General features: G+C 35.3%; 1 long non-coding RNA gene across 1 annotated transcript; it reads right to left on the bottom strand.

The window, feature by feature from the left end:
- Positions 1-25,872: 25,872 nt before the first annotated feature.
- On the bottom strand, positions 25,873-75,776 carry LOC147572485 (uncharacterized). The gene is made up of 3 exons (XR_015246335.1): positions 75,594-75,776; positions 37,628-37,712; positions 25,873-27,000 (listed from the first exon to the last, which is right to left on the bottom strand). It is a non-coding gene; the product is annotated as an uncharacterized LOC147572485 (long non-coding RNA).
- Between the last annotated feature and the right edge of the window lie 68,403 nt (positions 75,777-144,179).

The following is a 144,179-nucleotide window of genomic DNA, read 5'->3' as shown; positions in this document are numbered from 1 at the left end:
CTAAGGATATGAACATGCCTGTTACTGCCAAATCTGCGTCTCCCAGCATGTGAGAAAAGAAAGAAAATATATAAATAAAAGAGAATATGTGAGAGATATAAATTTCTTTTTTTAAGTTTATTTATTTATTTTGAGAGAGAGAAAGAGGGGGGGGGAATGGGGGAGGGGGCAGAAAAGGAGGAAGGGAGAGAATCCCAAGCAGACTCTGAGTTCATCTCAGAGCCCAGCACAGCTCTTGATCTCACGACCAGGGGATCAGGATCTCAACTGATATCAAGCATCAGACGCTTAACTTACTGAACCACCCAGGCACCCTGAGAGATATGGATTTCTACAATAATCATCTTTTTGACAACTTCCACCGTTATTCTTCCTGAAATTTAGTTATGTGAGTTCACAAAATATTTATGTATGTATTATCTCATTTTGCTATATATAAATTGTATTTTGCTAATTGTATTTTGTTAATATAAATTGTAGTTTCTATTGCTTAAAGATAGGTGCATTGGAAATATTTGTACCTTTTTAGAAAAGTATCAATTTTGTCACAATAATAAAATAAATTTCAACCCCAAGTCTATATACCTAGATTCATTGTTCTTCTCAAAAATGATGTAGAGTTCAGCATCATTTACTCTGCAGTTATCAGTTTATCACTTTTTGACCCAAATTTACCTTGTTTTGCCCTGCTTTGCAACGCTTGAAGTAGACCCTGTAACCATTTCTTTTGCAAGCTGGCATAGTGTTTGGCTGTGCCAATAGAAGGCACGCAAAGGACACTAAAAGCTGAGAAAGGGCCTCTTTCTGGTTACATTGTTTACCATTTTCTATCTTTTTGAAAAAAAATGATCATTTAGAGGTATTTTAAAGTCTTTGCTAACTCAAAAATCTGAATTCTCTATGGACCTGCCTTTATTATTTATTTTTTGTCTTGATATTGGCCATATTTTCCTGACTTTCCTATATTTAATAATTTTTTTACTGTTAGCTTGACAGTTGCATCATAGTATCATAGAGACTTCTTCAAATGATGCCTTTTCCCCATGGGGGAATGACTGATTGCTTCAGGCCTGTCAGGAATGGAGTCAAGGCAGGTCTGGGCTTCAACTTTGGTTGAGACTTATTCCCCATTTGATTTGTTTCCTTTTGTTGAATATGACCCTCTCGGGTTTTGGTTGAGAACAGGATGGATTTCTGTCTCCAGAGCCCTGAAAGACTGTGAAGTTCAGGTTTGCCCATGAGCAATTTCTAAATTAATTTTTCACCCTGTATTCCTGTGGCTGAAAAATTTGGCAGATGTCTTGCGGGGCCGCCTGATAACCTGTCTGAGGCAGCTACCTCCTCTGAGTACATTTGTCTCCTGAGCACAGTAAGAGATTTCATGCTGATTTACCAGACCCGTCTGCTCCAGAAATCAGTCAGAATAGTAGGAAATGCGTTGTCCCCTTTGAAGGTCCTTCAGTTTTCATGCTACCATAACAGTCCTGTGTGACCATAACGCACCGCTGGTGTGGCTCTCCCACAGTGTCTGTCCCTCTGCTGGGGGGCAAATTGGAATCTCAGCTTATGCTCAGAATCAAATACTTCCTAGGGGAAAACAGGCCACCTGGGAAGGACTCGTCTCCACAGGTTTGATGTAGGGTGAAAGATATAATTTTTATAATTTATCTGACTTTCCTTATTCATTTTTGTAGGTGTGAAAATCTTAAAATCTACCACAAACCACCGAAAGTGCAAGTTTTTACTTTTCTTTATTGAAACCTGTGTTCATGTGATAAAATGCACTCAATCTAGATAAACACTTTGAAATATTTTGCCAATTGTATATAATCCTGTGACCATAAGAGCAACGGAGACTCACATTACTCTAACACATCCCTACACTTCACTAAATATGATCCTTTGGTATGTTTTGATTTAGTATTTTCTCTTGGAGATTATTTTTTTTTCTTATTAATTTTTTTTTTCTTGAGTGCTATCAACTCTGATTTCACAGATCTTTTTTTTGTATATTCTCTCTTTTTTTAAGTTTATTTATTTATTTTGAGAGAGAGAGAAAATCTCAAGCAGGCTCCACACTTCCAGCACAGAGCCCGACATGGGACCAGATCCCACGAACCACGAGACCATGTCCTGAGCCAAAATCAAGAGTCACCTGCTTAACTGACTGAACCATCCAAGCACCCCATACTTCTATTCTAAGTTTTTAAATTTCTGACTTGTGGTATCCTGTTATATCTTTCATTGCTTATTTAATTATAATTAATTACTTTTGAAATATTGTGTTATATATAAGGGAAAACCCTTTGTGGTTGGATTTTTGGGAAGTATTTTTATTACTAATTAATATTGATCATTTCCTGTTTTACACTCATTGTTTCTTTTTATGGATGATGCCTGCCTTTTCCCATTCATTTTAATTTGTGTGTGTGTGTGTGTGTGTGTGTGTGTGTGTGTGTGTGTTTTCTGCACCAACAATTACAAGTATTTCTAAAGAGAGGTCAACCTCTAGGGGCCCTTTCCTGTTGGTAGATAATGCAGTTTCTTAAATACATGGCATCTTTTTTTGATAGAGAAGTTTTGGTAAATCTGATTTTGTAATGAGACCCTTACTTTTTGCCCTCCAATTTGTTTTTTTTTTCTAAACACTATTGTGACTGTGAACGCACTTACCAACCATGCCTTTAGGTCCCCTGGTAGTCAGTGATCTGATCCACTGGTTCTTGGACCATTTCAAAACCTCTTGCAATGTCAAAACTTTTGCCTCTGCAGGTGATATTATTCATGTATCCATTCTTGGGACTCTGCTATATTTTCCTTATTTTCACTTAACTTTTACTTGTCTCTATGAAACAATAAGGAATCCAGAGTAGGCACTGCTGTTTTCTAATATGATGTACATATTTTGCAATAGGGTTCTGCAGAGAAACATAGACAATAGGATATGTATCCTAAAGAACTGAGAACCAGGAGAGCTGCTGGTGTAAGTCCTAGAACTGAAGGCCTGAGAACCAGGGACTCCAATGTCAGAGGGCAGGAGTAGAATATCCTAACTCAAGGAGAAAGAGAGAAAGAGAGAGAGAGAGAGAGGTTGGCGGGGGAGGAATTCACCCTTTCTCTGCCTTTTTGTTCTATTCAGACCCTCACAGATTGGAAGATCCTCATGTCACTTTGGTGAGGGAAGATCTTCTTTATTCAGTATACTGATTGAAATGTTAACCTTTTCTGGAAACATCTTCACAGATATATTATTTTACAAGTTCTCTGGGCATCCCTTAGCCCAGTTGACACATAAAATTAACCATCACATATAAGTAAACAAAAAAATTGAAGAAGTCTCCTAGTTTTGATTAGGTATGCATTTTGGAGGAGGTGGGAGATTTTTTTTTTAACCAAATTCCACATTTCCCCCGATTTCCCTAATTTTATCTGGATGTTTGGCAATTTAGATGGTTACCCAAGAAAGCCAATTCTTCCCTCATTTCTACTTTTCCCTTTGTCAGTATCAATATTCAAGATGTTCAGGCCACCCTGGATGTTTTCCATCTCCAAAAGATGTAAACTCATTGTAGTCTCATAACCTTTGGGTATCTTATTTCCTTGCGCTGGATTCTGGTGCTTTAGATATTTAAATCCTTCTTATTATCTGAATGTCTGCTCAAATTTTACCCATTCTCAGAATTTTCTGGGCATCCTAGTCAAAGTAGCTCCCACTCCTCAATTACATGAACATTCTTTCCCTATAACTACCATACCTCTTTTTCTTCATAATACTTATTACTCTTTGAATATGTATTATGTATACAGTTGTCAATATATTTATAGCTGTCTTCTCCAATAGAATGTAACTTAAGATGAACAGATGCTTATTATTATTGCATTTTCAGCACCTAGAACCATTCCGACACACAGTAGGTATGTAATACATATCTGTTGAACAAATAGTTTTTGTCAGTTTCAGTTTCATTTTTTTTTTTTTTTTTTTTTTTTGCCTATTTGTAAACAGTAGTACTCTGAGAAAAATCCAATATTTTGCTGGAAAACAGTGTCAACTCTGTACTCCATTTTGATTTATCACATCAGGAGCATTCTCTGTTCTGGAAGTAGGATTACTGGATCAAATTGAAACTTTGAATTATGATTCAATTTATAGGTTTTGTATAGACATCATCTGAAAGTTATTTAAACTTCTGTCATTATCAATAAAGAAGCATTTTCTGTCATTCTGACCTATGTGTAAGTTCAGAGGGAGACGTCCTTGCTGAAAAGCATTTCTTACGATGTAGGCTTTCTAAGTTTCTCTGCATGATTTCTCTCTATGCACAACTTTCACTCTGCAGGGAATATTATTTACCCAATATTCTTTACTCTACCTCAAAGCTATAAGCGCTTTCAAGAAACTCACTAACAAGATATAAACATAACATTTATCATTTCACAAATGTTTTGCTTTTCTTTGAAATGCTTTTTCCTTAAACTTAAAGCCTACAACAAATCTTAGTCTTTAAAGATCCATAACAAAGGAAAAGGAAACTATAATGAGAAAATTGCACAACGCTCTGGGTACTCTTCCTTTGAGCTCTGTGGGGTTCTCAATTTTTCCAAGACATTTGAGCCAAAAGAAGAAGAAGCAATTTTGGCTGCTCCTTCTCTGAGCAATATCCCCAGGGCAGAGTACATTAAATAATGAGAGAGAAAGAAAGAGAAAGGGAAAAAGAAAGAAAAAGAAAAATCTCACCATTGCTTAAGTCTACTCTTGTCACTGTGTATTTTCACTTATCATTTCTGAGAGCAGCATTTCATGAACATCTTGGTGCCACACTGTAGAGTCACTATACATTACAGATGTTACAGGGTTAGGAAAATTCAGAAATATAGGTTACTAACAATAACATAGAAAATAATTATTACTCAAGAAATGTAATAAGAAAAAATGAAGATGATATACATTATTCAAAGAACATTGAAATAATTAGCCATTTGTACATGATTCCCCTAACCAAATATTGTCAGAATTATTGGATAATGCATTTCACATATTAATTCAATATATACCTGTTTCGTTGTAATGCTATAGCTAACAGAAAATCTGAGAAGGCAAAAACACACACAGTATATCAGCTCCTTGAGAAATTAATTTAATTTCAGTATTTTTCCATATAAAGGAAGAGTATAATTACTCACCATTTGTGTTATTCAGATACAAATATAATTGCACTTTTTAAGACAAAATATTGAGTACGACTGGGAAACATGATCACATCTTTCTCCTCAAAACATATCCTTGGATTTTTTTCACAGTTCGCCTTCTGGTTCTCCTAGGTATTTAGTCAGAATTCCTGTGAATCTGATGTCCTTATTGTTACTCAGTGCATTCTGACCTCCTTGAACTTGGTTATGTTATTTCCTTTATCTTGAAGGTTTTCAGTTATCAGCCATTTTTTTTTCTTGACTAACTTAAAAACCTGGCTGTTGCAGGTGATTTATAAAACTAAAATGATGTTTAGTCTTATGTAAAAGGATCAGAGACCATACAAATTAATCAAACATTGGATTGGATCCTAAATGTCTTTTTATTCTGCCTGTGGCAGTACTGGTGAATTTAGCTGCATAAAATGGGGAACACTGGGCAGAGGATATCCCACATGAGAGATACCAGCTATGACGGAGCCAACATGAATGGAAAGGTAATTAAAAAAAAAGAGGGGCACCTGGGTGGCTCAGTTGGTTAAGTGACCAACTCTTGATTTTGGCTTTCAGCTCAGGTTATGATCTCATGGTTCATGAGTTTGAGCCCACATTAGGCTCTGAGCTGACAACATGGAGATTCTCTCTCCTCTCTGCTTCTCTACCTCTCTCTTTCTCTCTCAAAATACATAAACTTAAAAAAAAGAATAAAATCATGATCCTCATACATATGTAAAGAGGAGCACATTTTAGTTTTATTTTAGAGGCAAAGCTTCTTTTTCCCCACAGTTGTCTTTTCATAAGAGAGATCACTTGTATGTCTATAGAAAACAATTATTTTGCATTGCTATCAGTTATCTAACAACTTACAAAGTTATAAAAGGGTTCTCATAATATCAGACTCAGATAACCTGGAGAGTGTGCTATAGGCATGCATAAATTTCCATTAAAGCACAAATTTTCTCTTACAAATGTCAGAGTGATGGTATAAAAGATGCCAGTTAACTCTGACAGATTAAAGGTGGAGTGAAACAGATTTCTCAGAGGTTGTACAACACGAAATAGTATTTCTATTTACAAGGATGAGAGAAAGCATCGATGGTTAGGAAAGTTTAGGAATTGTAATGATGATTTTGTGTTTACCTGTCCTTACAGTTTTGAATTATTATATTTCATTTAACTTGGATTTGTATCACCAATTTGAGAAAAATAGAAAGTGTACCAGATTTCCCATGAACAGAGGAAATGAGGGAATGACAGAGGCAATCACTTAGGTATTTAAGAATGAAGAGAGTCACACCTTCACATAAACCATTGGAAAATTCTCCTTTTGGCCTATGGTCTACAGCACATGTACAGAGTTTTGGAATACCCTCTTTTCTTTGGAATCGTCGCCTCTGGTTTTGGCTTTAGTTGTGTTTGCCCAGTCTGTTTGGTGGAGTTAGTCCAATTCTGAGGAAAAGTGAGGAGGCTGACCTCACATTTATTGTTTAATTGCCTCCTAGCTCCTCATCACTTTGCTGTGGAAGTCTGGCCTGAAGATGCCAACAGGGAAAGGGAGATCACCATTCTCTCCAAATAACATCATTTTCTAAATGACTATTGACATTATGAAGCTATTGAAGCTAACCTATTAAAAACATAAAAAGGCAATCAAGTTAGCTTACTAACATTTACAGCAATATTCTATTCAAGAGGTTGAGAAGCTGACTCATCAGTATGCTAATGCACACCTCTGACAAAGAATACATGAATACCGAATCCATACATTCACCAAGAGCACAGTGTATAGATTGGGTTCTTCACAGCACATACCTGGTTGGAATTAATACAAATAAATAAATAAAATTGTAGTCAGAGGAAAGGTAGTGATGTCTACTTAGCTGTGTGTATCCACATTTCTAGTGTATTGTATTTGCATTATTCACAGGGCATAATGTTATCTGTATCTTCCCATTGGTATAATGTTTTTTGTTTTTGTTTTTGTTGTTTTATTTTTTTTTAGCAAAATAAGGCTATCAATCAAAACCATCTATATTATAAATGCAGTTACATAATGCAATTTGAAATTTGGTTACTTGTCTAAAGTAACACTGCATAAGATTCATTTTTCTCTCTTGCACATTGCATACAAGTTCTTTAATATACTTACAGGAAAAAAAAGATTTTAAAATGATTCTCTTGCCTCATAAAGTTTATTCTAATACTGTTTTTGAAAGAATAAAATGCAATTCATTGTTTCCTTTTATCCCATGTGATGGCTCCATTGTTTGCAAGTTAGATATTATACAAAAACAGCAGCTAATGAGGTACCCGAGGACAAAAATATATTTGAATTATTAAGATAATGTCAGTTACAAACACAGAAAAATGTATTAATGTTATACCAGCCAAGTGTTTTTGTTGTTGTTGTTGTTGTTAATTTCTACTTCACTATCCTTTAAATTTTTGAAATTTTTTTCATAGGATATCCTTTAAACCTTCCAAAATTTATTTTTATAAAACCTCTTCTTTCTTTGGTGAGAAATGCCATTATTATATTCATATGGACACGCCTATGCTGTGCAGGGATCTCCATATATAGAGAGTGACTTTTATGTACTTACGACTCCTTTAAGAGTAATACGTGATGACTGTATTGTTTCCTGTATTCTTTCCTGAGGTATATCCTCTTTTTAAATTACAAGATATTTCATCCGTTAATGAATATACTAAAACAAAACTGTAAACCTAACTATCATGAGTTTGAATCTCTGTTTAAGATTATCCATCAAATAATAAAATATTATGAAAATAATTTTGTCAATTTTTTTCATTAGAAGATTCCCCTATTCTATTAATAAAACAAAAACAAATGATCACCTCATTTTTATTTGGGCATCTCTCTTGAATAGCTTTTAAAGCAATTTTATAAATAATTTAAGGAGGGGCACCTGGTGGCTCAGTAGGTTAAACATCTGACTCTTGGTTTCAGCTCAGGTCATGATCTCATGATTCGAGTCCCAGGTCAGGCTCTTGGATCCATTCAGGGCTCCTAGCTGAGAGCTTGCTTGGGATCCTCTTTCTCTCCCTCTCTCTCTACCTCTCCCCCGCCCCTTGCACTAGCTCTCTCTTGGTATCTCTCTCAAAAATAAATAAATAAAATTTAAAAATAATAAATAATTTAAGGATAATATTTATTTGATATGTTTTCATTTTATGAAGGTTTTCCATTATGTTATATCAAATTTATACCACTTTTGTGAATGAAATGACAAAGAACACATTATTTCTATAATACTATTGTGTTATTTATTTTAGCTAAAGACCTAGGGTGGGATTGTAGGGAAAGTATTTTTTATGTTTTTAAATAGTTAGGGCTGGGGCGCCTGGGTGGCGCAGTCGGTTAAGCGTCCGACTTCAGCCAGGTCACGATCTCGCGGTCCGTGAGTTCGAGCCCCGCGTCAGGCTCTGGGCTGATGGCTCGGAGCCTGGAGCCTGTTTCCGATTCTGTGTCTCCCTCTCTCTCTGCCCCTCCCCCGTTCATGCTCTGTCTCTCTCTGTCCCAAAAATAAATAAACATTGGAAAAAAAAAAAATTTAAAAAAAAAAAAAAAAAAAAAAAAATAAATAGTTAGGGCTGGGGCACCTGGGTGGCTCAGTTGGCTAGGCGTCCAACTTCGGCTCAGGTCATGATCTCCCAGTTTGTGAGTCCGAGCCCCCCGTCGGGCTCTGGGCTGACAGCTCGGAGCCTGGAGCCTACTTCAAATTCTATGTCTCCCTCTCTCTCCGCTCCTCCCCTGCTCATGCTCAGTCTCTCTCTCCTTCAAAAATAAATAAAAACATTAAAAAAATTTTTAAATAAATAGGGTTTTCTGTGAAAATTTTACTGAAATTCTGTAGACTAAAAAGCCTTGAAAATTAAATTTTTGATCTACTAGATACAAAATTCTAGATAGAGATTTACCCCAAGAGATATATGCAGTTACATTTCAAGGGGGATAAGACAAAGACCACTGAGCTATCCCAGGGGTTCTAAAGCTTAGGGGGAGTAGTTTGATTTTTTTCCCCTTGGAAATATAAATTTGTATCCCAAGGATAAGAACCCAGGATCCTTCCCTTTTGAATTCCCAAAAGAATTGTTTACATTAGGAGCAAAAGATCCCTCCCTATCTTTAAGGAAGAGAGGAAAGGATAGTTGGTTCACTTCTATACAATCTCCTCTTTTCATATATTCAAGGGTTCTTGCCGACAGCCCAGACTCCATCCAGCGTTTGTGGGTGATCTTTTTTCCTGTTCATCATGTTGTTATAGAAGAGGAAACTGGGGCTTGGAGAATCAGCATGGTTATTGGCTGTAAATAAATACAAATCTGCTTTGGCCCAGAAACCATGTGTCTGCATTTAGAATAATATTAATGAATACATATCTAAAAATTTAGCACACAGTCTTCCCAAACAGATCATTATTTTCATGCATAATTGTTACAGAATGAATGTTTGTGTGCCCTCCCAAAAAATTACATGCTGAAACTCCACTCCCCACCATGTGATGGTATTAGGGGGTGGGGCCTTTGGGAGATAATTAGAATTAGATGAGGACATGGAGAGAGGAGCCCTCATGAAGGGGATTCTTGTCCGTATAAGATTCATGGTAGAGCTTGCTTCTTCTGCTCTGCTCACCATCATGTGAGGATACAATGAGAAAATGGCTATCTGTAAGACAGAAGAGGGCTCTCACCAAAACCTAACTGCACTGGCACCCTGATTTTGTCTATAAGGCAACATGTTTTTGATATTTTGTTATATTACCCCAATCTTTCTAAGAAAATAGTTGTTAAATTCCCGGGAAAAATATTTCCAGCTCTCTAGTCCATGCCTAAACATTTTAACAATAACTAGTCTGTGAAATCACAATGAGAGTTTACATTCAAATGTTGTCAGATCTCAGAAACAATGCCTACAGAAAGGCAGGCTAGACAAAGTTTGTAATGCTTGCTTAACAAAACCAGAGTTCTGTGGCATTCGTGAATTGCTCAACAATTTTTTATATATAACAGAGTAACTTCCAGAATTTCCAGAAAATAATAGAAACGTTTTAAAATATTCATTGAGGGGCGCCTGGGTGGCGCAGTCGGTTAAGCGTCCGACTTCAGCCAGGTCACGATCTCGCGGTCCGGGAGTTCGAGCCCCGCGTCGGGCTCTGGGCTGATGGCTCAGAGCCTGGAGCCTGTTTCTGATTCTGTGTCTCCCTCTCTCTCTGCCCCTCCCCCGTTCATGCTCTGTCTCTCTCTGCCCCAAAAATAAATAAACGGTGAAAAAAAAATTAAAAAAAATATATATATTCATTGAAACTGAAAAAATTATGTCAGTGATTTCCAGTGTTCCAAAACTCAACGTGTCCTTCACAGTTCATTATTGCTTCAAGGTCAGGTCCTTCAAGTGCCAACCTCAAGCAGTCTCTTTCAGCTCCACCATTACCTGAGAGTAGGTAGTGTTCAACTCAAGATTTTATCTGATGATTTTACTGAGTTCCTTTTGTGGTAAGGGCAGAAATCATGAATATTCTTCCCATATGGCCACTTACAAAAAGTCGGGAAGGAAAGGTTAAATTGTGAATTGAGTCAGATAGACTCAGAGACAAATCAACCGACCACCATAGCTTAAGGAGGTGAATTTCCATAGAGAGACTTTACTATTGGTTAGCACTGCATGTTACAAGACAAAATAAACTGAAGGTGTTAGGATTGAAGGTTTGGAGTTTATATAGTACATGTTTGTTTTCTTTCAGGCAGTTTTGAATTTCAACAAGTTTTAAGAAAGAAAATCCAAAGGTTCCCTACAAATTCTTTAAAATCTCTGTTTGAGGGGCGCCTGGGTGGCGCAGTCGGTTAAGCGTCCCACTTCAGCCAGGTCACGATCTCGCGCTCCGTGAGTTCGAGCCCCGCGTCAGGCTCTGGGCTGATGGCTCAGAGCCTGGAGCCTGTTTCCGATTCTGTGTCTCCCTCTCTCTCTGCCCCTCCCCCGTTCATGCTCTGTCTCTCTCTGTCCCAAAAATAAATAAAAACGTTGAAAAAAAAATTTAAAATCTCTGTTTGAAAAGCCAATTTATGAAAGTAACTGTAGAAATGATAATACAAAATTTAAAACACAGATGTAAAGGCACTTGAGATAGAAGTGTCCCTGGATACACGAAGATTATACAAATCCATACTTGTGATTCAGAGGCCACTGCTGTATGATAGATTTGTTTTTCCTCAATGGCTATGATTCTTTAAATCACATGTAAATTTCTATAATCCAAACCATCTCTCTGTAAATTCAATGTAATCCATCTTTTGAAAGCTGAAAGGCCTACAAGTGTAATAACTAACTGAAAGACAACATAGCCTTCTCTGGAAACACTGCCAAAAACAGGACATACCATTGGATCTATGCTTTCCGTTTCAGGGGCAGCAGCGTCTTCAAAGGAAGAAGCGATTGATTCATACTAAGCAACCTCAGGCTAATTCTCTAATTAGGTGACAATTTAGATGCAGCGCACGCCCTAAGTGCTGTGTAGAGTACGAAGTCCAGACTGGGGAAGATGCCCAACTGTGGTATTGTAAAGACAGCAGATGGCTGGGAAAACAATTTCTAGAATTATTTCAGAGTTCTAACTTTCAAGTCAATTTAGCATTATTATTTAAATTTAATTATTGGAATTTTCATTAGGAAAACCATGCAAATATTTTCCTTTCTCTAAAATAATTTACCAAGTAGATCAGTAGACCTGCAATCAAAGTTTCACCATAGCATAAAATTGAAATAATGTTGCCTCTGTATTCTGCTATATGAATGCAACAACTATGGAACTGGAGCTTTAAAGCATTTAGTCTTGTTTGGACGCGTTGCTCAGTAAAGGAACTTTGTGCATAATATGTGCATTTTATTTATCATTAAAATATACCTGTTATAAAAACCGATGTGCATCAGTTTGCAACTAAAACATCAAGATGAAAATAGACACAATGTTTTAAATGTTTATTTATTTTGAAAGAGAGAGTTTGTGAGCAGGAGAGGGGCAGAGAGAGAGGGAGAGAGAGAATCCCAAGCAGGTTCCACTGACATCATCACAGAGTCTGACAGGGGGCTTGATTCCACCAACCCTAAGATGCTGACCTGAGCCCAAATCAAGAGTCTGAAGTAAAGGACTGAATCACCCAAATGCCCCTAGAAACAATGGTTTTGAAGTTGTACTTTCAATCAGTTACAGTGAAAGATAAACTGTATTTTGAAAATAGGTTTCCAGATAAAAGGACCAAAACTTCTCTTAAAATATTGGTACCAGTACAGGATTATCAAATTTGTAATTTGTGAATCTTAACTCATATCTCTGCTTGCTGTTTGCAAAAGTTGTACATTTTAATAAACATGGTAATGCAAGATAGGGCATTTAGCATCACTTTGTTGATATTTGTTTGGTATCTCTCTACTTTACCAGTGTCGTGTTCTGCTGAAACTGAAATTCTACCTTGAAAACACCTTTGTTCATTTCCAAACTTAGTTATCCCTGCCTCCTTCATTGCAAGCATTTCTGATTACATTCCATTCATGCAGTAATTTTGTCACACCTCAAGATTTCTTTCTCAGTAATTGTCATTAAGAAAAATTGTAACAAAAGTCTGCATTATATTTAAAAAAATCATGGAGATTTCAGGAAGTGAAATCTAGTTACTCTCAGGAGGATATGTTGTATGGAAAGTAGATTTTCTCACCCAAAATCAAACTGAAGAACTTATAAGAGCAAGAAGAGAACTCAAATTCAAGAAACAAATGAAAACAATAAGCTGTACATTCAGACAATGCAGGAGACAGGGGACTGTGGGAGATGCATAGCTTCAGGCTGAGATCAGAGGGCAGCTAGAAGCAGCCCTGAGAGGTTAGGTTGAAGTAAGTCTTTTAAAAATTGGCTCTTGCTTTGACTCCCCACGTTGTTTTGGAAAAATGATTGCCTGACCTTTTGCTGCAGAAATCAGCAACACCAGCTGATAGTGGAGTCTGCAGGATATCAAGGCAGTGCAAAAAGTTTTGGCGGAGTGAAGAGTTGATTTAAAGATGTGTCCACTGTCGAGAGCTTTGCTTCTTGAACTTTCAATTCTCCCTTCCCTGGGTAAGTTGTACCCAGGAAATTGTTTCTGCATATGCTGTTACTCCTTGAAAATTTGAAGATAAACTAAGAACAAAGGAGTTTGCCTGTGGAAGAAAAAGTATTGAGGAAGGAGAGCAAGACAGAGTGACCACACTAGTTCTGAAGTGACTGGAGCCTACCATTCTGAGGCCCTCCCCTCCTGCTCTTCACTCATGGACGGAAGCCATGACAAATCTTACCAAAATAGCTTGTTGCACTGAAAGCACAAATCTACAGACTAAAACTGCATAACTAGAGACTATAAATAAAATACACATTCATACACTAAAACCTTGAATTGAGAGTAACTTGTTCTGCGAGAGTTCCACATGACAAGCAAATATTTTTTTTTCAACGTTTATTTATTTTTTTGGGGACACAGAGAGACAGAGCATGAACGGGGGAGGGGCAGAGAGAGAGGGAGACACAGAATCGGAAACAGGCTCCAGGCTCCGAGCCATCAGCCCAGAGCCCGACGCGGGGCTCGAACTCACGGAGCGCGAGATCGTGACCTGGCTGAAGTCGGACGCTTAACCGACTGCGCCACCCAGGCGCCTCAGACAAGCAAATATTTTTAATAAATTTTAACTTGATAAACAAGCCATGTCTTGCAATATGAGTAGGACATGATGCCGAATGCCACATGGTCACAACTGAGCCAATGGTTCTTGAAATTTGCTTTGATATATAAGTGCTTTGGATTACAAGCGTGTTTCCAGAATCAACTATGCTCACAAACCGAGGTTTTATTGTATCTGAAAAACATATTTCACCAAAGCAAAGTTAGTTAAAGAGAAAGACAAATAATTAAACATAATTAAACATAAGATTATTTTGTAAGGATAGAAAAGAGAATACTAGCAATGTAAAACAAAAATAGGAAATAAAAAGACCCAAGTGTTCTGGTTTCCAGTTTTGCATGTAAAAGGAGGTTAGAAGTTACTCCATCCTAACAACACGTAAAAAGCTGAACAGACTGAAAAATAAGCAACGCTTCTTGGATCCATAAAGGAGGAGAGGACACAGGGCAAGCCACTGACCCCTCGAATGGAGAGATGGGAGAATATGAGGTACCATGGTTTAATGGAGCAGACTCACTAGAAGAAACTGGGTTGAGGGAACCATCATTGGATAGAAAACCTGAACCGTATTAAGAAATTGCTAGAGGGGCGCCTGGGTGGCGCAGTCGGTTGGGCGTCCGACTTCAGCCAGGTCCCGATCTCGCGCTCCGTGAGTTCGAGCCCCGCGTCAGGCTCTGGGCTGATGGCTCAGAGCCTGGAGCCTGTTTCCGATTCTGTGTCTCCCTCTCTCTCTGCCCCTCCCCCATTCATGCTCTGTCTCTCTCTGTCCCAAAATAAATAAAAAACGTTGAAAAAAAAAAATTAAAAAAAAAAAAAAAAAAAAGAAATTGCTAGAAACTCAGTATGTATAACCACAAGAGTTAAAAACCCTGGGGGGGACCCAGTCATAAGAGGGTTTCACAGTATAGTGAGATTTACCTCCAGGAGCTTGATTTGATTCCCTCAGAAAAATGGAGAAAAATCTTGTCAGTCTCCTAATAGGAGGAAAAGAAAGGCACCATTTTGAAATATTGCAGAGCGATCTAGTTTCCTTAACAAACCCTGTCCTTAGGGGACAGCAGTTAACCAGAGCCTAACTGCTAAGGTATTATTAGAGTTTAAATGAACTGAGGAAGAGAAATATCCAGTTCTAGCAGGCTCTAAGCTTTCACATGTTGGAAGAGATAAATATAACTCCTGCTCCCTCTAGCCACCCTGCCCCCCCCCACAAAGGGGAGGAAAATAAAGAAAACTGAGAAACACTTAGGAAGTTCACACCATCCAGCAGCATAGGCTCACCTCAAGACTAAGACATAATCAGGGGGCGTTTTACCTAGTACATCATGTCCAGATGTCAAGAAAAAAGTTACAAGGCACATCAAAAAGCAATTAAAATCTGCCACACGAGGGTATAGAGAGAAGATCTTCTGGAAACCAGGAAGAATGCTCTCACCAGAGCATGTGCCTTCGTTACACATTTGTTGTTGAAGCCCCCCCCCCCCCCCAGACTATGGTATTGTGTTCTAGCTGCCTGGACTGACCAAAACAAGCACCTCACCCAACACACAGAAAGGCATTCTTTTCAAGCACCCATAGCATATTTGTATTAGGTACTATGGGAAGTCCTAATTTATTTCAAAGGGTAAGTAATATTTTATGGAATGCTTAATGCTTTCTCTCGGTTATTAACAAATAATGCAATGATATTGTGGCCACGTGCCAATTAGTTTTCACAGTGGTTTCATAATATATCTTGAACTTTGGATTAGCATATGTATTTGAACTATACAATGAAGGTAGGCTTTTATTCTGACAGAAACCAACTGTGATTTGCTTAATTAGTTTAACAATGAAGACCGGCTGTCTTAATTGGGTTGTGTGAGGGGATCAAAAAATTATTAACAAATATTGCATTGGCAAATGTAAATTAGAATGAAAAGTATTCCAGTTTTCATAACCCTTTCTGAGTACATAAGATTAAATAACATGTCTCTAGGTGAAAAAATAACAGATGTAATTAATAGTCAGTTGATAACACTTGCTAAATCATTTTTGGTGGACTTCCCAGAAATTGGGTCATGAATGATTCTGTTGGCATGCTAACAATTTTTTTTTGCAAGCCAGTTGATTTTCAAATCTTTGCTTTTAACAAATTGAAGAAGACCTCATTTAATTGTTAGCTAATATCTCATAAAGGTAAATTTATTGATTTATCACTATATTAATTTTGCATACAATTAAAAAAATCAAATAACTCAGTGACATCTCTGTAATGAAAGTAATATATCCTCATCTATTTATTTATATGAACAATGATTTTTAACATTTAAACTTAATTTTACTTAAAAAGAAACTTAATTGCTGCTGAAACTCAATTCAATCTATCAGTTTTTAATATACATTAATGGATATATTGGAGACAGGCGGTACCCATCTCATTAAGAGATACACTTTAATTAAATTATACTTTTTGTTAAACTTCAGTTTATTTAAATTTTATACTGCATTTGTTATTTTATATTTATATTTTATTTGTAACAAATTTATTATTTTGATAAATTACATACTACTAATAAGATACCTGAATGCAGAACTAAATGGTAGTCTTATGTACAATGGACAAAATAATTAAATTTCAATTTACATAATGTTTTGCACAAAACATGATAAATAATATACTGATGGGCACATAATTGGAAATTTGAATCCATTGCAAAAAAAAGGGCAATAATAGCTATACAATCATAATAGTTTTTAGATTCCATTGGATAGTTTAGAAGTATTGCAATAATTTTATTGTAATATTATAGTACAATGATTCTGTACATTATAGTAAAACAATTCTATACCTTTTGTAACAGCTTTTGTCCCAGACTCTCTTTCCAAATCAGTCTGTGTAGCGAATAACCTTGAAGATGCACACAGTATCTCCTTCTAGCACAGAGGTCACACTGGTGTTTGGAACAGTATAATAAAGATAACATCTCCCTCCAGAGCACTCATTGGGCAGTTTCTTAGCCCACTCTTACAACATTGGGGATTTCCTAAGGTCACAGCTTCTCAGCTGTGTGTATGGCATTTACCAGCCCCCTCAACCCCCACATAACCCTCACGGGATTTACAAACTTGAAGCTTGGGCTTTCTTCTCAGCCAAAAATAATGAAGATCCTTTGTCTTTGACTCAGGAGACTCATGTCTTTCTTCTGCCAGCATCCATAAAATGTTGCCATGCTAACGTGTCAGCTTGCAAATAGAGTAAAATCTTAGACCCTTTGCAGTTCTTGACAAAATATTGATAAGATTAATAAAGAGCAAAGCTATATCCTTTGCAATTATCTACAATCATGACGAAATGTTTAGGTTAGTATAGAAACTATGTGTGCTCAAAATGTGAAGACTATTGCTAGATATTTAATCTATTAATCTTATAATTGATCACAACTTTAGATTTTTAACTTGTAAAAAGGTTAAGGGTTAAGGTTCTTGTCTGGATTTTTCCCTCTATTGCTATACCCCTGGTAATCACCTACCTGCACATAGTCAGTGTTCCAAAACTCTGTGTCGAATGAATGGATAAATGGTGTAATCAGTCTGCCATTATTAAAAAATTTTTAAACACAGTGTTTTAGAGATTTAGAATTCAGATGTGAAAAACATGGAAGAAACAACATTCCGCTTTTGATTTCAAGACGTGTACACATTGTGTAAATTCATGTAAAATTAACCTTTACTGATGCCATTTTTCAAGATACTTGCACAAAAATGGACTTTTTTTTTTTTAAGAGACGTTCTTCAGTTTCATTAATGTTCAGATGGACATGATGAAATTGCAGGGGCAGAAAATCAGAGTTTATCTGACTGCGATGTGTGGCCAGCTTAAAAACTTGATGAGGTTTCAGCAATTTTAACTACAGAGGCACAATTTTCACAATGCTATCAACCACATACCTGGGTTTTTTTGTAATGCTATTTCCTGAGAGGAAGAACTCCAAAATGTTAACAGTGCTCTCAGATGTTCATAGAATATTATTCAAATATGTGAAAATCTAGATGTGTTTCTGAACATTTAAAAGAAGAAATGAATAATTAACTTACCAAAGTTAGTCAAAAACATGGGGAACATTCACAGATTGTGTTCTGAAATACTGACTATTGTTATGAGTTATTTTACACCTGTTGGTGACTTAAAAGTATATACTGTCATTGGATTCCAAACATGAATGTGATTTTAGGGTAATTTATTATTATTATTTTTAATTTTTATTTATTTTTAAGAGAGGGAGAGAGAGAAACAAAGTGCAAGTTGGGAAGGGGCAGAGAGAGACACACAGAATCTGAAGCAGGCTCCAGACTCTGAGCTGTCAGCACAGAGCCCGACGGGGGCTTGAACTCGTGAATTCTGAGAGCATGACGGGAGCCGAAGTCAGATGCTTAACCTACTTAGCCTCCCAGGCACCCTAGAGTGATTTATTATTTTAAATGCTAGATATTTAAACTATTATTTCTAAAGTACTTAACTCTTTTTTTATCCTTAAAATAGAAAATGTCTAAAGAAAGTACATATTTCTCAACTGCTTTTCACAGAAACACGTCCACATGTGTACTATTTTTAAAAATCTCTTCAGAAAATAATTAAAATATTGAAATTGGCAATTTGTAAAATACATTTCCTCTTGTTTTGTAAGAACTTGATAAATAGTTATGTGTTTCTAATTATTGCCAGCAGAATAACTATGACAAAGTACCAATTATTCTAGGAGTAATACCAAGATGAAAACACAAATTGAAATTTACTGTTTAAATGGGAAAAAAATTAACTGAGGAATGAATAGAAATTTTTGAGTGTTGAAAATATTACAGTTTCTTTCTTTATATATGCAAAATTGTAACCTTACCTATAGAGGGTTAATTTAATTAATGTTGGATATTTATTCAACATGGTTTTCACAGTAATATACTTGCATCACCATGTGCACAGAATATTTAAAATCTATTTTAAATTTTATAAAATCTCAGGGCAGCATACAAGAAAAATCTGTTAATTGACCTGTTGGGTATTGAATAGGAGTTAGTATGTCAACTTATGGAGTTTAGCCGTATCAGGAGTACATTTGCCATTTCAGTGAAGATACATGATTCTTGACTAATCCATTCCATTTTGAATAAATTTTACCATTTTGGTATGGTGTGTTCTATGTGCGCCTACGCCCTGGGATTATATCATAGGAAATGAAAATTAAGGAGATATTTATTCTAATGTGTGAAACTAGTCTAGCTAAAATTTTTCAAAAAGTCTTATACTTTTTAAATTAAATTTTAGTAACAGAATCATATCCAATAAATAAGATCCACAGCAGATTTGTAAAATGTACTATAGCAAATGAGTTCACTAAATAGCATGATTCATTTACAAAATGTTTATTTGCTTCAAACTGTCTTGCTTATAGAATGTAGGTCAATGCTTGTTGAAAGACAGACACCCTCCCTGCTGCACACACACGATGTGTTTTTGTAGGAACGATATAAAATGTGTGTGTATATATTATTGTATATTTCCCTTTTTATTTTTTTTTAAAAAATGTTTTATTTATTTTTGAGTGAGTGCAAGCGGGGAAGTGGCAGAGAGAGGGGGCAGAGGATCTGAAGCCGGCTCTGTGCCTACAGCAGCCAGCGCAATATGGAGCTCTAACTCACAAAGGAAAAGATCATGACCTGAGCTGAAGTCAGGATCTCAGCCAACTGAGCCACCCAGATGCCCCTATATTTCTCTTTTTCAGCGCTACATACCCCAAGAATATCCCAATTCTGTCTTTAATAAACTATTTTTCTACAATTTCCATTTTTCTACATTTCCATTTTTGCTTGCAAAAATTCTTCCATTTCAACAATTTTGTAATGATGAATTTAGAACTAATGCACAACACAAAAATAAGCATAATGGCAAATCAGTTCTAAAAACATTATATTTTTACTCTGTATGAATGATAATTAGGTATTTTTTTAAGGTTTTATTTTGAGAGACAGAGAGTGAGAGGGGGAAGGGCACAGAAAGAGGGAGACAGAGAATCTCAAACAGGCTCCATCCTGTCAGTGCAGAGCCAGATGTGGGGCTTGAACTAACGAACCATGAGGTTATTACCTGAGCCAAAACCATGAATCAGATACTTAACCATCTAAGCCACCCAAACACGCCAATAATCAAGTATTTTAAATCAGATACACAATTTTTTTTTAATTTATTTATTTTGAGAGAGAGCATGCCAGCGAGGGAGGGGCAGAGAGAGAGAGAGAGAGAGAGAGAGAGAGAGAGAGAGAATCCTGTGCAGGTTCCATACTGTCAGTGCAGAGCCTGACATGGGGCTTGAACCTGTGAACTGTGAGATCATGTCCTGAACCGAAATCCAGAGTTGGACACTTAACCGACTGGCCACCCAGGTGCCTCTAACCAGATACACAATTCCATATTCACATAACAGATGTGTTAAATTCTTTGAGTTGCAAAAAGAATACCAGTAAGAAAGAACTCCACTCTTCTCTGTTGGAAAACATAATAATTAAATCCCCTTCAGAATAACCTACAAATTCACAGTCTGAGTGGTAAGAAAACCTTAGAAACATTAAGGAGAAAAAAAGAAGAAAACTAGCCAAATTAAATAGTAACAAAAACAAAGATAAAATTGACTTTATTTTAGTAGCAGTTATAAACTATATTTCTCTCTTCTTCCTGGGTTCTAGTGATATATTTAGAAAAACACATTTGCAAATGCATGCAGTATTTTTGGATATCTATTTCTTTATTGATATTTAAACACAATTATTCTCAGAACCAATTAAAATATTTTGGAAGGTTTATTTATCAAACAAAATGGGAAAAAAGGTGAATGATAAATGCCTACAATAGCAGCTACAATTATATATATAAGTCATATCTATGCAAGGAAAGATTGAATGCTCCTTGACAGAGTTTTTTATCCTTAATGAGTCCCTGCAGGGGATGCTGTAACATACACTTGATACAGATTCTGAGTCCTTTCTGTGAATAAATGAAATGTTTTATTTTCATGCACTCACCAGCAGAAATACATAAATACAAAATCAGTAGCAAATAATCTAGCCAAAACGAGGTTTGAAAAAGTGTATACATATAGAGAGTAGGAAATCAGGTAAAAGTTATTTAAATTTCTTCTTTCTCTTACTTCCTTTTCAGATTCATTAATAAACGGCCTATGCACCTTTGGATTCACTGCCTCTACATTGCTCGGCAGACAGATGGTTGCATATTTCAGTCTCGTACGCACTTAGAAGAAAACACACTTGCCTTGATACCATAAAATCAGATTTCTCTAATAATTGGGATCAAAAAGCTCCTTGTGAAAAATAAATGCCATTACTATGTTATTACCTTGTGCAATGAGCTAAAGTATTTCATACATTTCTGTTTTCAGTTATAACAAGAAAGCTGTTTAATATTGGGGGACATGGAGATAAAGAGCCCGAACTTCAGCAGGATGCCACAGAACAGCTTTGGGGAGCACCCATACAATTATAATGTGCATCAATACTTTTAAGTAACCCTGACAAACTAAAAATCAAAGGGGAAAAATGTTTTCATGTGTAAATTTACTAGATTGTTGTTCTTAAACTATTTCTTTAAAATATTCGAGACACAGCCTCTAAAATTTCTTTAAAACAGCATAAATATTTCTGGTAGACTGGTGGGAGCAGCAAAAAAAATTACCTTAAATGGACATAAATTTCAGGTATATTCATTTGATTCAAAGCAAGGGGTTAGCTTTTGAGGAATGGATGACTTTAAGAAGGCCGCCTTGGGGCAAAGTACCAACGGTTGTATTCTGATATAAAATTTAACACCTGCAACAGATCATTTTTAAATATGTTCTTCTCTATACTGTAAGATTTTGAAATTTATTATTCATGAAATGAATACTAATAATAGCTATAAAAGACATAGTAAAAATTTTATAAAAATTTGTATGTATAAACAAGTCAATAAAAAACAAACATTTTTTTAGTTACATGAATATAATTTTTTCCTTTTTTAAAATAGAATTTACTTTTTAGAGCTGTTTACAGTCACAGCAAAATTGAGCAGAAAGTTCAGAGAATTCCCATATTCCCCTGGCTCTGCTTCAAGTAGCCACAGCCTCCTTCACTGTCAACATCCCAGACTGGAATGATACATTTGTTAAAAGTGATAAAACTTGCACTGACACATCATCGTCACCCAAAGTCCAAAGTCCAAAGGTTTACTCTCTGTGTTATACATTCTATAGGTTAGGACAGTTATTCAATGACATACATATAGTGTAAGTGCCTGACAACTAGATTTTCTGATTACAATGTAACTGCCTAACATTAAGCTTTTGATTGCCAAGGCATTCTTTTCAAAACACATGTATCTCAGATAAACTATTGCCAGCCACACAACTGGATTAAAGGCCAGGCCGACTCACCCATGATTTTCCTCTTTTAGAAAACCCTCGGTGACCTGACCACTTGAATGACCCCGCTTTTCCCTTCCCATGTTTTAATTCTTCCTCATGTTTTATTTTTTTCTCTTATGTTTTAAATTGACCAAAAAGAATGAACCCGATACCCTAGGCACCCTTCACTTGACCCCACTAAAGGCAGAACCCCAGGTTCATTCCATCTTTCTGACCTTTCTCTGTATTCTTTAGGACTTGCCAGTAAAAATTCTTGTTCTTTCAAAGTTCCTGATGATTGTTGTTGAGGTACATCTATACTACATGTGTCGGTCCATCCACAACATTGACTTTGGTTGGGGAAATGTCTAAGGTGGTTCATTGCAAGTAAGGAGTACAGGTCTAGGAGAGTGCTTCATACATTCCTAGCAATACCATCACGATAAATAGACTCAGACCAACATAAACACATGTGTGCATCATTTTGGATCATGCAGAGCGTTTTCACTACCCTTAAAATCCTCTGTGCTCGGCCTATTTTACATCCTTTTACTATCTCCATAGTTTTGTCTTTTCCAGAATGTCATATAGTTGGAATTATGCAGTATGTAGCCTTTTCAAATTGTTTTTTTTTCCACTTTGTAATATGCATTTAGGTTTCCTCCATATATTTTCATGACTTATAGTTCATTATTTTTTAAGAACTGGACAATGTTCCATTGTTTGATGTACTAGAAGCGCATTACCCATTCAGCTACGGATGTACATCTTGGTTGCTTTGGCAATTGCTTGGGCAATTATGAATATGGTTGCAATAAACATCCATGTGCAGATTTTGTGTTGCTATGTTTTTAACTCCTCTGGGTAAGTACCAAGGAGCATGATAGCTGGATCATACAGTAAAAGTGTGTTTAGTTTTGTAAGAAACTGCTAAACTGTCTTTCAATGTGGCTGCCCCATTGTGCATTCCTAGAAGCAGGATAAGACTTCCTGTTCCTCAACATCCTTTCCAGCATTGGGTGTTATGAATGCTCTGGATTTTGGACATTCCAATAAGTGTGCAAGGGCATCTCATTGTTCTAATTTGCATTTCCCTGATGACATGTGATGTGGAGCATCTTTCCATGTGTTTATTTGCCATCTGCACATCTTCTTGGTGAGGTGTCTGTTAAGATGTCTGGCCATTTTTTAATTGAGTTTATTTTCATGTTGTTAACCTTATGAGTTCTTTGTAATTTTAAATAGCAGTTCTTTATCAGTTGTGTTTTGCATTCACGTAATTTTTGGAAAAAGGGAAAATGCACCAGAGGAAAAGCTCCTGGTGAAATTCTTCTGCCAAGTTTAGGCAAAAATTTGCACATAGAGTGACAATAGATGTAACTAATTTTGTTTCTGCCTGTTTACAATCACTGTGCTTTCATGGTTTATTGTAAATCTACTATTAAAGGGAGGAATATATAATTATATGGTAGCTGTAGGCAAGACTGGCACTCAAAATCAGTTTGATTTATTCTGAACCACTATCACTAAACTTTTGAAACTTAATTCTTAGCTGAACTGCTTGAGTAGAGTTTGACCATGTAACTGAGAATTCTCAGAATTAACTTTTATGTAGAATACATAGATTATTTAAGGGAGTAATAAAATTGAGCAAATTAGGAATTAGAATTGTTATCACATTATTAAAACAATGATAACTGCATGATTATCTTGATTTTATAAAAAAAAAAAAACTTCACAGGGAAATGCTGTGTCATTGACATTATTTACAATTTCCAGTGCATGGAGATAATGAAAGAAATGACTGATTTTAGGCAGTTTTATTAGTTTTTTTAAATTTTTCTACAAAGTCTTATTCTTCTTAATGCCTACGGCCAATGAAAATTGCTTCTCCTGTACTCTTTAGTGGATTTATTCATCAAAAAGTTACACACAAATACTTCAACAACCTTCCTACAGCAGAAATTCATACTAACAATAACCCATTGGAAATGAGTAGTTTGGATAGATACCCTATGTAGTATGTATGTATCTGTGTGTGTGTGTGTGTGTGTGTGTGTGTGTGTGTATGTATATTTTATAAAATTTCAAGATTTTCTTTAGACATTTTGCATTTCCATCTCTTTTCTTTATTTATCAATTGTCAATCAGGTAGACAGAAAGCAAACAGAGATTTATTTTGCAAGATGTTATCACCTGAAAGTTTGTATCCTCCCAATATCCGTATGTTGAATCCCAATTCTCAAAGTGTCAGTATTAGGATGTGGGACCTTTGCGAGGCTATTAGGTCATGAGGGTGGCTCCCTCATGGATGGAATTAACACCTTTATAAAAAAAGATCCACGAGAGCTCTCTCACTCATTCTGCCACGTGGGTACACAGTGACAAGATTACTATTCGTCAACCAGGAAGTAGTTCTTCACCAGGCACCATATCTGTGGTTGGCTGAATCTTGGACTTTCCAACCTTTAGAATTATGAGAAATGAATTTTTCAAGCCACCCAGTCTATGGTACTTCTGTTACAGTTATGACAGTCTGAGTGGACTAAGACAGAGCTTTTTTGTTTTGTGTGTGTCAATGGTGGGGCAAGGTGCACAAAAATATAATTTTCTTTATAAAAAATTTTAATCTGGTGAAATGAATCTATGTCTGATTATTTGGAGACTCTGATTCCAGTTTCATCAAGAAAGCAAGCTCATTCAACTTTCCACAGGTTGAAGACTTTTGAGTCCACCTGAGAAGAGCCCACTTAGTCTTTGTTTGTCTTTAGAAAACTGCATACACAAACAGATTCCTCAATAATTATTTCATATATTTTTTCATTATCCTCTTTAATTTGTCAGCAAATATACTTCAGTGTCAATGTTATTGCTTCGTTTGTGAATTTTTACTTTTCATATCTTTCCTGCCACTTTTCTTAAAATTGTTTTTATGCTCCTATGAATAGTTATTGTTATAATTTTTCCAAGTCAACCTAATTATTGTCTGTATCATGAAAAGTTGTTGTGGGAAAACATATTTTTATACTCAGGCAGACATTGGCTGCATTACCTATAAGGGTATGTTCTAGAGCCTGAAAAAAAATACCTGGATTTGGTTCCTTCTCATAATGGCTATGTAACCTTAAATAAATTATTCTAATTCACCATGCCTCAGTATACTTATCAAAAAAAAAAAAAAGAGGGGGGGGAGTAATGCCAAGCTCACATGCTTCTAGTGAGAATTAATCTAATTAGAGTTCTTGAAAGGACCTGGTACATAATAAATGTTCAGTATAATGTCAGCCCTTCTGATGTCCTGTCCACTGTATTTAGATTTCTAGATATATCAATAAGTGAACTAAAAATTGCTAAATGAAATGTTCATCAGTTGTTATCTTATATGGCCTTTAAGCTATTTTTGAAATGTTGAACAGTTTTTTCTTGAACTACTTTTCTTCTTCTTTACTTCTCTACTTTAATGATCTTATTTTAGGCTGGATATATTAAGCATAATCCATTAATGCCACCTCCCCTCAAAGAAAAAAAAAAGGTTACAAAGATCTCACTCTGTATAAGATGTTGCACTGTGCTCTGTGGGTGATTCAATCATAAATAAATTATTCTGGTTCTCAAATATGTGTCTATTGGGAGAAGTAAAACATGAACACAAATAACTCGAAGACAGTAAAGAGTGATGAGGGGCTTTAGAGAGCTATAAATTAAGTACTATCAGAGCACTGATGAAGAGAGCAATTCTAGTTACTTAGGGAAACTTCATAGAGGGGGGGTGTCGTTACCTTTTTAGAATATACAGTATTTGAAAAGGTGGAGGTAAGGAAATGACTATATGTGACATCAATGATTTCTTTGGAGAAAAGCGTGAAGAAAGGCATGATGGTGGAAGCAATTAGTAGCATGACCCCAGGTTATTAAGCAATTTAGGTTGCTTCATAAATGTAGAGAAGCTTGTTATATCAAATGTAGACAAATATCATGCACCTATTAGGCCAAAGGGTTTTGTCTCCCTCTGAAGTATGGTGGAAACTTACCATTATTTGAGCAGACTTTCAAGAAGTTCCCTAGGCATTACAGTAAGGAAATATACACAATATGGAAAATAGTTAAAATCACTTTTTATGATTATTTAGACAAGAAAAAAAGTGAACTAAGAGCTTACAATAGAAATGAACAGAAGGGGGCCAGATTCCAGAGATAATTGTCTTTGTTATAATATTAATTTCTATGACTGTGTTGTCATAAATATGGGTACAATACATGAAATAACACACATCTTTATATAGAAGAGTTGGCTGATATACATTTTGCACATTAGTAAGTCTTGGTTTACATCAAAAAAAGAAGCTCAAAAGAAAATTATAGTAGGATTCATGTATAATATGAAAAAGGTAAAATGGATACCTTACAAGGAATTTTCAGTGTGAAGGTGGATGTGCATAAGAGGAGAACCTTCATATCCAGCAGGAGGATGGAGCTTTCTCAAACCATGGATGGCTAATCAGAACACCTCCTCCAGGTAGAATGAAATCATCCCACCACAGGTGAGCCAAGACTGGTGGAGAAAGTAGATGCAGCAGGTTCACAAGGAAATGTTTTTAAAGATTTTCTTTTGCTGCTCTTGAGACTGGAGATGATGAGGTCTTTTTGCCTTAAGTGTGGTTTCTATAAATTCAAACAAACAAACAAAAAATGTCCTCATTAGTCATTTCTAATGTGCATGTGGGATTGATGCAAAATTTGCTTCAGTTTATTAAACCATAACAGGATGGTCATGAATAAGACAATTTAAAAAACAGTATCCAGATGCCTTTGTCTTTGGATTCTATGACTTGCCTTTGGATACAGAAGTATTGTAGGTTTTGAAAATCTAATACAATATTAAAAAAAATATAATAATTTTTAAAATATGCAAATGCCATGGGACTTTGTCCACCAGCTCTTTTATTTCCTTCTGTTAAGCATGTCTCTCTCTTTCTCTTCTAATGTTTATTTATTTTTGAGAGAGAGAGACAGAGCACTAGCAGGGAAGGGGCAGGGAGAGAGGGAGACACAGAATCCAAAGCAGGCTCCAGGATCTGAGCCATCAGCACAGACCCCGATGTGGGGCTCAAACTCACAAACCGTGAGATCATGACCTGAGCCAAAGTCGGCTCTACGAAATGAGCCACCCAGGCGTCCCAAGCAAGTCTCTTTTGATTAAAATTATCAAAAAGAGATGATTAACTCCTTACATACGTGGAAAGCAATATCTTTACCAAACTATAGAGAGGACAGGGAAATGATAGTAAGGACTAGAGAAAGAGAATGGAGGGAGGGAAGAGAAAAAGAAAGACAGAGAGAGAAGAAAGAAATTATCTTTTCTGTTTCCAAGTCCCTTTTCTGGAAGTTTCTAGTGGATGACTAAACTAAGGCCCAGTGAATGTAAATAACTAGATATCTTCAAGACAAGTAGATAATTCACTGAATTATTCATTTTTACCTTTATGTTTTGCATTTCAAAGATAAAATTGAAATGTATTAAGCCCTATATTCTTCCTATCAAACTCCTGATGAAGGCTCTTTTTAGTTCAGGAAAAAGAGTAAAAAGACAGAAAGATAAGATAAACAGAGAAGTTAATTAAACAGAAAAAATTTACTTCTAACACTTGTAACCCAACTTTGTAGAACTGACAGTCTAATGTATTTTGGAAATAATAATATTGAAAGGGCAACATAATTTATAAACCTCTTAAAATTTAGAGTAATATTATGTGAGGACAAACAAAATATCTTGTGCTTTCAAGTTTAATGTATTCTTTCATGTGGGCTAAACAAGTATCAGCCAAGAGATCATTCCACAATTTGAATTAAGATTGTTCTTAGAAACCTATATACTTAAATCACAGTGATCTTTTGGTTAAACTAATTCGTATTTTCTAGGCTGAAATACTGATACTTTTTGAAACACGTTACACATATTTACACACACACACACTTTATATTTATACAGCTGTTACTTTATACAAAATATGAATAATAAACAAGGCAAATACATAGATAAGTTTAATTTTAAGAAGCTACAGATAAAAATAAGAATAAAAATCCCCCAACCATGTTGTCTTCATGTTGACGCAGTCAGTCAATTGGGACCTCTTTTCCTGGCATTATCCTACTACTAAGAAGCATATTAATTTTTCCCTCATAAGCATTTAGTATAGTATAAGTGTAGTCCAAGTTTGAAGATTTTTTTCTGCATAGTTGAATTACAAAAACTTTCTCTTTACTTGAAATTTCTGTAAGTGCTTTATTTCTAGATGAATTAGATTTCTACAGGAATAATAAATTAAAAATGTGCCTGTCAAAGTGTGTCATAAATTTTATGTTACATTCATGAAATAGATTTTTCCAGAAATCTGGTGGTAGACAACTATTATAGCATTGTAGTCAAGGTCATGAATTTAAGAATTCCAACTGTTTAACTTCAAAGTCTGACTGTGCCCTGACTCTGTGACCTTGGGCCAGAAACTCCATCTCCCTCTGATTTACTCCCTTCAGTCTAAAATGAGGCTAAGCCTGGTGGCAGCCTCATAGGGTAATCTTGAGGATTAAATAAGACTACACAAAAGGCATACGGTGCTGTACAGGGCACATCGTTTGTCCTCAATAAAGCTTAGCTATTGTTATTTTCAGCTTAGGCCAGGAAATTAGGAAATGATTTAGGGAATTTTCTTAATGTTAAATAATAATAGCTAGAATTGCAACTAGTCTCAGGGATGAAATAATCATCCACTTTGTTGTTAGACAACTTTAGAGAGACAGTAAAAAACATTTGCTTCCTAGTTTAAATTGATTTACCTATTGGGAAAAAATATAATACATTTTTTCAAAGATCAAAATTTTTAAAAGATGTATTTTCAAACTCCAAGATACAAAAAGGTACAAGTAATTTATATAATTAATCTCACATATGGGTAAGCACTGTAAGAAAAGAGAATTGAAATTGCTGATGAGAGGGGTCTTTAAAGATAGGAAAGCCATGACAGTCTTTCAATGGAGGCCAAATTTTGCAGCTTGGACTGAGGAGAAGGAAAGAGACAGGCAGGTGTCTGGACTATGGCCTGAGAGGAAACAAAGCAATACAGCTTTGAAGCATATATACCTTTTCATATACATAGCCCCCCTCCTCAAAAAGAATAATAATAATAATAATAATAATAATAATAATAAAAAGATAGGATGTGTTTGAAACACCTGTTGCTAGAAGTTTTTAGTGATTTCAAGTCAGAAGAATAAAATTATCAACATTTGGGTTATTGCTAAAAGACCAAAAATAATTCAGCTTTCTTTCGGCAAAATTGTAGTAATTTGGGCATCAGAAAAAAAAAATAATAATAATATGTTGAATCCATCTAAAGGCAAGACTACCTCATAATGCAAATACATGGAAAGGACAAAACATAATTCATATTTATAAAATATAATATATACACTAAAATTGTATAATATATAAAAGTATGTAATATCACACACTAGATAAAATACATGATATACAGTATTTTTTATATTTTCTTTTCAAGGTGAACTCTAGCAAAAGTGGGAAATAGCACCCAAACAGGAAGAAGTAGCAGGTATATCCATGGTCATAACAGTCTTACGTATTCATCAATATCAATGTCATTGTAATTGTTATCTCTTGCCGTGTGAAAATTACCCCCAAATTCAACAGCTTAACAATGACATTTATTATTTCAGTTTCAAAGGAGCCAGAATCTAGGTGTGGCTTATGAGGGTAGTTCTGTTCATACCTAGTTTGTAGTCGCCTCAAGGTTTGTCTCACTGAAGATCTGCTTCTGAGCTAATCCACATGGGTGTTGGCAGGCCTCCATTCCCGAGGGTTGTTAGACTGGAGACCTTCTCAGTTGCTTCTGATTCTTGGTTTTCCCCAAAGTGAGCTTCCTCCAAAGAGAGCAAGAGATAAAGCAATCAGCATGGTAGCCGCAGGGCCTCGTTATAACCTCGTCTCCAAAGGCACACATCACCACTTTCACTTTATTCAAGTTAGGAACAAGCCTGTAAGTTTTGCTACACTTAAGAGGAGGAGAATTAGGGCCCATCTGTTAAAGACAAAGGTAGTAAATAATTTGCGGACATTTTTTTTTTTAATCTGTGAGCTTTAAACACTGTAACAAAAATAAAAAAAAGGGAAGGGGGTCAAACCGTGATTTCCAGAAATTATGGATTAGCAGAATGTTCTAAATGGGGAAGCTGGCTCTGTCGACATAATGTATTGTGACCTAGGAAATAAAATTTCATAATTATGCTGTCAATTAGAATGTGCTTTACCTAAATCAGTATAGTTTATCAATAGTACTAACTACCGGGTCAATATGAAAAAAGTGACAGGCCAATTGACCAGGTGATGTCTGGAAAGCAAAGCTAAAAGGAGACAATAAAAAAGAACAAGTTTCCAGAGAATTACACTTTTGTAGAAGCTATGAGCTTGAAAAAAAAAACCCATTGGTATAAAAATACATATATTTAATGTTTTTTTCATTTCTGAGAGAGTGAGCAGGGGAGGGACAGAGTGGGCTCTGTGCTAACAGCCGGGAGCCTGATGCCTGGTTTAGAAATTCATGAACTGTGAGATCATGACCTGAGCCAAAGTCAGCTGCTTAACTGACTGAGCCACCCAGGGCCCCCAGAGCATTTAACTCCAGCAAGCTGGTCTGCTGACTAGGATAGGCTTATGTTTGCTAGCAAGTGTCACATCTTCCCCAGGAATCAGTTAGTAACCCATAACTTAAAACATGGGATGGAGTGGGAGTAGTTGGGTTTTGTTTTATTTCACTTTGTTTCGTTTTGTTTGTTTTGTTTTGTTTTGTTTTCTCAGGACTGATAATGCTAATATCATCCAGAAAATAGAGAAATAAATATGTGTTAATATACTGAATTCTGAGAGCCTATTAGAACATATGGAGATAGTGAAGAAGTTAGATCTTTGATATTATTTTCACACAAATGTGTTATAATGAATACTATGATATTTTTTATCCTTTATCTGCTACTTAATATGTGTGAACTATTCTTCTAAAAAGCCATGTAGGGGTGCCCGGGTGGCTCAGTTGGTTGAGCGTCCGACTTCAACTCAGGTCATGATCTCACAGTCCGTGAGTTCGAGCCACGCGTCGGGCTCTGTGCTGATAGCTCGGAGCATGGAGCCTGCTTCCGATTCTGTCTCCCTCTTTCTCTGTCCCTCCCCCAATCACACTCTGTTTCTCTCTCCTTCAAAAATAAATAAACATTAAAAAAATTTTTTTAAAGCTATGTTAACTTTGTAATTATATATTAAAGCTCCAGATGGCTTTTAATTATTTTTAGTCAGCAATTATTATTTTTTTCAGTTTGTTTTAGTTTTACTGATTTTTATCCATTGTTGCATAACTAAAGTTTGAATATGCAAAACACTTGTTAACATATTTATAATACTTATAAAGAAATATAGGATGTATAAGTAATAGTAAATATCCCTCTCTATGCTCACAAGACTCTCAAATGTCAAGAATCTAATCAGAAGTTTTATCGCTTCTCGGCCTTTTGGCTAGATCAAGTGAAGAATCTAATCAAAAGTTTTGATAGAGACTGAATATATACAAAGACTTAAATAAATAACCAATCTCTTCATTAAAAATAATTGATCTCTTCATTAAAAATGAATATGGTGGAGAAGCTAGTAGAAAAGTTGTGAATGAAAACACAAATGAAAATTAACTTTTTTGGTTATACTGTCCAAGTTTATTATTTAGACTCCTTTGAAATCTTTCCATTTGGTTGCAATCTGAATTATTGTAAGACTATAGTTTTACAGTGAATCAATAATCTAAATAATCCTACAATACTTCATATTGTTCTTTAATTTAGTTGGTATTTCTGGTGATTTATTTATTTATTTACTTATTTTTAATGTTCATTTATTTTTGAGACAGAGAGAGCATGAGCAGGGAGGGGCAGAGAAAGAGAGGGAGACACAGATTCTAAAGCAGGCTCCGGTCTCTGAGCTGCCAGCCCAGAGCCCAACACGGGGCTCGAACTCAGGCTTCCTCAGGAATATTTGTGCACTTTCTCTTTCCAATTTAAATAACTGATTCATTTTTTTCATGTTCAACAAGATTTAATAGTGCAGATAAAATTAAATAATAAGTAAACTCATATCTTGAAATTTAATATAATGATCATATTCTGTTCTAAAGACTATTCAATGCTTCAGATTTCTTTCCTCTTAATGAGTTCAATCAGTTGACATGGCCTATGCGTATCTCAACAATCTAGTGCATTTCTAAAGGCTGCATAATTTGAAAATATCGATGTATTTATTATGATACAAAGAAACTACTGACCATTGATACTAAAAGAAGACTTACTAAGAAAAAAAAAGTATCTCCATTACAGTAAAGCAAGCTAGTAAGAGAGAATAAATAAATTTAATTTGGTGATGGATACAAATTACTGATTGCTAAGAAAATGGAAGGTTGCCACTTAAAGTCTATTAAGAGCTCAAAAATCAGTCTATTTGATTTTTAAGCAGGAGTCTACAACAATATTTAAGCTTTTTATAAGGTGAACTGAAACCACTGCATTTAATGTACTCAGCAAAATGTGTGACCATAGTGTGCATTCAAAAATGCTTGTTTTTCATCAGCATTTTTAAAAAGTACATTGTAAATCATGGTTAATTAAAGACTGTCATTTTATTAAGGCTAACAAGTCAATTAATTATGGACTGGGGTGAAGAGTTGTCCATTGGAAAATGCTACACAGAGTAGAGGTTAAATGATGAGTAAGAGGACACTGAGCTGGAGGAAACGCCAGCCCTGGCATAGTGACACGATGAGGTTTTAATTTCCCTTTTGCCACATTCTAAGAAGCCCATCTTGAAGCACAGGGAGTTAGGGATGCATTAAACATATATGACAGTGAAAATTTGTAAAGGGGTTGAAAGACACAGGTGGAAGCTTGCATCCGCTGAGTTTGTGCTGTTCAGATAAGCTACCAATTCTTTTTCATGGCCTTCATTAAAAATTAGTTTCAATACTCCAGAGGGCCAATTGGGTGCAGGAATTTGGGGCTCCTGTATTAGCAGCAGCAGTAACAAAAGGTTAGGAAGGTGATGAAGTACACTATCAACTTACGCAATTAACAATGCCTTTCTAGAATGGTGTTTGTCAACTAAAAAACATAATAAGACTTACAGCAACAAAAACCATGTTTCTAGGAAATAACCTACCCCGAATGCAAAAGAATAAAAATCTAAAGTATAATAAATGCAGAGACAAAATTCGTCCCCGTAAAATTGTCTTTTTATCCAAATGATTTATAAAATCACTGCACTGTCAATGCAAATTTCAGCAAGGTCGTTCGAAAAATAAAGATTTCGTGAAAGATTAAAGGTGAAATACCCAAGTACGTTTTATTTAAAGAAGGGCTTATTAGGACAGATTTTTAAAAATGCAACTAGACCATAACAATTAACTTTGTGTTATTCTGTCCCCAGAGAAATGGAATAAAATACAGTGCTCAGAAACAGACCCATATTGATATTTTATAGATGAAACCAAATATTAGTAGGGGATAGTTGCATTGTTTAGTGGATGTTGTTCATGAACAGGTGCATTAAATGGAGAAAAATAAAGAATAATTGACTCACAATATATAAAAGTGAACCCAGACATACACTAAGTAAAAACCATTAAGATGAAAAAGTTATCCATGACAAGTTTTCTGAAACCAACCCCCCCAAATGGGATAAAATACCTTTTTTATTGTATTAAAATTAATAATTTTAATTAACACAGAACTTATATCGATAAGTTAGTAGGTGATACGCTGTGGGAATATATTTGAAATAGTAAAGTAATGAAGTTTAATCCATAAGAAAAAATTTCCCTCACAGAAATAAAATGAAAGACACAAAAGCCAATAGGAGAAACAGGAACAAAGTATATAAATAGGCAGCTTATGTATGGAACACATGAATGACTGACAATTTTACCAGTAGTCATAAACTGAAATTTAAAAATGATAAATACCATTTTGTACTGATATGACTAGAAAAACAAATTGGTTTGTATAAATTCTTTGATGTAGATGGAGGGAAATGAAAACACATATACAGTATTGGAAGTAGTGTAATTGGTAAGGCCACTGTGAAGATAGCTGGAAATGGTGAAATTAATTACGAGTATAACTTGTGACCTACAATACAAATCCTGAATGAGGCCCAGAAATGCTTGTACAGTTCCATGAGGAACATGTACACAAAATGATCTTTGCAGGAACATTATTGTTAGCACTTACCTATGAAGGCAACTTAGATGTCTATCTGTAGGAAACAGGCGGCAAAATGTGGAGGGAGCCTGCAGTACAATGTTATAGAACATCTCGAAACAGTAAAATATGTACTCATATACAACTAATTTTTTTTAAGAAAGGCATATTGCCATATACAGCGCTTGAATATGTCTAGACTCTGGAAGTGTGACTACTCTATGTCCTCTAACATATGGACCTTGAGAGCTTGTATTGAGCTGCTAGCACAGAATCCCAGCTTACACATTCACTCCTGGCTGAAGACCAGTACTCCTCTGTCTGGGAAGATCGTCCCCTTCTACTGAGCATGTAGATTTCAGAGAGACACACATGAAACGGTGAAGGAGGAAGGGGATACCTTCCTAGGCAGCCAGATCAACCGCATTAATCCGGGCAATCAATGGGCTGACAGATGTCAGAGCCAGATCACTCTCACACTCAAAATTTTGTCTTTAAGTGTTAAGAAAGAATGTTATTGTCATAACACAATGTCATTTTCATATAAATACACAGGTTTTCGTATGGCTACAAAAACAAAAACATTTATTAGTTTATTAAGATACATGTATGTGTGTGTATATGTAAATATACACACATATATTCATATACACATATGTGCACATATAAACAGACATACACACACATATATATACATACACACACACACATATATATATATGCATATATATACTGAGAGGATTAGAGGAGCTGGGTATTATAAGTAAGGTAATACTAATAATAATAATAATAATAATAATAATAATTTATATGAAGCAAAGACCTTGAAAAACCATTGGTGATGATGTGGATGCATTGAGGAGTATGATAAACTCTCTTAAATATCTCTGAAATCAAAAAAGAAAGAATGAAGGGGAAGAGGCTGGAAGAATAAGAGGGAAGAAGTAAGACGGAGAGAAGAAAAGAAAAAGAAAGGAAGACCTTCATATCTCCCTTCTTTAAAGAGGGAGATTTCTATCTGAAGATATAATTTCTATCTGAAGACAGAAATAATTTTTTTTAATTTTAATTCCAGTGTAGTTAACATAGAATGTTGTGTTAGTTTCAGGTATACAATATAGTGATTCAATAGTTCCACACATTATTCAGCGCTCATGAAGACAGGTGCACTTTTTTTTTTTTTTTCAACGTTTTTTATTTATTTTTGGGACAGAGAGAGACAGAGCATGAATGGGGGAGGGGCAGAGAGAGAGGGAGACACAGAATCGGAAACAGGCTCCAGGCTCTGAGCCATCAGCCCAGAGCCCGACGCGGGGCTCGAACTCACGGACCGCGAGATCGTGACCTGGCTGAAGTCGGACGCTTAACCGACTGCGCCACCCAGGCGCCCCAAAGACAGGTGCACTCTTAATCCCCTTCACCTGTTTCATCCATCCCCCCAACCACCTCCTCTCTGGTAACCAGAGGACTTTGTTCTCTATAATTAACAGTCTATTTTTTGGTTCATCTCCTTTGTTCATTTGTTTTCTTTCTTAAATTCCTCGTGTGAGTGAAATCACATGCTATTTGTCTTTCCAAACTACAACAATGCTATTATGCTTGTACTTATGTATCTGAGTACCCCTTTATCCCTCCAAACTTGGTGTCTCGTATCATTGGTCCTGTATCTGCTAGTGCTTGTCCATCACACATAAGAAGCCGGCCTGATAGATGCTGGTAAGTTACCAGTTCAACAGTGGTTGTGTCTTGCTCCTAGGTTCCTTTTCATGTTGACTTGTCTGACTGACCCTGTAATAATCTTTCAGATCTGCTTAGAGAAAAATGCCTTAATTATTGAAACTCATTGTGAAACTTGATTAATGTAATTACATCTCCTCTATTCTACTCCTATTGAACTGATTGCAAATTTTTGGTCTAGTTTCTAAACTCATTTGCTTTGGAAACCTGTCAACAAATTAGAAAGATGGGCTTAGATTTTCATATTTGTTATTCCACTTTTCCCTTGCCTATTCAATGTCTTGGTTGATATCTTCCACCATTCATTTTAAGCTGTTATAGATTTTGACACGGGCACAGATAACTTATCATTCTATGAGGGGTTGAATGAAAAAGATAGTACTGTGGAACTATATTGACTATTAAGTTGGAGCATGGCCAGGGGTGGTAAGACATGAAGGCTAGCAGGCAATCATTGGTCTTGGCGAAAGTACAAAGCAGTTACATCATGAAGGAATGGGTGTTCCAATAGTGGAGGGTTACCAGAGATGATTTCGGTAGCAGGAGAAACCTTCCTCTATCAAGGCAAGTAAACACATGTTAGCAGGGTCTGTCTGCAAGGGGTTTAAGCCTGTTCTCCACTGTGTGATTACAGATGGGATTCCTATTCCTAAGAAGATGATGGAAAAGAACATTAGTACTGGAGGATCTGAATTGCTAGGTATTTTGTCCCAACCAGGATTCAGAAGCCGAAGCTCTAGTAGTGTGAGCTAGTTATGAGAAATTGGCCACCTGTAAGCGATTTGGTCTCAGGTTTAAGGCAAAAGCTCAGCTAATGTAGGTATGTACATGTTTGGTCTCAGACAAGAATTAAGGGGTGAATTAATACTAAAGGCCAGAGAGAGGGCCCAAGTTAGAATTCCTTGTTTCTCTGGCTGATGCCAGTTATGGAGGAAGTCAACCAGAAGATAAGACCTCTGGTTTGACAAATAAGCTGGACCCAGGCAGCTCCTCACGTGCTCCCCTGTCCTTAGAATGTGTGTTCTACTTGACTTCATTCCCAGAAGCTGCCCCAAGGATACAGCCTTGAGAGAACGATGTGGTGCTGAGACAGTCTAGACTTTGTATGGTTAAGGCCTCCTATGGAGGTGACTAAACTCACTTAAGGCCTCTATATAAACTTTGAGATTCTGCTGGGTGGGTGCAGAGAACACTTGTGCCTGCCCAGGACAAGCCTTTGCCTGTAAGTTCACTTGCTTATCAAGCCACTTACCGATTTGGAGTGCTCTGTCTCTTTCTTCAGTCTCTCTTTGCCTTCTGTGTATCGCAGCCAGTTTCAGATTTCACCCATGAAGCTCCTGAGGGTGTAAATTAACACAGGCATTATTCTAGGGCAAGTGATATCAAGCATGGTAAAGGCAGTGATTTTTACTGTTTTATTCACTGCTGTATCTCTCTCTCTCTCAGATAGTGTTTGGCTTAGAATAAGAACTCAATAAATATGTGCTTAATGTTGAATTGCTAAATAAAGGAGTGTAGAGAGGTATTTACAGACTGCAGAATTCAGCAGGTCCTGACACAAGTGAAGTTGAAAAATTTCTAACACTAAATTGTGTCAAAGTAGTCCCATTGCACATAATAGCACATAATAACAGGCCAAGAGGCCATAAATACATGTTTGATATAATAAATATCATTTTGTATCTATAACTTAACAATACAAAACTATTCAAGTGTTCTAAACTAACAAATATTTATTTTAAAACATTTATACTAACTTGATATAGTATAAATCAATGGCATATATATATATAGGTTTAATATAAATCTCATCAGGAAAAACCAATAAGAGATTATGGTAATTGGAAATTAACTCTTTATTGTCATCCAGTTAAGTTTCTTTTACCCTGTAAATTTGTTTTTAGTAAGTCACTTAAAAACATAGGTGAAATAACCATTTAGATTTTAGAAGCAATGTCTTAAGTGAAAGAATAATTATTTAGGTTTTAAATCTAGAAACGTTTTTTTCCCATGAAAAGAATTACTTTTAGGAACTCTCTCACTATGACACAATGATTTTTTTTCCAAAATAAAATTTTATTTCTTCTCGAATATAGCCAGTATTTCATCATTGGATTGCATTTTAAATAGAAAATAAACAATAAATAAGTACAGACCAATTTTCTATTTTTACTTATTACTTACTTGACTTACATCAAACAATATCAAGGCAGGGATAAGCTTTAACAAAAGTAATCACTTGAGCATCCTTTTCAGTTACAGGATAATCATCAACTCAGTAAATTTACTGCAAAAAGTCTGTTAGATTCATTGCTATTCTATACACAAAAGATAGTAGTGACTGGGATGACTAAATTTTTTTAGTTTTAATGCTTTTATTTTTCACGAAAGTGGCTCTATGCTACCCATCAAATAAAGTATAAGAGAACAGAGAAAAATACCTATTTTGTTTGTTTCACTTGCTCCTCTTACTGAAAATGCTATACTACTGGATTTGTTTATTATCTAACATAAAAATAAGTTTACGGTTTTAGAAGAATTAATATTTTAATTATTGGCCTATTCTAAATGGCAGCTGCCCAACACTATTGTAAATACGCCACCAGTTAAACATGTAAACTAAATGGCAGATCATTTTGGGGGAGGAGTCGGGGAGTCCTTTAGAAAGTTTAAAGTTTGATGGATTTGAATGTTGACTGCCTAATGGCAGTGTAATTTTGAATGAGTTACATAGATCTTTGAGCTACAAATGAGTAACATCGTTTTGTTTTTCAGTATTGCAGAAAATATTAAATAATGCAAAGAGAAAGTACTACTATTGTGATTTATACTGTAGTATGTGTTATGCTATAATCATTATGTAACTGCTTACTATGTCCTCATCATTCTCTTTCAAAAACATCTTTCTCACTAATTTCTTAGTCTGTTTTTTGCCCACAATCCTTCCAGTTATCCAGGCTCCATTTTTTAGATTCATCTTTAATTCCTCCCTTGCTCTCTATGAATGAGTTGGCTGATAAATCATTTAAGTCTACATCCATCCATGTTACCTCTCTTATCTTTTTCATCTCCCAATGCACTGTCACTACTTTGTTTCAAGTCATAGTTCAGTATTGTTGTCATTGTTTATTTGTCCTTTGGCATTTTACTCATGTTTTTACAATCCTCTGTATGCAGCAACTTATTTTAATTTTTCCAAAATGTGTATTCCTGATGATCCGATTCTTCTAGTCCTAAAATTTCACTAGCTTGACATTATTTAATAACTTATGTACAAAATGCTACTTTGACTTTTGAAATCTTATAGGCATTGATACAAGCTATATTCTCAGTATATCCCAGCAATCATGAAATGTACTCTATGCACCCAAATCAGTTTGGTTTTTAAATCTCATCTTGAATGTCACTCGGGATAATAATAATTTTAATCTGAAGTCTCTAAATTGATAATATTCTCATCATTGTTAACTTTCAAAGAGCTCATACCTGATGGATTATTCTGTTTTGGCTTATAGAGAATCTCATAAGTATCTAATTGGCTAGATTTTAAGCTCCTCAAAGTCAAAGTAGATGTGAAAATAACATATTTTTTAGCGATATTTTTGGAGGTATCAGGCACTCTAAATTTTTATTTAATTCCAACAGGACATTTTTATTTATTTGCCAGTGAGTTTTATTTGCATAGTAACTTTCTCTATTGTTTACTATATTTAAGATTAGCCATAATACTATTTTATGAAAGAAAAGAGAGTACTATTCATGATGACAGATAGTCCAGTCCATAAAATATGATTGTGGCTAGGCTACCATGGGGAATGGAAATAGGAAAATCTTCTGAAATGTACTCTGCCCTTAAGTGTTTTTTGTCTAATGAAAAGATGCAGACACAGTAGCAAATCAAAGCTAAAACATCATATATTTAATGTAATAATATGTACAAAGAGAAGTAAAGGCTCACATGAGGAAAAAATAAGTGCTATCTGCATGGTCAGGAAAGTTTCATCAGAAAGGTAGTGTGTGAGCTGAGCATAAAAGGGACACACACTCTTGTTATGACTAGACTTATTTGCCAAAGGCACCGAGATCTTCCAACGTCTTCTAGCATCTTTGAGTGAATAGCTCAAAGGTTATGAGGGAAAGTCTAAAGCAGTTGCAAGGTGGTGGGTGATGAGCCTGAGGGTCACCCCATCAAGGATACTGGTAGAAATGTTGCAGAGTCTGGAAGGTGTCCCACAGCCAATGGGGGTGGGGGGGTGGTCTTTGTTTATACACAAGCTGGAGATGACCAGGCCTTGATTGGGTTCACTTTTAGGAAAAGCCACAGTTAACTCATCAAAGCTTTGCTATATTGGTTAATACATTTATTTTGCAATTTATGAAACCACCTAAAACCTGTAAATATTTCACAGTCATTTTTATACTTTTCAAAGTGGCTCTAGGCTTGTCACCTCATTTATAGACTGACTTAATGTGAGGGCTAGAATCCAGCCTTTTCAATGTTTCATTTACTTCTACAGAGTGGGGAAAGTGTGGGTTTATAGCAAAAACTACAAAATTACATTATTTTTTCAACCCCCAGAAGCACATTCTGTAACGGTAATTAGCTCACTTCAATAACATCAAACTTAGGCTTGCCTTGTTAGTATTTGACATTCATATTTTCCCTCAATTTAATGTGAGTACATTTGATATAGAACACAATGAGAGCTGGCTTTGATTTGATCATTTTCTCAGTTTCATTCGACTCTTAGCACTTTGCACTGCTATATTTATGGGCTTGCCTATATCTTGTCCCTGCTTGATCCATATCTCAAACCTGGGTTAAAAAAGTCAGAAATGATTTTTTACAGTTCACGGGTCAGACAAATATGTGCTTGATAAGTTTTCACAATGAGTCAAGGAACACACATCTTAGGAAGCTGTCAGATAGTCTCTGAGCAAAAAAATATGGTAAAGAATAAAGAAAACTGATACAATGTGCTATTAAAAAAATAAATGTTTTTTTTTTCTCTGCAATGAGGATGCTAGAATATGAAATAATTCAAACATTAGAAAGGAATTGATACTAGGGTCCTCATTTCCCTTTTCTATAACCACAAATTATATTTATTTGACATCCTGGGACATACGATCGTCATTAAAATTTTAAGATAAATTTGGGCTTTGTATATATGTTTATGTAGGCATTAATACAAGTGCATTAAAACACAAGAAATATACCATATAGAAAAAAAGGTAAGGTCTAGAGATCATTTGTTGGTTCTTTAGATATTAGGCAAGGGGTTAGAGCTTAGCACCACCTTTCCAACCACAGAAGGTATGTAAATGAGCACATTACCACATCTGCCTTGCAAGCATTGGAAAGTGTGGACTTGGGAGGGAAATGAGTGCTGAATGCTTATCAGCTGTCTACACAAGAGGAAAATATTCTAGTATCAGGGAGCATAGTTGTTGAGAACTTTCTAGAGAACCCATGAAAACAGTTTTGACTTTTGATTTTAAAATACGTAAATTATTGCTGTACTCGTCCCTTTGCTCTGTACATGTTCGCCTGAACCCAGTTACTATCTGAGTTCTAGACACTCTTTAAACCTGTCTGACCTGTCTGTCATATCGCTTTAGTGGCTTAATTTGTGAGGTCATGCCTGAATACTTTTTTGGCCAGATCATGGGTCCATATTCCATAATACTTTAATTCGATTTCTCATGCTAATTCAACATTTGAGATACAAAGCACAGCAGGGTTACTCTCCCTAGGTAAGCTTTTACAAAAATAATTGTGAGCTGACTAGTCATGACCTTGGTTTTATCTATGCTCAATTTTTGATCTAAAACTTCAGTGAACATCAATTTTGAAACCATTTCCAAGTACACTGAGAAATAGCATTTGAAGCTTGGGACCATAAATTCTCCTTTAGATATTTCCCTGTTCAGGGTAGATTGAGTAGGATTAAAGGGAGCAGTCATGCACTCAGGGTTAAATAAAAAAGGTATTACACTTGAATGGTAATTTAGGTAGGACGGATGTTTTTTGTATTACAGACACAGGGGTAAAGCATGGCAGGAAACTATTCAGCGGGGAAGATAAAGGGAAATGATGCTTTAAGCCGCCCTGACCCACAAACAGAAAGAAAAGCCATTATTAACTGAAACCAGGAGCAAGTGTAAGGTAGGGGACAAACAACCAGGCTGTGAATTACCCAGGTAAGTTACCTACAGTTTCCTTTCACCAGCTAGAAAAGTTCAATGATGATAAACAGGATAACCAAGGTTTAGTTAAATGGTTAATGAAGAATATTAAACTGGGTTTTAAAAATAATATCTAATACAGAAACAGTTAATCAGGGAAATGTACCCAAACCAATAAGTGATACATTTTGCACACATCAGATTCAAAAGCATAAATTGAAAACTACAAAGTCAGAGTATATACTGGCAAAATATTTTAGAAATTAGGTTGGAAGGGGCATCTGGGTGGATCACTAGATTAAGCATCAGACTCTTGATTTCAGCCCAGGTCAAGATCTCACAGTTCATGAGTTCAAGCCCTGCATTGGGCTCTGTGCTGACAGAGCAGAGCCTGCTTGGGATTCTGTATCCCTCTCTCTCTGTCCTGCTCCTTCCTCCCTGCGCGCTCTCTCTCTCTCTCTCAAAATAAATAAAAATAAGTTTAAAAAAAGAAATTAGGTTGGCTTTGTATAGTAAATATATCTAATGTTATTTGGCTTGAAATTTCTATAAATGGTTCTATACTATGTAGACATGTATGTTAGCAGATATTTTAACAAACATTTATGGTAATATAATTTATGATATAAAAAAATAAAAGTACCCCAAATGCTCATGGAGAATGTAAACTAAACAGTGGTATATTTCATATATTAACATTCAACATAGAAAATAAATCACCTACCAGTGTATACCAGAGAGAGAGAGAGAGGGATACAGAATCCCAAGCAGGCTCTGCACCTCTGCACTGTCAGCACAGAGCCCAATGCAGGGCTTGAACTCATGAACCGTGAGATCTTGACCTGGGCTGAAATCAAGAGCCCGATGTTTAATCTAGTGATCCACCCAGACACTCCTTCCAATATCTAACATTTTTAATCTTAGATATGTGGATCTGAGCATGTAAAGTTTAAAAACAAGCAAAACTTTATAACATAGGGGGTTAGTGATAAAATCATAAATAAATTCAAGAAATGGTAAATACAATATTCCAGATAAGAGCTGCTGGAGGGGTGAGGGTAAATTGAGGCAGAGCACTTACTTTTGATTGGGGCATAAGAATTATGAATACTTCATAATTTAGGCAGCCTTAAGAATGAGTTAAGAAAGAAATTTTTGTAACATTCTGTTTTCTAATTTACACACCATTAGTTGCATCAAAATTTTATGATTAAAAAAGTCTTTAAGACAACAAATCCAATACAAAGGGGAATTATTCTAATATTAGAAAAATATTGAGAAAAAATTGAATCCTTTTCCCTTCCACTTAGTATACTAAATGAATGATATCTAATAAAATGGATGATCCTAAATTATCACCAAAAGAAAACGTTTTCAGAAAATGGAAAAGAAAGTTAAATACACAGGTCAAGGTTATAAGCCTAGGTTGGGTAAGATTGCTTCAGAAAATATTGTACATGATTTGTGTATTGATTGTCCCAACCAGGTGCCAGAGCCTGAGGAAGGTAGAGGACTTCATTGCCCTGCCCACCTTGTCCATTTGTATCAGAGTTCTGCATCTGGTGAGAATCCAAGCAACGCAAATGGTGAGGAGTGTCTCTTCCAGTTTTCTTCTGAAAGTCCATTTCTGACAACCACATTTTAAAATATATATAACTATACTTTTCAATATTTTATAACATTTCAGTATCTGCCTCAGTGTTTTAGGAACCAACGGAGTTGTGATTCTGGTTAAGTAAACTTAGGAGGAAAAAAGTGAAGCCTAGAATCAGCTACAGCTGGAAATCTAAAAAGAAAAATATCCAGAAGGACGTCAAGATAATTTTACTTGGGTATTTCTGAGGGAAAAAATGCGAAGTTGGGATAGTTTGTATTTTTCCTTTACCCTTGACTATTTCAGAAACTGTCAATCAAATACAGGGTTAAATGTGATTAAAAGAAAATACAGGAGCGCCCGGGTGGCTCAGTTGGTTAAGCGTCCGACTTTGGCTCAGGTCATGATCTCACAGTTCAAGAGTCCGAGCCCCACGTAGGTCTCTGGGCTGACAACTCAGAGCCTAGAACCCACTTCAGATTCCGTGTCCCCCTCTCTCTCTGACCCTTCCCTGTTCACACTTTGTCTCTCAAAAATAAACATTGAAAAAAAAAACAAAAGAAAATACAAAATAGTATGTATGTGACACAAATTTTTGAGGTGGGAAATATGTTAAATGTTTCTCTCTCAGCTTACTGTATCAGCTTCCTAATGGATTAACTTTAACAACATATATGCTTTCCTTCCAAAAATGTTTCCAAAGCCATGGATTTGTTTAAGTGTTCCAGAAGATGAGCAAACATTTCTTCTTTTTTTTAAATTTTTTTAACGTTTATTCATTTTTGAGAGACAGAGACAGGGCACGAGCTGGGAAGGGGCAGAGAGAGGGAGACACATAATCTGAAACAGGCTCCAGGCTCTGAGCTCTGAGCACAGAGCCTGATGCAGGCTCGAACTCACGGACTGTGAGATCACAACCTGAGTCAAAGTTGGATGCTTAACCGACTGAGCCACCCAGGAGCCCCTGAGCAAGCATTTCTAAATTTTAACTTGATAAACGAGCAATATCTTGCAACATGACACTGAATGTTACATGACCACAACTGAGCCAATGGTTCTTGAAATTTGCTTTTATATACAAGTGCTTTGGACTACCAGCATGTTTCCAGAACAAATTATACTTCACAAATTATACTCACAAGGTTTTACTACCTTTTCAGCCAGAATTAGCTACGTACAGTTCCTTCGAAAGTGCATCAACTTTGAAGCCTTCCATGTTTTGCCATGTTACTTCTTCTGCCAAGAACCTTACTTCAACTTTTGTCTAGTCAACTACTTCAAACTAATTGTTCCAGATTCAGCTCAAATTTTGCTGCTTTTGGGTAATTACTTCTCCAGCACTCCATCCACAGGATGAGTTACACTTGATCTTAGCCAAAAGGCCAGGAAGCAATTCAGGATGAGCTAAATGTACTTGACAAAGGTTTTCCCTCTCTACTAACTTAACAGCATATGAATATCTCACCAACTACACATCATTCCTGAAAATAGATGATATTCTTCTCTATTTTCTCAACAACCTTTAATTCCTTAATTCCTTAACGGCTTCCTTTATCCACTTATTTCCAGGCCTATCTTGTGTGGTTTCAGAAAACCAAGCCCAGTACCAAAGGATAACTGTATACTACCATTATGATATTTATAAAATCGTTTCGATGGATCTAAAGACAATTCCAAATAAAGGAATTCAACACACTTTGAAAGATTTTTTTTCAATAAGTGTATTAGCTCTAAGTTAAATTCTTAGAAATTCTCTATTTATATTTCCTTCCCAATTTTAATTAGGTTATTTTTTATTTATTGGCAATTGTTTTTTTTAAATGTTAGCTCTTGTTGCTATATTTGAAGCAAAACTTTACATATTTTATTTTTGTCCTTTTACTGTGCTTATTATTTTATAGATGTATCTTATATTTTAGATTTTGTATATTCAAATTTACCTCTCTACATTTAAGTTTTATGCCTCAGGATACTTTTTACTATATTTTAATTAAACACAATAATTAATTTTAATTAATTATTAAATCTGAAATTTATTTTGATGAATGGGGCGTGTGAGAAATTGAATTATTTACTCTCCCAAATCAGTTTCAACAAGTAGAATATCAAAAAGAATAGATATGGGGGCACCTGGATGGCTCAGTCAGTTAAGCATCCTACTCTTGACTTCTGTTCAGGTCATGATCTCGCAGTTCGTGAGTTTGAGCCTACACCGGGCTCTGTGATGGCATTACAGAGCCTGCTTAGGATTCTATCTCCCTCTCTCTCTGCCCCTACCCTGCTTGCTCTCTATCTCCCCCTCAGAATAAATAAAAGTAAACTTTAAAAAAAAAAAGAATAGATAACAGACTAAAGATTTCAGACATAAATACAACCCAATTAAAAATCTTGATCTGAGAAAATGTTCTGACCAATAATGATGTAATATGACTGACTATATAAAGATTCCATAAAGGCTATTAGCCATAAAGGCTATTGTTTTTGTAGACAAAAATAAATAAATAAAATTAGTCACATCCTATATTGTATTATTTTTATGTGTTGTATTAAATATCAAAATGTATAATCCAATAAATATAAGATAATGAGTTACTGAAGGTATTTGAAACTGAATGTGATATATTCCAAGATGTTTTAGGTAAATCATTTTTCCAGGTTTGTAAGACCATTTTGGAACATGTATAGAACATGCAATCCAAAAGATCAATGCAGGTGTACCTGTATTTGTCAGACCAAATGAAAAACATACGAATAATTTGAATAAATAAAAACCTCCATGTGCTTTAACAGTAGGTAGTTAAACATTATTAAAAATAAGTATTATTGTATATAATAGTATTGCTAAGTTGTAAATATGACAAAACCTGTGTTCTTTGATATAATATCACTAATCTCTGACTCACAAAACATAAATCTGGATGGCATCTCTGAGTCCTCTTCCCTTGTCCTCTCCAGGGTTCCTGGAATCCTAGTATTTTTACAGCCACCCCTTGATTATCATTCCCAAAGCCACTCCCCAAATTTAGATCCTTATTGTTTCTCATAAAAATTCTAATAATAATGTCAGCAGAGGTCTAATGGAGATCCTGAATTTCACCCTGCCTGGCATCCGCTGGGATGTCAAGGAGCGAAGTAAGGAACCTCAACTTCTACCCCAACATGTAGTAATGAGACATTGCCTCTCCCCCTACAGGCATGGTGTTGTAGGAGGCTTGATAAAGCAGAAGATTTAAATGAAATACAGGGTCTGATAACACGATATTCAAAATGTCCAGGGTGCAAAAGAAATAACTTGTTATACCAAGAGCCAGGAAAATACCACCACTGGAAAAATTCACCAAAGCCAGGATAACACAGAGAAAAGGATGAGAGTTTCTACTTTTGAGATGGAGCAGCAGTAGAGAACAATACTAACAGACCCCCCACCATCTGCTGTGATATTGAATTTCAACATTTCACTCCTCTTACAATATTTGGCTTTTAAGATCAAGCTCTGGTAACAATTATAATTTTGTTTCAATAATATATTCTGGCTCAACACTATGAAAGTAGAGAAGACATAGTCACAAAGGGTTAATTTACCCAGTATTTAGAAGCTTTCTTTTTTTCCAAAATAACTTTTCTTTGATTAATGTTAGAGGATTAAATACACAATGCATATATTTGAATTAAGGAAAGGGGTTGTCCAAAGGTCTAAGTGTACCTTAGTCCTTTAAACTTCTTTGCTTACATCTAGGATCATCAAGGAGGTGATGAATGCTTTGCTGAATCCAATGAAGAATAACATTAACTTGTATGCGTCATTTTGACCTCCTTTTGTATTTTATAAAATGTATTTCATGTATTTTACTTAATTTGCTTTATACCACATCCTCAGGGAAAATAAGAATATATGTGATGTACAAACTACAAACATCTGTTTGAGAATTTTATATATCATCATTTGTCATTTTGTTTTGATTATGTATATATATCTTCAGGCTATGAGTACTTGATAAGAGTTTTAATAAATATATGTTCATGAACATAAAGTGATGTGGAGGAATGGTTAATTTTCTTAATATTTTGATTATATTTAACAAATACACAGATGCTGAGACAATAGTTTGCTTGACTCACTTGGATCCTTTCCATAGGTCTTCTCCCTTAAGGTATAAAGGAGAATAGAACTTTCAGGCACACCCTTAATAATTAGTATACATAATGTAGTATAATACATAATTATTCTGTAGAATCTATCAAACATGATAGACCAAATACATGATTCTAACAGAAAGTTATTAGATGTTAGAAACAGAAGTTTCACATAAAGATGAATAAGTCAGTGTGAAGCGGGCAAAGGAAATATCATCCTCCTCCTTTAGCAAATCCACTTTAGATATACGCAGTCTTATCCTTCAGGCCAATTTAGGCCTTAACCAAACAGTTTTGTTTGTTAAATATTTTAAAAATATAAAACAAGATTGCTTCACTTACCAGGTTAAAAAAAAAACTATTAACATAGAAATGGTCATTTTTGAAGAACTCTGTACAGGCTATTTAATAGTTAGCTTAAAACTTTTAAGTGAAATGCTTTCAAGATTTATTCCAATAAGGTATCTTAACTGGTAAAAACTGTAAAGTGTGATTGTTTATTTGATATGAATGACCCCATGAACTCTTTGAAATGAATGGAAGAGTATAGATAATTGCGTTTTACACTCACAGCTATAACCCTCAGTGCGTACAATCTACTTAGAATTGCTATAATGTTACATTACAGTCTATTTTATGTCTAATGTTTTCATTCTAGCATTTCCAAATTTCTCTGCTTAACAATTTTAAATTGAACTGTAAGGTAACAACATAATTTAGGTTACTGGAAGTCAATTAACTCTGCATGATACTTGAGAAAAAATTGGCTTATACAATTGTAATTTCAAATTTTTTTTTTTAATGTTTATTTATTTTTGAGAGACAGAGAGACAGAGTGTGAGCGGGGGAGGGGCAGAGAGAGAGGGAGACACAGAATCGGAAACAGACTCCAGGCTCCGAGCCATCAGCCCAGAGCCCGACGCGGGGCTCGAACTCACGGACCGCGAGATCGTGACCTGGCTGAAGTCGGACGCTTAACCAACCGACTGCGCCACCCAGGCGCCCCTACAATTGTAATTTCAGAAAAATAAAAAGCTTCATTTTTGTTTGTAAAGAGTAGTTCACATCAAGGACTATTATTCTACTGGAATATATTTTTGGCTCCAACCTAGCAGAAAATAAAGATACTTTTTTCTCTTTTATGTTGTTGACTCCCCAGTATCCCCTCAGTTGAAGAAATTTCCTCTCAATATTGTAACATGTTCAATGTTTTGGGTCGCTCTAGGGAATACAGTTTTAAAAAAGATTAAACCACTGATGACTTTAGCTTTTAACCTCAGTCATAAATACAAGTACTCTACTATATCCTCACAATTTAAATGCAAATAATCTTTAAACAAAACTAATCTTGAGGGCTTTTGTATAGTGAATGATAAATGGAAGGGAAATTTATAAAGTGTGATAGTGAGCAGCTCTGGCTTCTTTTTCACATCAATCATCTCTCCATATGGATCAACAATTAAAATAGTTCAGTGCCTTTGAGGGAGTCTGGGAAAACAAGTTCATCATTTAGCCGCCAGTGGCGTTGCCTTGGGGAGAAGTAAGCTGATCCAAAGGGTAAGTGTTAATTGAAAAACGTGTAAAGGAAACTGAAGATCCTTCCTCTAGGTTTGCTTACCTGGAGAACCAAATCTAAGTTGTGCCTAGAAAGTCTAACAGTCTTATCTAAAATAGCACATGCTTAATACAAAGAGAGTGTATAATTATTAGAGTTGAGCCCTTTTATATTGAAGAAATTAACATATTTTCAAAACATTACTTTCAGCAGAATTTGGGATTATTAAAATTATATCTTACTTATATCTAACAGAAAGAAAACTTACCTTTGGTTATCTTAATTGTTCATGACCTTACTTTTTATATACTATAAATTAAAAAATATGAAATTTCTGTTCAACATTTTCTTTTATTTTAATGATTTTTTGAGACATAGAGAGAAATAGCAAATAAGTAAAATTTTAAAAATAAAAGAAGGGGCACCTGTGTGGCTCAGTTGGTTGAGCATCGGAATTCAGCTCAGGTAGAGATCTCACAGTACTTGAGTTCGAGCTCGGTGTCGGACTCTGTGCTGACAGCTCAGAGCCTGGAGCCTGCTTGGGATTCTGTGTCTCCCTCTCTTTTTGCCACTCCCCTGTTCACACTCTGTCTCTCTTTCAAAAATAAATAAACATTAAAAAATATTTTTAAATGCCAAAGTCCAAGGGGACAATGAAAGTTTAAGTAATGATCTGGATCAAAATACACAAGACATGGAATATAATTTATGATACTGGACTGGATCCCAAACCAGGAAAAATAGTTATAAAGGCCATTATTGGAACAAATGATGGAATCTGAATAGGAACTGTGGACTTGATAATAGTATTGGATCTATATTAAATATTCTGATTTTGAAAATTGTAGTAGAGTATACTCTTTCCTTTAGGAAGCATATAATGAAATGTTTAGATCTAAGAAACATAATTTTACAACTTTCAACTGATTCAGAGAAATTAATATATTTATATGCTAAATATATTTATATTTATGTGCATGTGGGTACTTATGGGTAATAAATAGGCAAATAGAGCTAAATAGAAATACTTGGTTGAACTGCATAAAGATTCCATAGGAGTTCGTTGACATATTGTGGCAAATTTTTATGTTTTCTTTGAGATTATATTTTAAAAAGTTATGAAGGTCTAAATGAGGATGTTACTACTCAACTGAATTGATACAGATGAGAATTTGATTTTATCATTGAATTGAAGGCATAATTTTATCCCATGTCCCAAGGAACACTAGAAATGAATACAACTGTTGTATAAATCAGTCTGAATTTAAAATAGACACAAGCAATTAAAACTTTAAATAAAGAACTCTTTTGATATTTGAAATAATATGGAATTGAATCGACAGACTAAACATTTTAAATACTTCATCTGTGATTATTTTTATTAATTTTTAAATGCTATTGCAGCAACAACTTGTAACATGTACAGAGAGAAATTAGTCTTATTAGAACCCCATTCAGCAGGTGGTATTTCTTTTCTAGTGGAATCTACCATTTGGCATCAGTGTTTGATTATAATAGCATGCATAATATCAGCCTAGAGAGCTATGTAAAAAATGCTGGGAGGTCTCTGTCTCCGGACTTGGAGATAAAGAGAGAAAATAGTGAGCATAACAGAATGAACAAACTGGAATGAAAACTAGCTGTATTTTAGTATCCACTTAATGAGATTTTATATATATATAAAGAATTTCCAGTTGGGTTCAAATATCCATCTCTAGTTTCTCTTTACAAAGAGCTAGAGAAACTCTTTAGCTAATTTTAACACAGAATGAGTTTCCTTTCTGGCATAGTCTTGGAATCTTCTACTTCCAAGTTTTAATTTAATTTTCTATACCATTGTTTTCCTTTCCTTTTCTGTATTTCAGTTGGTAAATTATTCAACAAAAAATTACTAAAACTTTAAACGTTTCACAGAAGGAGAGAAATAAATAATAATATAATTTCTGCTCTGGGAGTTACAATGTAGCGAGAGTGAGGGAGGGTAGAGAGAAAGATGGAGTAATTTGTGTTATGATGTAGTTGTGATTTTTGTCAGGGTTTTAGTACTATTTGCAAAGTATTCATAATCTGTGGGCAGTTGTTTAAAGTTGACTTTAAATATAGTGGGACCACTTTGTTGTTAATGAGAGTTGTTTCTTCCAATATGCTCTTTGAATATTGCTTCTGCTTTTTAACCTGGGAATGACTGACCTGGGTTTACATTTTGTTCTTTCTCTAATTTGAGAACTTTCTGCCTTTTGCCTATAATGCTGTCAATTTGCGGTAATAGGGAGAATTATATTCTGCCTCATTTTTTTTTTTTTTTTGGAAAAGCATCCCTCATTAGGCAGAAACACAGTATTCAAAGGCTTAAACTGTTAAAGATCTCCATCTGTGTCCCTTTATACCCCCACCCCAGAGAAGTTCAGGTTTTCCTGTTAACCATTTCCTTTCTAACATGATGCAAGCCCTACATTTTCTATATTGCAAATAAGCAGCAGTTACCCACCAGGTACAGGATAAAGGCAACACTATTTTCAAGATCTGCTGTCCATTCCTTACCTTGGCAACCCCTTCTCATCTTTTAATTTCTCCTATGAAATATAAAGTCCCAAACCCACTCCTCACATGTTAGGGAGACAGAAAAAGCTCCAAGAAGGCTTTATTTTCCTGCATCTATTAAATCTCAAATGTTCTCGGCTTAAAATAAATATTATAGAAAGTCTGGGATTCTGAGTGGGTCCCCATAATACCCACAAGAGAGCACATGTAGTTTTTGATAATTCCTTAAAAAAATTTTTTTTTCAACGTTTATTTATTTTTGGGACAGAGAGAGACAGAGCATGAACGGGGGAGGGGCAGAGAGAGAGGGAGACACAGAGTCGGAAACAGGCTCCAGGCTCTGAGCCATCAGCCCAGAGCCCGACGCGGGGCTCGAACTCACGCACCGCGAGATCGTGACCTGGCTGAAGTCGGACGCTTAACCGACTGCGCCACCCAGGCGCCCCTATAATCCCTTTTTTAAAAAAAAAAAAATGTTTTAATTATTTATTTTGAGGTGGGGAGGGGCAGACAGAGAAAAGAGAAAGAGAATCCCAAGACTGACAGCACAGAGCCTGACGCTGGGCTTGATCTCAAGAACTGTGAAATCATGACGAGCCAAAATGAAAAGTCGGACGCTTAACCAGCTGAACCATCCAGGAGCCCCTCTTGACAATTCTTTATTTGTGTATTTTCTCTGCTCCTTGAAATTATAGGAAGTGTAGTGATCCTCACACCCTCTATACATCGTATCTCCACTGATCACATCAAAAGGTAGTATGATGCCTGGAACACAGTAAGTTTTCTTTAAATTCGTATTAGTAACTAAGAACTTCATGTAGTCTTTGACTATATCTTTACTAAGTAAAAAATGTGTGAGAATTGGATTAATACAGGCCTGCATTTGAGTTTTGACTGCATAACTTATGAACTAAGAGATCTTAGGAATCTTGATTAGATTCAGAGGATATTAGTGTCCTGATTATAAAACTGAAATATTGATATTACCTTCCTTGATGTACTGCTATCAAAAACACATGAAAAATAATGTACATAAAATTCCAAGGAGGAATGGGATAGTGGAAGGCAGACCAGCCATACATAGTTTAGTAACAACTAGGAAAAAAGAAACAAATAGAGAAATGACTGATGTGAAGGCAGCTGAGAGCTACTAAGGACGCAGAATTGGAAAGACTAATGTTCCAGAGAAGAATACCAAAGAGGCAGGATCAAAATGGCCCAAGAGCGAACCATAGAATGGAAGACAGTAACAAAGAACAAAGGAAATTACAAGGATAAAGACAACTGAAAACTGAAATTCACTTGAAAATTACCTGAACAGTAATTGCACAAAACAATTATGTTATATCTTGCGGAATTATAGTATATATAGTATATACAGATTTAAAATGTATATGAGTGGGTCAGCTGGTTTGAGTGTCTCACTCTCGATTTTGGCTCAGGTCATCATCTCATGGTTCGTGAGATTGAGCCCCGCATTGGGCTCTGCTCTGATGGCACGGAGCCTGCTTGGGATTTTCTCTCTGTGTGTGTGTCTCTCTCTGTCTCTCTGCCCCTCCCAAGCGCTCTATTTCTCTCTCTCTCTCTCTTTCTCTCTCTCTCGCAAAATAAATAAAATAGCCTTAAAAAATGAATAAAACTACTGACATATTTTGAAAAATAAAACAGTTAAAGTTGATGAGAAGTGGTCTGATTCAAGATTTTTGCTTCTTAAAAAATAGAGAGTCAACATATTTTCCTGAAATATTAGCTGTGGTCATGAAGTAAACGTTCAGAAAGGTACCCCACAGAGTAAAGAATGGAGTGTCATTAATGAGATGCAAATGAATGCATAAGGAGCAAGTTTGTGAGCAATATGAGTTTACGTGAATTTTGACCCGTATGTTAAGAGTTTTAAGTGGGAATACTGCGTTATTAGTTTTATGTAGGAATCCGAATTTTCAGAGGCTAATCTGAGATGGAGGTATAAATTTGAAATTTTCACTATGTAGGTGGTTTTTAAAGTCATATGATTGGATGGAGTGTGAAGAATAATTTTATACAAAGATAACAAAAGAGTTCCACAGATTGAATCCCAAACATTCCAATATTAAAAGAGGTGGAATTCACAGAAGCTATAAATGGTAGGAACAAGAATGGAGAAAAAGGAAGAAACTATTGTTTTGAAAAGGAAGTGATAAAGTTTATCAAAGAGCAGGAGGTAAAATACCTGCTCAAGTACTACTTAGGCCAAATACCAGGAAGACTGATAATTTGCCACTGGATTTAGCACTAAGTACTGGAGGTGTCGATAAGGACTGCTTTGGGGGGAGAGTGCAGGTACATGCCCAGGATCTCTTATACGAAGGCAGATTTGACCAATATTGAATCTGGTGGAGCTCTTTAGTAGCAGTAGGAAAGAAAGCAGAGTATATGTGGACAGGTGCATAGACATAGAAGTAGGAGTTTCTGAATTTTTTTTCCAATTACTTCAATTTTCTCATTGAAGAGTAACGTAAAATCATCATCTGAAAATGGAGGTGAGATAAAGGGATTTCCTATTCTTAGGCATATACTTTTCTGTTTAATCTTTCTACTGCCTTTTTAAGATTCCTACTTTTGGGGCGCCTGGGTGGCGCAGTCGGTTAAGCGTCCGACTTCAGCCAGGTCACGATCTCGCGGTCGGTGAGTTCGAGCCCCGCGTCAGGCTCTGGGCTGATGGCTCGGAGCCTGGAGCCTGTTTCCGATTCTGTGTCTCCCTCTCTCTCTGCCCCTCCCCCATTCATGCTCTGTCTCTCTCTGTCCCAAAAATAAATAAATGTTGAAAAAAAAAAAAAAAAAAAAAAAAAAAAAAAGATTCCTACTTTTCTCATAATCTACAGAAAATCTTTTTCCCTACCGTCTATTGCATATTCTGCAGCAATAATGCCAGGAAGTTTGCATGAGGGAGTTTATTAATTTTAACTTTAGTTTCTGAGGAAACCTACCACTTATTGTTTTATTTTTTTTTTTTGTCAATGAATCAGGTTTTCAATTAATTGTATATATAACACCACATCCACCTCTATTAAAGACCTTGTCCTGTTCATAACACGGACTAATTACATTATGTTAATATGTGTAGAAATGCCTATACTACAGCCAGATGTAAAGAAACAAAATACCATGTATGCAGTAGTTTAAAGTAGTGGAAAAGGGAGAAATAATGTCTACATACACACACATACATACATATATACACACATAGCATACATATATATGGGTGTATATGTGTATATATATTCATATAAAATTTATATGCATATGAATATAGACTCAAAACTTTTATTAGGGCAAAAGAAAATTGCCAAATTTAGTAACAGCATCACTGCCACCACCAATGACAAAACATCAATGAAGACAACATTCTGTGCTAACTGTTCTCTGTACCTGGCACAGTGTTAAACATTTTTAAATGGATTGTTTCATTTAGTGCTCAGAAGTATTCTCTGAAGCCAATACTATTTTTATTTCCATTTCACAGATGAGAAACCTAAAACTTTGAGCAAGTACTTGTCAAGTTCACACAGCAGGTGAGCAGTGGAACTAGAATCCAAAGGCACACCGCGCATGCTTGCACCCTTACTCACTGCTATGCTGAATATTTAGACTACACAGGATAGTAAGATGGATTTATTGGAATGCCATGAGAATGACGTAATCAATTTTCAGTGAAATACTCTTTTCAATACACTATATATATATATTTTAAAAACTCATTGTAATGGAATGACTTTTGTTCTTGTAAGCAGAGATGAACTGATACTTAAGGTATGTTCTAGCCACTGGGGTGAAGGATTGATGACAATGTCAGTCAATAAAGAACAGGTCCACCAGCAAAACATTTAATAAAGTGTTTGTCCTTGAATGTTATGATGGTATCATGCCTTTGGAAAAAGAAGATTGATGTGAAAACAATATCATTCTTTATACTTCCTAAATAAGAACTTTCTAGGATGAACACCTTTCTCCTAGCCAAAAAAAAAAAAAGTTTCTCACATCGATATATACAGACCTTCAGGGAATGTATGACATTAGAATTCTAATACGCATAGCTCACATTGATTATGTACACATTATTAGTCTATACTCTCCTAAGCTACTTTACATTTATAACTGTAATTTTAATAATAACACTATAGTTTGGTATTTTAATTATTCTGGTTTGCAGGTAAGTAAACTGAGGCACAGAAAGGTTAAGTAATTACCTATTCTAAAATTACACAGGTAGTAAGTGTCAGCTCCAGATTAAAAGAGTTATTTGTCCATAATCTTACTTTCAATAGAGTTTAAGTGCATACCAAGCGTATTTGTCTACGTAAAATACTCTTGCAAAGAACTTTGAGAAATAATAAAGCTTGTAGATTGCATAAATTTCAGTCAACCACATGTTACTGACTCCATAATTTCAACTCTTAGGATGTTTTATACATTCCAGTATTCAAGTTCTGTTTCTTTTCTTGTATCTTGTATCATCATTCTACTTTAGTAATGACTCTTGTTAAAAGAAAAAAAAAGTCTCCTCAATTCCAAAAGAATAATCACTAAAGGGTTTTACAAGAAATTCCCATTAAAATCTGTGTCAATTTATCCATTATTTTTATGTCCTTAGATTACATTTCTGTGTCATTCATTATTAAAAAGATTACTGACTGCTAGATGCTCTTTAAGCAGTATCAATTATACAATCAATTAAACAGTAGAGATTATGGGGAGGAATAATTCTTATAATATAGTCACATTTCTTTACAATTGGAAAGTTAGGTTAACAATATAAGAACACACTGTACTTCATAAATTTTCATTGCATTTTTTTTTCTGTCCTTTTATTCACGTGTTTAGACAGTATGCTAAAATGTGCTCGATCCAGTCAGCCATGGAACAAAACTACATTTCTAGCCTTGAATTGTTGTGCTCTCAGAGGAGATAGGATACTTTTACTTTGCAAGGTAATCATTTGTTGGGAAACTATGTTCTTAGATTTATCATATTCTATAATAATGGATCATTTTATATTGAGGAATTGATGGACTATTTTTTAGTGATTCATTTGGGACTGCCTGCAAATGACAAATAAAACCAATCAAACATAATTGCAGATGGAATACTACATCTGAATTTTAGATATATGCATGGTGTTGGCATGAGCATACGAAATAGTCTAGGTTCTTTATGTTCAGGTAGCTATAACTGCCTCAATAACTATCTGCTTTTATGACAAACAAAGACATGAAATGAGAAGCTTCATAATTAAAATGCTTAACCATCCAAATGCTTTCAGCATTTTACTCAATGCATTACATTTTCCCTGTAAATGTACTACAAAAAAAAAGATGGAATAATGGGATTAAATATTTAAATATAAGAACTGAAAAATGATTCAAAGTCTCCACTTTAAAAAAACTATGAAACCACATTAAATTAGCTAGGAATCTGTCAAAAAGTTTTCCATATATCAATGATTAGAAAAGCCACCAGACACACAACATATATATGTTATATATATATATATATATATATATATATATACACACACATATATATATGTATATGTCATATATATATATATGTATATGACATATATACATAGTCATGTATATATGACTCCTAAAATTGGTGAAAAAATATCACATCAAAATTATCAGAGTTATTTCTATAACATTTTTACAAAGATTCCTTCAGTTAATATATGAACACTGTATTTTCAAAATGCTGGCTACAATGTAGGTATTTATAGACAGAATAGAAACCATCAAAACTAGTACTAATAGCTTATATAGTCACATGCAGGGTATCTTTAAAGGACTAGAAGGTACTAGAGGAGTACTATCTACCTCAAGAAAGCATTTCTTATAAAATATAATTCCTAATGACAATTTAGATCATAAAATACAAATGCATCAAAGAGTGCAAATATATGAAATGAACCAATATCAATATAATTCTGTGAAAATACTAGCAAAATCTCTTTAATAGAGAAAGACCCATAACATAAAACAACAGTAATAACATACATCAAATATTTTGAAAACACAGAAATTGAAAAATATTAGATGTAGCTTTATCTATCATTTATTCTGTGATTTATACATTACAATTACTGTGTTTAAATACGAAATTTTGAAACATTGATGAACTATATAAACATAACCATGGTCATTAATTGTCCATAAAATATCAAATGCATGAGTAAGTGCTTTGATCAAGCACCCAGGTAGTATGTGTTTCAGATGAATAATGGCAAGAAACACAGAGTCTGTCTCCCATTGTTGCAAAAACATTGATGCAATACACTGAACACTATAAATTCCCAATATCCCAACAAGATTTTAGAGGAAAAAATGATTTAAAAACATATATGTAAAATTGGGATATACCACATATTTTCACAGAAGATAATTTGAGAATAACTTGAAAATGTGTTTTTGTCAGTGAATATTTCAGTCAGTAAATAAAATCCCCAATATTGTTATTTAAATACTCACAGGTAAAGGCATAAATTGATTTAACTATAGAAGAGATGTGAAAAATGAATGGGGATATTTCCTCACATAGTTTATATAAACTAACTCAAAACAAATGTAAAAGATTATATATTTTTCTCTGAAAGTAATAGCAATTACAAATATGGTTTTAATTTTCCTTATAAAAAAGAAATATAAATTAAAATAGTGAATGAATTTTTCTTATAAGCTGGTTAGTGAAATGTGGATTTAATTAGGATGAAAATCAAAACTGTAGAGAAACTATTTTAGAAATTGTAAAGAAATTTATGAGAATTATAAAAGTTAATAAATGTGATGATGGATGTGTTTTAGTATGCTAACTTAAATTGAGAAATACTGAATTCACATTTGTCTTTATGTAGTACTGTCGATGTATTATTATTTTTAGCTTCTGAGTGTAATAGCCAGCCTGCAAGATGGCTCCCAATGATGCCTACCTCATTGTATTCACGCCCTGGAGTCCCTTCCCATATTACATGAGTTTTGGCCTGTGTGACAAGTAGAATATGGCAAAAGAGATGGTATGTTACGTCCTGAGATTATTTTATTATCTTGATTGAGTTTTCTCTTGGAGTAGGTGTGCTCTAGGAGAAGCCAGATGCCACATCATGAGCATGTCTGTGGAAAAGTCCACATGGTGAAAAACTGAGCTCTTCTGAACAACAAACATCCAGCAAGGAACTAAGGCCTCTGCCTGCAGCCATGTGAGTGAATGTGGAAGCAGATTTACCAGTCAAGTCTTCAGATGACGGCAGCATCAGCCTACATACAGCAAAGTGTAACTTCATAAGACCCCGAGTCAGAATTATCTAACTAAAGCTCTGTCAGATTCCTAACCCTAACAAGCAATGCGATAACATAAATGCTTGTTGCTTTGTGCAGCTGAATTTGGGAGTAATTTTTTATACAGCAAGAGATAATACAAGGAGAAAAGTAAATTAGCCACATGAGGAAGAAAAAGGGTAAGAGAAAAAAATGAAATGCATAATTACATAAAAACTTGTTGCATGGGAATGCACATTCACATTCCAACTTTCCTAAGTAACAGTACAATTTAGAGAGAATTGTATAATTTAAAATATAATAATGATAAATAATTATGAATCTATTACCCAACTCCTGAAACATTTGTGAATGATACATACATACCTGCGTGATCCTCCCATAGTCTGCCCACATATGTTGCCTATAACTGCACATACTTTTATATTTACACATAATTTTATCACTTTACAGAATGATAAATATTTGTGTATGTATGTATACATTCATATTAATGTATTGTTTATTTTTGTTTCCTCTGAAACTATATTAAGAAAGTATCATATTCTATGCAGTCTACTTGGATTTGTTCTTTTCACTCAGCATTATGTTTCCATGATTCATTCATGTTATCATATCAAATAGTCATTCCCCCTGTGAAATAATATTCCATAGTGTGTGAAGATATCAAACTTTCCTTTATTCATTCACTTTTCCATTTGTGGGCATTGAGTCTGTTCTGAGGTTTTGTTATTACAAATGAAGCCATTATGAGCATTCTCCTATATATCTTCTGGTTCTTTGCAGCAAGATTGCATCATTCATACAAGACTATAATAGTTAGGCTAGAATATGTGGGTGCTCAACTTTACAAGATAATTCTGAAATATTTACCAGAAATTGTATCAATTAACACTCTCATTACCAAACATTAAGAGAGCTCAGTAATGGAAAAACCTTTCTAATATTTGGTATTTGGTATTTTCAGGTTTTTTGGGTAATTAAATGAGTATGAAGTAGAATCTCATTGTGGTCTTACTTTGCTCTGACTAATCATCAAGCTCATGAGACAGAGCACCTCTTTTTATGATCATGTTTTTTTCATTTTGTTTTGTTTGTTTTGTTTTTTGCTGGGGAATGTCTACGGTTGTTTTCTCATTTTTCCATAGATTTACATGGTAGTTGTTTAAAAAATGGTCCTAACAGTCTCTCTTACACTAAAGGTAATTTGCCACTTCTTCCAACAAGAGTTAGAGTCTGTTTCCTCCCCTCAAATTTGTGATTTGCTTTGTTAACCTTAAAAATAATAACTGCCATGTTTATTTGTTTGTTTGTTTGTTTTCCTGCACAGGATGGGTTTATTCAGGGATAAAAGAGAATCGCAATGTGGAACAAATAAGCTGCAGTAAAACTGTAGGCAAGTCTAGGGGGGAAAGAAGAGGTATGCTTTTTTAAGGAGAAGAGAGGTAAGTTGGGAAGGGTATGATAAATTGAAAGTCCATTAGAATAAACTGAGTTTGAAGTACAGTGGCTTTTCATTGGCTGAATTGTTGCCAGTGGGGATAAGGAAAGTTTCCCTTTCTCTGACTGGAATAGAATAGTTTTCTATGCAAAGTCAAATCCATCTCTTCCTTTTGGGTGTACAATTGACTACAGGTGGTATAATGTGAAAACTCCCCTTGCTGAAACCTCCTCATTTTAGTGAGGTTTCCCATTACTAATTTTCAAAGCTTTGGTAAGTAGAATGAGACAGAAGTGATACTGTATTACTTCTAGATCTAGCCTTAAAACACCCTTAGAAATTTCCCTTTCACTCTCATGGAGTCCTGAGCTATCTGTTAAAGAAGACTGACCATGAAGCTGAAGGGAGAAGCCACAGGAAGAGAGGATCTGTAAGATGTGAGGTTGAAACGAGAAAGTCCCAAGCATTCAACCACACAAGTGCAGGTGGCATATATGTAGTCATGGCGTCTGGAATTTTTTTGCTCTTGTCTTTCTGCCAAGTCAACACAGTGTAGCCTGAAGACATGTCATCCCAATGGAGCACTGTCTAAAGAGTAGAACCATGAAAAACACATGGTTCTTGTTTTGATCCACTAAGTTCTGGAGTGGTTTGTTATGCATCAAAAGATTATTAAAACAGATTTTTTATTACATTCTTGATATTTTTAAACTAATGTTTCATAAGTTACGTGTGTTGCAAATATTTTTCAAAGTTTATAGCTTGATTGTTACTTTTTCAAGTTTTTTTAAATTTTTTTTTAACATTTATTTATTTTTCAGACAGAGAGAGAGCATGAACAGGGGAGGGTCAGAGAAAGAGGGAGACACAGAATCTGAAACAGGCTCCAGGCTCTGAGCTGTCAGCACAGAGCCCGATGCGGGGCTTAAACCCACGGACCTCGAGATCATGACCTGAGCCGAAGTGGGACGCTTAACCGACTGAGCCACCCAGGCGCCCCTTTCAAGTATTTTTGGATGGACAGAAGTTTTTCAACTAAATGTAGCCACATTTAAATTTTGTTTCTTTAATAATGAACACTTCTGCATACTGTTTAAGAAATCCTCCACTTCCCAATATCAAAAACATATTCATTTATATTTTCTTTCAAATGCTATAAAGATTTGTTATGGTATTTCAAGTTTTAAGCTATCTGGGTTTGAATTATGAAAACATTGTGATGGAGAAATTCAATTTCACTTTCTTTCCATATGGATAACAAATTTTTGCTGCTCATTTTTCCACTTCAGCCCTAAATCAAAGTGGCATATTTGTGTGGATCTGGGTTCACTATTCTGTTATATATGTCATTTGCCTATGCTTGTTCACTTTTTACACTGTCTGAATTCTTATAACTTGAAACAAGTCTCAGGATTTCATGAAAGCCTTTCTTCTTCCACATTCTTCTTTTTCAGAAAGGTTTAACCTATTTATAGTTCACTGTTATTCTATATAATCACTGAATCTGTAGATCAGTTTGAGTCTGTAGAGAAGAAATAACATCTTTATGATATTCATTCATTGTATCTATTGACATGGGGTATGTCTTATTGTTTGAGAGCTTTAATAGTTGTTCAGTAGATTTATAAGTTACTGCAAAGGTCACAGATGTGCACATCTTTTGTTACAGTAATATCTAAGAATTTAATTTGTCTTGCTATTTAAATTTCTCATTGCTGTTAATAAACATTGATTTTTTTTTCAGATTTTTCTTATTTTGAGCCACCTTGCTATTACTATCCAATTATCGTCAATACTGATATGTCTGTATATTCTCCCCCTCCCCATGTAAGTAATCACATTCACTGCAAATGATTACTTTTCCTCTTTCTAATCCTTGTGCTTTTATGTTTCTCTTACCATTTGCTATATCACCTCCTACACTGTTGAATGTAGGTAGTGAAAATGTCCCTGACTATAAAGGAATTGCCTCTCACAATACTCATTTAGAGTTACATTAATTGTGAACATTTTTTCCCATTTCATTAGGTTAAATAATTTGCTCTGTATGCCAAATATTCTAGATATTTTTGTCTATGCATTAAAAATAAAAACAGCAGGTGCCAACTTTTATTTTATTTTTACTTTTGTGAGATGATCGTAAATACTTTTTCTGTCATTTAATAATCATCTCAACCATCTATTAATTCTTTATTGTAACATTTTTTTTTCATTTTTGCAGGTTTCCTTTTCAGTTTTATTTCCAAATCTGTCTTTCTCACATTTTCTCTGTTGAATGTTTAAGAAACTGCATAATCTGGTTCCCTAAGCATTTCATACTTAGATACCCTATATTCTGTGATTGACCTTCCAAACACAAGTAATCCTTGGAGTTAAAATCAGTTGTTTATTGTTTCTTTTAGAACTTCTTTCATGGCTGCCAGGATTCTTGAGTGCTTGGCCATCTTTGGACATGATTCTATTGCTTTATGTAATTCTGTATGGGTTCTGGGATTTTGTATTGAAGCTTCTCCCCAGGGAGTGTTTGTTCCTACTGGTGACTTTGTAAGTGGTTATATCAGGTTCAGTTTCTCTACCTTATTGCTGTTCCAAAGTTTAGTAGCCCCAAACCAGTTGCTGTTTCCTGAAGCAAACCCTATCCTCCCTTGCTGTTTATGAATTCTGGAAGGCTCCTTATAGCTTTCTGCACCCTCACTACTTCAACCTGCGTTACCAGCCTATGATATCTTCTTTCCTGGCTGCCCTGTCTCCTGGCTGTCTTGCTCCATGCCCTGGGATGATTTCCACCCAGACACTTTTGTTTGTTTGAAGACATTCCTTATTTTTAAGAACTTTAAATGGATTTTTAAAAGCTGACAAGTGCTAATTGAAGAGAACTGAAGAGAAAGCATTGCTAGTCGAGTTGCCAGTATAGTTTGGAAAGTGCACAATTTTAACAAGTTTTTATTCATCTTATATTTTAAGCATAAAACAAGAAAATGTATCTTTCACTGATGCCATATGGCCATTGATAACTGTGAGGGGATTCAAGCCTTAGTAGTTACTCATGAATGTCAACTGGCAGAAGCTCTACCTTAATAAATGGTATATGATTTGGGGAAGGAGAGAGAAAAAGAAAAAAGTGGCTGGTCACATGACAAAATGTTCATATAGGTATGATACATATCATGTCAGCTCACAATTTTATTGGTAAAATAAAATCAAGTGGAAACGCCTTAAAGTGGGTAGAGATGTTCCATGTTTCTCAGGTGATACCACCACACACTTGGGAGTAATCCTAATGAGTAGAATAATCTGTCCTTCTATGACAAAAAAAAAGTCACCCATGCATAATATACTGACCCCTCTTTAAGGGAAATAACCCCCAAAATCCATCACAACTCATTATTCTCCATGTTCAGTCTCTTTAGAAAATCTTACATCCGGTCTAAATCCCGAGATTTATGAACTAAGAAGACAAGTAATAAACTCTCCGCAAACCCAGTAAAAGGTGAAAGTTTTGGGAAAGGATAATTATAATAAACACTTTTTGGAAGAAAGAACAGGAACTATACATCAGTTCCTTTTTACAGCAATATTTAAATTTCAGAAGACAAAGACTGGGTGAAGCCTTTACTCTCATATTCCAAGAAAGGAGACTGTTTTTAGATTAGACAGATTCTAATCCCAGAGAATAGCTTCCTAGTTCATTTTGTAAATCAACCTGTCAGCATGAATGGTTCTTTCCTTTAAATTCTCTTTTCAGCTCCACCTTTATGGGCTAAGCATCTTTTTTCAATCTGCCCTGCATATAGAAGGTAAGAAACTCAAGGAAGGGTTTTAAGTACTGAACAGTTATGTATATTTTTTAATGTTTATTTATTTTTGAGAGCGCGCGCGCGCGACAGAGAGAGAGAGAGAGAGAGAGAGAGAGAGCAAGCGCATGCACGCACGCAAGTGGGGGAGGGGCAGAGAGAAAGGAGACTCGGAATGCAAAGCAGGCTCCAGGTTCTGAGCTGTCAGCACAGAGCGCAGTGTGGAGCTCTGTTCCACAAACTGTGACATCATGACCTGAGCTGAAGTCAGATGCTTAACCAACTGAGCCACCAGGAGCCCCAGTTAATCCAATATGGTGTTCTTCATGTAATAGTGCAACAGTCTTAGAAACATGCTAGGTTTATTATTTATTTGACTTCAATCAGTTACATGTGCCAAAAATTGCACCCACAATTCACTGGACATGTAACTAAATAAGTTGTATATACCTTGAGCATATGTGGTCTCCTGGGAAAGCCACAATTTTCCTTTCCCTTAGACACTTGTTTTACTGAAAAAAATTTTCTGGGTATCACATTAATCCAGTCAGAGCTTTTAAACATGGGTGTGACAGCTATACCTTTTATTGCATCCAGCAGGTCACTTGCTTTGGTAAATAATATTTTATGAAAATGACAGCGACACTCACCTATTTACATATTGTTTGTGGCTACTTTCCTGCAATGATGGCAGAGCTGAGTAGCTGCAACAGAACTCCTTCGGCCCACAAAACCTAAAGCACTTACTATCTAGTCTTTTACAAAACAAACCAACAAACAAACAAAAATACTGTTTCCCAACCCTGATCTAAAGCTCTAAGCTCATTACAGAGAAGTGGCTTACTACATTTTTGCCATTGCATAACATGAATATCTCTGACAGCTTCCGATTCCATTAACTCCCAAATCCACTAACACTTACCTTGCCATTCTCTGATTGATTCCCAGGGCCATGCCACATATTCAAGGTTATTTGCAAACCACTTTTGGTTCCAATTTACCTGTCATCGGGAAGAGGCCAGGTTATGCTATGGAAATGATCAATCTCAAAGTTCCTCGTGGCATAAAACAATTAAGTTTATTCTTCATGCTACACCTCTCATGGGTTATCATGGGAACTCTGTTCACGGTCTTTATTCAGTCATAATCTAATGTAGGCCCCATCTCGATGTATGCTTCCAGGTTAAGAGGGCAGACACAGAAGAAAAGTGAATATAGTGAGAAGCAAATTGGTTCTTCAAATGTCTGCCAAGATGTACATTAATGCTTATTCACATTGCACTGGTTAAAGTCAACCCAAGACCATGCCTGAATGAAAATTGTTGAGAATTATGATTCTATTGTGTGGCTGAATGATAGTGATCCACATTAGAGAAAAGCCGGGTTTTACCACAGCTGGGTAGTAGAAGGTACTGCAATGATATTATTACCTAGCACTATCTTGGAATAGACCTGTTGATTAAGAAACAAGCATATGGAGACACACACATAATAAAAGGTGACTGTTGACTCTTTGGAGGGTCTACAAAATGCTTTGCTTTGATTAGCAGTTGTTTTATTTTTTTTAATTTTTTTAATGTTTATTTATTTATATTGAGAGAGTGAGAGAGTATCTAAGCAGGGGCAGGGCAGAAAGAGAGGGAGAGAGAGAATTCTAAGCCTGCTCTTCGCTGTCAGCGCAGAGCCCTGCACAGGGCTCGATCCTACAACCTGTGAGATCAGGACCTGCGCCCAAACCAAGGGTCAGACGCTTCACCGACTGAGCCATCCAGGCGCCCCCAATTAGCTGTTATTTTTTTCAAAACAATTTTTTTAATGTTTATTTTTGAGAGAGAGACAGAGTGCAAGCAGGAGAGGGGCAGAAAGAGGGAGACACAGAATCCGAAGCAGGCTCCAGGCTCTGAGCTGTCAGCACCCCACGAACTGTGAGATCATGACCTGAGCTGAAGTCAGACACTCAACCGACTGAGCCACCCAGGTGCCCCTAGCTGTTATTTTTAATGGGATATAGAAGAAGATAAAATAAGTAAACTATAAGCTAAAATTCCCTTAAGTTTTAAATTAGAAAAATGATGCTCATATTATATTCTGAATTTAATACGTTATTAACAAAGAATGACGAATTACAGAGACCACCTTTACTGATGACAGCTGCATGAATATAATTTCTCTCCCACTTTAGCCGTGAAAAGTAAGACACTTGAGGGGTTTGGGGAATGCTCCAATTAATCTTAACCTATATAATATTAAAAAGGATCTCTCTGAATTTGGTAAATTATTATCTTTTTGATTACACTCAATCATATTTCATTTGGGGAGGTCAAAATAGCAACCCATCATCTAAACTGAACCACCCTTAATTAATGATGATCGTAGCTTAAATTTCCTCTCCCTAAGAGAAGCTCTCAGGTATAAAAATTGGATGGTTTTTTATATACTGAAATGGCTCACACAAATTTTGTATTTGAAAATGAAAATCATTTATATATTTGGCGAACTAAACTTTTTATATCTGTAATCTATTAATTTGTCTATTTGACTTTTTTCTAATTTATATTCCATATTATCTGTATTTAACACAATGAGTTTGTCATTACAAACTTAAATAAGTGAGGCTATTAGGATTTAGGCAATAAGTACATAATAAATGCTCTATAGACAGGATTATAATTATGTGCCACATTTATAACTGTCCAAAGTCTGAAAAATCAAAAGAGGAAAAAACAAACACATTATTCAGTTTAATAATATAAACTTCACAATGTGTCTATTTCTGTTTTCTTTTTCTCTTCACTGTTGGTCATATTTTATTGGCTCTTTGCATGTTATATAGATATAAACATAGATACAGATGATATAGATACAGATTTATTTATCTATTTATTTATTTTAAGATATAATGGATATCATGAATAAAAGAACCACAGAAATTCCAGAGAAGGGGTTCTCTCTCTCCTCTGTCAGACAGGGATAGGTAAGGTCCATTCACTTCAGTCCACTCAGGCAGTGTTGGCTGGAGCTTGTTTACATTTTTGTAAGACTTTCTCTACACCATCTATATCTGGTTTGCATGTGGCTTTCCAATATCTGATTGAGAACATGGCACATCTCCATTTCCATATCACCAAAGAATTGGAAGATCTGTCCTCTAGGGGGTCTTTTACAGTTCCCATGGAAGGTAAACAGGTATATGTCTCAGAAGGTATAAGGTTAATGAGTAATATGAGTTAAAGCATTTTATATAGTATATAAATTTTAATTGTGAAAGATGCTATTGAGAAATGTTAAACAACAGCATCTGTGTTCAATACTTAGGTGTTATTCAAAATTTAATGTCTATTTTTGTTCTATTTTGCATCAGAACCTCCTGTTACATATATGTGAGATGATTTTTAGGTATTTATAACAGCACCTTTGCATTTTAAATCAAGGTGTATCTGAATAGCATGTAGGGGAAAGAGTGTAACAAAAAGAGCCAGCTGTCGGCCTTTCAATTAAGAAAACAATGAGCTTCAATATACTGACAAAGAACCAACAATCCAATCACAACAAAGCGGCAAACAAAAGCAAAAACTGTAACAGATGCTGTTTTCAATATTATCAGACACTCTATATAGAAGAAACTCCCTTGAAAATTTAGCAGTGAGAACATGCCAATTTTTGATTAATTCAGATTTTCCTCAGCTCTCAGGAGCTCAACCAGAAAACCTACTTGCCCCTGTGGTGCTTGAAGTAGAAGCGACGATCAAGTAATTCAAAAGAAATAAAACTTTGAGTCCAGATGGCTATAGAGCAAACTATAAAACTTCCAAGGAAAGTTTAAGTGCACTCATTAAAAGATCTTTCTTTCCATATGATGAAACAACATTTTATTACCTACCCAGCAAACGGTAACTTTCAATGTAATCTCCTATGCTTTTTGATTTCTGCCTATTAAGTAGGCTCAACATTATTCTATAGTAGCAACTTTGGTGAAAGGTTCACAAATGTCCCTTCTTTTAAATGCAACGTCTTTCAGCATGTTGCATTGTGTGTGTGTGTGTGTGTGTGTGTGTGTGTGTGTGTGTGTGTGAGTGAGAGACTAATTAAGGATCTAATTAAAGTTAAGGTTACTCAGAAGGAAATGTACATTTTAACTCACAAAGTTTTATGTAATATTATAAATAATTTCTTGAAACTTAAAACTGATAGCTGGCCTTAAAAAAAAGCAAGGTCTTGAAGTTAAAAAGAAAAACTGCTCTATAGACCACATGTGTGTATGAGAACTGATTATGATACAGAAGTCATATTTCAAATCAGATAAAAGCGTTCAATAAGTGATGTTAGAAAATGTTTAGAAAAACATTCCAGGGGCGCCTGGGTGGCACAGTCGGTTAAGCGTCCGACTTCAGCCAGGTCACGATCTCGTGGTCCGTGAGTTCGAGCCCCGCGTCAGGCTCTGAGCTGATGGCCCAGGGCCTGGAGCCTGTTTCCGATTCTGTGTCTCCCTCTCTCTCTGCCCCTCCCCCGTTCATGCTCTGTCTCTCTCTGTCCCAAAAATAAATAAACGTTGAAAAAAAAATTAAAAAAAAAAGAAAAACATTCCATTAAATCCCTACCTCACACTATCCCCGATTCATTCTTGATGTATTAAAGATTATCAATATTTTTATAAGGAATAAAAATAAATATGTAAAGGAAAATATAGGAGAACAAATGTATGCCCTTGAGGTAGGGGATGGTTTTTTCCAAGAACACATAAGAAGCTAAATCATGGAGGAAAATAAAATGAATCAAAATATATCAAAATTACAAACTTCCTCTTGGGAAAAAACTGACTACAAAAAATTTTAAAAACTTATTGGCCCTCAAGAAGAAATATTTGCAACAGTATAATAGCCAAATAATATCCTGAATATAATGATAATAATACTATTGTTTTCAAAAGAAAAATAAGCAAATAATCTAAATAGTCATTTCACAGAAGCATAAGTAGAAATGAGCATTAAGGATATGAAAAGATGTTTATATTAGTTATTGGAAAATCAAATTAAAACATCAATGAAAAAGCATAATTTTACTCATCTAATTGTCAAAACATAGTTAAAAAATATTGACTATTAGCATATATATGGGTAAAAGAGGAAATCTTAAATGTAGCTAATGGGTTTATTTATTTAATTTACAGATATTTAATTTTATTTTTTTAAGTTAATTAAAAAATATTTATTTATGTTGAGAGAGAGAGTGTGGGAGAGGGTCAAAGAGAGAGAGACACAGAGAAACTCTGTCCTGACAGTACAGAGCCCCATGTGGGGCTCAATCTCATGAACAATGAGATCATGACCTCAGCCAAGATCAAGAGTTGAATGCTTAACCAACTGAGCCACCCAGGATTCCCTTGTATAGGTATTTTAGAGATCTGTTTTGTGATGGCTATAAAATTAAGAAGACTGAACATATTATGACTGAGAAATTTTGTTAGTGGGATCTACGCTAGAGAAACCTTGCATATTTGCCTGCTATTTGTATGAAGATGCTCATTGCACTGTATTTTCTAATAATGACCACCCTGAAATCAACCTAAATGTCCATAAACTGAGGAAGTGTGGCATACACTATGATTCAGTCTATGGTTCCGTTAGAAAATAGAGGTAGTTTCATATAACTGGACATAGATAGATCTTTAAAATTTTTTTTTCAACGTTTTTATTTATTTTTGGGACAGAGAGAGAGAGCATGAACAGGGGAGGGGCAGAGAGAGAGGGAGACACAGAATCGGAAACAGGCTCCAGGCTCCGAGCCATCAGCCCAGAGCCCGACACGGGGCTCGAACGGACCGCAAGATCGTGACCTGGCTGAAGTCGGAAGCTTAACCGACTGCGCCACCCAGGCGCCCCATAGATCTTTAATATTTACCAAATGAAATAACAAATTGTAGAACATGAAGTTGAACATTATACTATTTGGGGAATAAAAAGGCAAATAGCATTGAAAGAAACTGCATATCTACAGCTATGCAGAATATGTAATGTACAGAAAAATACCTGCAAGATATACAACAAAATAAGAACAATAATTGTTTCAAATAACAATTAGTAACATTTGAATTTTTGCAAAGAACATATTCTGTCTTATAACTTGTTCAATTAAAATATTACATTTTGTGTAAAGCTCATTACAGATTTGAGAAAGTTTAGAACACTGTATAGCAATATAAACATTGGCCACGAACCCAATGGTTCACATTTGGTGAATGGTACACATTTGAAATGTTAGTATTTCTAGGAGGCTTAACATGCACCTGGCATTGTGTTGCAGGCTGAAGGAATGCATAACTTAAGTTTTACAACTCAGTGAGTTAAGACTCAGTGAGTTAAGACCTCATTTTACAGATGAAGATATTAATACTTGGTGATTTAAATAAATTGTACAGTGTTATTCATAGGCCAATAATAGGGCAAAGACGTAAATTCAAGTTTGTTTAATTCCTAATTAAACTTGGTGGCTGGCATCTAGCAGGTCTGTGGAAATAGAGAATAAAGCTGGAAACTTAGTTTATTTTCAGTTGATAATAATTTTTTAGACCTGAAAGTAGAGTATTTGAAGATGTTCTAGTCAAAGTTTTAAAAAAAATCACAGGTGAGGAGCACCTGGCTGGCTCAACTGGTTGAAAGTCTGACTCTTCATTTTGGCTCAGGTCATGATCTCAGTCTTGGGATTGAGTCCTGAATAGTGCTCCCCTCTGAGTGTGGACCCTGCTTAAGATTTTTTCTCCCTCTCTCCTTCTCTCTTTCTGTCCCTCTCCCCAACTCATGCTCTCACTCTCTCTTTCTAAAAAAAATAAAATAAAATTAGTTAAAAAAATTAAAAATTACTAGGGGCGCCTTGGGTGACTCAGTTGAGCATCTGACTTTGGCTCAGGTCATGATCTCACCATTTGTGAGTTCGAGCCCGTCATCAGGCTCTGTGCTGACAGTTAGGAGCCTGGCACCTGCTTCGGATTCTGTGTCTCCCTCTGAATCTGCCCCTTCCCCACTTGCACTCTGTCTCTCAAAAGTAAATAAACATTAAAAAAATAAATAAAAAATTAGTGGTGAGAAATGTATATGTGAATAACAGAAAGAATATTAATTGAAGATACTATAGTCAGGTCTTGAAAAAGTTTATTTACATGCTTTTAATTTTTTATTAAGATTCCTAAAAGTAAATAGGACAAGCAATTATTAATATCATTCAGTATACTACTCAGGAAAAATCCTTTAAGACAATTATTTCATTATACATCTTTTTTTCAGAGTATATATAAAGTAACTGTCCCAACAAATTAAAAAAGGTTATGACAGTGATAAAGACAAATAAATATGTGAAATATCAATGAAAGGAATAAACTAATAAAAATAATATTTAGACATAAATTTCTATGGAAGATAAGTAAATGATTAGGTACATGAAACTTTCATTTCTATAATTTAAAAACAGTTGAATAACAGTGATTTCACATGGTTCAGGCTATTAGTTGGAAATTGTCCATAAATTGTTTTTAAATTATCCACTTCTCTCTCAAGGGGGGTATTTCTCTGATTGTTCAGTGACTATTTACTATATTTTGACCATTCTATTCACATTTTTTAATTTTTTTTTTCAACGTTTATTTATTTTTGGGACAGAGAGAGACAGAGCATGAACGGGGGGAGGGGCAGAGAGAGAGGGAGACACAGAAACGGAAACAGGCTCCAGGCTCTGAGCCATCAGCCCAGAGCCCGACGCGGGGCTCGAACTCACGGACCGCAAGATCGTGACCTGGCTGAAGGCGGACGCTTAACCGACTGCGCCACCCAGGCGCCCCTAATTTTTTTTTTTTTTTTTTTACCTATAATATATATTAAAAAGAAATTCTCTCAAGAATATTGGCATACAAGTAGGATCAAATTTATTTATTTATTTATTTATTTATTTATTTATTTATTTATTTTTGAGAGAGAGAGAGAGAGAGAGAGAGAGAGAGAGAAAGAGAGAGAGAGAGAGAGAGAAAACATGAGTGGGACAGAGGAAGAGCAGAGAGAGAAAGGGAGACAGAAATCCCAAGTGGGATCCTCACTGTCAGTGCAGAACCAGATGTAGGGCTCTAACTCATAAACTGTGAGATCATGACCTGAGCCAAAATCAAGAGTCAGACACTTACCTGACTGAGCCACCCACGTACCCCATAAATTACAATTAATTTTAAAAGCCAATCTAAAGTAAGGAAAAACTAGGGGATCTAAAAATGCACAAAACAGAGACAAAAATTATTTATCAGAGTAATGAAGTAATAGAATTTGGGATAGCAAAATTCGAATTTCTGTTGGCAAGTATTGGATATATTAAACAGTATTACAGGTAGAATTTTTAATGGAAGTTCTATTTTAGTCTGACAAACAGTATTTACATAAAATATCATTTCCTAAGTAACAGTTGATTTATAAAAATTACATATATAATCACTAAATATGTAATTTTTGAACATTTATCATATATTAGAAATTCTGCTTAGCACTGCAAAACAGCTGTGAATAAGACAGAATGCATGTTTGCTGTGACTTAAGATCATTTCATCAAAAGAAGAGATCACACAACCCAACTTCACTCTTATATTGTCATGCCAAGCTTACTGAAAAGGGTTTAGTTTAAGTCAGAGTTGGTCAGGTTAACAACTTGTTTCTTCAATGACTCTATAACCACACTGGCTCTATAACCACAGTGACTATTATTCACTGAGTCACAATGACCAATATCCATCCAATAATATCAACCTGTAAACTCAATGTCAGGATCAAAGCGTGTTAAAGATTTTAAATCTCGACCTTGGAGGATACCATTTATGTAGTCACCATGATTTTCTAGATTTAAATCTGAGCAGTTCCAGATTTATATCTGAGTAAGACTCATTCCCCATATCAATGTACTTTTTCAATAATGCTCAAAAATTATTTTCTGAAGCCAGTGAAAACTATGAAGCAGGCATTTGTGAACTATCATACAACAGCATTCTGTAGTAGGTTAATCAATCTTTAAATACATAATTATGAAATTTATAATTTTCAGAGATGTTTTAAATAGTATATTGTAATGTGACAAAAGTCATATTTTATTAATAAACCCCAATATATTTTTTCTCTGTAAAAATTAAAAAGCCAATAGTAAATAAATGAATGTTTAAGAATTAATACCTCAGTGTATTATCTTATTTGGAAATTATATAGATAATTTTAAATAATTCATTTTATAGATAGTTTAAATAGTTCATTATATAGATAAATTTAAATAGTTCAACAAATATCTATTATTTAGTTTAGCTTATTTATATCTGCTTAAATTGCTTATTTTAACCAATTATGTTCAGATTAGATATCAAACAGCTAACCATTTTATTTTTGTGTTGTTGACAAATTTGGTAACATAGATATAGCATGAGCTTATTTGACTAGTAAACCAAGGTAGAAAAAGTTGTATGTTTGCATTGTTTTTAATATTAACAACTCTGAAGACATGTCTGCTTTATTAAACCAACAAACTTAAAGTAGCTTTTATATATCAGAGATAATTCTAGATCATGTGAATTTGAAAATCATTTGAATTAGTTTCTGTATTTTGAGAGTTTTAGGAATACCTAATTTATTTAAGTGCTCATTTTTCTTTAAGCCAATTAAATAGGAAAACCCTTTTGAAACTATTACTTACATATAGTATACATATATGCATACATAAATATACATAAATACATATTATGTGTATATATCTGTGTGTGTATATATATGCACACACAGAAATCTTATAGCTTTCATTTTCAAATTTTAGCCATGTCTCAGGTACAATAATACAAAATTCAAAAGAACAGCCCAACCCGAATTGTGTTTGTGGCAGATGGACTAAGTTACCTGCTCAGTTGGCTGAAGGATATTATAAAAGATTATTTATATACTATAAGCATTCTTTCGGGAAGCTGTTTTTGGAGTTATGTTGGCTTTTAGAAGCTTCTGCATACTAAAGAATGCACTGCATTTTTTTCTGAGGAGTTTGGGATCCTCTTCTTTCAATCATGCCCCCTAAAATGGATTATATTCTCTAAGTTAAAGGTCCCCCAAAGCGGCGATGACAATTCCAAATTATCCAAAATTTGCTCATTTTCCAAGCAGACATAAGATCCTGTTCCATAGAGGGTACACATTTAGGAAGCAGTAGTTTTGTTTGTTTTTTAATGTTTATTTACTCTCCAGAGAGAAAGAGAGAGCACAAACATGGGAGAGGCAGAGAGAGAGGGAGACACAGAATCAAAAGTAGGCTCCAGGCTCGAGCTGTCAGCACAGAGCACCCTGCAGGGCTTGAACTCACCAACCATAAGATCATGACCTGAACTGAAGTCAGATGCTTAACCAACTGAGCCACCCAGGTGCCCCAGGAAGCAAAAGTTTCTAAGAGAGGTGGGGAAAGAGTTTTCAACCTATAGACTTCTGTAGATTTTTGAAGGCCTCTTAACAATGAGGGGCCCTGTTTGTAACACAAGGCATTACATGCACCACCCACTTTGAACAACATAGGGTAACTTAACAAGAAGCTTCAAACTCAAAACATAGATATGTACAATCAGGTTGGAGAGTTTAAAACACAATGATAGCAGAGCTTGGCTCCAGGACAGACTCACCTCCAAATTCCAGGGTGGGCGAGAAAGCAGAAAGACCCCAATGGGTCTGTGGGTCCAGCACCGGCTTGCTGATCAGCTGCAGCATCATTGAGGGGTCTTCTTTGCTTCTCACTTCTTATTTCAGAAACTGTCAAACATCCAGAAATAGCACAATTAAAACTACCAAATCAATTAATAGTATTTAGAAAGAGTATTTAGAAAGTATTAGAAAGAGTATTTATAAGAACAGTTCACAAGCTGGAAGCCTTCAAATTCAAAGACTGATAGGAAGCACCGTAGCATGAAGTTAGAGGATGGCTCACAAAGTAAAAAATGAGGAAGGTGTTTACCCTTTCCAACTGTTAGTTATTACAATGAGGGCTTCTAGATGGCAGAGGATTGACTAAAAGTGGTCATCACATGCCAGTTTTAGGAAGATGACAAGTTTCTTTTGTGGTTGTCAGAAGCATTTACAAGAAATAACCTAAGAAATTTCCTTATGCTCATGAAATAAGATGGAGTTAGTTTTGCTTATGTGGTTTGAATAGTTTTGTCTGCTCAGGGAATTCTCAAATCTGGTCTTCATTTTGTATTTAATTGTAACAAAAGAAAACTCATTTATCTATAAAAGAATATATTATGCAGCCGTTAAAGCCATTACATTGAATTTATATGTATTTTACGTGAAAATATGCCTATGAAATCCATGTCAATTTGACTGCAAATGAGAGAGAACACAAAAAATAGTCTAAAAAAGTCAAAATTTAAAAACAAATAACATAAAAAATAAAAAAGCAGAAATGTACTTCTCTCACCTAAAGGTAGGGAGTACAGAGATGGCAGTGAAGTCTCATAAATCATCAGAGGTCCTTGTAGTTTTAATCTTACTGTTCTGCCATCTTACGTGTGGTTTTTACCATAATGTCAAAATGGCTGTTGGTGATTAAGCAGGAACATCTGTCCACATTAAGCCAGCAGGAAGAATAAGGGAAAGAGAAGTATACAAAGGTACTGGTTCTCAAAGTGTGGTCTTTGAACCAGCAGCATCAGCATCACCTAGATATTTATCTGAAATGCAAATTTTCAGGCCTAATCTCAGATTTATTGTGTCTGAAACTAGGGTTGGGACCCAGTATTTTAACAAGGCTTCCAGGTGATTCTGATACAGCTTATTTTCCAATGTTTTAAAGATATTCTGGGAAGTTTTATACAACATTTATGCCACTTTCTAGTCATTCAATTTGATCACAACAAACTGCAAATCAGGATGTATCAAATAAAATCTAATCTAGGTGTCCATAAGAAAAGCCAAAGTCTTACAGTTATATTAATATAGAAAAAAGGGAGACTGAATAGAAGAGGTAATGAACAGTTTCTGCTATGTCCACAATAGATTTTCAATTTAAAAAATGTAAGACAAGTTACAGAAGAAATATATAATAATTGTATCTAGTAGTACAACTATATATATACAAACTGTTCTTCTCTACGACTTTTATATATATCTTTACATAATATATCTTTACACCTTTATATATACAATGGTCGTATCTTATAATCATGTAAGATATATTAAAAATATTGATAAATGCTATTACGTTTGTAGTTTTTGTGTATCCATATGGGTAGCTGTACATATCCGCATGTCTCTACCCTTAGACTATGGGTTGAGTGGAAGTAGAAAGTGAAGATTTCTGCATTTTTACTTCAGACATCCTTACATTTCTTTTTCAAAGATCACATGCTGCTTTCACAGTTTAAAACAGAAAAAGAAAGGGGCGCTTGGGTGGCTCAGTTGGTTGAGCTTCCAACTTTAGCTCCCGTCATATCTCACAGTTCGTGCGTTCAAGCCCCACTTCGTGCTCTGTGCTGACCGGAGCCTGGAGCCTGCTTCAGATTCTGTGTCTCCCTCTCTCTGCCCCTTCCCCGCTCATACTCTGTCTCTCTCTATCTCTCAAAAATGAATAAACGTTAAAAAATTTAAAAAAAACAGAAAAAGAAAAACTATAGTTTCAAGACATTTACTTGGTAAATTAATAGTTTGAGATGGACAAACTGTAAGTCAATGAAATAAAAATGAACTTGAAAGAAAATATCTGAATAATACATTCATTTTTGCCATTATACTTACAGATGTTATTGAAGAAGATGAATAGCAACTCAGTGTTCTTTTTTTTCTTCTTTTTTTTTTTTTTTTTTTGTATATCAAATTAGGATAAGACCAAAAAGGATGGCATGGCTGCCAGAATTCTTATAAGAAATCATATAATGATTCATAAGCCCTATAAAAGAGAAAAATTAAAATCTGTCAATTATATTTCTTGTTAGCAACTATGCAATGTTTTCTGAATTATCTAGGTCAATGATCTTTGAAGTATAATCTGTGGACCAGCAATAACAGCATCACTTAGGAACTTGCTGGAAATTCATATTTTGGGGCACTACCACACATCTATTCAATCAGAAATTCTACGGGTAGAGCCCCACCATCTGCCTTTTTTTAAAAAAGCACTGCAGGTAATTCTAATGAAGCTCAAATTTGAGAACCACTGACCTAGATAATTACTTCACCCTTTTGCTTTGTTTCCCTTCTGCAAACATGTCAGTAATTGCTATGGAAATGTATTATAATACAGTCAACATGCAATTATCTCTGATATTCAGGGAGCAGAATGATTTGGACAAGAGAATACCATGGATAATTCCACATCTCTCTTTAGCTGTCAGTTTCAGACTCCGCCCACCCATACATTTTTTGCCAGAGCCCCTAATGAGAACTGTAATTGAGTGACTCATGTTTCAGCTCTTTTTCCCTCCTGCCCACTCTCTGGTGAAGGTGCTAATGAGCAGTGAAATAGCCTGAAGGCAAACAGCAGGAGCAAAAAGGAGGAGAGAGCCCTGTCCCTCTGAATATTTGAGAATACACTATATTATCAAAAACAATTTTTTAAAAACCCTCTTTCTCCTGTCCTAAAACTTCCTAACATGCCAATATTAAATTCATTTTAAACACTTTCCAGTAAAAAAAAAAAAATTGAGCCCCTATAGTGGTACCAGTATTTTCTCAAGATTGCTATCTTTCCCTTCAACTAGTAGTTGTTTCTCCTTCCTTTAGTCCTGTTTGACTACTTTCAATCTATTCTTTTCTATAACTTCTATCAACAAAGCCTTTCTTTCTTTCTCTATCTCTATAAGCTTTAATCTCCCTGTTCAATTGGCTTTGAATTCTAGTCTATCAAACTACATAAAAACAGATGAGAAAAGAAAGGAGAAGTAGAATAACATTAAATACCAAGCCACTATTATAGGTATAATTCTAAAGGTGTTTCAGGGATTGAAACATCAAATAAACCTCAGTTTGAAGGTATTATTTGCCTTCTCCGTCTGTATTGCTTTCTGAAATGTAATAGCAAGAAAAAAAAAACTCCTTTTAGAAAATTCCTTTGTGATTTGTACTAAAAATAAATATAAATAAAAAAATACAATTAATATGGCCATAATGATGCCAAACTCTTCTTTTATATTCTTTGCATTTAATTCAAAAGATAAGCCTTCAAAAAACAACTCTACTATCAAAATCTCATAAATTTTAAAAACGACTTTATGAACTTCCCTCTCTGGACATCTACTAATATTGCAAATTATATGTCTCTTAGTACAGTAGAGAGCCCTGGGTAAGATAAATAGCTGTTGACCTAGTGATATTGATGAGATTGTTATAGTTATCAGCAGTGATGCAGGGGCCATCTCCTCTGCCCACATGCATAGTCCTATATTAATCCTAATTCTCTTCCTGGAAGGCTGAGCCATGTGCCATATTTGATGCGATTTAGCTCATTGATCTTTGTTGAAATCAAGGTAAAGCAAAGAAAATTGCAAAGGTCACCATCATTTGATCATTACCTCAGTTTTTTCAATGTTTGCAATATAGAAATGTAAACTGGGACACAGAAACTATGAACAAGGTTTTAGTGTAAATTATAACTGCTTTTATTTAAAAGTACAGTAACTCTTAAAAAATAAATAAAGTACAGTAACTCTTCCTCTTCAAAATTGTTTTTTTGAGATGTCCTTATGTAAATGTTCCTGTGAATGATAAAGATAAATTTGAAATTTAAAAAATAAAATGGTTTTAAAATTATGTTCAATAGTTGTCAGTGTTTTCAAGCCTTATCTGCTGAAATTGAATTCTAATTCTGGTAAAGAGTCAAAAATATTTGGGGAAAATTCTGATGAACAAAATAAGTAATCAAGCCTCAGTAGAAATGAAACATGATAGCACAAGGAGAGAAAGATGTTTTCTCGTGGCTGTGTAAACAGAATCTGAAGGCAATTCCATATTTTGGTCTCCAGCAGAATTAAAGGAATTAGTTATGAGCCATGTTTTTATTAGTTCCAAGAATCGTCTGATCTACCCATGTCCTATAAGATTATTGATGAAAGTGCATGGCAGATGCTACCTAATGGATTCGTATTGTACCAAATGTATTCAATTTTGCAATATAATCAATCATTAACGAAGCCACCATTATGCCACCATAACTGATGGGAACCAGGAACATAGCCTGCCAAGGATGCTTTGCCTCAGCTTCTGGGAGTAAATGTCCTGAAGTACATTCTTGACTACAGGAAGACAAAAAGAAAACTATTTTGTGGGATTGCATCTTGCCCTGTATACATCCTTGAAGTTTCTATTTTTATTTTGTTATTTGTTGTGCATGAATGTGTAGCACAGTTGTCTAAAACAGCTCAAGACAGTATGTTCAATCTCTTTTTTCTCTGAATTTTAAATAAAGACATATGTGTTTTGCACCTGTCATTTGACAGAATGAACAAATCAGTAATGCACTTTTAATAAACCAATATTAGTTTTGCTATTAAATATGGCAACCCTTACTCTTTAGAGCCAGCAGCTGTTCTCATATAGTGAAACTGTTGCCAGACTTTATAAAAATAATTCCTACCATTTCTAATTCAGGCTTATCCACATGCTTAGAGAGCTGCAAACATCTGGGAATCCAAAGGTTTCTGCCTATAGTTAAATCTAAATGTTGACTATTTTTTAAAGTTTTAAAAATGTTTTATTTATCTTTGAGAGAGAGACAGACACAGTATGAGCCAGGGGAGGGGCAGAGAGAGAGGGAGACAGAAGCCAGGAAGCAGACTGTAGGCTCTGAGCTGTCAGCACAGAGCCTGAAGCGAGGCTCGAACCCATGAACCACAAGACCATGACCTGAGCTGAAGTCGGACCCTTAACCGACCGAACCACCCAGGAGCCCCATTGACTTTTTTCTTTTAATACTGTAGATCTTGAAAAGAAAACCCGTTTGAAATGTTGCTATTAAAATGGCCATTACATTAGAAACCAGTTACTGTTACTGAATGCAAGCTACCAAAAAACTCAACTTAAAACATTTTGTTACACTCACAAATTTTGTGGATCAGGAATTCTGACAAGACATAGCAATGATTGTTCTATGCACCATGATGTCCAGAAACTCAACTTAGAAAACGAGAAGGTGGTCAGTGACTTAAGAACTGGGTTTGGAATCATTGGTTGGCTCCTTCACTTGCAGAGCAAGCTCCTGAGTTGAATGATTGGACAGTTAAGATTGCCAACAGAAATACCTACACTGGCCCCTGTGAATGGCGTGGCTCCCTCACAGCATGGCAGACTCAAGCTGGTCAAAATTCATGCACAGTGTCTCAGGGCTTCGGGTCCAAGTATTTCTGTGAATAAGACAGAAACTGCATTGCTTTTTATGACCAAAATTCAGAAGTCACTCAGTGTCAGTTCATCATACACTAATGGTTGAAATATGTAGAAGTCCACTCAGACCCAAGAGTAGGGGAAGTGGACCCTCACCTCTTAAATGTAGGATTAAAAAAATGGGGAGCCTTTTTAAAAACTGCCACACTATTAAAATAAATAGCTAAATATTACTGAAGTTGAATGTTTTCAATAATGTCTAATTCTCTTTTAAATATGAGAGACATAGTATATAGCAAAAATAAACCAAAAATCAGAAGGGCATCTCTTTCAGCATTATGTTCTATACTTAATTATGCACATATAACACCACTCATTATTACAAACTAGAATGGGTTATTCAGTATTGGTGTCCATAAAGTGTTATTTATACATAAAATTTTGTTGTTGACATGTGTATTTTCTTAAAAATATATACTACTTTTTAAACTGTTATTGATATATAAGTGACATATAATACCTGCATGTATTTAGAATGCATAATTTAATCAAAAGTAAAATATGTATAAGCCCCTGTAATAGCACTAAGTCAGTGCAAATCACCCCAAAAGTTTTCTAGTGCCCTTTGTTTCCCAATCACTTCTGTAGCTTCAAGCCAAGTTTACCTGTTTCCTCTTATTAATAGTTTGTATTTTCTGTAAAAATTTTTATGTCCTATATGTGACCATATAAAATATGCATAGAATGCATTGCCTTTCTTCTGACTTCTTTTCCTAACTACAATTATTTTGAGATTCACCCATGTTGTTGTGTACATCAATAGTTCAATGCTTTTTGTTGCTCAGGAATAATCAATGGCGTGAATATACTACATTTTGTTTATCTACTCATCTGTCGATGATTGAGCTATTTCCAGTTTTTGACTATCGCAAAAAAAACTTCTAGGAACCTTCCATGTATAAGCATTTGTATAGAAATATACATTCACTTCTGTGGGATAAATGCCTCGGAGTAGATTGTCTGAGTGACTTGGTGTACAGATATTGACATTTTTAGGAAATCACCTGCTTTCAAAACTGGTTATGCTATTTCACATTCCCACTGCTGTGTATGTATGAGAATATATATATTCATTCCATCTGTGTTAAACTTTATCTTTGAATACATATTTAGATATAAAAACATATATATGAACATAAATGTGTGATATTAATCAGCATATTTATATTGGGAGTCAGGGATGATCCCACACATTATGAATGTTCAGCAAGTATGAATTTATCATTTTAGATGTGATTACTCTTTGGTTTAAGTTCTTTAGAAGAATACATATTACAATTTTCACACAGATGAATTTTTATTGTTTGTGTGGTTATTAATATTTTTGCTATCCAAATCTTGCTTCATTTCAATATGTTTATTAAGGTCTTCACGTTTCCTCTTTTACAAAGGAATTTTTTTGCCTTAATACGTGATTAACTTTTCACAATTTTTTCCATGAGATAATATAAATTGTAGAATGAAGAAGTTTATCTGCAAAATCCATTTGGGAGAGTTGAGTGTTTTACTGCTTTTTCCTTGTGTTTTCTGACAACTTCCCTGCTTTATAGGATGTATTAAAAAGCTTTGATTATATCAAACAAATATGATGAATGATCTTTTAATAAAATAATAATATATACTCAAAAATTTGGTTTTTGGAAATAACCATGTTTTCTGACAAAATTTGTCCGTATGCATGTATACTGCTGAATTAATGAACAACTCTGTGATTTTTTTGCCAACTAAATCATTATATATTTCATAATTGGAGCCAGACACATTTCTGAGTAATTGTCAATAAAACTTTAACATACAGTATTTAAATACTCTTGGAGAATCAAGTTATGGATATTCTGTCTTTCATATAAATTTATTTTCAGTTTTTGATTAGAAGAGTAGCAGAGAAGAAAAATTGATTATGGAATCCTTAGGAATTTAATTATAAGAAAAAGTATATAAGTAAACAATAATCTAATAAAAGGTACTTATATTTGGAGAGGATAAATATGATGGATAAGGAAGACATATTAATTCATATGTTCAAAGATACTAAATATGACTAGCAAATACCTAAAATCAAAAATTAAAGAATGTTCTGAAAAATACCTTTACAGAGAATGCTATGAAGCTTAGAAATTTAAGATGATTGACAAACAATTTGTCTTTATTTTAGAGTAAAATATTTCAATTTGTGATGAAAATGTCAGCTGTATGTCGGTAAACTAAAAGAAATGAATGATACTGTGATGCCAAAAATCCTTAAGATTAATGAAAAATGCTAGTTTTTGGTGAAAAGAAATCTAAATAAGATCTAATGGTTTACATTTAATTTAGCAGAAAAAATAATTATTTTTCTTCATTTCTCTGTGATGCATTACATAATATGCATTAATTCTAAGAAAAATTTATTTTGTTAAATTAAAATACGTTGCTGATCCATTACCTCATAACAACCATATAAAATTGTGTTACTTCTTTCCTCATGAACACTAACTCTTGTCAAAAAATCTTTATTTTCTTTATTCTTTCTTCAAAATAAGCGTTCGATAGATGAAATTCAAAGCCTGTAGCTAACTTACTGCCTCACTTTCTGCCAATGTCTTGTGCTCCTACCTTTTGTATTTACCTTAGAGGCATATTAGCTTTTTTTGGGGGGGAACCTGTCTCATAATTAATTCGCCTACCACTATCTTCTTACATCAAATATTTTGCATAGTATTGTTAGGTGAGCACCATGATATGTATCTTATCCACTTCACTTTATAACCCTCATTCAATTCAAAGCTATTTTTCCTCTTACTTACTCTGCTATACCTAGAGATGCCTCAGTCCACATAGTACTTTGTGTGAATTAGAAAAGGAATCCCACTTGTGTGGTCACAGCCCTGCCAAAGTCCTCAGCTTGGCAAAAGCCCCCCTTATCCTCTCGGCCAAGTGCCCTTGTGAAGGACAAAACCCAAAGCTTATGACTTTCCATGTCTCCCTTGCTCTGTCACTACTCTCTCTAAAGGACATACTCCTTATCTTCATTTCAAAGCATCATTTTGTGCCACTTGTCATTTCAAAACACTTATAAGTCCTGTGGCCGGATTGCAAAAGAAAAACACAATGAAGCAAAAAAAAAAAAAAAAAAAAAAAACCAACCAAACACAAAACTCTTCAAATCAAATTAGACCATAATCTTCCTGTCTGCGTTTGTTTACTATTCTTCTACACTTAACTTACACTGCAGTCTAAGGATGGTGTCCCTACAGAGACCAAGCGGGTAACTGGTTGGAGTGAAACAGACAATATCGGGGGCTGTTGCTCCGCACACAGATATTTGTCATGTACAATAGGGAATCAAGGCTTTCCAGATTTTCGTTTTCAAGAGAAATCAGAAATCCATTATACTGTGAAATCTACTAGCTCTTCATGTTAGCAATTAATTCAAAGATTGAAAGAAACACTATGTGGGTCAAGACCAGAAGACTGGGCTAGACCTCCAGTCACATAAGACTACCCACTAATAACTACTGGAAGTATCTGCTCTGTGTCTTTTCTCATGTTACCAGGTTCTTTCCCTAGAATGCCTTTTTCCATGATTCCCTGAACTATTCTCCTTAAAGCCTGAATTCAAATTTCACCAATATGATGACTTACTCTTACACAGTGTTTACTTTTCCATACTGTGGGTTCAAAATTCTATGCTTAGGTGTCTGGCAAAGCCACAGAAAATTAAAGGGTGCTATGGGATATTTTAACTATTTGAGATAAATACAGTGATACTTGATATCTGTCAGACACAATGCAAAGTACTAGCTTGAGAGAGTTTACAATTTCGTTATGAGATTAAGCCATGATTTTCAATCATTTCATACCAACGAAAAGTTGAGTTTTTGGAAGTTGCTGTGACAAAATAAAATAATCGTGCAAAAATCACTGTGAATGAAAAAAGATGGTAATCATGTCCCATGTGATTCTAAGGTTTGTGATATATTCAACAATGTACACATCCAAGTAGTACGTAATTTTGGTAATTTAGGAATTACTTTTAATTTCAATTCAAGTCTTTAAGTCTATGTTCAAACAGATACCACATCATTAGGACATAAATATTTAAATATTTATTTATTTATTTTGAGAGAGAGGGAGAGAGAGAGTGTGTACAAGTGAGAGAGAGCACAACCAAGCAGGAGAGGGGGACAGAGAGAGAGGGAGAGAGAGAATTCCAACCAGGCTCCATGCTGTCAGTGCAGTGCCCAATGCTGGGCTCGATCTTTTGAACAGTGAGATCATGACCTGAGCTGAAATCAAGAGTCTGATGAGCCATTCAGGTGCCCCTAGGACATAAATATTTATAAAACTGTTTGGACCTAATTAGTTAATAAATTAGTTAGGAAATTTCTTTTACTCCAATGCTATCATTAAAAAACATTGCTTAGAAACTAAGAGCCATAAATAGCACCTTTTCTTTCTTTCAAAAAAATTTTTAAGTTTTTATTTATTTATTTATTTATTTATTTATTTATTTATTTGAGAGACATAGTGCAAGTGGCAGAGGGACAGAGAAGGAGGAAAATGCAGAATCCGAAGCAGGCTCCAGGCTCTGACCTGTCAGTGCAGAGCCCACATGGGGCATGAACTCACAAACCGTGAGATCATGACCTCAGCCGAAGTCAGATACTTAACCAATTGAGCCACCCAGGTGCCCCTAGCACCTTCTCTTTCTGTGCTGACATGGTTTTAACTGTAGACTCTTTTGGGACTTCTTAAAAGTATCTTTAGTATTTATTACCAATTTTAAATACTTGGTCCCATATGAATTTTAAGATTTTTGAAACTTTTTTGAAAAGTGTCACTAGTATTTTGATAAGGACTGCCTTGAAACTATAAATCACTCTGGGTAGTATGGACATTTTAACAATATCAAGTCTTCTAATCCATGAAATTTTAGTTATGCAAGATGAATAAATTCTACACGTTTTCTGCATTACATTGTGCCTATAGTTAACAATACTATACCGTGAACTTAAAAACATTTGTTAAAACAGGTATAGATATTCTACCATTAAAAAAAAATATATTTATTTGTGTTTGAGAGAGAGCACAAGCAGGGAAGGGGTAGAGAGAGAGGGGGACAGAAGATCCAAAATACAAAACGAATAAATAAATACCAAACAAATAAATAAATAATAAAAAATAGGAAAAAACCTGCATTTGTTAAGAGGGTAGATCTCATATTAAGTGTTCTTACCACAAAAAAAGGGAGGCATAAGGAAACTTTTGGAGGTGGTAAATATTTCTATTACTTTTATTATGGTGATGTTACCATGGGTGTAAGCAGGTGTCCCAAATCACAAAATCACAAAATCGTACATTAAAAATGTGTAATTTTTCAGTATATAATTAAACCTCAATAAAGCGGTTAAAAAATAATAATGATAAATTACACACGTGGAACTTTTGGCTTGTTGTGACTCCTAATTTCTTATTCCCCTTGGTGTCCTTATCTTGTTGAATGGGAGGGGCTCCTGGGTAAAGTTGTAAGGCTGCTAAAAATTATATTTTAATTTGTATGTTTGGAAGATTCTCATTACAAAAAAAAAAAAAAGCTCAATAAATTAGATTTTGGTAGCATCGGAACACATAGGAGCACTGGGAAGTAACTTCACTATAACTTTTTATCTGAAACACTAACAACTAATAAGAATGTCAGCATTTATTTGTCGCACCTTCAGTCATTCTTCTAAAATTAATACTAGCACAATACTGCTGCTACTACTACTGTTTATTATCAGGAGATATTTTTAGAAATGCATCATATACTCATGGATTCCTTATTAATGCAATATCGAATTTAGCTATTTTTTTAATGTTTATTTTTGAGGGAGAGACAGAGCAGAGCAGGGAGGTGCAGGTCCTGAGCTGTCGTCAGAGAGCCTGATGTGGGGTTTGAACCCACACACAGCGAGATCATGACCTGAGCCAAAGTTGGATGCTTAACCAACTGAGCCACCAAGGGGCCCCCAAAATTAACTCTTTATGTATAGGATAGAGATATGGGGTTGTGAAAATCACAGTAAGGGAGACATGGTTTGTGTTACACATTACTTCATTCATTCATGTACTCATTTATCTGACTTACAATACTGAAAACCTATTACATGTCAGGCAATGTTGTATTCACTAAGGATAATCACCTTAGTGATTATCATTGCCTTGGGGAGGGGTATATTCTAGTCGGAGAGATATAAAATGAACAAACTAGACTATAACATACTGCCAATGAATGATAGCTGTCACAGAGTCGACGTAATAAGTTATTTATGAACTAAATTACATGGAAATAGCAACTAGCAATTATTAAGCAACTAATAATTATTAAGTAATTAAGTAATTATTAAATAAATATTAAGTAATTATTAAGGTCACCATTTAAGAGCAAAAAGTCTAATTGAGCAGTCCTTGGGGAGAAATAGAACTTCCAACAACATCCTGCATTTATTGATGTGAGTTACTAGGATATTTCATAGCTAGCTTCAATATAATTTCTTTATATTTTGCTTGAATTTCTAACCAGATTCCTTACGTCCTTATGTCAATGGCATCAGTGACCTACCAAAGGCTGGGAATTCCAGATCAAGTTTGATGAAGGTCATCAAAATTGCTGTTCAATCACTGCACATGAAGTTGGAATGTTTCCAAAACTATCTTCAGATACTGCCAAGATGGCAGAACTTGTATTGCCAAATGTAACAATTATATTTTGTCTTTTCAACGTGTGAGAAAGATAACATGAAATGCCTTTTTTAGTTTGAACAAGTCCCTAATTTTAGGTTGTATACCCACGTATGCAGTTCCTAACACTGAGATTCTGGTAAAGAATATGGGAATGAATAATGAGAATAAACATATAACTATGTTTATATGGGAAACATATAACTATCAATATTTCTATAGAAAAATAAGTCTCAAAAATACAGTGCCTTAACAATAAAATGTAACTACAATCACCATTTCTTTAAAAGCAATACTTGTTTAACTTAAATTTTGTTAACTTTACTTATTACACCCAAATCCATTCTGAGAAATCAATCTGTGTCTATCCATTCATATAATAGTCCACTGTTTATGATGCATACAGATTTGTGTCTGGGAAATGGAGGCTTACAGGTAATTGGATCAGTAGGAAGTAATGATGCTGTTATACTATCTGTGTGCAACAGTAAATATCCAGGTAAGATTTTTTTTTAAATGAGAAACACAACTTTTCTGTCAACATCTGAATTCCAGAATTTCTACTAGTAACTGAATTCCAGAATGTGCACTGTAATTTAATTGAGTCTAAACTTTTTGTGAGCAGGTTATAAGTATATTCCATTAAGGAAAATATTACTGTGAGACATTATAAAACACATTGTAATACATTTCATTTCTGTATAAAAATAGGTTGTATTATGTCACATTTTGTATTTCCCCCCTATAATTTATGTGTCAAAACTTTCATTCTAGTGCATTCTTTATAAATTTACTGGAATCTGACCATGGCGACATGGATATACTTACCACCATAACGTTATGAGAGACCAGTTCTGTCCTGTGAATTAAAATCTTTCCTACAATTTAAATTAAATTAAATCTTAGTTGCTCATATTTTTAAATAATGCATATTATAGCAAAACAATATGTTATTAAAAAAGAAGAGCGAAAATTTATAGTTGTATGACTTTTGTCATACATGAAGGAAATTCATGAAGGAAATTCTTCTTCATGAAGGAAATTTCATGAAGGAAATTTCTTCTTATTTTGTCTAAATGTTTATTTCTTTATTTTTGAGAGAGATCACAAACAGGGGAGGGGCAGAGAGAGAGAATCCCAAGCAGGCTTCCTACTGTCAGCACAGAGCCCAACATGGGGCATGAACTCACAAACCGTGAGATCATGACCTGAGCTGAAATCAAGAATCAGACACTTAACCAACTAAACCACCCAGGTACCCCAGGAATTTTCTTCTTAATGCTTATTTCTTTCCCCTCCAATAAGAAGAAAAAGAAAAAGAAAAAAGAAAATGAACTCTGTAGTATAGTTAGAGTAAATATAATTTGTTAAAGTACACAAAACTATAAAATATTTTCTCTGAGTTAAGCAACCTTTCCTCAAGTCAAAATTTTAATTGAAATAAAAGAATAGAATTTACCCTGGAGACCAGCACTTTTTTCTAATATTATTAATGTAAAAATACTTTGTGTAAAAGATCATTCACATTTTGAGTACAAAGAAACAAGCTTCTCCTAGTCTAGTCAAATGTGAACATTCTTGTTTAAAGGATCTATGTCCAATAGCTTATGAATATTTATAGATCTTAAGCAAAGAAACACATAGCACCTTGAATTTTTGTTAACAAGTCAAAACCTCATGTTCTCCTATCAGGATCTAGACTCTGATATACTTTTGAAAGATTGGGTAAAATAACATGTATTAAATTTCAAGCAAATAAGAAATTTTTCAAGTAAAATATAAGCTGCTTGATTCTATCATTTGGGCTCCCTGGACGTAAAGAACATGCCCTTTAAATTTTTATGCTGGAATTTTTTAAGTTAATTTTTGTCTTTCTTCTAAGACTGACACCTCATGCAAGCTCCTACAAATTTTGTAAGGAATCCAGAGAAATAAGATTCATATTATCAACTTCAAAAGAAATGAGAGCATGATTAGGTACCAAATAAGTATAAAGAAATTAAAAGTAAAATACCAAATTGTACTCTCTCAAGTTTTTAATTTGTTAAATGCCTCTGTTCATAACATTGATGACATATTTTATGCATATTAGTGTCTGAGAGTAATTATTTAGAGGTTATGATATTTACCATTTTGACAGAACAGCTTTTATAAATTATGAAGAGTTTTCATCAAAGGTAGTATTATCAGTAATTTGTAATTACATTTTAGTAATTTGTAATTACATTCTCTACATAAATACTAAAAAACTTCCAAATTAAAAAGTATTAAAAATGTTGACTAATAAAATTATTTTGTCTTCTGTGTGCTATCGGGCATTATCGTCATGCATGGTGAAAATTTATTCCTGTCCTTGATTTTTTCAGGTAAAAATCTCACACAATGTTAAGAACTGATCTCTGGCTACTGCTATGAACTGGTTTCAAGTTTAAAGACACTTATTTGTAATAAAGAATACAAACTCAGGTATAGGATATTTCAAAAATTGATTAGGTTGCATTTATAGGATGATCTCTATGTTTTGTTATTTTTGTTCTCAGTTTTTTTTTTTTTTTTTTACCTAATAAAGATCTATGATCACTTTTTTGCCTTCATTTACTTCATTTGAACACTTTGGATGATGTACATAAAACATATAAAAATAAAATAAAATGAAATAAATAAAATAAAATTCAATAGAATTGCAAATTTATCTTAATAAGTATTGATTACATTGCAGAATCACCAGAAATAACTTACATAGCAAAATCAGATGGTTGTATGCTTAAATGATCATTCATAAGTAACAAACCAACCAAACAAAAAGCTGTTTTGAAATTTATCAGTGTTTAGATCTCTCATTCTAAACTTCTGCTGTTTTTATCACATCTTTAAAATATGAGCCCAGTAGCTTTATGGTTAATTTTTTTTTTTCCTTTAGTTGCATTTTTAAGCATATTAAGCTTTCTTCAATAGTTTTCTGAAAATCTTAAGGATTTTGTGCTGTTTTTATTCTCCTTAATTTGGTGTTACATTTCTCTTAAGGCTAAGTTTTTCAATTAAAAATAACTTTACCCTTAAGTTTATTATCTATTTGGCATAGTATATTTCAATTTTAATTTTACTCATCAGTGTATTTGGAAAGATCCCTCAAACCGTTTTCATCTATGGTTCGCTATTTATTTTTTTTTTCAACGTTTATTTATTTTTGGGACAGAGAGAGACAGAGCATGAACGGGCGAGGGGCAGAGAGAGGGAGACACAGAATTGGAAACAGGCTCCAGGCTCTGAGCCATCAGCCCAGAGCCTGACGCGGGGCTCGAACTCACGGACCGCGAGATCGTGACCTGGCTGAAGCCGGACGCTTAACCGACTGCGCCACCCAGGCGCCCCTATGGTTTGCTATTTAAAGCAACTTACTTTCTCTAAAACTATGCTAATATTTTATTGACTTTTCTATTATGCAGGTTCAAATAAAAAAAAACATTCTCAGGATTCTTGCTACATTTACATTTTCATTCCTAAGAGCTATTTAAATATTTATTGAATTGTATTATTAATCGATATTTTTCTCTATGCTTTTTAACTTAAAAGAACAAATTATCTGTTATCTAATAAATGTTTAGGTCTTAATCCCATTCATTTGAAAAAAAAAATATCTTGAAGATTTGGACATTAGTGATGACATAATAATGCAATCCCTTCTAATCTCTGGTCTAATTAGACCTAAGCAGAGCTTTCTGGTGACCTGTGATGTCGCCTGACACAAAATGATGAGCAGGCCCAATGAAGGGGGAGAGAGATAGAGAGAGATAGAGAGAGAGAGAGAGAGAGAGAGAGAGAGAGAGAGAGAAATAGATCAAAACATCCAATCATTAACACCAAAGCTTCTGCTATGTGGCATTAGGTTAATAAAATATTTTTAAGGTAAGAATAGTGCATTCTTACTTGTTCCTTGCCACCAAAAATATCTACCAAAAAACTTAAACAAAAAAACTACAATTTAAGAACTCAAATTCAACAAAAAACAATGGCTTTATTAACAGTATTAATAGAATCAGAGAGGAAAAGTATATAGTTTGCGACAGCAAAAAATCTCAAGAAAGATTACAAAATGTTTCCTCATTTCTTTCCCATATCCATATTAGAATAAGTTAGAGTGAGCTATATAAAGACAAAGTATTTTTTTCTTGTGTTGCTCAACAGCCTATCTTAAGCATCGACAAACATTTATATATTGAGTAATTTCAATGCCTTCTTTCTATTCTTTTCTTCCATAATCTGTTTTAACCTTTTCTTCCCTTCCACACTTCAACAAACATTTTTTGATCATATTATGTATAAAATGACTTGTGAAATAAGAGGTAACAAAACTTAAAATTTCTACAGTCTTCAAAAATTTTATAGTCTAGGAGTAGAGGCAAAATAAAATAATCTATGCTTGAAAAAATAAAAAGAATAACAGATGTTGGGAGGGGACTTTTAACCCTGTTCCTTAGATTTTCATTGGAGAACCCCATCTGGATTAACAACACCAACTTATTTCCACCCTAACATTTGTCCTGTTGACTATGGAATTGAGTGACTACATGTATTCTTCTACATGAGTTCCTGACCAGAGCTTCCCTGACAACCTACTTTAGAAATGTAATAAGAGTGAGAAATAAAATGTTTCAACCACTGAGATTTAAGATGGTTGGTTACTATAGCATAATCCATCCTATTCTGACTGATTCATCCTGATTTTTTTTTTAATTTCTCTGCTTGTAAATGTGACTTCTCTTTAAGTTATTAGCTTTTAAAGTTAACAGAATGAGCAAATATGTTATAGCACTTGTACTTATGTTGGTGAGTGCACCTTTAGCTTTTAATTAAAGTTGAATTAATTATAATCACGAGTTTCTGGTTCCTGATAATGGAGAAGTACCTTTGTCATATTTATCATTCCAAGATAGCAATGATGAAATCAAGAAATTATACCTAAGAAGAAAAATTGAAAGTGGTATAGAGGGATTAAAAACAGGCAAAGAATGGAAGATGATACCAGCATGTATCAGTTTTAGCCCTGCAATTAAATATATGAAATGTTCAATATAGATTTTTCTACTTTGGGGGGGATTAATGCCGTCTTCTTTTTGATGCCTTGGGAAGGCCACCATGCTTAGCACTCCCTGAGTTCTGCCCATCAAAGCCTTTTTCCGTGGCCATAACACCTCAAGGATTGGAAGTATAATAGGTAAAATATTTTTGATTGGCACCTTTACCTTAAATAAATAAAAAAAAATCAGTAATCTGATATCAGTCTAATTCTCTTGCACCTATTGGGTAAGGAGGAAATTCTTCATACTATATAATTTACTTATTTATCATGTTCTTTTATATTTATTGTCTGCTATCTCCCCACTAGGCTACAAATACTTTGTATGCTGTTGTTGGTTTAATGATTCATCATACATACCTAGAAGAGTAACTGACTCTTATATAGTAGGCACTAAAAAATATACTGAATAAATGGCTATATATACTACTACTTTGATAGATCCAACCACAATAACAATTCAATTTACATTGTGAGAATTTTGCATTTCATAGCTACAAAAGGAGGAGGAAGGTGTACTCATCTGTTTTAGAAGTAATATTGTTAATGTTCATGTTTATTTCATCAGCAATGGAAGCTTTTGGGGTTCTAAATATATATTTTTGTCACTCTTCATTGGCATGAAAAGAAAAATAGCCATCTCCTCAAATGATTTAAATACTATTTCAATGAAAGAAGAGTCTCCGATTTAAAAACATGCTTGACATTACCTTGCCAGAGTGCTGCTAAATATACAAAGATCATGAGAAATATTGTCTTTTTTAAATGGAAGCTCATGCTGCTTATATTTTAAAATTATATCTTCTATTTTATATAGATCCATCAGGTCAAAAACTATATGTTCATTTCTAACTAGAATTCATTCTTCCTATGCATGACATTCCAACTACAAATGGGAGATTTGTGCTTATCGTTTTGTTTGAAATGTTATCTAGCAAGCAAGAATGGACTTACTAACATCTGTTCAAAGCAGCAAAAAATTTATGGCCTACATTGGCCCAAGATGGCAGTCTGTCTGTTGAAAGAGAAAACTGAATAAATGAGCTGAATAGTAGAATCAACACAGCTGATGGGCAATTTGGTCAGCTACTAGATTGAATCGATGAATTCTCTGAAAGTGATTGATCAATCACCCCAGCTTTTATAGTAACCCACTTTACTCCCTGATGATTTAGCAGTGTAGGAGACAAAAATGGCCAGTGGCAGGCTTGGCATCTAATTTAATGGAACCATGACTATGTTTCTTGGTGGAAGCTTTTCTCTCTTGGGAATAGAACTCACTGAATCCAGTATTATAGGAACAGGGGGAAATTTTACTTCAGTATATTATTTGGCTTCATAGTGAGAGCGCCACATTCCCCTCCCTTGATTGCTGGAGCTATGCCTACTAATCATGGGAGAAAAAACAGTATATACTCAGTATTAATTTAAGACATATATAGCACCATCAGAAGTGCATCATAAACCTGAGGATTTTTTTCCCTCCAAGATGGTCTCTTAACTAACACTACAGCAGTACATCTCACATTTTTTTTTTTCAAATAGCTGCCTCTGATTAATGAAACATGTGTTTGCAGCAGTGAGTTTTTGGTTGTGAGTCAATTTCTCCAATTCCTTTATCATAAAACATGCCCCTTTAATAGGTGGAGATGCTGTGTGAGATACTGTGGCATTGGATACACCTTTCTGTAAGTTTATAAATGGTGGTGCTGGCAGAAACACTGTGGGCAATAAGGAAATTCTGTACTTCTGTGGACACATATTCCAAATCATTGCTCTTTCCATGGTGAGAGGAGTCCAAAACAATCAATCTGTCAGGATGCTTGGCTGACACTCTGCAAATTATGCCATGTAGATTTTGTCATTGGCCTCTGTCATGCACAGATTGGCACTCAGCAGTGACAATAATCAGATCAGTCTCAGTGCAAAAATATCATATAGTTGAGCCCTTGCATAGCTTCCATCTTTGTCATCATGGCTGCCGTGTATATGCCCACTGAGCGAGCACCAGTACGACTGGGGAAAGGAGTGAATAGTAACATTTTCCATCTGTTTATTGAGGGCCTCATCTATTTTATAACCTACCATGTTCATTTAACTGGGACACTCCATCGTCATAGAGCCAGTCTGAATAAAAGCCTAAAGCACTATAATAGATAATTCTCAAAAGCTCACAAGAAATACTCTGTGATTTGCAAGTGTATGAAACATCCACAGACTGCTTTTGAATGCAACATGCAAGTGGTTGCTGACAAGAAGCCAACTGAAGCTTCAATGCAGTTCAGGTTTCAGTGAATTCCATGAACACCAGCCCATTGCTGCTGTTAATTTTCTATAAAATAAGTTTCTCGGCCAGAAAAATAAGTCATTCTGTAAGTTCAAAGATATGGCTTTAACAAAAACATTGTGGGCAATGAGGTAAGTCCATACCCAGAGTATCTTTTGGGGAAGTAAAAATTTGCTGTCTAGGTCCTTAGTAGAATCCGTCCAATGTAATCAAACTGCCACTAGGTGGCTCACTTTTTCCTTCAGTGAGCATTTCTATGTCTGAAACTATGTTGCAGGTGGGGCACAGAGATAAACTAAAGTTTGAGAACTGTGAATAACTGGAAAAAAAAAAAAAAAATGACCAGAAGGTTTTCTAAGCCCCATGTAAATTTTCCTTTGCAACATGACTTTGGAAGATGGATCTCTCAAATGGACTCTTTTTCCTTCTCTTAAATCTGGACTAAGCTATGACTTGCTTTGATGGAAGAGATGTTAAGAAATAGGGAAATTCTCACTTTCGACTTTTGGAACATGCTACCACATTGTAAAGAAACAATGGCTACCGTGTAGAATGTTGAGTGACATAAAACCTTTGTCCCTGGCAGTCCAACCAATAGTCAACCAACTATGAGACATGTGACTGAGACCATCTGAGATCTTCCAACACCAGCTGACCAATCAAATCACTGGACATTCATCAATGAAACAAGTAAATATTAGACAAGCCAGCTCAGAGAAGAAGAAATACTGGCCAATATATACAGATATATAAGGTAAATTTAAATGATGTTTTTTTTGATCCACTAAGCTTTGAGGTGGTTTAATTTTATAGTAATTGATAACTAATGAGGGCATTTAGAAGTAACTAGAGCCAGATCAGGACTGGTGAGAGGAAACCCATATTGCTTAACCTATACGTAACTTCCATCACTATCACAAGGGCATTTTTGTTCATAAGCCCATTGGAGAAAGAACAACATCCACAGAACAGCTTAACTAGTCTAGCAGATTATTGAAAACTCCCTCTGATCCCCTTTGACGAACATTCACATGGGACATGATCATTCTCATATTTTCTGACCCTTACAAGAGGTCCATCCACATATATTTTCCAGACTTTATTTTCATCCATTTTATAATGCTGTTCTTTCCAAGCCTTGGCCATCTAGCTATATAATTATTATCTGTGCCAAGTACCTGACCATTCAGAAAAATTTATTAGCCAGTAAGTCAACATACATCTGTACGTTTGGCCATCTCTCTTTCCAGGCAAAGTAAACAACAAAGTGTACTGTTCACAGATATGCAAATTAGCATTTCCCATTACCACTGGCTTTCAGAGGTTGAATGGGGCTATAATGCTATCACTATCTGGTTGTAAGTGGTCCATCTTATTGCACAAAGCCTTCTACATTATAGGCTTTATTAACCATGTTTCTAACTTCTGTACACTTGATGTTTTATTTTTATTTTTTATTTTTTTTAAATTTGTTTTAATGTTTATTTTTATTTTTTGAGAGAGAGAGAGAGAGAGAGAGAGAGCGCGTGCACAAGCGGGGGAGGAGCAGAGATAGAGGGAGACACAGAATCCGAAACAGGCTCCAGGCTCTGAGCTGTCTGGGCACAGAGCCCAACGCGGGGCTCAAACTCACAAACCACAAGATCATGACCTGAGCCGAAGCCAGATGCTCAACCGACTGAACCACCCAGGCGCCTCAAACACTTGATGTTTTATTATCTGCCCTGGATGCATATGCTGAACCCACTTTATTCTGGAAAATCTGGTAAGTCACCCAATGAGTCACCTGCTTCCTCATCTCACCTCCTGGTGAGAAGTCTTCCTCTCATGGGAATGCTTTTTAATACAAACCATCCAACCCTGAGTTCACACCTCCAACCACCTGTCTGTCAGGCTCTGGTACTCTTGTATACTATACATGTGCCCTAATTACATCAAGTCCAAGTACCAGACAACAAGAAGCAGTCCCTATACCCCAGAACCTGCTGAAAGTATTGAAACGAGCCAATTCGAAGTCTTCTTACCTTGCCTTACTTGTTCCTTCTTGTGGAAAACAAAATTAAAGCTCTTAAACAGTCCCTCATTCTCCACCCCCAGTCTGGCGACAAACATTTGTATTTAGCCATGATGTCTTCTATGTCATGGTGAGACTTGTTTTCTTGGGGCTATACTATACCTCAAATGTTCCATTAATACATAATATTTTAAAATATGGGCCCAGATTATTTTTCTTCAGTTAACTAGCCATATGGACTTCTTTATGTGACTATAGTTTTGAGAGAGTAAGAGGAGATATACAAAGTCTATACCTTAGAGGTTTAATCCACTTGCTTATGCAACTCACTTGTGCTCCTCCTGCTGAAGACTCGTCTCACATGTAATATTTGATGCCTACTAGATGAGTTAGATAACATTCAGTTCATCATGGACAGCTCAGGTCACGTGGTAGGTTAAAAGCTAAAAGTCATGCAATAATCCTTACCAGGGCCTCGTACAAATTTGAAAATGGTTCTTGAAAATAAGGGTAATTCTATTCATAATGTGACATGGTATGCTCCAAAATCCTGGAGTTATGACATGTGATTCACCTATAGGGACTGACAAAGTTTCCATACAACATCCCTATGTATAACAGGTATGTAGGTACCTACAGTCTCTTAAATCATATGAGGAATTGGCAGAGCAACTGTCATATAGCCCTGACCTACTGAACTACTTTCTCTTGCATAGGACCCTGATTAAAACTGGCAAGATTTTGGGGCACCTGGGTTAAACGTCCGGCTTCAACTCAGGTCATGATCTCATGGTTCATGAGTTCAAGCCCTGCGTCGGACTCTATGCTGACAACTCATAGCCTGTAGCCTGCTTCAGATTCTGTGTCTTCCTCTCTCTCTGACACTGCTTGACTCATGCTCGGTCTCTCTGTTTCTCAAAAATAAATGAACATTAAAGAAAAAAACATTTACAAAAAACTGGCAAGATTTTTACATATATATTTATTGTGGTAAATAGCCATATCTCAATTTGAGGAAGCATAGGAAAAATGGCTTACGGTGTACATTTTTAGTAGTATAGTTGTGTCTTATCTCAAGAGAACCCAGCCTCCCTCTCCTTCATTCAAAGCATTTGTCTGTGAACTGACTCATATCTGAAAACTTTATGAACAAACTCTTTGAGAGTGATGAAAGTCTGGTGTCTATGGACCATTCCTAGTAGATTTTAATCATGCAGTGAGACTTTAATTATCAAGTGAGGTTTGAGCAGGACACATTTCCATTTCAGTCCCAAAAGTCTCTTTGGGGACAAATAATTCTAGTTATTGTTCTTGTCCTACTACTCATTAGAACAACTATATGCTCTTTGTATCCAGTAGCTAAGTGCAACCAGCTGACCTCTGCTTTTGCAGAACTTCATCAATAGCATTGAATTCAGGGAGCCCTTTGGAAGAGACTTATTTATCTCCATTGTTCTGGCCAAAAGAACTGACATTACCAACCCTTTCAAAGATGGTTGTATCCTTTGCATCAAAATGTTTCTCAAATGCTTAATAATGGTGGGAGTTTCTGGACTTTCCCAGAGACATAGAAAGTAGGAGAAAAGATTGAACAGAATAAATTCATAGTATCATTTCTATTTCTCTAAGCTTCTACATTGCATCCTTGGCATTTTAACAAGAAAAATTTGACATATAAACTTTCCTTAATATAGGTCACTGTTGAGCCCAGATTTCAGGCGATTGAGCAAACTTCTCAGAGGCTTGAAGAATATAGCGGGTTCAGGACCTATGGTCAGTGCACCCATAAAAATAAATCCAGCCTGATCATGCATTAATTTTTATCTACTTTCATCTAATAGTTTTAGTATATCGAATATACTTCTATATATGTATATATATTCTATATATAGATAGATATTCTATATATATATTCTATAATTCTTTTGGTATATGTGATAACTCCTTCTTGTAAGACAGTATTCAGTCTATTGGGGAGTGTCAAGATTTGAAACTACTTATAAATTATGCTTCTAGACTAGAATTAAAGACATTTGGCAGAATATGTCCTGAGAACATTGCAAGGGAACTAACTAACTTACATGAAGTCTTGATATTCATGACATGAATATTTGTTTGAAGCAAACAAATATTATAACCTTCTTAGATATGGCCGCTTCTGTTGGCAAGATAAGCTTGGCTGAATGTGAGGGTTCAGGGTATGCAACTTCATGAGCATCTGGCAAATTGTGTCCATTTGAGTCTCCCATTTTTTCTTAATCAGTGCTCTAGCATTATCTTTACAGAACTTACAACACTTTGATTTCAATTTGTATGTAACTCAAATTCAAGCTAGATCAGACTTTGAGTTTTTAGAAATCTCCATCCTGCAGGTATATATACATATACATATACATATACATATACATATACATATTTTTCCTTGTCAAAGAAGATTTCTGATTCCTTATCTAGGCCTTAAGCTGGGAATTTGAAGCCTCAAGGTAATAATTTACTTTCTCCAAATTTTTAAGCATGGATAGAAGCAGAAAAGCCATTTCATTTCATAATCTTTGTCTTTATATTTTCCCTGCAATATTCTATTGAAGATGCTACCTCATCTCCCAAAGCCTTGCTTCCTTTGGGTCTTCAACTCCAGGGAATATGCACTAAAGGTAACACGTAACGTTTTATCAAAGCATTTCATGGGCTACTGGTCTCCCACATACTTCTGAAAGTGATCCTTTTATACATCAGAAAACAAACTTCAAGATCTCATCCTCAAAGTTCTGTTTCTCTGGAACTGCTTCCAGTACCAAATTTCTATCAAGTGTGTTTCGTTAGGAACACAGCGCTACTCTATGTTCTAATGAATTTAATACAGGAATTAGGACCTAAAGAAATATGAATATGGTTGGGAACTTAATAGTTTAGGAAGAAAGTCACTGATAACCTCAGATTAATGAACAGAAAAGGGTGATTTGCAAATTCTCAGAAGTCTCTAGAAACTGTTGACCAGAGGGGCACCTGGGTGATTCAGTCGGTTAAGCACCTGACTTTGGCTCAGGTCATGATCTCGCAGTTTGTGAGTTCCAGCCCCGTGTTGGACTCTGTACTGACAGCTCAGAGCCTGGAGCCTGTGTCTCCCTCTCTCTCTGCCCCTCTCCTGCTCGTACTCTGTCTCTCCCTCTCAAAAATAAACAAATATTAAAAAAAAAAAAAAAAGAAAGAAACTGTTGACCAGAGAAGCCACTGTATATTTTGTAGTTGCCCATTTGTCTGACCATGTAATCTCTGGATAATAATTCTCTCTCTTCCTTCCACCTCCCAAACCTGATGTGTGTTCCACTCTCATATGGAATATTAAAAAGGGAAAACTGTCCTTGGAATTGCAGTTTCTGGCTTCTCCTCTGAAGTGAAGTTCAGTCCTAAGATGTGGTTGGTAGTGATAGAAAGTTGGCAACTGACTGCACAGACTGAATATCCTCACATTGGTCATCTATCATGGAAGGTTCAGCCACATGTCTCCCACTAAGACATCCTTGTCACCAATCTCCCTAGTTTCTATTCAGCTGAAAAATGCTTAGCCACTGCTAGTGAATCAATGCGGACTCATACTTAAAACTATCTATCATCCCAAAGAATGTAAGCAACTAAAGGTTCTCCATGAAATTCGGCTACTGGAAGACATTTCTTTCTCCATTATCTCTCAGAGACGCTCCTCACTTCTTACTGGGTGAATATTGCACCAGTCGGACATTTCCATCTCGTGCCAGCACACGTGCAGATCCATCACTAAACCAGGCTTATTATTTTTTTGTTGTTGTTATCAATTACCTGATCGTATTGAATTTCCCTAGGTATGTGGGTTGAGGAAAGGTTGGCAAACTAGCAGGAGCAGAGACCATGAAAGTCTAGGCCAACAGTGGTGAAGTTTGTGCCTGGTGTTGCATGGACTATTTCAATTTTACAACAGATTGCTGCTGTGCATGACTAATTTCATGATACTGTAGATTAGCTAAAACCCACTTTATGATGGGAAATTTAGCTTGCATTGTTACTGGTGTCCCTTGGACATGTTTCCAGTCTTTACTGAAACACAGCAGCAAACCAGAAGCTACTTTTGAAATGGAAAAAAGTTGGTATGTATTACATGAAAGCTTTAAGGGTTTGAGCTAAATTTCCCTATTTTCAGAAGCTCCATGTTGCATCACAGACATCAGGACCATCGGCTGGCTGGGGGAAAAAGTGGGGATGCCTAGACTTGTCACCATATACTCTTGAGTTTACCTAGAAGATGGGTAAGAATAGCATCCTCAAATATCTTCTCGTTGAATTAAATCAAAAACATCCCATCAAAAATCATGTCCTTTCTCTGTTTTAGGTATCAGGAGGTACAACAAACCTTATTTTTCTTAAACGAATTGTGTCTTCATGGAAATCTAGAAACCTCATTGCTGTATGAGGTTCTTACACATACATGGGGTTTACTTTCCATTCTCCAGCATTCCTATAAGTTAAAAGGGTATCTAGGCTGATTTCTGCATCCTGCTCAGCAGCACCACATTAATGTTCTGCCAGATGGTAAGAAAATCAATATCATCCTTGACTATAGCAAAGGCCAGGGTTTTGATAGATCAAGATGAAAGACAGTGAAAGTGGCCATCCTGTCACATGAAGGCAAATTGCTCCCACTTTTTTGTTGATAGGAATATAATTAAAATCATGAGCTTAATCAATGTCTGCATACCAGTTACATAATCTTTATTTGCTCCAGTAAAGATACTACATCCAGAAATACAGTTGTAACTGGCATTATTACTTGATTAGTTTTGCTATAATTAACATTCTTCAAGGAACATGTGCCTTTTGTAATGGACAAATAGAAAACTTGAATGTGGCTATTGTAAGAAGTTTAGGAATTTGAGGAGATAAAGGGAAAAATATGATCATGAGATTACAGTGTGACACAAAGCTTTATTTGGGGAATGTTTTGACATGAAGCGGTCTGAATACTTCTTGGCTTAGATGCGCGGGGAAGAATGGAAAATAAAAGCCCATGTTTATGTAATGACAGCATACAGCCTCCTTGTGAGGCAAGTCCCTCATATGAGACAATCCAGAGTCTAAAGTTCTGGGCTTACTACCCAGAGGGGAGAATAGTAAGGGAAGTCCAGGACAGAGGGGAATCAAAGATGGGATTTATATATCTAGGTGGTGTCTGTTAGCAGCTGAGTGGGCATTCTTGTTTTTTGTGTTTTGTGTTTTTGTTTGTCTGTTTGTTTGTTTTTACCATGGTGGACTCTTGGATAGAGAACTCCAAAGGGCAGCAGTGGCTTGGGAACTTTACAGATATGGGTCTGTTATCTAACTTATGACTAACACATGTGGGGGAGTTTTCCAGGATACACAAAGAAGGCAAGCTCTAAATGGCCAAAGATCTTCTTATTTGTGCTATGTTTAAAATAATTGGATATACCAAAATTTGAGTTTGTCACTGGTAGGCTTTTGAGATAACAAATATCAGCCTACACATAGAAGTTAATACCTTAGGGGCCAATATACAGAGGACATCTTAACCTCATTTGTATAACAGCTTTGTTATAATCACTGTCCTTGCAAATTCCAAGCATTCTCTAATGATTCGAATCACTGCATGACACCCCAGGTATATAGTATCGCTTTTAGTTTATTCATTTGGGAGTTAAGGAATTAGAGGGAGGGGTGGTTATTCAGGAATTCTTCCTTAATTTTTTTTTTTTTAAACGTTTATTTATTTTTGAGACAGAGAGAGACAGAGCATGAACAGGGGAGGGTCAGAGAGAGAGACACACAGAATCCGAAACAGGCTCCAGGCTCTGAGCTGTCAGCACAGAGCCTGATGTGGGGCTCGAACTCACGGACCGCGAGATCATGACCTGAGCCGAAGTCGGCCGCCCAACCGACTGAGCCACCCAGGCGCCACCTTCCTTAACTGTTTCTTGATTCTCTAAGTAAAGTTAGTAGGACGAGGATTTGGTCAGTTACTAAGATTCTCTACTTCCACTCTTTGTTCTGAGCCAAGTGAAATAATTGTAGGATGCTCTACGGTCTCTGTAAACCCACAATGAGATGGATTTTACCAGAGGCATCTTTTCTGCCCCATCTTAAGTGGTAGAAAGTGAGGTTTCTGGTCTTCAGAGGTATGTGTGTCTTAAAAGGCGTAGCTTATAACTCTCAGAAAGGATGAGCAATTCACTTTTCACAATGCACAGGGCCTTAGTAAGTGACAGCAGTTTCCTCTGAGGAAAGCTCTGGGGATGAGTCATGGTGTATAACTATTACAGCACTGTAGGGTCCTTCCTTAAACATTTCTTGCCTCCCTTTAATGTAGGATATCATTGAGTAAACTTACCGAAGTATGCAGGCTGGATAAGAGAGCATGAATGTCCAATTGATGATACAAGTTAATTTTCTTCCCACTAGGCATAAAAAATTTGCACCATAATATAGCAAGCTATTCCATTACTACAAATCCAATAACCATTTAACCATTACCACAAATCCCTGCAGGTCTCAAAACACTCTCGATTACCTTTTCATCCCATAGCTTGATGTGGCTGCCTGTAACTACTTTGTCACCGGCTGTTAGGCACCACTACCTACCATTTACAACTGTAAGATTTCATTATTTCCATTGATATCAGGAAATGCAAATCCGTTACAGCACCCCTTATAACATCATAGCATAATCTCTTAAATATAGAGAACAGTCACTGCAGAGCTATTCAAGGATGCTTCTTCTCACAAATAACTTCTTAATACATGTCCTAAGTCCTCCTTTATGTTATATTCCTAGGGCAGCGTTGCAGGATTCTGAAGGTTTCACATAATATTTTCATTGCAACATATCTACTTCCTTAAAACTTCACACTCCTTCCATTATGGATGTTATGTTATTTCAAACTCATTCACTTTAGGCCGCTGTTGATGGTGGGTTTTTTGCACACTCACCAATGCCAAATCCACCGTGAGTGCATTCCTGTCAACACATTTGACCTGTTTGTTTCTACAAAAAGGCTTCTGGGATTCTTGGAATTCTGCTGAATCTATAGATGAGTTGTGGAGACTTGACATCTTCATAAGGATGATACTGCTAATATATGAACACAAAATAGTTCCTATTTTTTTAAGCTGTAGTATGTTTAAACTAATAACAGGTAAGTTAGATTTCATTGAGGGGAGAATTCCAAAGACAGATTTTATAATGAAATAATATGTGTTTACTAAAATAAAATATTCTTGTATTAATTTAAGCAATGTGTTGTAGTTTTTAAATACAATTGATATTTTATATTGGCCTTTCGTTCCATGACTTTGCTGAAAGTGTTTAGTTCTAGTATTCTTTTTGTAGGATTCCACTAGATTTTCTATAAAACAACCATTTTATCTATTAAAAAGTTACTTCTTTCTTCCCTATTTTTGTGGTTTCTATTTATTGTTCTTGCTTTACTATATTGATTAAGACACCTCACACAATGTTAAATAGAAACAGAAAGCAGACATGGTTGCTCTCCTCCTGAGCAAGAAAGCATTTCATCATGAAATATTAATGCTTGCTCCAGGTTTCTGGAGATGTTCTACCAAATTTAAGACATTATTTTCCATTCCTGACGGGGTGATAATTTTTTTTCATAACAGTGGCTTTAAAAGTTTTTTGAAAATAAATCCTATTACTTTTCTCCTTTTGTCTCTTACTTTATTAGAGAATAATTTTCAAATGCTAGCCTAACTAAATTTCACAGATAAACCACATTTCGTCGATCATGTGCTCCCTATCTCCTCTTGATATCGGTAATTTGTGTCTTCTCATGTTTTGTACTTTTTCCTTGATCAGCTTGCCTGGGTTTTATCACACTCTTTCTGAAAACAAGCTAAATAACATCTATGTGCTTAGTTTTAAATGTTTACATTTTTTAAATTTTTATTTTTTACATCATTACATTTTTACATTATTTAAATTTTTAAATTTATTTTTAAGCCAATTTTAATAGTATGTGTTGGACTTTTGGAGAGGTAAACTACCTTATATTCTCTTAATTTGTGAATGTTAATCTCATGACTTCCATACACACACACACACACACACACACACACACACACACATATATGAAAGTTTTATTTTTTTTTTTGATTGCCAGGTTTAAAATATAAGGAAAAGCTGTACATATACATTTCTAATACTTTAACCAAAGTACTTTCAAATGTTAAAAAAACCCACTCATACTGAAAATCTTTCTCTCCATTTCCAAAGGTATCTATTGATAGCCATCTACCAGTATTTTAAGGGATTACTCTACACTGGCTGTGAGTGGATGCTATCTCTAGGAGACCAAAGTGCATCTTGATTCATATTTTTAAAGATTTCACTTGTATATTTTCCTTACCATGTAAATGTATCTAAACGTCATAATCTAGTTTGGGCTCAGATCTCTCTCAGAGTGAACTCATTACGTCCACAAACCTGGCTTGTGTTTTTTCTCCTGTTTTTGAAGATGTAGATGAAATAAGGATGGGCAGAGCACATGTGTTGGACCCTAGTAAATGGAGTCGGGGGTTATTACAGTAGGAAGGGCCAAGTGAAGCCCTTAAACTTGTCTCTCTCTTCAAAATATTAAACCAAAGCCATAGCATATTTCTAGAAGGATTAGCAAACTTAATGCCACAATTAAAGCTATTAAAAATGGAGCAGTGAAGAATCCCATCACATCCCTGTTGAGCTTGCTTATTTGGACAGTGCAGAAGCTAAGACATCTAAGAGAACATTAATGAGTTATCACGAACCATCCCATGTTGTTGACAGTCATAGTTACTGTTCCAAATATAGTCTCTTTGCCAGAATAAACCTCTGTAGTCCCCAACACCCAGTGTGTAGCTATTGGGAGGCTGGTCTAAATCATGCTGATTGGACTGATAAGCAGAAATTTTTACATAGCACAGCTGTTTTGATAACACACATATGTGTTAGAAGTGGGAAATCAACCTCATTCTTATTACCAAAACTATAGCCATCTAAAATCCAAGAGCAAACAGAAGCCACGTTAAGTTTTACAGGTATCAAAGAGTTAATATAAGTATTAAAGGCTGACAAGAATGTTAGAAGAACAAGAAGGAAGATTATGAAAGATGATTCTGAAGGTTAAGGAACCCGATAAGAAATTTTAGGTAAGCTACCAGATATCTCAGCCAGAAGCTCCCAAGAACTGTCTTGGAAACAGCTATGGCACTAAAGAGTCGACATGAAACTCTCACTAATTGAATGTGCAACAGCCAAGCAGGTAGATCCCTAGGACTCTTGAAACGATGCAGTGAAAGCTCCCATTTATTCATTTTTTTGGTTGTGACAGCCTCCAGAGAACAATTGCTTCTCCTGCTCTTCCGTCTACCAAAGCTCACAAGTGTCTATCCTCAGCGAAGGAAACATAAGGGGAAAGGAAGTTAGGGAAATGCAGAGGAGACCTTGGAAAGAAGTGTTTGTTAATGATGCCAAGTTGACAATAGTCAAACCATCACAAGTGGAAACTAAATCATTTCATTTTACAAGTGAGGAAATGGCACAGAGAAGTTAAGTAACTTTTTGAAGATTACACAGCTGTTAATTGGCATAGCAATTTATTTACTTGTTTGTACACTTCACAAAATTGTAAGCTTTCCCTTGATTCTAAAACAAAGGTCATATCTTGCTTACTACTGTAGCTTAAGGGATTAATACATTTGCAGGTGTGTGGTAAGCATTAAATAAGTATCTGCTTGGGGCACCTGGGTGGCCCAGTGGGTTAGGCTCAGTGGGTTAAACGTGTGACTTCAGCTCAGGTCATGATCTCATGGTTTGTGAGTTCAAGCCCCACATTGGGCTCTGTGCTGACAGCTCAGAACCTGGAGCCTGCTTTGGATTCTGTGTCTCCCTGTCTCTCTTTCCCTCCCCTATTTTCATTCTGTCTCTCAAAAATAAATAAACATTAAAAAATTTTTTTTAAATAAGTATATGTTAAAATTTTGGTGCTGATATAGTATTTTAAGAAAAACTAGCAATGTTATTTTGCTCAGAAAACTTGCTCAAACTTTTTTACTTGATTTTTTAATTGAGATATAATTGAGATACAACATTGTTATTTTCAGGTATACAACATAATGATTTGATACTTGTATATATTATGAAATGGTCACTATAATAAATCTAGTTAACATCCATCTTCACATATAGTTACATATTTCTTTTCATAGTTCCAAATTCTAAGGATTGCTGATCCTCTACCAGCTTTCCTTAAATGAATCTGGAGTCATTTCTAACATTTACTAAAACTTCCAGATCTATCCTCCAAATTTATTAAAAGTTCAAATGGGCAAGGTGTCTTCTTGCTAGTGATTTTCCTATGTTCTTCCATTACTGCCAGCATTTCTACTTCCAAAGTAGAAGTGCTAGTGAAGTTTTATTCTGTATTTCAATTACTCTTTTTATTCCTGTGATCTTTTTCTTCATATATGGTGAATTGATAGATGAAGGGCTCCTCCTTCAACCTGTTATCTCATTTTTTTAATTTTTTTTAAGTTTATTTATTTATTTGGGGAAGGGGCAGAGAAAGAGGGAGAGAGAGAATCTCAAGCAGGATCTGTGCTGTCAGTGCATAACCCAATGTGGTGAATGATCCAACAAACCACGTGATCACGACTGGAGCCGAAACCAAGAGTCAGTCGCTTAACTGACTGAGCCACCCAGGTGCCACTCTCTTATTTTTTTCTTGTATAACATTTGTATTCTTTTAGAGTTCTCTAAGAATTTTTCAAATGTCTTGTCATATTCTCTGATTTACTATTCTGTATTATTTAACTTGCTTTTTTTTTTTTTTTTAATTTTTTTTTTCAACGTTTATTTATTTTTGGGACAGAGAGAGACAGAGCATGAACGGGCGAGGGGCAGAGAGAGAGGGAGACACAGAATCGGAAACAGGCTCCAGGCTCTGAGCCATCAGCCCAGAGCCGGAGGCGGGGCTCGAACTCCCGGACCGCGAGATGGTGACCTGGCTGAAGTCGGACGCTTAACCGACTGCGCCACCCAGGCGCCCCATTTAACTTGCTTTTTAATACCTGTGACACATTTCAAACGTGGCAATTATGAGATCAATTTCAAACTAACACTGATTTCAGATTTGTGGATTTTATATTCTCTCACATCTTAATGAGGAAAGGGATACTAGATATTAACTTTACTCTTTTTCAGTAACTGTTTATCTGGAGGATCTTATTTTTATTTCTTAAATTGATGACTTTCTTTTAAACTATGTAATCACTTTATGTAATCTCATAATTTTGAGGAGAGCAGATTGGAATGAGTGAAGAATTTGTTTGTGCCCTGTAATGACTCATCAGGCTCAATTTTGTCAGTTATTTACTCGAAATCTTTTAAGAGAGTTGAAACAAGACAGAGAAACTTAAATTTATTGTAGTTTAATAATTAAAGATTAAGGATCCATGTGCTATATAATTAATGAAAAAGGAGGAAATAGCAAATTTGCCTTTTCGTCAACACTTAAGATTTGTATTTGTCGTGGTAATTTTATAATATGATCCTAGTGATATGCTGCCATTCTCAGATGAAACTATCATCTATGGGTCAGCTGGGACAAACAATATTTGACCACATGAAATATAAGGAGGAGGAAAAAAATTGTGCCACAGGAGATCAATGCCATGGCGACATTCGTACCAGGCTCTCTGAAGAACGTGCCGTGGAATAAGTTTTGCTTTCCCTCCAATAGTTGCACCATAAATTTATTATTCTAACATCCCATATCACTTCATGTTATGAGTGTTAGAAAATTAATTCTGGGTTTACTTTGTTGACCATTTTTGTTTGTTTGTTTGTTTTTAGATTGCTAATTGCAATAGAATTGATGTTTCCCTCAATCATGTTTCTCTTTATACTAACCATTACCAAAATTTTCTGATAATAAATGAGACAAACAAAATAAAATACATTCTAGTTCCACTGTATTTTTTTAAGTTTGTTTGTTTATTTGAATGACAGAGGAGAGCATGAACAGGGGAGGGGCAGAGAGAGAGGGGGAAAAGGAGAATCCCAAGCAGGCTCTGCACTGTGTGCACAGAGTTTGACATGGGGATTGAACTCATGAACTGTGAGATCATGACCTGGGCTGAAGATGCTTGCCCACCTAAGCCACCCACATGCCGGGTTCTGCTGTATTTTTGTGAAACTCTCCAGATGGCTTTGTTTATCACCTAGATTTGGAAGCATTTGTCTTTTTGTTTTAGATGTTGTTTTTGAGCCCATACTGTGTTTGTGTGTATGCAGTCCTTGTTTCTGGTACAGATACAGGTTCACTCTAATTTGTATATACCTTTGGTTAATTTAATATAAATTGAAAGGAGAAGGGCAAACAATTTCTCTGGCTAATATTGTTTATATTGAAGTAGGAGCTATTAATTTTAATAATTTATCTTTTGAATCTCTTTCTCAATGAAGATAGGTAACCTTGGTTATTTAAGATAATCCCTAGTTTTATTTTGTATTGTATCAATAATCTCATACCAGTCATTATAATATTAAATAAGAGAGATAATATAGAATGATAATTTTTAACTAATAGTTTCTCTAAATATATTTCATTTTAGCAGATTGCTTAAGTTAAAGTGAGATGGTAAACTTTTATTTTTAGAAAATGATTAAAATCAGACATGAGAGCTAAATATGTAAAATAACTTTGATCTTTCATTAGAATTATCATGTGATTTTCTTGCCAACTTGTGACATTAAAGGATTTTTATCAGGAAACTCTTGTTTCATGGAATAAATCTAATTTTTAGATTTTTTTAGATTTTAAATTTAGAATTTACTTAGAAATACTAAATTCATTAAATATTTTTTCAATTTTTGTAATTTAATCTAGTTATGCTATTTGAACAGAGAATAATTTGAAAGATTGTTGCTATTTAGAGTTAACTTATACATAATTTCATGAAATACTTGATAAAATTTAATCAAGTTTTATAGGTGCTTCAAAATGAGATATGATCTCTATTGTTTTTAAAAAGTGTGGGCATGCCTTCCTTGCATTTCTATTTCTTCCTTATTTTTTTTAAAAAATTAGTATCTCCTTAATATCTATTTCACTTTTCAAAGACTGGGAGAAGTGTGCGTATGCAAAAATCTACAATACCAACTGAATTTCTGATTTTTAATTTTTTTTTTTACATATTTTGGGTTTTCTTGGATATAAAGTTGTGTATATTTTCTTCCTGGGTTGTAATCTCACTTATATAATACTTACTGCCTCGATCTCTATATTTTCAATAAAATATTCACTTTTACCTTTTTTCTGTTAGACTATGAGTAAATATTTATTGAATGGCTATTTATTGACTATTGACTATGTTCTGGGAACATATAAAGAGTGACCTAGGGGCACCCGGTTGAGTCCCCGACTTTAGCTCAGGTCATGATCTCATAGTGTGTGAGTTCAAGCCCTGCATCAGGTTCCCTGCTGTCAGTGCAGACCCTGCTTTGGATCCTCTGTCCCTCTCTCTCTCTGCCCCTCCCCCCCAATAATAAATAAACATTAAACAAAAGTGACATAGGGGCACCTGGGTGGCTCAGTCGGTTAAGCGGCCGACTGCGGCTCAGGTCATGATCTTGCAGTCAGTGAGTTCAAGCCCCGCATCTGGCTCTGTGCTGACAGCTCAGAGCCTGGAGCCTGTTTCAGATTCTGTGTCTCCCTCTCTCTGACCCTCCCCCATTCATGCTCTGTCTCTCTCTGTCTGAAAAATAAATAAACGCTAAAAAAATTTTTTTTTAAATAAATAAATTTAAAAAAGTGACATAGACAGAGAATAGCTAGTAGAAAGGTTTGGTCTGTTCTGGGAGCTGGCAGATCAGAATGGCTAGTTCTTAATAAGTTGGAGAGAAACTGTAAGATATGCAATCAGATGGTAAGCAAAGGCCAAGTCTGGGAGGGCTCTGAAGGCTTAAGGACGTTTGGGTTTTATCCAAACTGCTGTGGGAACCCAACGAAGGTTACAAGCAGGAACTGATTGAAATATTTTTTATATGTTTAAAATATCTCTGTTTAGTATAATTAATTGTTGAATAATTACAGGATATTCAAAAATAAAAAGCAAGAAAAACAATTATGACTTAAATAAGGTTGTCCAGGTGAGAGATGATGGTGGCTTGGACAAGGGAGATTACAAAGCAGAATAGGGAGATAAATAAAAGAATATGAGCTAGTTTTGAAGGAAAAAACCCAAGGTTTTTTTTTATTCATTAGATATGGTAGATGGGGATAAGACAAACTTGCATGTTTATTTGGACTTCTATGTAGGTGGCACAGCCATTTCAGAAGTTAGACAAGCCAGGATTAAGAATGTGTTTATTTGCTAAGTGAAATAAGTCAGTCGGAGAAAGTCAGTCATGTGATTCACTCATCTGTGGAATTTAAGACACACAACAGATGGGGAAGGGAAGGGAAGGAAAAATAAGATAAAAACAGAGAGTAAACAATCTTTAAGAGACTCTTAGACACAGAGAACAAATTGAGGGATGCTGGAGGGGAGGTGGGTGGGGGACGGGCTAAATGGGTGATGGGCATTAAGGAGGGCAGTTGTTGAGATGAGGACTGGGTGTTATATGTGAGTGATGAACCACTGGGTTCTGTTCCTGAAACCAATACTACACTGTATGTTAACTAACTTGAATTTAAATTAAAAAGAAAAACAAAAAAGAATTTTTTTTAAGTTTATTTATTTTTGACAGAGAGAGAAAGATAGAGCATGAGAGGGGGAGGGGCAGAGAGAGGGAGACACCAAATCCCAAGCAGGCTCCGTGCTCTGAGCTATCAGCACAGAGCCCGATGTGGGGCTCCAGCTCACGGATTGCAAGATCATGACCTGAGGGAAGTCGGACGCTTAACCCACTGAGTCACCCAGGCGCCCCAGAAAAGAATAGTTTTATTTGGAGAGCAGAGGTGATGAATCTCGATCCCTGAGTAAAGTATATTAACTGGGAATGTCAAATAAGCTTTTGGATAAATGATATGGAGAACAAGAGTAAGGTCTTAATTTGTGAGTCATTAACATCTGAGGAATGTGTAAGATTGTGAACTCTCATAGCTGTAAGACAAGAGTCGAAAGCTTAAAACAAAGACAAGAGTCACAAATAATACTAACATAAATACTGGGATGCAGAAACATTTGCTAAATACTTATTATAGTTCAGAAAATATAACTATTTACATGATTCTCACCTTATTTAAACTTTGCAAAGACCAAATGAGGTCCGTACTATTATTATGCCTATTTACAAATGAGAAAATTCAGTTCATAAAAAAGTTAAGTACCCTGACAAGGATCACAGTAAACAGTTGTACTGTTGTACTGGAGCCAACATGTGAAACCTGCAGCTATGATCCCAGGGTCAACACTCTTTTCCACTGTAATAACTATCTCCATACATCTATACATATCCATCTAGATGCTATTCTAAGAAAAAAAAAAGAGAGAGAGAACTTTTTGAGCATCAGAGAGGATTATAATACAATGATCAGAAAATTTAGGCATTTTCATTACCATCTGGGAGCTAAGATTCTAAAGAGAAAGAGAGACAAATTCATAATCATAATAAAGAACAGACTGTGAGAGAGATATGCTAAGCTCTATGATAACTCATGATAGGAACTTCTTTTTTTTGTTGTTTATTTATTTATTCGTTCATTCATTCATTCAGAGAGAGCGAGAACACAAGTGGGGAAGTGACAGATTGAGAGGGAGAGAAAGAGAATCCGAAGCAGGCTCTGCACTGGTGGTTGAACCATGAACGGGGCTTGAACTCACGAACCATGAGATCATGATCTAAGCGGAAGTCGGACACGACTGACTGAGCCATCCAGGTGCCCCCTTACAATAGGAACTTCTAAACCCTGTGGGGGAGATTTGCTAAACTTATATACCTGAGCTAAGTGCTACTGGCTACATGAATAATAAATTATGATATAAAAAGTAGCAAACAAGACAAAGTAACAAACTGATTCTGACCACCTTCTTATGTAGATGATTATTTTTTCAGTATCAATGACAATGACAACATAATGTACTCATTTACAGTACTTTCTTCCTCTAAGAAATACCTAGCAAATGCTTCATTATAACATTTCATTAAACTAAAACAAAATTTTTGGAGAAATATTTGAATATGTAAAAATCCATAGTTTCAATGAAATGTTAACATTAGATTTAAATCATTTGTGTAACCTTTGGCATAATATAGTAGGCACCATCATATTATGTAGAGTATATCTAATTTCCTTTCCTTGTATTAATAGACATTCCACATTATTTATTTGTTTTATATATTATAAATGCTTTGGTCAAACCAAAATACTTAAATGTTTTATCAAGTGAGAAGCAATATATTCTGAAATAGTGACTATGAATACTTCTTCGCTTTTCATTATTTATAATTAAATGACATTTAGTGAATATGTCAAATGATGTGTAGTGTAATTGAAAAGGACAGTAAAAAGTTTGCATGCATTTTCATAGTATGCGTCTCATGCATGTTATACTGTAGATGTTTGCAGCACTATTGCATTTTTTACTCTCTGGGATATACAATTCCTTATTTGTGCTTTGAGAAATCTCAGCATTGTGAGAAGGGCTGTAGATTAAAGAATATGTCAGCATTTTAATCAAGAAAAGGTCAGAATATTCCTGCATATTTTACATTTTAATTTAGGACTAAACATACAAACTGTGAGATGTTTTTAGCAATATATCTCATGCCAATAAATCAATCAATCAATCAATAATGGGGGCATTTGGTGGCTCAGTCAGTTAAGCATCCGACTTTGGCTCAGGTCATGATTTCGCGGTTGGAGTTCAGGCCTGCCTCAGGCCCTGTGTTGACAGCTCAGAGCCTGGAGCCTGCTTCGGATTCTGTGTCTCCCTGTCTCTGCCTCTCCCCTACTCATGCTCTGTCTCCGTCTCCATCTCCCAAAAAATGAATAAACATTAAAAAATTTTACAAAAATATCCCAGACAGTTCAGGAACTTTTTTTTTTACATATTTTTGTTTCTTGTGGTTCATCCAATAAGTGATAATCAAAAAAAAAAAAAAAATTCTCACTGTCTATGAAGTAAAAAGTCATGGTACAGAATGTAAATTATAAGCTAATTGCAGTAAGATATCTTTACATTGTTTTAAGCAAATTAGTCAGAAGGAGACTTCATGATTTTATTTGTCAGACTATGTGTCCATAATATTCATATATAATTTAGACAACTTTTTCCTAAAGAATGTGAGTTCAAAAAATTAAATACCTCTCCTAAACTTTGTCCAGAATTGGCCAAGATATAGAAGATACCTTTCAATTCTAACCTCCTCAATTTACAAGTGAAAAAATAGATGTGAACACTTAATTTATCTCTGTACACAAGGAAAAGTAAGTTGCAGTGTGAAGAATGAAGACAAAGACTGAAATTGTTTATAACAGCTCCCATCCGGCTAAGGAAAGATCCATTACAAAGTAATGATATAAATTTTATCTGGAAAATAAACTGCCAGTCATAAAAATTTTAAAGCTTGATATTTCTTAAGACATAAATTAATTCAAAAATGACTAAGTCAAACTTTTAATACTTATTCTGAATCCAGCCTATTCTGCCAGTAATGCATCACCCTAGTGCAAATCATCTCATACATGACCAGCGAATAAGAAATAATATTAGTATAATTTAGAAGTCAAGTTGTTTCATATGTAATTTGTTCAGTTACATTAATGTTTTAAAGCTGCAGTTGACAAGCTTTATCACAAAGAAAAGGCAAATATGAAAGATAAAAAGGATATCCTTAAGTATAAGTTAAAAAAATGTACAGAACTCCCTTTGTTTGGTGGAAATAGTAGCTAGTTTATTGCTTTAAGATGTCCTTTGAGTCTGCTCTGCTAGATTATTGTGAGAAGTTGAGAGCACTGATGAAGAAAATGTGAAAACCTTCCCTCCATATTAAAAAAATAATGGGGGCACCTGGATGGCTGAGTTGGTTAAGCTCAGGTCATGATATTCCGGTTGGTGGGTTTGAGCCCCGCATGTTGGGCTCTTTGCTGACAGCTCAGAGCCTGGAGCCTGCTTTGGATTCTGTGTCTCCCTCTCTCTCTGCCCCTCCCCTGTGCGCTCTCTCTCTCTCTCAAAAATAAACATTACAATTTTTTTTTTTTTAATTTTAAAAATGATGAGAAAGTAGTGAATATCTGGTATCTTATGGTTTTGGAAGTGAATCACTTCAAGGATCCACATTTGGTGGACAAAGAGGAATTCAAGTTTTAGGGCTATGAAGGATGTGATGCTGCCTATGAATGCCAGTGGGGAGCTACCTGTGCTACTGTATCTATTTGGATTCTCTCTCTCTGTCTCTGTCTCTCCCTCTTTAAGTCTCTACAGTTATAGAATTGCATGAATTTTTAGTGGTCTGCTTCCAACCTTAACTCCTTTCTTTTTTTTTTTTATAACCCATGTTATTTTAGTGTGCAATTTAGCAAAATATGAGATTATTCAGGAATATCCATATAGTGTTACAGCTAAAATGCTTGTATAGGAACCTTATCGGTAGGACGCTGAAAAACAAAAATGCAATGCTAACGTGTCATAGATCTATAATAATTAGTAGTTCCCTTCCTCAGTTCTCAACCTTTTCTCTCTTTTCTAAATGCACCAAACTCCTGTGGCCTCAACAGGAGGCATCTGAACCACGGATACCTGTCTAAGTCCTTAATAAAAGGATCTTCAATGAAGTGAAACTTCCTTTGGGAGGTGTCCTTAATCCACACCATGGATTTTAATAGCATGGACTTGGGAATCAGAATCTTTTTTTTTTTTTCCCTTTATTTTAAAAATATTTATTTATTTTTAGAGAGAGAGAGAACACACCTGAGCAGGGGATGGGAGCGATACCAGGAAAGAGAGAATCTCAGGCATGTTTTGCACCGTCAGTGCATAGCCTGACATGAGGCTAAACTCACAAACCCTGAAATCATGACTTGAGCCAAAATCAAGAGCCTGACGATTAACCCTCTGAGCGACTCAGGCGCTCACACAATCTTTTTTTTCTTCTTTTTTTTTAATGACTACTTAGAGCCAGTTTCTTTAATTAGGCAAGACTTTTCACTTCTCTCTGCCTCTATTTTCCTCATATGTAAATGGGGGATAATAATGGCAACTAATTGAAATCATTGCTGTAGGCATTAAGTGATTTTTTTTTTTTTTATAGAGCATCCGACTCTTTTAATTTTTTTAATGTTTATTTATTTTTGAGACAGAGACAGAGCATGAACGGGGAAGGGTCAGAGAGAGGGAGACACAGAATCTGAAACAGGCTCCAGGCTCTGAGCTGTCAGTACAGAGCCCGACGCAGGGCTCGAACTCACGGACCGCGAGATCATGACCTGAGCCGAAGTCGGCCGCTGAACCGACTGAGCCACCCAGGCGCCCCGGCATTAAGTGATTTAATATGTGTATACAACTTGTAATCACTCCGGGCATGTATAAAATATTCTCAAAGTTTTAGCAGTAGCGTTGGGTGTTAAATGTTCATAGTTATTAATGTTATCCTGAAAGCACATACAAGTATGCACTCACTGCATACTTCACAGCAAATAATAAGTGTGTCCCCCCTTTGCCCTAGTCTTTACTCCTCAGGTGAAGTCCTCTGAACCAATGATGGGAATTTTCCTGCATGAGTAAATAGAAGTTCCACAGTAGGACGTGAGGAAAAGTTTTCCTCTGCTCACAAAGTTGAAGGTAGCTGGTCCTCTCTCCACTGAAAAGGTCTTCCCTCTCCTCCAGCCATTTGAGATGTGAATAAAATCTATGCAGGTATCTGAGAGCTCTCTTTGTTTTACTTTTTTTTTTTTTTTTAATGCTTATTTAATTTTGAGAGAGAGCAAGACAGAGCACAAGCTGGGGAAGGGCAGAGAGAGAGGGAAACACAGAATTAGAAGCAGGCTCCAGGTTCTGAGCTGTCAGCACAGAGCCTGATGCAGACCTTGAACCCATGAACTGGGAGATCATGACCTGAGCCAAAGTCAGCTGCCTAACAACTGAGCCACCCAGGTGCCCCTCTTTGTTGCAGCTTTTAAGACTAGCATTTCCTCCTGGTATCTGGGCCTTACTCATTGATATGTAAATACTTAGGAAGATAAAGCTCCATTGTCCCTAGGTACTTACTTATGGACCTAGTTCAGGGCTATACCTGTTCCACCTCTTTAGGAAAAAGACATTTTACTACATTTTGGATCAGAGCAATTAAGTAGACAAATATGTAGCTATATGGGAGATGTGTAGGACTTTTCACAAAAACATTGGGAAATTCAGGGAAGTTTGATCTTTTAAAATTATTATTACCAGGGATATTAACATTAGTATGCATTCTTGTTATATCCTTTCACAGCAAACTTACTTTTCATAACATTTACCACTATTGCCATTTCACATTTATGTTTATTGTTTCTTGACAAATGTGTGTATAAGCTACCAGCTTGTAAATCCCAGGGTGGAGAGGATCACAGAATGCTTTGTTCACTCCTTTGTCCTTGGCAATCAATTCACATGGTGAGCACACACCCATTTTATATTTTAGGCCCCCTCTATCTTATGCAATGAAACACTGCAATGCTCAAGTTGAAATTGACATTTCTTAAATAACTTATTTTAAAATATTTTTACCAGGTCAAATGATCACTCATGAATGTCTTTCTAATTTAAAAGTGTAGTAAGGGGAGGGAGGAGCCAAGATGGCAGAACAGCACGGAAGTGTTTTGTATGTCTTGCGTCCATGAAACACAGCCAGACCGACACTAAGCCATCCTACACACCTAGAAAACTGACTGGAGGATTAACACAACAATGTGCACAACCTGAACCAGAAATTTCAGCAGGTACGCAGCGCGGAGAGGTGAGTTAAGGGAAAAAGAAGCCACGGAAGGTAGGGAACCGCTTTTGCAGCCAGAGAGAGAGAGAGGACTGAGACTGGGGAGGGGGGGAGAATATGGGAAAAGCACCCCTCCCCAAAAGCAGCTGGAGAGAAAGTGGAACATCGGAAACAGCCGCAGGGACTAAACTAAAAAGGGAGAAAGGAGAAAGGAGAGGGTTTAAATTCCATTAAGACTGTAAACAAGGGGAGCACAAAGGCTGCAACTCTGCAGCTCCATACCTGGCGGTGCTCTGATGGGAAGGGCGAATCCCCAGGAACAGAGTGGGCTCCGGGAGGTTCTCAGGCCACACGGGGAAAAGCGGTTCCACTGCTGGAAGGACATTTGGTAGAGACTCTTGAAGCCACCTGGTCCCCGCAGACCCCAGAAGGTAGCCACATTCGCTGGTGCTGGAACAAGGTCGTTAAGGGTGAAGCCTGGTGCCAGATGTATGTTGTGATTTTCCATAATCCCTGAAATGCTGTTGCTACACTATCTCGCGAACTTTTTCTGGGGCGGGCCGGCACCTGGCCGCAGTCTCGGGGCACCGGCAGCAGCAGGGTCCCGCAAGCTTTCCTGGGTGCAGCCGACATTCAACCATTGCTTGGTGAGACCCTCCCGCAGAGGGACTGAACGGGTCAAAGCCGCTGCAGTCCTTCAGAATTAAGGGGCCGGGGAAAACAGCCGCATCTGAGACAAAACTCAAGAGAGCAGTACTGCCTGGGGCCTGGTCACAGAGAGTGAAAAAGCAGGGAGTGGTCAAGAGCTGAAGACAGAGGATGGGTGCGCGATTGCTGACCCCGGAAAACAGACTGGGTAACTGGGGACGCCATTTTCACCACTCCCGTGCATGCGCATTTGCACCTAGGAGTGCCACAGCAATCCACTCCAGTAGGCTAGCAGTGCCATCTGGTGGAAAGCGGAGCCCTTACACTGAGCCCCGCCCAACTGGGTCAACTTCGCTCTTCAAGAACACAAGCCTTACCGCTTAGTTTACGGACTATAAAGCGCTATATAGACTGACTTCTAGGGGAAAACGAAGTAACGTCAGTCCTACTTCAATCCGTTAGCAGCTTCATCTATTCAATTTTCTTTTTTCTTTTTCTCTTTTACACTTCTTTTCATTTTCTTGAATACAGAAAGAGAACAAATTCATTTTTATTTTCAATTTTTAATAAAAATATTTTCTTTAATTTTTATTACTATATTTTTTACTTTAGTGTAAATTTTTTCAAATTCTATTTTACTTCCATCATTCTATTTTAGTCTACTTCAGTGTATTCCCCTTTTCAAATTTTCAAACAATTTCCCTTTTTTCTTTTCTTTCTTTTCCTTTTTTTCTCTTCTTCGTTTCTTTCCTTCTTGAATGCAGAAAGAGAAAAACTTCATTTTTGCTTTCAATTTCCATTAAAAATATATTTATTTAATTTTTTACTACATTTTCTGCTTTTACATAAATTTTATCAAATTCTATTTTACTTCCATCATTTTATTTTAGTCTACTACAATGTATTCACTTTTTCAAATTTTCAAACAATTTCCTTTTTTTCTTTGTCTTTTTTCTCTTTTATCTTTTTTCTCTTTTTCATTGCTTTTCTTTTTTCTTGAATACAGAAAAGAAAAATTCATATTTATTTTTAATTTTTATTAAAATTTTTTAATTTTTTCTACTATATTCTTTACTTTTGTGTATTTTTTCAAATTCTACTTACCCCCATCATCTCATTTTAGTCTACTTCAGTGTATTCATTTTTTAAAATTCTCAAATGATTTCCTTTTTTATTTTCTCCCCCCTCTTTTTTCTCTCTAATCTGTCAAACCACTTTCAACACCCAGACGAAAATACACCTAGGATCTATCATCATCTATTCGATTTTTGTGTGTGTGTGTTTTTAATTTTTAATTCTAATATTTTTTAATTTTAATTTTTTTTAATTTCAATTCTTCTGCCTCATTAATTCCTTTCTCCCTTCAAAATGACAAAATGATCGCTTCTCGCCCTTTTGGCTAAGATCAAGTGCAAAATGACAAAATGAATGAATTCACCCCAAAAGAAAGAGCATGAAGAAACGACAGCCAGGGATTTAACTAACACAGATACAAGCAAGATGTCTGAACCATAATTTAGAATCACGATAATAAGAATACTAGCTGGAGTCGAAAATAGATTAGAATCCCTTTCTGCAGAGATAAAAGAAGTAAAAAATATGAATGAAATTCATATGAAATTAAAAATGCTGTAACTGAGCTATAACCATGGATGGATGCCGCTGTGGCAAGGACGGATGAGGCAGACAGAGAATCAGCAATATAGAGGACAAACTTATAGAAAATAATGAAGCAGAAAAAAAGAGGGAGATTAAGGCAAAAGAGCACGATTTAAGAATTAGAGAAATCAGTGACTCATTAAAAAGGAACGACATCAGAATCATAGAGGTCCCAGAAGAGGAAGAGAGAGAAATAGGGGTAGAAGAGTTATGTGAGCAAATCATAGAGGAAAACTTTCCTAACCTGGGGAAAGACACAGACATCAAAATCCAGGAAGCACAAAGGACCCCCATTAGATTCAGCAAAAAACGACCATCAACAAGGCATATCACAGTCAAATTCACAAAATACTCAGGCAAGGAGAGAATCATGAAAGCAGCAAGGGGAAAAAAGTCCCTAACATACAAGAGAAGACAGATGAGGTTTGCAGCAGACCTATCCACAGAAACTTGGCAGGCCAGAAAGGAGTGGCAGGATATATTCAATGTGCTGAATCAAAAAAATAGGCAGCCAAGAATTCTTTATCCAGCAAGGCTGTCATTCAAAATAGAAATAGAGATAAAAAATTCCCCAGACAAACAAAAATTAAAGGAGTTTGTGACCACTAAACCAGCCCTGCAAGAAATGTTAAGGGGGACTCTCTAAAGGAAGAAAAGATGAATAAATAAAAAATAAGTAAGTAAACAAATACATAAATAAATACCAAAAGCAACAAAGATTAGAAAGGACAGAGAACACCACCAGAAACTGCAACTCTACAAGCATCAAAATGGCAACAAGTTCCTATCTTTCAGTACTCACTCTAAAAGTCAATGGACTAAATTCTCCAATCAGAAGACATAGGGTAACATAATGGATAAGAAAACAAGATCCATCTATATGCTGTTTATAAGAGACCCACTGGGGCGCCTGGGTGGCGCAGTCGGTTAAGCATCCGACTTCAGCCAGGTCACGATCTCACGCTCCATGAGTTCGAGCCCCGCGTCGGGCTCTGGGCTGATGGCTCAGAGCCTGGAGCCTGTTTCCGATTCTGTGTCTCCCTCTCTCTTTGCCCCTCCCCCGTTCATGCTCTGTCTCTCTCTGTCCCAAAAATAAATAAACGTTGAAAAAAAAAAAAAGAGACCCACTTTAGACGTCTTCAGATTGAAAGTAAGGGGATGGAGAACCATCATGCTAATGGTCAACAAAAGAAAGCCCAAATAGCCATAGCTGCAGTAGCCTTACTTATATCAGACAATCTAGACTTTAAAATAAAGACTGTATCAAGGGATGCAGAAAGGCATTATATCATAATCAAGGGGTCTATCCACCAAGATGTCCTAACAATTGTAAACATTATGCACCAAATGTGGAGCACCCAAATATATAAATCAATTAATCACAAACATAAAGAAACTCACCGATAGTAATACCATAATGGTAGGAGACTTCAACACCCCACTCACAGCAATGGACAGACAATGTAAGCCAAAAATCAACAAGGAAACAATGGCTTTGAATGACACGCTGGACCAGATGGATTTAACAAATATATTCAGAACATTTCATCCTAAAGCAGCAGAACATACATTCTTCCCCAGTGCACATGGAATGTTCCCCAGAATAAACCCTATACTGGGACACAAATCAGCCGTAAGTAAGTACAAAAAGATCAAGATCATACCGTGCATATTTTCAGACCACAACGCTATGAAACTCGAAATGAACCACAAGAAAAAACTTGGAAAGGTAACAAATACTTGGAGACTGAAAAACATCCAACCAAAGAATGAATGGGCTAACCAAACAGTTAAAGAGGAAATTAAAAAGTATATGGAAGTCACTGAAAATGATAACACCACAACACAAAACCCCTGGGATGCAGCAAAGGCAGTCATAAAAGGAAAGTATATAGCAACCCAGGCCTTCCTAAGGAAGGAAGAAAGATCTCTGATACAAAACCTAACCTTAAACCTTAAGGAGCTGGAAAAAGAACAGCAAATAAAACCCCAAACCAGCAGAAGACAAGAAATAATAAAGAATCGAGCAAAAATTAATGCTATGGAAACCAAAATAACAGTAGAACAGATCAATGAAACCAGAAGCTGGTTCTTTGAAAGAATTAACAAAATTGATAAACCACTAGCCAGTTTGATCAAAAAGAAAAAAGGAAGAGACCGAAATAAATAAAATCAAGAATGAAAGAGGAGAGATCACAACCAACACAACAGAAATAAAAACAATAATAAGAGAATATTATGAGCAATTATTTGCCCATAAAATGGGTAATCTGGAAGAAATGGACAAATTCCTAGAAACTTATACACTAACAAAACTGAAACAGGAAGAAATAGAAAATGTGAACAGACCCATACCCAGTAAGGAAATTGAATTAGTAATCACAAATCTCCCAAAAAACAAGAGTGCAGGGCCAGATGGCTTTCCAGGGGAATTCTACCAAACATTTAAGGAAGAGTTAACACCTATTCTCTTGAAGCTGTTCCAAAATATAGAAATGGAAGGAAAACTTCCAAACTCTTTCTATGAAGTCAGCATTACTTTGATTCCAAAAGCAGACAGAGACCCCACTAAAAAGGAGAACTATAGACCAATTTCCCTGATGAACATGGATGCAAAAATCCTCAACAAGATATTAGCCAACTGGCTCCAACAATACATTAAAAAAATTATTCACCACAACCAAGTGGGATTTATACCTGGGATGCAGGGCTGGTTCAATATCCACAAAACAATTAACATGATTCATCACATCAATAAAAGAAAGGACAAGAACCATATGATCCTCTTAATAGATGCAGAGAAAGCATTTGACAAAATACAGCATCCTTTCTTGATAAAAACCCTCAAGAAAGTAGGGATAGAAGGAGCATACCTCGAGAACGTAAAAGCCATATATGAAGGACCCAACGCTTATATCATCCTCAATGGGGAAACACTGAGAGCTTTCCCCCTAAGGTCAGGAAAAAGACAGGGATGTCCACTCTCGCCACTGTTATTCAACATAGTATTGGAAGTCTTAGCCACTGCAATCAGAAAACACAAAGAAATAAAAGGCATCCAAATCGGCCAGGAGGAGGTCAAACTTCCACTCTTCGCAGATGACATGATACTCTATATGGGAAAGCCAAAAGATTCCACCAAAAAACTGCTAGAATTGATTCATGAATTCAGCAAAGTTGCAGGATAGAAAATCAATGCACAGAAATCAGGTGCATTCCTATACACCAACAATGAAGCCACAGAAAGAGAAATCAAGGAATCAATCCCATTTACAGTTGTACCAAAACCCATAAAATACCTAGGAATAAATCTAACCAAAGAGGTGAAAAATCTATACACTGAAAACTATAGAAAGACACCATTGAAGAAGACACCAAAAAATGGACAAAGATTCCATGCTCCTCGATAGGAAGAACAAATATTGTTGAAATGTCAATACTACCCAAAGCAATCTACATATTCAATGCAATCCCTATCAAAGTAACACCAGCATTCTTCACAGAGCTAGAACAAATAATCCTAAAATTTGTATGGAGCCAGAAAAGATCCTAAATAGCCAAAGTGATCCTGAAAAAGAAAATCAAAACAGGAGGCATCATAATCCCAGACTTCAAGCTATACCACAAAGCTGTTATCATCAAGACAGTATGGTACTGGCACAAGAACAGACACTCAGATCAATGGAACAGAATAGAGAACCCAGAAAAGGACCCACAAACATTTTGGCCAACTAATCTTTGACAAAGCAGGAAAGAATATCCAAGGGAATAAAGACAGTCTCTTCAGCAAGTGGTGCTGGGAAAACTGGACAGCGACATGCAGAACAATGAACCTGGACCACTTTCTTACACCATATGCAAAAATAAACTCAAAATGGATGAACGACCTCAATGTAAGACAGGAAGCCATCAAAATCCTCTAGGAGAAAGCAGGCAAAAAGCTCTTTGATCTTGGCCACAGCAACTTCTTACTCAATACGTCTCCAGAGGCAAGGGAAACCAGAGCCAAAATGAACTACTGGGACCTCATCAAAATAAAAAGCTTCTGCACAGCGAAGGAGACAATCAGCAAAAGTAAAAGGCAATGGACAGAATGGGAGAAGATACTTGCAAATGACATATCAGATCAAGGGTTAGTATCCAAAATCTATAAAGAACTTATCAAATTCAACACCCAAAACCAAATAATCCAGTGAAGAAATGGGCAAAAGACATGAATAGACACTTCTCCCAAGAAAACATTCAGATAGCCAACTGACACATGAAAAACTGCTCAACATCACTCATCGTCAGGGAAATACAAATCAGAACCACAATGAGATACCACCTTACACGTGTCAGAATGGCTAACATTAACAACTCAGGCAACAATAGATGTTGGTGTGGATGTGGAAAAAGAGGATCTCTTTTGCATTGTTGGTGGGAATGCAAGCTGGTGCAGCCACTCTGGAAAACAGTATGGAGATTCCTCAAAAAACTAAAAATAGAACTACCTTACAACCCAGCAATGGCACTACTAGGCATTTATCCACAGGATACAGGTGTGCTGTTTCGAAGGGACACATGTACCCCCATATTTATAGCAGCACTATCAACAATAGCCATAGTATGGAAAGAGCCCAAATGTCCATTGATGGATGAATGGATAAAGAAGATGTGGTGTATATATATGTATATATGTATATAAATACTAAGTGAAATTAGTCAGAGAAAGACAAAAATCATATAACTTCACTCATATGAGGACTTTAAGAGACAAAACAGATGAACATAAGTGAAGGGATTCAAAAATAATATAAAAACAGGGAGGGGGACAAAACAGAAGAGACTCATAAATACAGAGAACAAACTGAGGGTTACGGGAGGGGTTGTGTGTGGGGGGATGGGCTAAATGGGTAAGGGGCACCTAGGAATCTACTCCTGAAATCATTATTGCACTATATGCTAACTAATTTGGATGTAAATTTTAAAAAATAAAAAATAAAATTAAAAAGAAAAAAAACAAAAAGTGTAGTAAGTGTATTAATATATTGGTTAATAAACACATGGGAGAATTATAAGTATCTTCATTAAAGACTCAAAGAAGTCACATTTTCTTCTATCTGCTCCATATTGTTAAATCCATTAAAATATTCAGAATGTCAATTAATTCATGATTGTATTTAGTATATATTTCAGTAATTAGCACTTAGTAGTTGTTCGATAAACAACTGGATGGATTAATGGATCAACAAACAGCTTAAATTTAATTTAAACTGATTGAGCAATTAATTAAGTTGTCTTAAATATGTAAATAGTTATCATTGATAATTTTATTAGTTTTATTTACTAAAATTATCCAGAATCATTTTGTTTTCCCTTATTTCAGCATGTTAAAATCGGACTGGCATCTCTCAAGAATGTATGTAATTATCACCAAATAAGTATTATACTCCGTTTTCCTTAAGCTATAAGATTTTAAAATAATTTTGTTAAATTATATTATGCTTCAAAATAGTACATTTAGTTCTGTGTACCACTTGATGAATTATCACAATGTAAATATATTTTGTACCTGCCCCAGATCAGGAAACACTGCAAGACCAGCAATGGAGAAGACCCTGTGTCACCCTCCCAAAATCTCTACCCTCCTCTTCTCAAAGAAAACCACCCTCCTGGCTTCTAACAATGCAAGATAATTTTACTTATTATTGAGCTACATGAAAACTATATATTACATTCTTTTGCATATCACCTCTATCAAATAGGTTTATACTATAGTGACATTAATATTCATATTCGTCCACTTTGTTGCATGTAGCAGTAATCATTTATACTTATTGTACAGTCTATCTAATTTACTGTTGATGGATACTTAGACAGTTTTTAGCTTTGTGGCTATTAATGATAATGCTGAAATTAATATATTTGTAAATTTCTTTTGATGCACATGAGAGTATCAGTTTATATTCCCAAATGAGGAATGGCTAGGTCATAGTTGTATGTATTTGTTTAATATGGAAAATGGTGTCAAAGGGTTTCTAAATATCATTTTGCCAATTTACAATCTCTCCCACATAGTATGAGAATTTTTGTAGTTTATCTTTCTCATCAATATTTGATATTCTGTTTTTTCTCAATTTTGCCTTTGTAGTGGCATATGGTAGTGTCTCATTTATATATACATATATATTTTTTTAGAGAGAGAGAGAGACTGAGCAGAGGAGAGGGGAAGAAGGAGAAAGAAAGAGAGAGAGACGGAGGGAGGAAGAGAGAGAGATTGAGAGAGAGAGAGAGAGAGAGAGAGAGAGAGAGAATCTAAGCAGGCTTCTTGCTCAGCTCAGAGCCTGATGTGGGCTCAATCCCACAACCCTGGGATCATGACCTGAGTTGAAATCAAGAGCTGGAACTCAACTGACTGAGCCACCCAGGTGCCCCTTTCATTATATTTTTAATAGAGCATTTACCTGATGACTCTGGAAGTTTAGTACATTTTTGTGTGTGTATTGGCTATTTGGATATCATCTTTTGGTGAAATGCCTGATAAAGTGTCATCCATTTTTTTTCATTGGACTGTTTATCTTTTGTGTGTGTGTAGAATTTCTTTTTATATTCTATTTAAGTTCTTTGTTAATTAAATGCATTAAAATGTATTATCCCACTCTCTAACTTTCCCTTTTCCATTATTAACAGTGTTATTTGATAAATTAATTTTTATTTAATGTTGCCCAATAACTTCCATTAATAATTAGTATTTTAGTCCTGTCTTTAAAAAATTGTTCTCTGCCCAAGGGGGGTAAAGATAGTTTCATATATAATTTTGTAGAAGTTTTATAGTTTTACCTCAAAAATTTAATGTACAATTTATCTGGGACAGTTATAGATCTACCTAACTGGCCTTTTATTGGACTTTTTACTCATTCAACAGAATTTTTTATGGTGATGGAAATGTTTTATATCAGTGCAGTCTAATACAATAACCACTAGTCATATCCTATTAAGCATTTGGTGTGGATATAAGTATATACTGAGAAACTGAATATTCTATTTTGTTTTATTTTTATTTCAAGTCATTGAAAAGTTAAATTTAAACAGCTACATGTTACAAGTGGCTACATTTTGGAGCACACAGTAAATTCTGTTCCAGTGACATATTTTTCGGTATTTCACACCAAACTGACAATTACTGTACTCTTATAATACAGTTGGGAGGTGTCTGAGATCAGGCTCAGGTTCATTAACAAATAGAAAGTCTCACAGAAGTCAGAAAAGGTTGTTATACTCATGGTTCATCATGATGAAGGCAAACAAGGTAAAATAAGCAATAGGAGTAGGCATATTGGGCAGGTAAAGAAGAGAAGAGATGCCAACCAGGCTTCCTGCTGTCATCTTCTAGAGAATGCTGTGGAGAACTTGTATTTCTCCCAGCAGTGATATCTGGAAATTCTCATGGAATACTGTCAATGAGGAAATACCATACACTAGTGTCCCGAGTTTTTACTGGGGGTTGATCATGTAGACATGGTTGACCACCCATATCTACCATAGACTCAGTGGCATAACACAATATCTCAAGGTAAATAAAGACACTTTATCAGGAAGGCTTGGAAGTCATCTCCCAAGATTTGAGGACAAAGGGCCAATTTTTCTTTGAGCAAGTTTAATTCTTTACTGCATATATATTCATCTTGAGATTCAATGGATATTGCCTAACTTTATTCTTCTTTGTTCCAAATTTTCTTTGACATTGTTGGACCTTCAAATTTTCATATAAAATCTAGAGTCCATTTGCAAATGTTCTTAACAGGTTTTCTTGGATTTGTTGAGTAAATGTGGAAATAAAATAAGAGATTCAATAAAGAAAATTACAAGTTTTTCAAAATGTTCCTGCTGCCTTTACATTTGGCATGGAGTTTAAAGAAGAAGAAAATTAGTATAGAGTTTGGAGGACACTTTATGGGGATGTTTTAATTAAGCATTAAGTAATGGCAAGCTTACTATTGTTGAGAAACAGAAAAAACATAGTGGTGAGGAGTATGATATACAATTACCTCGAAAAATTGTTAGATATAAAATCCATCACAAGTACTACAATTTGGATTTATGATACAAAAATATTTCAGTGTGAATAATCATGCAACATGGCAAAGTCCTCCAAATACCACCCTACTGTTAGAAAAACCTGAGTAATACATTCAGTGGATCAGCTCCATCATGGGGCTCAATTATATCCAACACCACTAGTTATTTAGACAAAGTAAAAGAACAAAGGGAAAGTCATATTCAAAATATGAAATTAATTTCATCTGATGCCTTGTGCAGACCATATAATAATCTTGAAGATATTTATAAATTTCATGCATTAAATCTAACAAATATAAAAGACCTGTACTTACTGTCAGGCAGTGTTCTAAGCATTTGATAAATTTAATATCTCTATTGTTGAAAACAATACATTGTTGAAATACGTATTTTCTCAATTCACAACACAGTTAATATATGTATTTCCTTTGTATATAGATTTAGAATATTGCGAGTCTATTTCTCTAGTTAATTGGATGCAGTGATCACTGGTTCATCCATAATTTTTCAGAAGGACAGGAGCACTTGGTTTTCTTTCTCAAGAAATAGTGTAGGGACTGGAGATCTAGAAACCTCCAGAAAGTTAAATTATCCTACATAGTACACTTAGGTATGGTCTGAACACAAATTTTCAACCTTCCTCAAAGAATACACAGTTCACTCAATTTGTAGTCGGGATTGTTGTTTTACATAGTCCACCATGTGATTTGCAGGAATTACTGCTACAACAGCAAAGAGCACTTGAAAAGTATCTGAAATTATTTTTCACTCAGAGCTATATATTTCTCTATCTAACTCTGACAGAGTGCCATTTGTATAAATATATTTATGGCTGTGTCAGTTCATATCAAGCATATTGGGACAGTGAGAAAATGTAATCTAGATGGAAGAGAATTTCATGGGATTCTCAAGAGTCCGTGCCCTACTACAATGCATTAGAAATCACTATCAGAATGTTGTAACCTGCATATCATCACATCTCATGAGACATTTGTTAAAATAATAGAAATGCCCAAGGCTTCTTATATTCTAATACTGTCTTTGTAAAGCATCTAAACGAATGGGTTGTGAGGGGAAATACAGTTTAGTGCTTGCTAATTATTATTTTTGGAAAAGAATGGCAGAAGAATAGAAATAATCTTGACACGTGTTTATGTCCCCTTAGGATGGATGTTGCTGTGGATATTCCAAAGAAACCCTAAACATTTTCAAACATTGTATATCTTTGTTCTTATTGCCAATGTTTAAATTTTTCATGTCTAGCTCACAGCATTACCTTAACTTGTTAAGATAAAACACATTCTTTCCTTTATAAGGCATTTTTAGAGAGTTTGAATGTGTTACCTCTTTTAATCTTCATACCTTAGCATGCATTATCATTCTGTACACATAGGGTAGAGTATAATTTAAAAAAAAAATGGTTCAATAACATTTATGTTTTCTTCTCCTTAGGAGATACTATGGTTTTTAATTAAACAAAAAATAGTCTAAGACCATGAGAACAATTTGTTGCTAATATATGCATTATACATTATGCATTGTATGGATAATATATAACTATAAATATCTTAATTTACCTTTTTAAATAACACCAAGGCATTCCAAATGATAAATTATTTTTAATGCAATTGTTTTTCTTTCCCTTATACAATTAGCATAAATTGAACTTTTTCACTAAATAGCCACAGTATAGCATTACATGCAACTTCAAAGATTATGCCTATATTTTACATCTATTTATTTGTATAAGGCATGCTTTCTATATAGTGTATATTTATTTCATCTCATTTGTATCATACATTTCTAGAAGCTGATTGCATGTCTTCCTCTTCATGCTATACTTTCTCTCCCTCTCTTGGATACTGTGACTAGAAAGCAATGAATTTTATCTTAGAACCTAACTTCTCAGAACAAGGTGGTAATATTTTCAGATAGCCATACTGAACATGAAAGATAGTGTTTGAATATCAGATTCAGAAATAACAAAGAATGAAGTTAGAAAGCAATGAAATATTGGATATTGTGATGATGACTTTAAAATTTCTTTGCAACAGTAATTTTGAATGATTGACTGTATTTCTGAAGAAATATTTGCTCCACTAATTTCGCAAATCCTCTTATTTTTGCCAGGTATTGGACTGTGCTTTTTGTAATCTCATCAACCTTCTGTGGCTACTGAGTTATCACATGAAATACAAACGTAGAGAAAATTCTAGAATGGATCTTCCACATTTGGGTCAAGGTAACTAGTCTTTCACATAATTATAGTTAATATTATCTGTCAGTGATCATATGTTGTTGATATTTCTCTATCTTAGTTTCTATTTTCACTTCCACCTCAACACTCTTTTTTATTCCATTTTTAAAATGCTTACCCCTTCCGGGGCGCCTGGGTGGCTCAGCCGGTTGAGTGTCCATCTTCGTCTCAGGTCACGATCTTGCAGTTTGTGAGTTAGAGCCCCACATTGGGTTCTGGGCTGACAGCTCAGAGCCTGAAGCCTGCTTCGGATTCTATGTCTCCCTCTCTCTCCACCCCACCCCTGCTTGTGCTCTGTCTCTCTCTTTCAAAAATGAATACACAGAAACAAAGTTTTTTAAATAAATGCTTACTCCTTCCTTAATGCCAGATATTCTTCCTTCCTATTCGTGTACTTGTTTAATCTCATCTTGTGGGCAAAGATTCATAGCAGTTTAACTAATCACTTAAAATTAATAAATTGTATAATTTAATAGCTTGATATAGATAACATTATTTCATACCTACAGTATTTCATCTAAAACAAAACAACCTTTATTCCACTCTAATGCACTACTACATAATCCATGTTGTAAACATAGAATGTTCAGAAAACTATTAGCATTAAGCTTTTTGCAAGATCACAGCATCCAGAACTACCTTCTGATAGGCAAAGAAAGCATTTTAGGTATTTTATTCTGCTTCTTACATCTTTGGGATAATGGAAATGGGATATAGACTCAATTTCTAATCTTCTTTTACTTTCCTAATTATTTTTTTCTTTTTAATTGGAAAATAGTCTCTTTACATTTACAACCTTAAGAGATCCCATGACAATTTTCAGAATTTAATTAAAGAATGTTTTTTTGTTCATGACACAACATATTCAAAGATCTGGAGGTTGGTCTAACATTTCACTGAGATATAATGGCTGTCATGTGTTTAATATACATTTCTGTCATTAAACAAATTTACATCTAGTAGATATTGTTCTAGAAAATGGGACTACATTTGTGAGCAATTTGTATAAAAAACCCTGCTCTCGTGAACTTTTACTCTGATGGAAGAAATAGCTAAAAAAAAAAAATAAAAAAAAAGAAATATACATGGAGATGACTTAATTTAAACAATAAAATTTGCAATGAGAAAAATAAAACAGGGTAAAGGGTAAGATAATGGAGAAATGGTTTTCTGAAGAGATTTCCCCAGAGGAGGAAACTGAATCACTAGCAGGATTAGCTATATTGATGTACTATATTGATACATTCTATGCACAGAACTCACTTACATTCATCATGCTATTTAACCCACAAAACAACTTATTAGGTAAATATTATTTTTATCAAATTGAGAAATTATGCTCAAAGAAATTAAACACTATGTACACGAGCTTGCACCTATAAAATGGCAGAGACAGATTGTGAATGCAAGTTTAACTGAGAGTAAAGCCTGTAGTCTATACATTGCCGTATTTTCAATGGTTCCACTTTCCGTTTCTTCCTTTGATAAATATATTGATTCCAAATTTCTCTCATTCCATGACAATAAATTTAAGCTCCAAAATTGATCACTATTTCTCGTGCCTAGATCTGGTCAAGAGGCAAATGAATTCAATAAGCATAAGGTTACACCTAGAACGGGATATGTTTTGTTGCTGTGAAGTGTGGGCACATTGGAGTTGGTTCAGTGAAGGAACCCCTGGCCCATGCTCAGTCATTGAGAAGCCTCACCCTGAAAATGTAGGATTTGCACCAAGGGAGAGAAGGAGGAAAAATAATCATTGTACCACCTATAATTGTGTGACTCTGTTTTTTGTTTGTTTGTTTGTTTTTGTTATGTTTAATCATGTGGATTGAATAATACAGAACACTGCTGTGCTAGAAAGGCTGAATGAAGTCAACTCAGAAGAATTAGAAATTAAAAGCCAAAGAAAACTCACATGTTCTGTATTTTGGGTTGTCCTTCTTATTTGGTTTCTAATCTTTCCTAAGGACCAGCTACATTTCTATCCTGATGTCAACATCCGTTTTTACTTTAAAAATGCCCCGTTTTCCTTAAGCTAGCTCAAGTTAATTTCTGTTACTAGAAATTTAAAATGCTCTAGCTAAACATAAATTAATTATAAAATAGTGGAATTAAAAAGGAGTTGTGGCAGGGCGCCTGGATGGCTCAGTCAGCTAAGCTTTCGACTTTTGATTTCAGCTCAGGTCATGATCTCAGGATTTGTGGGATTGAGCCCCACATAGGGCTCTGTGCTGACAGCGTGGAGCCTGCTTGGTATTCTCTCTCTCCCTCTTTCTCCCTCTTTCTCTGCCCCTCTTATTCTCTTTCTCAAAATAAACACTCCTTTTAAAAAAAAGGAATAGTAGATAGAAGCAAACTACAATAAATTGTTTCAGTCTACGTTTTACTTAAGAATCTATAATAATGGGAAGGAAGAAAAGAAGTTGAAATTCATTATGCAAATCATGTATAAAAGTTCAGAGGAAACCACTGGTAGAATAAAGTATTTTCTGAAGTACCCAGAATGCCCTTTGCCACAATACAAAGGAGAAATTCTCTACAGATTACTTTTATCCAACATATGCAATTTATTTTTTGTTTTCTTTTAATTTTTAAATGTTTATTCATTTTTGAAAGACAGAGAGAGACAGAGCACAAGCAGGGGAGGGGCAGAGAGAGAGGGGGACACAGAATCTGAAGCAGGCTCCAGGCTCTGAGCTGTCAGCCCAGAGCCCGATGTGGGGCTCGGACCCACAAACTGCGAGATCATGATCTGAGCTGAAGTTGGATGCTTCACTGACTGAGCCATCCAGGTGCCCCCAACATATGTAATAATATGTTTTTAATAATAATAAGCCACAGGGTGCCTGGTGGCTCAATGGGTGAAACGTACAACTTCGGCTAAGGTCATGATCTCACCGTTCGTGGGTTCCAGCCCCAATTCAGGCTCTGTGCTGACAGCTCAGAGCCTGGATCCTGCTTCAGATTCTATGTCCCCCTCTCACTCGGCCTCTTCCCTGCTCACTCTCTGTTTCAAAAATCAATAAACATTAAAAAAATTTAAATACTATGAACCCTGGGTGTTTATTTGGCAAGAAATTTTGATAATGAAATTTTAGCATTTTAAATGCAGTCTAGGATGCCATGAGTGACAAGGGAAGTGGAATACATTTTTATTTAATACAGTGTTTAGCTAGGAAATTCAGGTTACCGATTGGAATTTAAGTGACTAACAGCTATTTTCTGCATAAATAACTTTAACAAATATTTATCTGATTTCAGTAGCCATTTTATGTTTGGGCAAAGCTGGCCTGTATAACAGGAAAGTCATCAGGTTAGAGCTTTAAATGGTAGTAGCTCATTGAAGAATATGAACTGAGATGTGCGAAGAAAAAAACGTTAAGAGTTACTAAGAGCAGGCAGTGGCAAAATGACCTTAGAGATCAAATGTATGATTATCAGATGCCAGAGGAAATTGTAATAACCTGGCTACAGTACTTTTGAGAACATTAAAAAACAAATCAACAAGCAAGCAAACTAACAAAAATGACTTTCCTGAAGTGCATAGTGAAATGCTGTTAAAATATCATGCAGCAGACTTACGCAGTTTTCTAATTTCGTAAGTTTTCAACAAACCAAATTATTGCTCAAGCTCTAACACACAATGCATTGTGATCCAAGGATTATGGATTTCCTTCCATGATGTAATGCAATTTTTTTTCTTTTTCATTTTCCATCTGTAAGAGATATGCTATACTTTTTTTTAATATTATGACTTCATCAAAAGAGAATTAAGTCAATTTTTTCTGTTTATGTTCATTAAATAGCTGTAAGTAAATATAATGCTGGAATTTTTTTTTTTCAGTAAAAGTAAGAGACAAACCAGTGGCAACAGCATGGAATATGTTAGTTTTATGATATGCTAGGAAATTAATTTATGTTCCTAATTTTATAACATTTTAGACTTAAATTATGATGCTCATTTTGTTATGATTATATTTTATTGTTTATTAGCATGCGCTGCATGCCTTCTATGTGGTAATTTATTATTATGTTGATTGTTATTATATTTAAACAACTTGTATAAAATGGATCCTGGTGCTTTTTATATTAAAAATATTCATATTCTTAATTACTCAATGTTAAGCTAATTGAGACATTTTAGTGTTCCCTAGATTAGAATTAAATTAAATTTAGCTTCTATAAGGGGGCTAAAGATACCTAACACTTCACTGTACTACGCGCTGTGCTCTGTTACTCTCCTGCCAAGCCAAATTTCAAGCAATGGTGGCTTGCAGAAAGGCCAATATCCAGTTGCATGAAACATTAAGTAATCCTACAAAGCATAAATACATGATTTAAAAGCGGTCTCATTCTTTTTTAACACATAAGTAATTAAGAACATTCAAGTGATATTGTAGTTGTGACCCTATGTGTAGTCTATCTGACTGTGAACTGGGAATTTTTTTCTTCATAAAAAAGTCAGGGGTGCCTAAGTGGCTCAGTCAGATAAGTGTCTGACTCTTTATTTCGGCTCAGGTCATGATATCACAGTTTGTGAGTTCATTGGGCTCTAGGCTGACAGGGCGGAGCCTGCTTGGGATTCTCTCTTTCCCTTCTGCCCCACCCCTGATCATGCTCTCTTTCTCCCTCTCAAAGTAAATTAAAAAAAAATCAAAAACTATAAAAATAAAAACTCAACAGCCTGTCTGCCCACTGAATTGCTATCATCGATGCTACTGATTCCCATTAAGTTACTCTAATTCCAGAAATTCTTTTTTTTAATATAAATAGGAGATGGTAAATAGTAGGATAAGGAATATAGCCCACATAAACCTTCGGCATACTTTACCTCAATCTATTACAGAAGCAGTTCACCAAAGCAGAGTCAGAACTCTGGGATAATAGGGCCTTAGACAAAGTGACTTTTGATAAAAAATTGAGAATGAGAATTTGTGATGATAGTGTCAGAGACCTGCACACATAAACTATGTGGTCTCTGGAACAAGATGGAAGACTTATGCCTGGGTGTGTCTAAGAGTCCTTTAGCCATGCAGCAAATTTACCCTGGGATATCTTATGGAAAATCTTCTTTGCTCTGGTGTGTTAAGATACATTAGAGAACAACAAGGATGTTAGCCACCACTGGTCACAGAGTTACAAATGAAGGTGGCAAATAAGATGATGCAATATTTTGCATATCATTAATTCAACTGAAGCATGATCCAGTTTTCCAATACTTATATTGAAAACTTACTTTTATTCAATTTTTTTCTCTTCTTATAATGTTCCAGAAACAAAGTAATGCATTAAGATTACAGAATTTCTTTCAGGACAGTGAGTCTAAACTTTCGGTACCAGTTAATTATTTTCAAATACTTCTTTGGTTTTCCTTTCTTTTTTCTTTGGATTCTTTCCCTTAAATTCACAATTCAGGCTTAATTTAAACACTAGTTAATCAAAATCTCTGGGATGGGACTTAATCATGAATCCTAGGAAAATATGTATGCCAAAAATCACAAAGTAAAGTTATGAAATATCATGTAACAATGCTGGAGAAAGACAAGTAAATATGCAAGTATAATATAGAAATTTTACTTGTGACAAGAATCAAATTAAGTTAACACACAAGATACCCGGGGAGCTTGGTTATACCTCGCAGCCTGGAAATGGCAGATTGCAATCTTGAAGGAAATAAAACATCAGCTGATGTTAGAATATAGGGTATTGGAGAAAGCTTAATAAGAAATGGGAATAAGCTTTACAAACCTAGGGAGGAGCCTTTGCAAAAGCATGAATACCTGTAGTAGGTACGGGTTCCTGTAGGACTGGAAAGAGAACTCTTTCTCTGACACTGACAAGAAATTCAAAAGGCAAGATAGGTACATAGAGGTGTCACATTGACAGGCATCAAAGGATAGGAATTTTAACATTCCTTCTGAGATTTGGAGAAACCAAAGGTGTATTTTTAAAATTTTTGTTTTGTTTTGAGAGAGAGAGACAGAGAGACAGAGACAGAGACAGAGAGGAGGAGGAGGGGCAGAGAGAGAAGGAGAGAGAATCCCAAGTGCTGACAGTAGAACCCGATTGGGGCTGTGAACTCAAGAACCATGAGGATGTGACCTGAGCCGAAATCAAGAGTCTGACACTTAACTGACTAAGCCACCAATGCACTCCCAAAAGATGCATTTTTAAAAAAAAAAAAATTTTTTTTTTCAACGTTTATTTTTTTTTGGGACAGAGAGAGACAGAGCATGAACGGGGGAGGGGCAGAGAGAGAGGGAGACACAGAATCGGAAACAGGCTCCAGGCTCTGAGCCATCAGCCCAGAGCCTGACGCGGGGCTCGAACTCACAGAGTGCGAGATCGTGACCTGGCTGAAGTCGGACGCTTAACCGACTGCGCCACCCAGGCGCCCCCCAAAAGATGCATTTTAAACAAAATTGTATAATAACTGAATCTGCATTTTTAGATCAGTCTACCAGACAGATGGACTTTAGATTAAAATGGTCTGTTTTCCAAGGCAAGAAGATAAATTGCTAGTGAAATACTATTTGCATAGTGACGCAAAGAAATATAAATTTTGCTTAAACATTATGTATGAAGGGCACTCATAAAGCAAGTGCACATTTACCCAATATTAACACTAATCTCATTTTACTGAAGTTGCTATTTAAATTAACAGCAACCTCTTTTTTTTCCCCCTGCTGGTATATATGCAAATGTAGCCTAAATTTTATTAATTACTAACTTCTACTAATAATTAATTTTACTCATAATACTCATGAATGGCTTCATTATGCTATATATTCATTATCTTGCTGCTGAGTAGGAATTTTATAGCAGTGCTGTAAAAAGCCTCTTTTCAATATCCATAGTACCATTTGAGATTCACTATAAACATACAGTCACGAATCTACTTTAAAAATAAAATAATTTTTGGGGCGCCTGGGTGGCGCAGTCGGTTAAGCGTCCGACTTCAGCCAGGTCACGATCTCGCGGTCAGTGAGTTCGAGCCCCGCGTCAAGCTCTGGGCTGATGGCTCAGAGCCTGGAGCCTGTTTCCGACTCTGTGTCTCCCTCTCTCTCTGCCCCTCCCCCGTTCATGCTCTGTCTCTCTCTGTCCCCAAAATAAAAATAAACGTTGAAAAAAAAAATTTTTTTTTAAAAATAAAAAAAAATTAAAATAATTTTTATTTATTTATTTTTATTTTTATTTTAAGGAGAGTCTTCTGTATTCTGAATCGTTCTCCCTTCCTCCAGGTTTAAGAACAATGTTGGCCTACAATAATTTCTGGGGTAAAACTGCTATCCTTTAAATATAAAGCCAGCTTCTTCAAACAATTGATATTGAACTAGAGGTCACATAATGGAAAAACAAAAACAAAAACAACAACAACAACAAAAAACAACAAAAAACAAAAAACATCTGCCAGAGAACTTGATGATGTCAGGCAATTAATATTACTGAAACTATTTTATTTGTTTAAGTTTACTGATTTCTGAGAGAGAGAGAAAGCATGAGCATGGGAAGGGCAGTGAGAGAAGATAGAATCCCAAGCAATCTCCACGTTGCCAGTACAGAGCTTAACACGGGACTTGAACTCATGAACCTGAGATCATGCCCTGAGCAGAAACCAAGAGTTGGACGTTCAACCAATGAGCCACCCAGGCGCCCAATATTTAGTGAAATTAAAAACAACAACAACAACAACAACAACAACAACAACAACAAAGTTTTGTTCAATGTTGAAGAGTGAGTTGGGGAATTCTCATAACAGTAAACTAATGTGATCAGAGAGCACATTTCTGGACTCTCAAGCACTATTTAGTGAGGAGCAGCTAACCATGCCTGGATAAAAACAAACAAACAAAAAAACAAAACAAAACAAAACAACAACAACAACAAAACACAACGTATTATAGAGGTTGGCATATTAATCCAGGCTTTACAGCAAAAGTCAGGGGTTTTTAAATCTGAAGTTAAAGAAGTTTGGGAACAGCATCCAATTAACTAGAACAGGATATTTAAAGAAATAGGGCAGGGACAGAGTGTGGTTGAGGAACTGGGAACATGTGAAGCATCATGTCCAAGACCTGTAGAAAGGAAGCTTAATTTTAAAATAATGAGTAAAAAATCACTTATAAAGCTTCTAACTAATACTTTGTCTCCTAAGATTTTATATCTCACTTTCTTCTTTATTATTTTTCTATGCTTTCATAGAGTATATCTATATAGATTTATAGGTACATTACTATATTATAAATGTATGATATATTTATTATCTTTATTTCTCCTGTAGAATATAAGCTCCAAAGGACAATGACTTCTTTTTAGTTTGCCCATGAAATAGAAGGATACCTGGTAGATAGAGGGTACCCAATAAATTTTTGATTAATAACTAGATAAGTAAAAAATAAATAAATGTATGAATGCAGTCATATGGAGTTTTTGCTTGCCTTTGGATAACAGAGAGCCAGCTAATATATTTTCCCCTGGTTAGTCTCTGTGCCAGTTTCCAAATACCCGCTTCCATCAGTTGTATAGAAATTAACATAATCCCTAAATCTAGATTATTTTTTTGTAACGGGTAGCATTCCTTCTTGCGTTGATGGCCCTTCTATTCTTAGCTTTTAAAAAAACATCTCTTCTCATTTTCTTTTTCCTGCTAGCCCATTTGGTCCAGTGTGTACCTTCCTCTGTCTGGCTCATATGACATTAATGTATTGTTGTTACAACAGTCCTAAACAATCAACCATATGAACTAAATCTATGGTCACTGGAATTCAAGATCTGAGTTGACATGTCTGCTTTGTTTACATTGTATATCTAGTGCCTGGTACAAGACCCAAGCAAGAGGATGTGCTTAATAAGTGCATGATGAACAAGAATGAAAGATGAGTCCCCATGCATTATTACTTGGAGCTCATGAAGAGGTTTAATGAAACCTTATAGAAAACCACAGATAGGCTCATCACATATGGTTTTCCTTGGAAGGATAACCCTCCCCCAAATTATTCTCAATTATTTTACTTTTGTAATTATAAATATATTATTCAGTATTAGAGGTGTTATAATTTTTAAAGAATTACAAAAAGTTTTGCATGGAAACATTGACTTATTTAAATTTTTTTTTTATTTTTATAATGTATTTTATAAATATCAAGTAACCAGAAATATAAGATGATAGAATGCATATTTAATAAGATGATTTCAAAAGGATTTTTTTTTTTTGGCCAAACTACAATCAGGTTTTAGAAGAAAATATTTTATTTAGAACCTTCATAACATAGCTTTATCTTTATAATGCCAGAGCTAGTTTTTTTTTTAGCAGAAATGTGTAGCCTTAACTATATTAAATTTAGAACCACTTTTGAGTTATCTAGAAACTTAGACTTTGACCTCCTTTGAAAATGTGAGATACAGCTCTTTTAAAATAATGCTGCTGCCATTAAGCATTTATCTCAAACACAAAGACCAACTCATTCAACATTTAAGCTAATTACTAGTGTTGAAGGATTATATTTAAATTCCTCATTAGTACTTCTCTATTACTTTAAAAACTACTTGTTTAAAACACCAACCAAAACTCTCAGTTGTGATAGATACTATAGCACAGGAATAAACATAAAATCTCGATAAAATATCTTTGCCTCTATTATTAGTATTTCCATAAGGTGACCTCTATATGTATCAAAATTTGATTTGGAGTGATATCATTTCTAGTTAATGCACCTTTTCCCAAAAGTACTTTAGATTTCAAAATAAATTATGTGAGAGCTTTTACTATAATATGACTGGCTTTGTACGTATTTAAATATAAGCTGATTTCCTCCTTTCTGAAGGAAAACTTGGAGGACAAAATACCCCATGCCTCGTACTTGCATATATGCATTTACTTGTATTGATCATTATCGACCACTACAATGCCTGATCATGGTAAACACTCAGTAAATGTTTTCTTTACTCAGTAAACATTTCAAGGATACATGCAGTTCACAAATTTGTATGCATTTCTATTTGTATTTATATACATACACTTAAAATGTCATTGGGAAAAATTAACTCGGTAAATGTGTCCTGCATACATCATTTCCACTTTCAAATTTCTATGATTATTTTAAGGCATAAAATATACCTGGTCATAACCTGAGGCGAACTCAGACAGTGCCTGCCCCCTCACCATGGGACATTTTTCCCTTAGATGACAGGCAGATCTGTCACAGGACGGGATGATTTATCTCCTCTGATTTCATCCTGTAAAGACGCCCTATACAAGGTGAAGTGATAATTTTCCTCAGAGTTAACATGTCCAATGTCTCATTTTTCATTCCAGTCCTTGTGAAATGACATCGAACACTAAATTGGGAACTAATTTTGGTTGTGAGATTTGGCTGCCTGCCCACTTCTCTGGGAAAACAAGCAAATTATCTGTACTTTTCAGTCATAGAAGTTATACGATACTTGCAGCTGACTGCTTGGTACAAGGATTTTTTTTATTTTTCCTTTTAACCCACATTGAAAAAGCAAAAGAAAAAAATACATGGCAGGGAATTTTACAAATAATATGTTTTTGCCTGAAAACATCTTTGATCAAAAAGAAATATGCGGGAGTGCCTGGGTGGCTCAGTTGGTTAAGTGTCTGACTCTTGGTTTTGGCTCAGGTCATGGTCTCACATCAGGCTCTGCGCTGACAGTGCAGAGCCTGCTTGGGATTCTCTCTCTCCCTCTCTCTCTTTCTGCCCTTCCCATTTACTTTATCTGTCTCTCTCAAAATAAATAAGTGAACTTAAAAAAAACACATGCAAAGTGTACTTGTGGTAAAAAATAGGACGATTTAGGGTGAATTTTAGATGAAGAAATAGGTTTGTCATTGTATTTGACTTCAACACTGAAATATGCAATTAATTCAGTATGATTTTATGTGGAAAAAAACCTCACAACTGTTTGAGAGTAAAAATTCAACCAGCCAACATGGTATTTTCATTCAGCAAGAAAACTTGTTTGTAAATATTTGTCTAAAGATGGAACACAATTTTAAAATTTACTTGCTGAATGCATTTATTTTAGTACATAAATAGGGTAGTGAATTGCAAAGTGTGTTTGTTTAGGAAAAAGATTTATGTGATGAACTAATTTTTAACCTGCAGAGTTACAGATTTTCTTCTGAATGAGTAAAATTGATCATGGCTTATAATTTATTGGGTAAGTATATCAGCAGTGAGGCATTTAGAAGCAGGGAAGTTATATGACTTGAAGAAGTCATATAAATATAAAATAAGAATATAGAAAGTTTATGCTTTTTAAAGCTTATGATTATTTTATAAGATGGATAAGCTAAAAGGATCTGTGTATTAGTTGAACTGAATATAAGTTAATTAAATCCTAGGTATCTGGGAATTGGGGAAGTCATTTCCGTGAGCCCTGACATTATGAAGGTCATAATCTAAATAATCTAAATAATGTTAAAAGTATATGTAGAAAGTAGTAGAGGAATAGCTAGTGTTTATTGAAAGCTTGCTTTTTCCAAGCACTAGGTGAAATTCTTCATGTGGATTATTACACTTATCCTTAACAACACCTCCATGAATAGGGATTGTTAACTGCATCATTTTATGGTTGGGGAAAATAAGACATAACAAGGAAAAATAATATTCTTATGCTTTCCCACTAAGTAGAATCCAAACCTTCATTTTTTAACCTTAAACTAATACAAAGCAGAGCAAGATTCATTTTTTAACCTTAGAGCATCATTTTTTAACCTTCAACTGACAAAAAGCAAAGTAAGGTAAGTGCCTACAAGCTTCTAGGAGCACGAAAGGGAAAGGAGAGACACCTACAGAGGAATAAGAACAAGAGGTGTCACGTCAGTTGCAATTTTAGGGGGGGGGGACATTTTGTCGAGCTGGAATACAGAAAGGAAAATTGCTTCAAGCAGATAAAACTTGAGGAGCAAAGGCAAGTAAAGACAGAAGATACTCTTTTTTGTAATGACACATTTTCTAGACTGTCTGGAGCCTACAGAATTTGAAAAAGATCAAGCCTGGAAAAAGCATTTGCAGCCAGATCCTTGGCTTAAAATACCATGCCCAAACTATGCCTAAAAATAGAAAGAATGCTATGTAAGTACTCTTGTTTTCGTCAGCAATGGCATTTCAAACTAGTGGGAAAACGAGCAATTATTTGTCCAAATTTCTGGAAAATTGGTCAGTGATATCAAAAATAATTACTATATATATCTGTATATCTATATATCTATATATCTATCTATATCTGTATCTATATCTATATCTATCTACATCTATCTATATCTATATATATGCCTAGCTTACATAACCTAAGTAAGTTTGAGTAGAAGAGTGAGGTGTAAAGTTCTTCAAGTCTACTGATAAATTCTTTTCTTCTTTGTTTTTTCTCTTTCTTAAGATGATTGTAACAGGCTGAATATTGGTCCTAGTTTCCTGGAATCTGTGAATGTCATCTTATGTGGTAGCTAGGACATTGCAGACGTGATTAACTTAAGGATCTTGATATGGTAGGATCATCCTGGGTGATCAGACTGAGCCCTACATGTAATCACAAGTATCCTTATATAAAGGAGATAGAGGGAGTTTTGAAGGGAAGTGAGAAAGAAGTCCATGTGACCATGGAAGTTGGGCAGAAAAGGTAATGTGATATGTGGCCACGAACCAAGGCACAAAGACAAAATCCGGAAGCTGAACAAGGCAAGCAAATGGATTTTCTCCTAGAACCTCCAGAGTGTATGTGGTGAAACCCTTTATGGACTTATAGCCTCGAAAACCATAACAATATACTTGTATCTTGTATACTTTTTTGTTTATATAGTTTTAAGTCACAAAATTCATGATTATTTGTTATAGCAGCCAGAGAAAAATTAATGCAAAGCTGTTCATAGATGTCTTCATCATATCATTATAAATTCACATGTTTATAAAATATTAATATATTCAATGTGAATTAATGAAAAATACTATGTAGGTAGCTATAATTTTTCTGCTTAAAGAATGTAAAACCTAAAAAAGTATAAAATTAATCAGTGCAACTACTGGATACATTAGTCTACATAAAAAATTAAATATGTATACTTTTTTAAAAGCATAGAATTGTGTATAAGTAGACCCAATATTGCAAAAATATTTCACAGGGCTACCTATGTAATACATGGAGCATTTCTATAAA

The sequence above is a fragment of the Puma concolor genome, chromosome E4, assembly GCF_028749965.1.
Source record: "Puma concolor isolate L17-30 chromosome E4, mPumCon1.1.hap2, whole genome shotgun sequence".
Lineage (NCBI taxonomy): Eukaryota > Metazoa > Chordata > Mammalia > Carnivora > Felidae > Puma > Puma concolor.
The sequence above is the reverse complement of the archived record's forward strand: the minus strand, read 5'-3'. Positions and strand labels throughout refer to the sequence as shown.